This window comes from Apodemus sylvaticus, chromosome 4 (assembly GCF_947179515.1).
Source record: "Apodemus sylvaticus chromosome 4, mApoSyl1.1, whole genome shotgun sequence".
Classification (NCBI taxonomy): Eukaryota; Metazoa; Chordata; class Mammalia; order Rodentia; family Muridae; genus Apodemus; species Apodemus sylvaticus.
In genome coordinates this window covers 14,290,730-14,434,297 of record NC_067475.1, presented here as the reverse complement: position 1 = coordinate 14,434,297, position 143,568 = coordinate 14,290,730, and the positions used below count along the sequence as shown (strand labels likewise).

The following is a 143,568-nucleotide window of genomic DNA, read 5'->3' as shown; positions in this document are numbered from 1 at the left end:
GGCAACTCACGACCACCTATAACTCTCTAGCTCCTAGAGGATCCAGGATCTCTGACCTCTTCAGACACCCACCTTCATGTGCTCATATCCCCCCAGCCCCAGCTCACATAATAAAAAATAAAATAAAAATTTAAAAACAGAAACTGCCTAGTGAAATATAAATCATAAAGACAAATACAGATTCACAAATAAGACCGAGTTGGCAATTGGAAAATAAAAAGTTTCCAATATCTAGTATCTTGCAGGAAACCTATTAAAATCATCTCAAAACAAAACAAATTAAAATCTAGTTGTAACTAAAAATAGGGAAAACTCAAGAAAAAAATTAAGGAAGGACTCCTACCACAAATGTACGCTAGATATTTTTGTCCTATCTTGGCGTGTTTGCCATGTAAGAGGATCTATCAGAGGTTCCCTGTAAATATTTAACTTCAACAGTACATCTCAAATATGAGTCAGTGTTAATGGTATTATTTACATGTCATTTTCCTGGGAAATATCTATGACATAAAGAGAGAACAAACAAGAAGACATAGACATGTGGTCTGAAAAAAAATCAATAAATTATTTTGTGGCTGCACTTATCAAAACCCTTTCCGTATTTCTGAGATAATTAGAATAATAAACAGGACTTGGGAGACAGCTTTGACAATGAAGAATGCAGGCCTGAGCTCCATCCCTGGGACCCATATCAAAAAGCTGGGCATGGTGACGGGACTCCCTGAAATGCCAGCGCTGGAGAGGAGAGAGAGCCAGATCACCAGGGCTCCCCTGCCAGCCAGGCTAGCCTAGTCCACAGCCCTCCAATCCACTGAGACCTTTTCTTCCAAAACCAGGCACACAAAGTACTGATATTGAGTGTGCACGCAGAGACTGGGACCCAGCTGAAGAAAGTTAAGTGCTTGGGAAGGTGCCCTGGAAGGGAACACTGTCCCTCCCCGTCCCTTCTCCACCATAAGGTGAGTAGATTGGTTACCCACAAGCCCCTTAATATTCTGAGTACATTCCCCCAAACAGTGGTGGCAACTTGTCATGTCCTGAAACCTTTTTAAAAGGTTAGTATCCCAGTGTTTTGTCAGAGCAATGGAAAGCTAATACGAGCCCCACAGCTCTCCTTAATTCGTCCATGCAATCAGCGCTCTGTGAAGAAGGCCCATACCGACTTCTGTTAACATCGTCATATTTGTACCAGTGAAACAAAACATCACAGCCTCAGTTCACTTCTTGAGAGTTCCGTTGTTTTTTATTGCTGTTTGTTTGTTACTATTAGACAGCACTCTTGGTTGAAGGAACAGCAAGGAGCCTGACAATGGCCTGGAACCTGTGTGAGCTATAACCGGAACACCCGGGGGCGGTGGTCCCAGTAGGTGTGGAAGCTCAGGGACACCTGAGGCCACTCAACTTTCAAAGGTAGTGTAGCCCAGAATTTAAGTCGTCGTTTTGCCTGCTGCCTAGGAGACTTGGGCTTCTGGTGTAGACAGAGACTTTTTCTTATATCGCCTGGAACCATCATAATTCAGCAAATATTCACTACAGCATGAGGTCAGACCAGGACGTGGTGAAATTGGAGTGCTTATGCACAGAACCAAATGTTTGAATTATTCCAGTTATGCTGGATTGTGCTTTTAAACAGATTTCTGTATAGCTAAAAGACATTTTGGGATTATGTATAATCTTTTAGTTCTTTGAAGTTTTTTTTTTTTTTTTTTTTTTTGTCAGCTGAGCAAAGGTCTATATTTAAATTGTCAAACCTAAGAAAACAGAGCAAACTAAACTACTCTGTTTTTTAAAAGGCAGAGGCATCTGTTGTTTGGGAGGATGTCAAATGATTGTGTGTGTGTGTGTGTGTGTGTGTGTGTGTGTACATGTGCACCAGTTGTATACTAGAAAGGAATGGGAGACTGAGTAAAAGCCAGGTATCTGGAATATAATTGAGGGAAGTTTGGGGATAAATGATAGCATGAGGGTTAAAATTGTTTGAAATTTAAATTATTGTGCTTAAGAGACCTATAAAACAGAAAGTGCTTCTAGCCTGTAAGTCCAAGGACAGACAGATTCCTCGAGTACTGGGGCAGTTGTTCATGGAAGATAACAAGCCATGTGTTTTCATTTTTGTACACAAGGTTGGTTGCCACAACTACACAGGATATACTAGATCATATATAGGAGGGGGAATTATGTCAGGGTGTAAGCTTTCCCCTGATTGGACGAAGATGCAAAGTGCACAGCCTTGTGGGTTTTGCCCTTAATGATCACTGGACTACATAATTAATGGCCATTTTCTGGGAATCCCAGATATGGACCTGGCCAGTGTCCATTGTCCTGGCCAGTATTTAATAAAGCTTGCTTCAATTCTGGCATGGAAATTGTAGTTTTATTCTCATCCAACGGTATTAATGGTTTTACTAAACTTGAGACACCACATACTTTCCATGTATACAAGCCACAGCAGGGCATGGTGGTGCACATCTGTAGGAGCCTGAAGCAGGAGGATCAGTTGAGCTTAGAAGTTTGGGATCAGTCTGGGCAACATAGATTTGATTTAAAAAGAAAATTATTCTTCACGTGCATGAGTTTCTGCCAAGAATTTGAGCTGATGTGGCTGAAGTGTGAGATGGGGATTTAAAGCCGTGCACCTTAGTGTGCTTATAGTTCACGTGTGTGTCATGTATGTGCACACTCTACTGAAGCAACAGCATCTCCTGTAACCCCCACCCAGTGCTGGGGAGACAGACAGAGAGGGATCCTAGAGTTTTCAGACCAGCCAGTCTAACCAAGTCAGTGAGTTCCAAGTTAAGTCAGGGAGAGTGTCTTAAAAAGATAACACTTGATGTCAACTTCCGGCCTCTACATTCACATATGTACAGGTGAATGTTCACACAGGTGTTCTCTCTCTCTCTCTCTCTCCCTCTCTCTCTCTGGTTGACATCTAGCCACCTTTCTATGATATACTTCATCAGCTGCCTGAATGATTTATGTATTAACAAATTTTGCATGCCATTTTAAAGTTAGGAACTCATCCTTGGGACAAATAATTAGTTGGGAAGTCCTCACTGTGTTAGTGCTGAACTCCAGGGCATTCTTACCCAGAATCGTTTCAAAAGCCATGGTGTAAAACGTTCTCAGAGGATCAAAGTCTAAAGTGGGGAACACCCAGCCATAAGGACAGCTGTGTATTTTTTTACCTGGACCAATAGGAGGAGAAAGTGTGCTCTGTTTTCCTTCCAGGCATAACTCACAATTTTAAAGAGTCATTTCAATTATGCCAACCAATGGCTCACACCCAAGGGACTGGCCAGAAAGACATGATTGCAAATGCAGCATGACATCACCAGTCTGTGCAGATGCATGGGGGTCAGGTTCCATTAAGCTTACAGCTATGTTTTAGAAGTCAGAAAGCACAGCTTTCTGGAAGTGTGGGCTTTTGTGTGATGGGGTGGGGGTGGGATTGAATCCAGAGCTTTTTATATGCTAGGATAAGTGCTCTACCACTGAACTATACCCCAGCTCTAGGTCTTAATTTTGTCTACCCTACTGTCCTTTTTAGGTAGACCTGGCTATAACCCAGAAGTAATGGAAGCAGGACCATTAAGAGAAGTGACTCTGCCCATAGAAGTGACTGTTCCTGCACGCACACAGGCCCTGACAGGAAATCTACTTCAGTGACTCCAGAAAGCATTGCTTGTCAAGCAACCCAGATGGTGTGCACAGCAGCAGAAAGCTTTAAGGAGTTGGCCTGTTATTCCCGAGCTCTGAATCTGCATGCCAGAGAAGCCTTGTGCCTCAGAGTCTGACTGGGTATTGGAAATACTGTCTCTAAGAAAGGAATGAACTGAATTGGGAGTGGTTCAGAAGCTATTTCAGCAGAATTAAGGTGCTTTAAAGATCACAACACCTACCTGTAAATGCGCTTACATAGAAGGTAGTAAACTGTAGTGCAGGTGTTTTTCCTGCCGATTTGTAACAGTTCAGTCATCAGTTAGTGCAGCCATGAGGAGCTGAGGCCACAGAAACGCAGTCCCTGCCCTCCCATCCTGCTCCTGTGGGAGAAGACAGAACACAAGCAAGGAAACATTGAGAAGGCTGCTCTACATCCAGGTGGGATCCGAAAGATGGAGGGAATTCATGTAGTGCCTCTGTGGGAAGAAACGTCCAGAAAGATTGTTACAGTTTGATCTGGAATGTCCCCTAAACACCTACAGGCTTTTAAAGGCTTTGTCCCCAGCCACGGGCACTATGAGGCAGTGGAGGAACTTTGGTGTGAGGGACATAGTATACAGTTGATTAGAGGGCTATGTTCTTGAGGATGAGCACTGGCCCCCTCCTCTCTGCTGCTCTCCTCCGTGGCCCCTTTGCCTCCTGGCTACTCAGTGAGCAGCCTTCAGCCTTGTTCCAAGGGTGCTGCCCACCCTGATGCTCCTTCAGCCTTGTGCCAGCCCCACAGCAGGATGCTAACCAGCAGTGGGCTGCGGGTTCTGAACTGAGGCGTGGTAAACCTTTCCTCCTTTTAAACTTACTTCAGCTAATGTGTCACAGTGGCAGCTAAGGTACTGACTGAGGGGCAGGTGCGAGAAGCCAGGACTTAGAGGAGCCACTTGGCCGGCACTTTCTGTGCTGAATAAGAAATCCCACAAAAGTAAGTTCAGCTGAAGCTAAACATGATAGAGTGGGAGGTCCCACCTGAGTACACAGGGAAGTAAACCAGAGTTTAGATTTCTGGAAACCAGGCTACTCTCAAAGAGAGACTTATGTCAGACAAATGCTGGCCATACAGATGTGAACCACATCTTTTTTGTTTCGTCTGGGTCCTTGATTTCTGTTTTGTATATTAGGCTATGAATTGGTATGGAAAGGGCTCCAACAGCTCAGGCTCCTTCCCCTTAGTCCTCACACAGTGGGCTCCTCTGGGTGGCGCACAGGCTGGCACTTCAGCTGAACCCAGGCTCCCTTCTCTTTGGCTTCCTTTTTCCTTGGATCGGTCTCCTTCACACGCTCAGGAAGCTGTCTCTGCTGTTCGAGTGCTTTATGTGCAGTCCGCACACTGATCCTCTTGGTCAGAATCTTGCCCTTGTTTACAATGATGCCTACGGCATGCTGGGTGACATTGTAGACTCTTCCGGTTTTGCTGTGGTAACACTTTGGGGGCATTCCTTTTGAACAGTGCCTGTTCCCTTAATGTCTACAGTATCTCCCTTCTTGTAGATTTGCACGTATGTGGCCAAAGGAACAACTCCATGTTTCCTAAAAGGCCTGGAGAACATGTGTCAGGTGCCTCTCCTCTTTGCCTTTGTGTTCGTCATTTGGCGAGTTACTGGAAGATGGCTGCCTCAGTCCGTGAACCACATCTTTGGACGATGTGTAGATGTTGCCTGTTACAGTGCTTACCTTGAAATAGAAAACATTCACTTGAACAGGCACCAAGCACTGAAAAGCAACCGAAAATTCCAGGCTCTGAGGACACGGAGGCTTTATTCTAGTGGCTCGAACAAGCAGTCTGAAGAAAGGATAAAGTATGCTTGACAGATAACAAGGTAATCTGATGCTTGGGGTCTGGAAGGGATTCTAATTTTAAGTGAAGGTGTCTAGTTGGGCCTCACAATGGTGGTGTGTGTGTAAGGAATGCAAACACTCGGGAGTTGAGGGGTAACTAATACAGATGCTAAGGGAAAAGCACCTAAACACAGGAATGGCCAGTGAAATGGTCCTGAGGCCGCGGGGTCTGCTCTGGCTGAGAATCAGTGAGGGAGACGGGGATTATTAATTGCTAGTGGGCACAGCTGTAGGATGTGAGGTCAGAACGCTAAACCGATTGTGTGGAGAAAGAATTGGGTCATGAGAACCTTGTAGCTGGAAAACATCTTGGCTTTAATGATGAGTATAGAGTCAAAGTAGAGAGGTGACATAATCTATGTTTTATAACAATTTTCCTAAATGCCGGTTTGTAGACTTCAGGAGAACAAGGGTGAACATTTTCATGTTCTAGAAAACAAGACAGCATTACATATGCTTCCTTTCATTTTTTTTCTGGAGAGGAAAACAGCTTAAGGAAAGCTGAAAACCCTTTTGTCTAGCCCTCTTTTCCTTCTCATACCAAATCACTCTCTCAAGCCCAGAAAAGCCCCATTCGGCTTTGGGCTACAGGTATCCCTCTGTCTTCTTTCAGAGGATATTCTTGTCTAAGTAACTGAATACCTGACCCCAAAGCCTCAACAACGAGCCTTGTACCATTTCCCGTGAGCAGCAGTCTGGAGCTATTACGCAGAGCTGTAAGGGTTGATGCAGCCATGTGGAATCGAGGGTTCTCTTCCTGCTTTTGTCTCACAGCTGTACAAAGTGCTGCCACAGTTCTAAATGTGTCTGAACCTGAGTGGGCCAGGTGAGGAGTGAGGAGAGACACTACTATGGGCTGGCAGGAGGGAGAGGCCCCTTCAAGGGCCCTCCCTACCCCTTCCTCCTGCTATGTATGGACTGGAATTGGCTTCTGTGCTCAGCCCCTCAGTCAGTCTCTGCCAGAGAGGGGCAAAGCACAGATGTTTAGATCTCAAAGGATCATCTGTGGCACCATTGGGAGAGTCTCCCCAAAACCTTCCAAAGGGAATCACTTAGGTCAAAGCTACTTTCGGTATAGCATTAAGACATCTGCCTTTTTCACTATGTCTTTCATGAGTACACAATTGAGTTTTCCAGAGACTGACAGAAACAGCAACACAGAATATAGTAACCACTTGAAAATTTGTATGCCTTCTACTGTCTTTGCATGCAAAGATATATGCAAAAATTTAGATACCATGGAATTTTAAAATAGATATTTTCATTAAAATCTGCTGTTTATGTTGACATTGATTTTTTTGTTAGTTTTTTTTTTTTCAAGTTTTATTTCCATAGCTCGGTGCTTATCCATAGGTGTGACCCATACAAAGGAAAGCTTCTGGGAGAACTTTACTGTGTGAAGCGTGGCAGACTTACCTAACCCAGGAGAGAACGCCAAAGTGAAGTGGTAATACGCATTCAATCAGTGTTTCAGATGCTGAGAACCAGCCTCAGCTCGGAGAGGAGGGGTGTTTGAGAGTGGCAAAACAAAACACACCCAACCCAACCCAACCCAACCCAACCCAACAACAACAAAACCCTCGAAGTCCAATGGCGGTGGGCATACAAGCTAAGCACAGGCGCACTGCTCCAGGTAGCCCTCTGCTCAAGACAGCCTTCTCTGCTAGAAAAACAATCCTAAAAACTCTCTAAATAGCTTGACTCCTACTGACCAAAAACCCAGTCTTTTATTTGCATATCAACTCAGCCATTTACTCCAGGTTCCCTTTTGATTAACCCAAGAATAAGCATCCTGTGACCGTTGCCCCTTGATTCTTTAGAGACTGCACATTTTAACTCTGCAAGGGAATTCAGAGATCTGCCTGTCCTTGAAAGCACAGACAATAAATTTAGCTGGGTGGAATCCAGTCCCAAGATTACCGTTCTGACCGAGACTAAATTCCATTTGTCCCAGGCTGACCTTGAACTCAGGAATCTGCCTGCCTTTGTATCTTTCTGACAAAAAGGGCTTATAGTGCAGTTGCTTCTGTTCTTTTAGGTACTTGGAGCCCTTCATATAATTCATATTGCATCCTTTCATTTTGCTTGGTTGAGAAATTATATATTTTTGAATGCATGTTTTCAGAGTTCTTTCCCACAGCCTTTCAAGGTCTGTCCCGAAGGTCACATTGTTTACCATGTTTGCTAAGGACACACCCTCGCCTTCCAGACTTGTGCTGTCTCTGATTACCTGTACTTTGGCTTCTTTAACTGTAAAGGGGAGAATTCCCTGAAGGAGAAACATGAAAATATGCACATTATTATTCAAACAAGTCTTATGCCCACAGCAACTATGAACACTAGTGGAGGCTCATGCCCTGCTGTCTTTGTTCCAGGGGCGGGACCATGCCAGACTGTCCCTTGCATAGTCAAGCCGGACTTAGCATTTAAAGAACAAATGCCATATTAAGATGTTTCTTGAGATAGGAAAAGGAAGAGGATATTCTGGAGCGTTTGAATGGAACTTTTAGAACACCCCTCAGATGCAGAGGGAGCAACCACACTCTATTTGGAGCAAGACAATCATTGGACATAGTATCTCACTCCAAAGCATCTTTGTAATGATGTGTTCTTGCTACCTGTATTCACCATCTAATCTGTCTCCCTCCTCTTCCATCCAACGCTCATTTCTGTTCTTTTGCCCAGCATCGAGGGTATGCGTAGTCCTGGTTCTCCCCCCCCCCCCCTCTCTCTCTCTCTCTCTCTCTCTCTCTCTCTCTCTCTCTCTCTCTCTCTCTCGTTCTTCCGTGGCAGTGGTGTAGTGCTTGTTTTCCTTTTATGCTGTTTTGGTCTCAAATTGTCCACAGGAGCCACTTAACCCCAAGCTTCTTTTTCTCCTCTTGCTAGAACCCCACCACCCCGCCCTTTACTCTGTTTTCTCCATTTTCCTTTCCCGGGGAAACTTTAGGGGAAAATATTAAGGAGAGGCAGGTGAATTTGGCCAATTGCCACTGTCATACATTTTCTTTGCACTCACGGAGAGGGCCTTGGGAGTTTTTCAACAACGTCTAGTTCACAAGTACCTTTTCTTAGTTTCCCTTTCCAGCAGTCTCCACCCTAGGTCTGTTTCTTTGCCTTAGTTTTATTCACTACCTGAGCTTAACTGGTATTGCCCAGGCCAGCCTCGAGCTGCCAATGACCTTGAACTTCATTTCTGCAGGATCACAGACCTGCACCCTCACTGTGTGGTGTGCAGTCCTGCGGATCGAGCTCGGGGTTTCACGCCCACTACCCAGGCCCTGGTTTTACACGGATTTTTGTGCTGTTGGCGTGTTGATTCCCAAGGCCACTCACTACCTTCCTTCTCCAGGGCCTGACCTGATTCTGGATGACCTTTGGAGTCTCTCCGTCCTGGGGGAGCACCTGGTTCTCCTGGGTGCACTGGGGTTCAGGGTGGCCTCGGAGGCCCCCGCTCTAAAGCGGTTAGGACCCTCCCCTTGTCCCCGCGGAGAGCTGGGGGCGGGGAACACGGCCGGGTGAACCCGGGCGTAACAGGTGCGGTGGCCGCAGCTGCGCGGGGGAGAGCCGCCCGGCGTCTGGGGGCGGGGGTCGGAGTCCTCGCTGGACCAATGCGGGCCGCGGTTGTTCGTCGCCAGGCAACCGGCGGAGCCAATGGGCGGCGCCAGCGCGGGGCGGGGTGGGATGGGCGCCGGACGAGGAGCGCGGCGAGAGGCGGGCCGGGCGGAGCGGGCGGGCTGGAGGCTGCGCGGAGCCGCTGCGTGCCGCCGCGGGTGCGGGCCCGCGGGCTGCGGGAGGCGTGAGCCGCTCCCGGTGCGGTGACGGTGAGCGGCGGGATTGTGACGCGCAGCCGGGGAGGGCACCGGCCTGGACGTGGGCGCAAGCACCCGGGCGGGCTCTGGGCGGGCTCGGCGCGGCCGTTGCAGCGGTTGGAGAGCGTTGCTGCCCGCCGCCTGCAGCGGAAAGTGCGAGGTAGGTGCTGGGGGCCCCGCGCCCTTGCGGGATGCGGCGCGGACACTCGCGGGGTCCCTCCGGCCCCGCGCGGGCTCGGCGACTCCTCAGGGGCTGCCGCAGGGCTTAGCGAGTGAGCTCCGCCGCTGCTGCAGGGGTAGGTGCCTCATAGTGGTCCAGCCCCGCGTTTAGGGGAAGAACTTACATCATCGCAGGGGTAGGCTTGTTTGAGAAATTATTTGGCCTCGAATTTTCCAGTGGTGTACAGTGAGTGAATGGTGAGCTGTCTGGTCAGCACGTATTTTTTTTTTCTCCCCTGGTACAGATTGCTGGGTTATGCAAGTCACCTGGGCCCAGGAAATAAAACTTGCCGAATAATTCCCCATCAGCACCAGCAGAAGAATCTCTACGTTCACACCCCACAGTTCAGGCTCCTTAGTCCTAGCATGTCAGATTCACAACCGGCAACACTGATGCAGTTGTGAGAACTGAGAGTTCCTTCTAGAATCCAGACTGTATGAAAGGTGGAGCCCAGCGAGGAGAGCCTCCTGGATTTGATATTTGCTTCTATTCAGTTTAGAGTCCAGGCCTGGAGTCAACTGAAAATGATACTGCCATGGAGCCCGCAAGGTTCTGGAAGAAAATCTTTCTAGTCCATAATTTGATCTTGAACGGAAAGGTCTGTTGTATATGACCTGACACATTTACGAGGTTGGATAAAATTCGAAATTGTCGATCCAGCCAGCAAAACTTAATCCATCCAATCTCCTTACTCCCCAAGAGCCCCTGGGCCCAGGAAGCTTAGAGTGTTCATTCAAACTAAACAAGAAAAGCTGTGATCCCGGACGACACTTTGTGCTGCCTGGTGTGCCTGAAAGTTCCTCATACACAGTGGTTCTCTGAGAGGAGAGTTAGGAATGGATAGATTTCAAACCAGGGCGTTTTCTGGTGACTGCTGGGGGCGGGGGGGGGGGGGGGTACAGCCTGTCATTTTACACCCTTCCTTTCCTTGTTCTCCATCTGTGCAGGGAAGATAATAGGTCCAGGGATTAAGTAACCACTGCAGCAGCTTGGAGATAACTGCTGAGGCCCGGTCACTCCAGGATGAACCGTGCAGCTCTCTCCATGACACACGGAGCCTGTGACAAGGCGTATTAAGGCCATAGCATCCTATGCTTGCTCAGGCAGGTGTACACCACATGGAAAAGTTAACTGGTCGTGTTAGCTCAGAGGCCTCCAGCCCAGCCCAGTCAGAGTCTGTACTTGGGCGCTCTTAAAACTGAAAACTAGACAAACCTGCTTGTTGGCCCAAACCGGTTAGGATACAGATTTTGTGAATGTGCCCTCACTTAGCATTCAGCTAGAGAGAGGGGAGGGTTAAGAGAGGCAGAGAAAGAGAGAGAGAAAGAGAGAACACACGTAGGAAGCACTTTTCCACAGTGATTTGAATTCATGTTTACCTTGGAGCAGTAAGCCTAGTGTGGCTGCTCTTGCCTTAATCCCAGCTGTCTGGGAGGCTAAGGCAGGGGGAGAGCTTGAGTTTAGGAGTTCCAGTCAGAGCAGCACAACATACAGATTCTACTTAAAAACAAACAACACCCTTTCATTCTGAATGCCCTCACACATTCCTTGGGGAGCAGGCCAGGGCTGTGCACAGGCACGGCAAATGTTCTGTCGCTGAGCAGTGAAACCGGGGCGCCTTGAGGCAAGGTGACCTTGTCACTAGCTTGCCCAAGCAGTCCTTGAACTTGTAATTCTCCTGCCTCAGCCTCCCAGAAGCTGGGCTTATAGCCCTGTGTTCCTAGGCTCCATTTCAAAAGCGATTTTTAGTGATAGCTTCCTGTATCTTTTACAGTAGCTGTGAACAAACCTTGTTGGCTTAGCCATGTGTTCCTAACGAGACTGTGTGACTGTCCTGCCTCGTGGGTGATTATGGTTAGGTGGTTATGAACACACATCTTACCTTAGATTCATGAGCTTACAGGATGAGACAGTAGAGAAATACACCATCCATTATTAGTAACGGAAAAACCTAGATTTATACCATGTGACGTTCGTCCAATATTTTGTATAGTATAGGAGCAGATTTATTGTTTGTTAATAAATTTATTCTTTCAGTAAACATTTATTATCAGACACTCAGCTGCTACTTGCCAGGCCTAAGGATAAAAAGATGTGTTGCTCTGAATATTTTGTACTTAGGGGGTTTTGTGTGGAGAAGGGGAGAAATGCTAATGTGGGAGGACTTTAGGAGAGAAGGCCTTTCAGCTGTGTCCTGACAGGCGCTCGCCAAGCAACTGGTGCACTGCGCGCAGCTGAGCAGGTGCAGGTTACAGGTGGTTGGTGTGTCCATGTGGCTGCCGGAGCTGCATTAGTGACAAGCATGAACTGTGCTGTGAACCTTGACCAGAGGGCAATAAGGGATATCTAAAGGGTTTGTTGGGGATTATATTGCTTCTGAGGTGGAGTATGTCTGCCCAAGTTAATAATTGGTGCAGTCCATGGGGCTCCAGACCTTGATGGTCTAGAGAATACCCGAGAGCTCTTCACCAGGCACTTAATTGAAGCTGACAGGAGCCTTGAAAATGCAGCAATGGCTGTCTCAAGCAGGTGTTTGTTGAGTTTTCTTCTGTGCCAGGACTGGAGATCCAAAGGCAATGAAGATGTAGCCACCATCAAAACCAGTCATGGCCCGGGGCAGACCCTAAGGGATGGGAGGTCCAAAAAGTGTCAGGCTGAAGCTGTGTCAGAGATGAGATGCTGGGATCAATAGCAGGTCTTAATGGAAACTAGACAGCATTGTCTGACTACAGTTCTGAACATGTGCAGCTGTGTGCATCTTTCCTTCATAGTCTCCCTAGTCAGATACTCCATCCACCACCACAGACAGGGCTTGTCCTGTTTGTAATGGTGGAGGGATGCTAATACTATGGACTACTTCCTGTTGCAATCAGTTGTGCTGGTTACATACATGTACCCTGGTAATACACACAGAAATAGTGAACATTTGGCATACCCACTATCTATGTAATATGTTTGTGATTAGCCGGGCCTGGTGGCACATGTAAAGTCCATGCACTCTAGAGGCCAGAAAGATGGATTCCAAGTTTAAGGCCATCCCGGGCTACTCAGAAATCTCTGTCTCAAAACCAAAAGCAAGAAAACTATAAACAAGCTAATAGCTCTAATGGAGGGAACAGGTCTCAGGCAGAAGAAAGGCCGTTGGCCCATTCGTGTACCTAGAATGTGACTCTACACAAAGTCAGAAGTACTGAAAATAGGACATTTGGGTGAAGCGTCTTCAGTTTTGTTTGTTTTATGTCACTAGATTGTGTGGCTCTCATGGGTGAATTTTGTGGATGATGATTTCATTTCACAGTGTCAAAAGGTTGGCTGCGTCTGCCCTTAATTGTAACCTCCACTCAACACTTCCAGAAGCATCCCTGTGTGCTCTGTCCTGACCTTGTCTCTACAGACTGATTAACCTTCTTCATCTGCCCTGCATGACACTGGGCCTAGCACCAAACACAGGCTCTTACGTGAGAGAACAGGTCCTTTCTGTCTGATTCACGTCGTCCAGCTCCTGACTATTTTTGTCCTCTGTGTGCCTTTCCGCCAAGATGCCCATAATGACCACAAACTACTTCATTTGCCACGTCGTTCTTGAGGATATAATTTTTTAACTTTATAAAAGTAACGTGTGCTTCTTGTATAATAAAAATTGGACCTGGGTATTGAAGTGGAAACTTGAGGGTTCTTTGGAGAGTCAGTTGTATTGGGTAGTGTTTTGCTGGGGCAAACACGTGAAGGAACATTTAGCTGAAGTGGACACAGGTGAGAGGCTAAGGCAGACTTGTGAAGGAAGGTTTAGCTGAAGCAGACACAAAAGAAAGGATGTTCTGCTAAAGCAAACATGTAAAAGGACATGTGACTAAGGATTCTTTGCTAAAAACACACATGTATTGGTTCACCTTACACTGTAGTTGAGCTGCATTTGTCAGGACTACATAGAGACACAACAAAAGAACTTCTGGTGGTGTGCTGCAGTTTCTTCCGTGAACTCGGGCTGATTGGCAGAATGATGTCAGCTGAGGCAAGACCTATGGGGGACATGTGATGTTTGTAGAGAGTATAAAAGGATTTGACGACAGTGACCGAGGCTGAGCTAGGCTTGCTTTTAGAGCTCGCTGTGCAACGCTTGTGGGCCTCACATCTTTGCTGCACTTCACAGCCTTGAACTTCTGGCATTTCTCCCTGGTCTCTCCTGAGTAGTGCCAGGTGAGGCCTGGCTGTCCCTGCTAGGCAGTGCACTGCTGCTGATTCGTGTGTTTGCTATCCTGACTCTATTGCACTGAACTGCTTGTGTATCCCTAAAGTGTTTGCCAGGCCAGCGTGGTCTACATAGTGAGTTCCAGGATAGCCAGGGGTACGTAGAGAAACCCTGTCTCAAATAAACAAACAAAAACTTTTAAATTTTTCTTATTTTAGTTCCTGGAATACAGTGAGCACTAAGAAGTACTGGGGCTTCTAAAAATAGAACTTACTTTAGAAATGTTAAGTTTGAAGGAAATCTGCAAAATAATTCTTTAAAAGAATTCCAGGAGCAAATATAAGTTCCCGTAATGCTCTCGTGGTCCATAGATACATAGACTCCTGAGGGCTACTGGCTACCTAATATAATGTTCTCTTGGTCTTGGTTCTTCTCAGCTAGAAGAGGGCACCTTGAGTACTGTTTCCCTTTATAGAATAGCCCTGAGTGTCAGATCTAGAATAAAAGGGCGTGACAGCAACTTGGACATGGCTGGGGAGGAGTCATGAGACCCTGTAATGAAGCGGCGGGCTCACAGCCTTCCACCTTTGCCCAGTGTTGTCCAGTCAGGATCCTAGGGCACTGTAGCTCCTGTTTTCCTCCCCCGGGGGTGTAGCTGTGGATAAACTGTCTCTTAATTTCTTCCATCAACAGAATAGGGCTGTACCCACCCATTCCTTTCCCATGGCCATCTAAGGAGTGAGGGATGTAGCCAGTGAGCCACATGTGGCCTGTGGCAGATGCTGGAACTGTCACTGTTTCCCATGGCGGATGCTGGGACTGTCACTGCTTCCCTCGCTAGCTGTACACATCAGATAGCACATGTATTCTTATCCTCACTCCACCGGTCTTTTGCCAGTCTCTGGAAACTGGTCTTTATACTTTCAGGGAAGACATAAAGCAGTTGAATCTCAGGACCCTTGGCTCATTGTACCCCATGACTAGAAGGACATATTTTTTTAAATGTGACTAAAAGTATATATTTTTAAAAGTTTATAAAAGATTTTAAGTACATACAATTAACTAGTTTGTATTCCTTGGTTCACCACACATTGTGTGTGTGTGCATGCGTGGGAGTGCATGTATGTTTATGCATGGGTCACATGGGCATGGGTAAGCATATGGACAGCACTCGTGTGGAAGGTAAGAGGACAACCAACCTAGTGTGTGAGTTCTTAGGTGCCTCCCACCTTTTGTTTGAGACAGAGTCTGCTCCTGGCCTGGGACTTTGCCACTAAAGAGACAGATTCCATATGTCAACTACATATTAATCTACAGCTATAAACCTGGAGGAAAAACTACAATGTTCCAAACATCCTGATACAGCCTTTTACACTTTTTTTAAAATTAATTTATTTTATACGTTTGAGTCCACCACCATTGCTCTCTTCAGAGAGTCCCAGAAGAGGGCTTCAGACCTCATTACAGATGGTTGTGAGCCACCATGTGGTTGCTGGGAATTGAACTCAGGACCTCTGGAAGAGCAGTTGGTGCTCTTAACCTCTGAGCCATCTCTCCAGTCCAGCCTTATACACTCCTAATATATCCAGAGTGAAGGATGGGAATTCTCTCAGCTTGCCTTGACATTATCAAATAACACGGCTAATGATAGGGTACCTGTGACTGTCCATGGATTTGCCTGTCTCTGCTTCCTGTCTTCTAGCACCTGGATTTTCCAAGGGTTCCTGGGATCCAAACTCAGGTCATTGGGCCTGTGAGACAGGCAGTTACTGATGACTCCTTTTCTCAGCTCTCATCTCAGTCTGTCGGGAACTTGCTTTATTTACTTTAATAATAAAAGATGTAATACAAAAGTGGCCTTTGACAGTAACCTCTCTATACCTGTATGTAGACTCCTCTGCCCCCTTTCTATAAGGCAACGATCGCTGAGTTCTGTATTATTCTTGTGTCTTAAAATACAGATTTATCACATTTGTTTTCATTTGTGCATAATTAAAAACCAAGTGTGAAATTTCCTGTCTCTGAAGGACCTTTCTGCTGTGTGTCCCTTATAATTCATGTGCTGTGTGTCACCAGGTTTCCGATAACCACCCATCTTGGGAGTATGTAAGTGCTTGGGTTGTCGCAGGGTTCTACCCTGAGCTCCTGCCCTGCTGTTGTGAAGGATGCTGCTGCTTCCAGACCCACTCCTACATGTGCCATGTAGTCTCTCCCACTGCAGCAATGTGTGTGTTGGATGTGTGAGGACTGCTTCACGCAGTGCCCAGCTACCTGTGCTAGAAAGAAAGTAGTTTCCTCCTGCCACATCTAGCTAGGGCATCACTGAAATCATGTCTTCACGATTTTATCATAATTTGCATATCCACACTATTTTATTCAGCCTTTGCCCAGTTGGGAGATAGGATTAGCATCCTGTCTTTGGTGGGGTTCACAGAGGAAGAGATCGCTCTGTGGGACCAGATGGCCAGGAGAGTGGCTATGTGGGCTGGGGCTGGAATCCTGGCTCAGCCCCTGCTCTTCATTAGCCCTGTGACCCTGCCCGCAGTACCTACATCTGCCTTAATTGTCGTACCATGGAAAGTAATTAGTACTGTACACAGGGATGTAGTGAGGGGGACTTGGGACTCTTGAAGTTTTCAGACCAGTGTCCTGTCGTCTGGTTATACTTGGCTTGGTTCTGCACCTGTTGTCTAAGTACCTGCATCAGCCTTAAGAAATAGATACTGTGGCCCCTATCATGTAGGTGAGGAGACCAGCTTGGAGAGATGGTTTGTGGGAAGTGACTTAGGTAGAATAGGATCCCAGACATGTGACCAGGCATGGAGGCCCCGATGGTTTACACTGCATTCCCTAACTGAAAATCTTCCTTACAGCCCTAAACTCAACATGAAGGCAAATTAATAAGGTGATGACAGGTTTTGAGTTTGGCCCTTCTAGTGTGGAAGTATTTTATGACAAATTTGCGCCTGTTTAAGAACTGAATGCCCACCAGTTGTGTCACTGCACTGGAGCTCTGCCGAAGCCTCATCTGTGGTGCATCTATAGTACTATGCCATAAAGGTGAAATAACTTAGATTTTAAATTTGTTAAAACTAAGGCTGAATTTAGTGTGTTTCTTCTTGTAGATGACAGTGTGATAAAATTACAAGCTATAGTCTCCTCTAGAATGAAATTGTAATTAAAGGCATTACTCATTTTAAGTAAGTAGATTTCAATTTTTGAGAGATAAAATCATGTCGATAACTGAATCTTTAAGTTCTATGAATTTAAAAGATTACTAATGTTGAAGGATTTTAACAATTTTATTTTCGTATTCCAACAATCTGGTAACTCAGCTTGGTGATATTTTAACAGAAATGTTAGTGAACTACTAAAACTCGTGTGCAGTGTTTAGGAGCCAGCTGGCACCACGCTCTTGTGTTCCTGTGTAGGGGACAGCTGCTATTCCCTCACACTTGATGGGCGTGTGTTGTAGAATTCTGTAGGTATACGACATCTTGCTGTCTGACTTGCGAGTCAGCTTGGAAAAGCACTTGCTGTGTAAAGAGGCTCTGGTCATGAAGGTGGTGTCTCTGGCATGCTCCGTTCCCTGGTGAAGATAGAGGACAGATCTAGGGTGACCAGGACAGGAGAAATGAGCAGTGCACGGACTGGGCATGTGTGTCTTTCACACACATTCGCCAGGATGGACACCCTGACTTGTCGCGGGATGTTCATTGGCGTTTTCACGGATTTGTGTTGGTCTTTACGGGTGTACAGAAATGTTAAGTATGCACTTACCTGCAAAAGACGAGACAGGTAAGAATGTGAGATGAAAGAAGAGAGTTGGTGGCTGGAACAACAGAGGGGGGGGGGGGGGGGCTCTGGTCCTTGAGTAGAGCTGTGCTCCGTCCTGCTCTGTGCCAGGGACTTGGCCACAAAGACTAGGCCATTCCCCCCTCCTCCAGAAGCCCAGGAACCACTGAGCATCACATGAGGAAAAAGAGAATAGTGGGTTCTGTTCCTCCTAAACCAGGCCTGGCATCTGTGGTGCCTAGTATCATTTTTCGCTCGTTTCATCAGGATGCATAGAAAGTAGTGTTATAGGCGACTCAGAAGTACTTCTTTCTTTTTAAAACATATGTTATCTGTTCCTGAATAACAAATGATTTCAACTTAGCACAGCTTATCACAGCAGGCGTGTGCTGTCTCGCAGCCTCCCTGCACCGAGACTCTTGGCAGCGCGTAGCTGAGTGCCTGCCTGTGGCTCAGGCCTTATCAGGGCTCAGACGAAATCTGCTTCCCGCTTGTTCTGACTCTTGGCAGGCCTGGTGACCTGTTGGCCAAGGGTGTCAGTCAGTTCTTTGTCACATTCCTCTCAGGTACTCACAACAGGATAGCTTGCTTTGTCCAGAAGGGACCCTGACAGACAGTGAAGGAAAAACTCAAATGGAGCTACACATAGCCTGATCTTCAAAGTTTAACCATATCATGTTGCCTATACTGTTAGAAGTCGTTCACTAGATTCAGCCCATACCTAGTAGAAGAATGACCCCAGGCTATCCCAACAGGATAAAGAACCCCAGGACAAAAGGGGCTTCTTAGAGCTTGCCCACACTGAAGCTCTAAAAATTGTGTGTATTAAGAACCTGAGTCTGAGGCTTTAGAAAAGCTAACTACGATGGGAAGGATGGGTGGGAAGGATGGGTGGGATTAACCGGAACTCAAGTGTGTGTGTGAAATGCCTAGTTTTGACGTTGAATTGGAGTTTACCTTAGGATAAAAATATTTGTAAACCAGATGCTGGTTCGTGTGCAGACACAGGCTGGCTTGGCTGTGAGTCTGTGTTCTGTGGGAACGCCATGCTCTAAGTGGTGTCCTGCACACTGTGGACGGTGGAGGCTGAGAGGGCTCAAGACTCCGAGCCTGAGAAGCGCAGCCCGGGCAGTTCTCGGAATCTCTCTGAGCCTCAGTTTCCAGCACTGGACACAGAAAACTGAGCATGAACTAAACTTGGCATAAACACTGATGAGTTGGGAAAGCCTTTCTTCCTAGAAAGCATTCCTTTGGGATAGGTTAAGGAGGTGCCATGGGAGTGCGGAAGCCGGTGTGAGGCCGCGGCTCGCTGTGCTCTCTTGCGGATTACAGAGGGCTAGATCACGCCCGGTGTCTGTGTGGACAGCAGAGTCATGAGGTTAGGTGACTGACTGGCGTCTGTTCAGACATCAGTTCCAGGTCTTCTGGAGGCCTGTGCTTCCCTTTCCTTGAGAGCAGCAGTGATTTCTGCCTGTCTCGGAATCCTGTCAGGTGTAGCAGACCAAGCTGTGTCTGACTGGTGGCTGTGATGGCCGCTTTTGGTGCTGATGTGCACTTGTAGTGCGTACATGACCCAAGAGGTACTGAGAGCGAAGATCCACTCTGATGGCAGCCCCACCCCACAAGCCTGGGTTCCCTGGAAACAAAGGAGAAAGCGCATGCTCACGGTCGCATAGCCCCTTCTGTCCCCCTCTCCCATCCTTTTCCCCTCATCCTTCTTCCCTCCCTCTGCCCTTGGTGGGGTGACATCTCTGAGGCTGTGAGCCTAAAGAAACCCCCTCCCACCTTGCTGAGCTCAGGGATCTGCCCCGGCAATGAGGACGGGCACAGGAACTTCCGCTAATTGTGCATCAGTGCCAAGCAGGGCGGTAAGTACTTGATGCTCTGTCTCATTTAATGCTAAAGCATCACCCTAAAGTATGTTGCCATTATGGGATATTGACTGGTGGTGCATTATGGGATATGACCAGTGAAAAACCAGAGCTCAGAGAGGTAGAGTCGTGTACCCAAAACAAAGCTGTCAGACAGATAGGTTGTTTCCTGTTCTATGTGGTTTTGTTTAGAGCTGTGTCCCGGAAGGTCCCAAGTTGGGTTGATGCAGATTCATCTTTTGTCGCTTCTCTTCCTGGTGCAGGACACATCCATTAAGGGTCAAAATAATTGAGGATCTCTTCTTTACCCTGCCACCCATGTGGAGCACAGTCCCAGCGCATGCCCTGTGTGCTGTGCAGAATCCCACGCCATCACCTGCTCTGGTGCACTGTGTGCTGCTCTGTGATCTAGGCGTGCCCTGGCTGCAGCTCTACTTTAGGCCAGCTTGAGCCGGAAAGGCTCTCGAGGAGGAGACATCTCCTTTTCATGCAGATGTTTCTGCTTCTGTGGTTGGTCCTGAACTGTGGCACTGGTCTAACCTGTGCTGTGGCTGTAGCCTCACTATTGTCACGAGTGTTTACTGTTAATGCCTGCTTGTTGTGATGACAATGGCCCCAATTAAAGCATAAAGAAGCTCCTGTTGTTCCCTACCTCAAACCCCCTCCACACTCCTCCTGCACAGCCGAAATCCAGCTTGCTGTCCTCCAGCCTTGCTTTCTGAGCGTTTGTCTTACTTGCCAATTCGGATTCCAGTCTCTGCACCTTCTGTCTCCCTTACTTGGGCTACATAGACCATTTCTTGGGACTCCACAGCATTTAGACCTCTGCTCACTGTCGCCCTCTTGTGGTAGCTGTGACCAGTGCCTCAGATAAACAGCTTGAAAGGAGGAGAGGTTTCTCTTGGTTCAGGTCTCACAGTCCAGGGCAGGCCTACTGTGTAGCTGCACAGGCAGTGGGATGCACGAGGTGGAGAATGCTGTTGGTGGCTGCGGCACTGGGGACGTAGAGGCAGGCAGGTCTTGGAGTTCAAACCCATCCTGGTCTACAAGTGAGTTCCAGGACAGCCAAGGCTACACAAAGAATCCCCCCCACCCCCAAACAAAAAAGGAAGGAAGAAAAGACACGGGCTGGAGAGATGGCTCAGCAGTTAAGAGCATTGACTGCTCTTCTGAAGGTCCTGAGTTCAATTCCCAACAACCACATGGTGGCTCACAACCATCCATAATGAGATCTGATGCCCTCTTCTGGTGTGTCTGAAGGCAGCTACAGTGTACTTACAAACAAACAAACAAATAAATAAATAGAAAAATAAATAGAAAAGAAAGAAAAGACACTAGCTCACCTTGTCACAGAGGAAGGGAGTAGAGCAGCAGCCAGCTGGCCCAAGGGCTTTCAGCCCAGTAATAATTGGTCTAGCTGGGCTCCACCATAGAGTTTCCAGGACCCCTCAGGTAGTGCTTCCAGCTGGGGGGCTACAACCTACAAACCTCTGAGGTTCATTCATGTTCAAACCGGAACTGGTCCATCCCAGGGTAACTTGCCCTGACTGATGTAGATACTGTCACAAAACACCTTCATATTATCGAGATTGCTTTTTATATAGCTCTAATCACTCTGCTAAGAGATTACCTACCTGCCTCTGACATATCTCCAGCGTACCTGTTCCACAAAAAGAACTTGGAAAACACACCTTCCTTTCTGCCTAGAAACTGCTTGGTGCATAGTGAGAGCTCAGTCAGACCTGTTAATGAGGGAGACTAATCTAGCCCTCACTAGATCACGGCATGTTTTCTGTTTATATGAACAGTCATGGGTCCATGCCCCATGCAGTGGTACACTTGATTTGACTTGTTAGATATTGAGTAATAACTTAATAGTCAAGAGCTTATATGTTAACTATACATCTTAATGAATTGTGTGTCTCCTTAGATCAGGATGTTTCTAGAACCCCAGAAGGCGATCACATCCCCCATTCACTCTGCCCATGGGATAAATCACATAGTTTCTTTTAATTAGCTTCTAATATTTAAAAATAGGAAGGTTTTGTTTGAAAGGCCAGAATTCTATCATGTCTAAAAGTTGGAAGCCGTCAGCTCCAGCTGGCCCTGTCAGCTGACTGCAGTTGAGTGCACCGAGCAGTAGTGCGGCTGTCACACACCTGTTTGCCCACCCTCTTCACCCTCCGCCCGCTGCTGACTGGAAACCTGCTGCGAGATGCCAGGTATCATTTCACTTGAGTTGTGTTTCTTGTGGTAGAACTACTTCTCATCTCTTAAAAAGTGGAAACATGGATAGGAAACAAAACGTTATGTCTTACTCTACTTTGCTCGTCGAATTCTGGTCTGTGATATTTCTTAGCCACTTTAATTGTACAGGTTTGCTTAAGTCTGCACACAGTTCTATTGCATGTGCCAGATTTCTACGCAACATGTCTCTGATTTCTCTATTATGAAGAATGCCTGAAGTGAATCTTGGTGTGCATTGTCTTCTTAGGATAAAATTGTGAGTGGTGGTAGCACACCCACACTGCCAGCTCTGCTCTCGGGGTATGAGATGGCGTTGCCTAACGACCTATGTAGGAATGTCCTCTCCTACATCTGAGCCAGCCATGCTGGCGCTTAGAATGTAAACGAGTTCCTAATATGGTTAGGAGATACAAAACGTGGGGCTACTAGCCAAGAAGGCTTCATCTTCTCAGAAATAAGCTCTGTACTGTAAAGGACATAGTGTAGAAATAGTCCCTATTATGTGTTATGGTGTGCCTTAGAATCAAATCAGGCACTGCACATCTTGGGAAATCTTTAACCTTAATACAAATACACACAGTTTGTAATACACACACTATTTTTATTTCTGTTGCTATAATTAAATATCCCGATCAAAGTCAACTTAAGGGAAAAGGGTTATCTAAAGGTTTGTAATTCTAGGCTGTGGTCCGTCGGTGGTGGTCAGAGGCAGGAGCTGAGTGAGACAGTTGGTCTCTGTGCTCCCACTACCAAGAGCCGTTGTTCAGTTACTGTCCTCTCTGACACAGTCCAGGCCCAGCCATGCAATGGTGCTGCCCATATTTAGCTCGTCCAAGCATGTCTCCACACCAGCCTGATCTAGATGGTTCCTCATTGAGATTTCCTCCCCAGGAGATTCTGGGAAGTGTCAGGTGACATTAAAACTAACCAGCACAGTAGTACCCACTATTTCCTCTATGTGCATAGGAATCAATCTTACAGACCCCTTCTGTTTGAAAGGACATGCATTCGTAGCTCAGTGGTTAAGAGCATGTGGCTGCTGTGGGAGGGGACCTGGGTTCAGTTCCCAGCACCACATGGTGGCTCACAACCATTTTTAACTCCGGTTCCAGAGGATCTGATGCCCCCTCCTGACCTCCATGAGCGCCAGGCATGCACATGGAGCACAGGCAAAACATTCATGTGCACACAGAATGAAATGTCAGAAACTCAAAGGACATACAGAGTCTTTGTACATTGGCCTCCATTGGGTTTCACCTTCTAAGTTTGCTGTCTCTGCTCTTTGCCTGCTAAGGAGATGCTCACGTAGGAGAGTGACGGGAGCTGTTGTACCCCACAGCACTGAACCGCCTCCTCAGGAACCCTGGCTCTGGAACCTGCTATGGGAGATTGGATGACTGTTACAGATCCAGTTCTGTGTACAGGTAATGCGTCCAGCAGACGCCTCCAAAGAGGAACAATTGAGGAAAGTGTAAACTACCCACCCCAGCCACGGAAGACGCGATGACTGGGGGAGCTGCCAGTGCCAGTCACATACTCAGTTTTCATTGTCAGTGAAGTTATAAAAAGCCAAGTTGAGCTAGGCAGTGGTGGCACACGCCTTTAATCCCAGCACCTGGGAGGCAGAGGCAGGTGGATCTCTGAGTTCGAGGTCAGCGTGGTCTACAGAGTGAGCTCCAGGACAACCAGGGCTACACAGAGAAACCCTGTCTCGAAAAACCAAAAAATAAAAATTAAAATTAAACAACAACAACAAAAAAAAAAAAAACAACAAAAAACAAACCTGTGCTTTGGGTGTACAAGAGATTATTTACTACTTTTGAGGAAAATTTTATGCATTTGAAATCTATTGGCCAAAAAAAAAAAAAAACCTATTGGCTCCTTCAGTTTGATTCCTTTAGTCACATAAACTGAATGTCACAGACAAATATGTTGATCCTATTTTCATAAATGTAGTAGTAGGAGTTGAGGTAGGCATTCCTTTAACATATCTACCAAGAACGGTCACTAATGTACCGTTTTGTTATAGACATGTATAGATTTCACATGAAAGTGTGTTGGCCCTAACTTTAAAGTACTGTGTATGAAAATCAGAATCTTTGATAATGGAGATTTTGTTAGCTTTATAATTGCCTGAATGCTTTTTATTTTCAGAAAACAAAAATCTTTCTCAATATACCTCAGAAACAAAGATGTCTCCGTCAAGTTTATACTCCCAGCAAGTACTATGCTCTTCAATTCCTTTATCAAAAAACGTGCACGGTGTTTTCAGTGCCTTCTGCACAGGAGAGAACATTGAACAAAGTATTTCCTATCTAGATCAGGTAATGTGTTCTTATAAGAAGCAAGAACATGTCATGTCATGTGATGTGCCACAAAATGTCAAGGCCACAAGAAAAGCATTTGCCAAGCCTTTGTGGCCAGGGTCTTAGACTTGTAGAGTCACCGTGGAGCTGGGCTGACACAAGGTTAGCTGCTATGTCTGCGGCCCCTGGGCGCCTCCTGCCTCAGGCTCTTTGACTGGGAGCCGCTCATTCTACTGATAAAGCACCTGGATCGCCTGTGCCAGGTCATGGGTGACTGTTCAGATTCTAGAAAATTATCAGTCTATAAAGTTCACCAAAGAATTTAAAGTTGTTTGTATTTATTCTTTGAATATTTAATGTTGCTGATCTGGGAATAATTTTTTGTTTTTCCGTTTTCACTGACTTGTCTATTAATTCACTGAAAAACAGTTATATGTTGAAAGTTTCAGTTGACAAGTTAAACCTGTGTATTTTGTACTTCATAGTAATTTTGAATGTGCACAGTGGGCTGAGTCTGGAGTGCACATGGTTCTGTGTCTGTGACTTCACAAACTTCCTCAGGTTTGAGAATGAACACATTGTTCCTAACTTATCAGTGTGCGGTTGGTTCTGTAGCTCATTCTCGCTGAGCCGAAGCCGCCTGCTCTTGGCCCAGTGTCTTCCCAGAGATAACTGCTAAGCAGACGTTTTCTCCCCTCAGGAGCTGACTACCTTCGGTTTTCCTTCCTTATATGAAGAATCCAGAAGTAAAGAGACAAAGAGAGAATTAAACATAGTTGCTGTTCTGAACTGTATGAATGAACTGCTGGTGCTTCAGCGGAAGAACCTTCTGGCCCAGGAAAGTGTGGAAACACAGAATCTGAAGCTGGGCAGTGACATGGACCACCTGCAGAGCTGCTACGCCAAACTTAAGGTACAGTCGTCCATCCTCCTGTCGCAGTGCTGTGCTACAACACACGGGACCACAGGAGGCCACTTAGGAAGAGTGATTTCCAGAAATGTGCGCACATTGGCTGCTCTGCTTCTCAGTCTGTGCGGAAGGCCTTGAACTTACTGTTTAGAGGTTTTGCTGAATCTGAGGAGAGTTAGAAATACATTCTGGGGAAAATCAGGATTCCCTCACCTCATGCAGCCTTGTCTGACAAAAGAGGTGCTGCATACACATTGATGCCAAGAGAACTACCCCATGATATGGTGTGCGTACCAGAGAGCGGGGTCGGGGAACGACCAGACGGCACCTGACTGTGAGGACGCCACCGCTGCAGCGAGGGCTGTGCGTTCCTGTGGCCACTGGTAACCTTTCTCTGTGTAAAGGAGCAGGTGCTTGCACAGGGCCATTGACCTACCCTCTTACCATATAGAATGCTGTTCCTGATTCCTGGTTTGCTTTCTTTTTCCTCCGTATAAAAAGCTTTTTTTTTTTGTTGTTTTGTTTTTCTATAAAAATATATTCCTCCCCCAAGAAAAGAGGATCATGGTGTAGCAAAGACATTATGGTTGCATATTATTAAGAATATAACCCATACAAACGATTTTCCTCAGTATTCTATATTAGGACCCATTAGGAGGAAAAGCCTTTGTGAATGTATGTATGCTCTTGGCAAGTCGGCTTCCTTGTGGTTTTCCATCTGTCAGTTCTTGCCCTTTCTTCTGCTGTTTCTATTTCCTACCCCACTCAAGAGCAGACAATGAAAACCAGAGTCAGCATCTTAAGTCTGTTGTGTTGAGAGCAAGGGTTTGGTGTGGAGGGCAGGGTGGTAGGGTGTGCTGTACGGGGTTGGTGTGGAGGGCAGGGTGGTAGGGTGTGCTGTACGGGGTTGGTGTGGAGAGCAGGGTGGTAGGGTGTGCTATACGGGGTTGGTGTGGAGGGCAGGGTGGTAGGGTGTGCTGTACGGGGTTGGTGTGGAGGGCAGGGTGGTAGGGTGTGCTATACGGGGTTGGTGTGGAGGGCAGGGTGGTAGGGTGTGCTGTACGGGGTTGGTGTGGAGGGCAGGGTGGTAGGGTGTGCTGTACGGGGTTGGTGTGGAGGGCAGGGTGGTAGGGTGTGCTGTACGGGGTTGGTGTGGAGGGCAGGGTGGTAGGGTGTGCTGTACGGGGTTGGTGTGGAGGGCAGGGTGGTAGGGTGTGCTGTACGGGGTTGGTGTGGAGGGCAGGGTGGTAGGGTGTGCTGGAAAGTGCTTGTGCTGTACACTCCTCTGTGGGTGAGCTCCGGGTAGATTTGGGAGCACTCTCTAGAAGTCACATGTTACTTTAACCCGTCACTACCTCATGTGTCTTGTCTGTCCTCAGAGCAGGTTCAGTAACGCTGTCCCCCACAGTGCTCTTAGCTTCTTGTATATCCGGTTTGCCTGAAGGACAGATAGATTATCTGCTGTGTGTCTTGGCTGGCTGGGGACTGCAGGGCTGGAGAAGCTGCTTATCAGTGCTTTCCAGGACTGTGAGCTGTACGTGCTACATTGATTCAGGCCCCCTCACCAGGACCTGAGTGGATATCAGGCTGATGCAGACCTATACACCTGGAGACAGTGCTCTTTTCTCTGCGTACTGTTGGCCAAGTGCCGTGTGGGTAAGCAGTGCGCAGCTGTGTGATGGAATCATGCCGTTAAGTCGCAGACCAAGGCCTTTCGTTTAAGGAATGAGCTAGAACTACCCAGAGCAGAGTGTTTGACTGGCGTTTCTTCTAGTTTGGATTTGACCTGGGTCAGAATCTGTTATTTAGGTTAGCTGAGGACAGAACTAACTCTGTAAGGTTTCTAGATCTGACTTATGTGATTGATTCACACCCTGTCGCTTGCTGTTCATGGGCTTTTGATCAAGATTTAAAGAATGATTCAGAAGCTTGCTATCATCTGGAAAAGGTATTCCAAACAGAGCACACACCATATATGAAGTCCTGGAGAAGGCAGGAGAGGGTGTCTATTTTCAGAGAGCCACAAGGGGTTTATGGAGGCTGCAGAGTGTGAGGTCTGGTGCAGAGTGTGAGGCTGGTGCAGAGTGTGAGGTCTGGTGCAGAGTGTGAGGTTGGTGCAGAGTGTGAGGTTGGTGGAGAGTGTGAGGTTGGTGGAGAGTGTGAGGTCTGGTGCAGAGTGTGAGGTCTGGTGCAGAGTGTGAGGTCTGGTGCAGAGTGTGAGGTCTGGTGCAGAGTGTGAGGTTGGTGCAGAGTGTGAGGCTGGTGCAGAGTGTGAGGTCTGGTGCAGAGTGTGAGGTTGGTGCAGAGTGTGAGGTCTGGTGCAGAGTGTGAGGTTGGTGCAGAGTGTGAGGTTGGTACAGAGTGTGTGTGTGAGGTCTGGTGCAGAGTGTGAGGTGGGTGCAGAGTGTGAGGTCTGGTGCAGAGTGTGAGGTCTGGTGCAGAGTGTGAGGTCTGGTGCAGAGTGTGAGGTTGGTGCAGAGTGTGAGGTCTGGTGCAGAGTGTGAGGTCTGGTGCAGAGTGTGAGGTTGGTGGAGAGTGTGAGGTTGGTGGAGAGTGTGAGGTTGGTGGAGAGTGTGAGGTCTGGTGCAGAGTGTGAGGTTGGTGCAGAGTGTGAGGTTGGTGGAGAGTGAGGTTGGTGCAGAGTGTGAGGTTGGTGCAGAGTGTGAGGTTGGTGCAGAGTGTGAGGTTGGTGGAGAGTGTGAGGTTGGTGGAGAGTGTGAGGTTGGTGGAGAGTGTGAGGTCTGGTGCAGAGTGTGAGGTCTGGTGCAGAGTGTGAGGTTGGTGCAGAGTGTGAGCTCTGGTGGAGAATGTGAGGTCTGGTGCAGAGTGTGAGGATTGCTGCAGCCCGTGAGTGTGTAGCTGGACCCTGGGCTCCAGATGGTACCGGGATGAGGTGGCACCAAGGAGGGGAGACATTGTACCCATGCCACTCTGATGATGGGGTAGGGGAAGTGCGGGCACATGCTCCTATTCAGATGGGGGAGACTCAGGGAGCCTCAGACAGTGCCAACTTGTAGGAATTTTGCAGAGCTTTTGTTTGGTCTATTTTAGTTTTTTGATTGACATACACAAGATAGATTGCATTATTACAATTTCACAACCTTACTGTGCCTTCCCTATATCCACCTCACATAGGCTCTCCTCCTCCGCCATGTCGTCCCGTGGAGTCCCTCTGTGGGCATGCCGTGCATGTAGAGTTAAGTCAGGATCTGCATGAGAGAAAATGTGCTGTATTTCGTCTTTCTCATCCCCAGATTCCTACTCCCCCATGCCCCCACAAACATCACCGACCTCTCTTGATTTCCATTCCCTTTAAGTGCCCTCCTGCCCTGGTACCAAAGTTGTCCAACATATTTAATCTCCATCACATATGAGAGAAAACAAGGCATTTATTGTTGGGAGTCTGGCTTTTTTAGATTAACAATATGATATTTTCTTTCATGTGTTTTTCACGAAAGTGACATAATTTCATGAATGTCACTGAATAAAACTTCACTCACATGCACACACAGGCACACCCATGCTGTGTCACATGTCCTTTATACCGTCTTCGGTTGATCTGCCTAGGCAGATTTCTTAGCTTGTCTGGTGTGAGCAGAATCGCAGGAAGCTAGGGCGTGACGATCGATCAATTGATCGCTGATCAATCGCTGTGCTGGCTGAGAATCCTTGCAGCGGAGACCTAGGAGGGCCATGTGGTGTTTCCGTTCTTAGTTCCCTGAGAAACCTCCGTGCCTACCGGTGCCTAGAGTCTCCTCTTTCCTATGTCTGCACCAGCATTTTCAGTTGCTTTGTTAGGAGATTGTAGTAGCCATTCTGACTACTAGGGTGACGTGCAGTCTCACTGCAGGTTTCCATCTGCACTTCCTGTGTGGCTAAGAATGCTGACACTTTATGTGTTTATGGCCAGTTACATTTTGTCTTTTGAGAACTGTGTAGCCAGTGCGTTTGTCCTTTTATTGAATGAGTTGGGACTTTGATTACAATTTTGAGTCCCTTTACAGACTGTGTCAGATCCTACAGCCGTGGAGTTAGTTAGCAAAGACTTTCTCCTTCCGCCGCAGAGGCTTCCTTTGCTGTGGTCACCCTTCTGACACCCTGAGGTCTTGCTCTTCCATTCTTGAGGTCACTTTCTGTGTCACTGGACCCTTGTCCATCAGCTCCTTGCCTGTCCCTCCATCTGAAGTGCTTCCTCTGCTTTTTCCTCCTGCAGCTTCACTGTGTCTCGTACTAAGGTCCTTGATCCGTCTGGAGCTGGAGGTTTGCAGGGTGAGATGTGGGGCCTCCTCCTCCTGTTTCCCAGTGTGCGAATGGCCTGTCTTTTCTCCAGTGTCTATTTTTTAGGTCATAGTTAAAAATGAGGTGACTACAGCTGTGTGATCTCTCTGTCCTCGGCCGTATCCCCTTGACCTCCATAACTGTTGTCATGGCATTACTCTGCTGTTCTCTTCACTGTGGCTGCGTTCTGTGACCTGAGATGCAGTTCTGTGGCTCACTGTGCCGTATTGATGAGCTTTGGTTCCTTGGACCCTTTGTGTTTCTATATGAATTTTAGGATGTTTTGTAATTTCTCAGAGTTTAGACTTGAACTTGGGTAGCGTGGAGGATAGTGTTCCAGCCTCGGCACACTTAGGGGCATTTATTGCTCCCTAAAGTCCCACATCCCCCAGAGGATGACAGTATTCGTGCAGGTGAGCATGTCTTGTGAAGTGTGCTCCTGAGTATCACAGCCTTAAGAGACCTCTGAAGACTTCAGTGGCAGCGTCAGAGAAGAAGAGGTTTCGAGGAAACTACATTGGAGTTCTTGTACATAAAAATAAAAATGAATTTAAATGAGGCACACGATTTTATCTATTAAACTTGGTTGTAATCACTTTAAACAAATGTTCCTGGTTCCACTGAAAAGGGGACTGTAGCTCCCCATGTGATCTGTCACCGCCCTTCTCAGGGCACACACACTTCCTGACTCCTGTCTGTTTTGCTCAAGTGGCATATTTCATGTTCCAGGAACAGTTGGAAACCTCCAGGCGAGAGATGATTGGTCTTCAGGAGAGAGACAGGCAGTTACAGTGCAAAAACAGGAATTTGCATCAGCTCCTGAAAAATGAGAAAGATGAGGTGAGTTGTCTGTTCCCATGTGAGGTCAGCTGTTGGTTTTTGAAATTTGACAGGTGACATAATGGTCAGTTCACTTTAAAAAAGAACAGTCTATACATCCTGTGTCACACCGGCATGATGGGTGGACAGTCCTGTGCCTGTCCTCTGCCCCTGCCCCAGCCCCAAGACCATTCATTTTCTTTAATTGAGTATCGTCTTCATTTACATTGCCAATGGTAAAACCTTTCCCCATTTCCTCCCTCCCCAAAGACCCCCAACCTGTCCTCCCACCCCCTGCCTCCACGTAAATGCCCCTCCACCTGACCCACTCCCACCCCCACCCCCCATTTCCCTTTGTTACGGCCTCTATTGAGCCTTCACCTGACCAAGGACCTCTCTTCCCACTGATGCCCAACAAGGACTTCCTCTGTCACATTTTTGGCTGGAACCATGTGTGCCCCTTGGTTGATGGTTCAGTCCCTGGGAGTCTTGGGGCATCTGGGTGGCTGAAATCATTGTTCTTCCCATGGGGCTGTAAACCCCTTCAGCTCCTCTGGACCATTCTCCAGATCCTCCATTGGGGACCCCATGCCCAGTCCAATGGTGGCTGCTATCATCTGCCTCTGTATTTGTAAGGCTCTGGCAGGGCCCCTCCGGAGACAACCATGACATGCTCCTTTTAGTATATACTTCTTGCCATCCATAGTAGTGTCAGGGTTTGGTGACTGTTTATAGGATGAATCCCCAGGTAAGGCAGTCTCTGGGTGGCCTTTACTTCAGTCTCTGCTCCACACATTGCCTCCCTTGTTGCTCCTATGTTCCCTTTCTCAGAGGAACCAAAGCACCCTCACTTAAGTCCTCCTTCTTCTTGAGCTGTATTGTATTGTATTGTTGAGGTGAATTGTAACTTGTTTATTTTGAGCTTTTAGGCTAACATCTGCTTATTAGTGAGTGCATACCATGTGTGTTTTTTTGTGATTGGGTTACCTCACTCAGGATGACACTTTCTAGTTCCATCCATTTGCCTAAGAATTTCATGAACTCACTGTTCTTAATAGCTGAATTATAATACTCTATTGTGTATATATACTACAAGAGAGTCAAATAACCCTATTAAAAAATGGGGTACAGAGCTAAATAGGGAATTCTCAACTGAGGAAACTCGAATAGCTCTAAAGCACCTAAAAAAATGTTCAGCATCCTTAGTTATCAGGGAAATGCAAATCAAAACAACACTGAGATTCTACCTCACACCAGTCAGAATGGCTAAGATGAAAAACTCAGGGGACAGCAGATGCTGGTGAGGATGTAGGGGGAAAAGGAACACTTCCCCATTGTTGGTGAGATTGCAAGCTGGTAAAACCACTCTGGAAATCAGTTTGGTGATTCCTCAGAAAATTAGACATAGTACTACCTGAGGATCCTGCTATATCACTCCTGGGCATATTCCCAGAGAATTCCCCAGCATGCAATAAGGACGCATGCTCCACTATGTTTATAGCTGCCTTCTTTATAATAGCCAGAAGCTGGAAAGAACCCAGATGTCCTTCATCAGAGGAATGGATACAGAAACTGTGGTATATATACACAATGGACCATTCATTTTCTTACTAATTCCTGGCAACAGGTAGTGTCCCTGTTCTGTCTGTCCTTCCTGTACTCAGGACCACGCCCCTTCACTCCAGCATCTTTTGTGTCGCAGATGTAGGGCTCCATGCCTCCCCCACTCCCCACCCCCTGCCTCTTCACTTCAGCAAGGACTTGCTCAGGCATGGAAGCCTGCTGATTGCTCTCTGGTTCGTGCCTACCCAGGGACTCACATGCCAGGCCAGTGCTCTGTACCAAGATCTGTCCCCTCAAGCCCTTGCATGGTGCTGAGTGTTACTGGTTTTTCACCTAGATAAAGAATTAGCTGGATAAAATGGCCAGAGGACAGAGAACTTGCCTAGAAGCACAACGCTGTGGCGTTTCACATTAAAAAGTTACTCCTACTTCAGATATCAGCACACTGAGCTTTGCTCTAATGGATGCCGAGACCTCTGATTTCTAACTCAGTGCTGATATCACTGTATGACAAGGAATTATGGAACTAGTGCTTTGAAGGTGTTGTTTTATAATGCATCTGAGAATAAGCCATTGGGTTTCCATTGCTCTGTCCATAAAATTATTTTCAGTGTTTTGTTCTTTTAACTAGGAATCCTGGAAGGAAGTCTAGTTCTTTTTTATTTTATATTTTACATTTCACTTTATTATTTTATATTTTACTACTTTATTTTATGTGTACGGGTGGGTGTTTGTGCACCATGTCCATGGTTGGTGCCCGTGGAGGCCAGAAGAGGATGCCATGGGACTGGAGCCTAGAGGTGCTGACCCAGACAGCTGAACCCAGGTCCTCTGCAAGAACCACACTGAGCTATCTCTTTCTAGCCCTGGGAGTCTGTTTCTTTAAAAGCCCATAGAGACAGATTTATTTTTAACCCTATTTAATTAGTATTTAATAATGGACAATGAATCTCTAACTAAACCATACATATACATATATAATACTATATTGTATATAGTATAACATGTTATATAGTACATTATAGGTTGCTTATACCATATAATATACTGTATATAATATAAACACTTATTTATGTGGGTGCATGGGTACTAGGGCTTATTTGACCTTTTGAGTTTTTGAGTTTTAGCAGATTTATCAATTCTTGTTTGATAGAAAGCGTTTTTTTTTTTTTTTTCTTTCAGGTGCAAAAATTACAAAATATCATAGCCAGTCGGGCTACTCAGTATAATCATGATGTGAAGAGAAAGGAGCGTGAATATAATAAACTTAAAGAGCGTCTGCACCAGCTTGTTATGAACAAGAAGGATAAAAACATAGGTGCGCTGTGACAGGAGTGTGGGTGGGGTGAGCTCTGAAGAGTTAAGGGGCTCATCTGTGTAAGGCTTTAGAATGTAGGTATTTCCACGCAGACTACAAATTGAGACAGCTGATTTGTGAAACAAAACATTGAGTCCTTTTGGTCAGCATCACTATTTACCTATTGTCTTAGCTACTGTTGCTACAGGACCACCTGACCAAGGCAGCTTGTAGAATAGTTTATTAGGCTTACAGTTGCAAAGGGTTGCCCATGACAGCCATGCAGGGAACAAGCAGACAAGCCGGCAGGTGGGCGGGTAGGCAGGACATGGCTAGGCCAGAGCTGAGAGCTTCCCTCTTGGGACACTGAGGCAGAAAGAGCCTGCAGGTACAGCAGGTAAGGAATAGCATGGGCTTTGGAACATCACAGCTCACGCCCACTGACCACCTAACAAGGCCACATCTCCTAACCCTTCCATACAGTTTCACCCACTGGGGACCATATTGAAGCGTGTGAGCCCACGGGGACAGCCCCTCGCAAACCAGCAAGAGCAGTACAGAGTTGATCCATCACGGAAAGCAAGGCAGAACTGAGTCCCATAGAAAACTGAAGATTGTACACATCAGAGTGGCTTGAGTGTCAGGAGAGGATTTTACAGTTAGCTTTGTAAAGTGTCAGCAGCAGCAGCAGCCTGGAGGGTGGGTGGCTGTTTCTTGTCCCACGCCCAATCAGAAACAATATATTTAACCTTATTAATCCTAGAATTATGAGAGCTTTTTTTTTTCTTATACCAGATGGGTCCATGTCCGTCTGGGGAAGATGGGACATTAGTACTGTTGAGGGCTCTCTCCTCAGCAATGGCAGCAGTGATGTGGGTAATAGGACACAGCAAGCCTTCTCTGTAATGGCCCGAACACTGAGTTAGTTGATCTTGCCTTCTCTGCCACCATAGGAAAAGTTCCCTAACAGTACGTACATGGTGGCTGTGGCTGAGTGCTAGGAAAGCTTGATTTCTGTTCTACACCCTGCGGTTTATAATCTGACAATGAAATTAATAGTGACATGTAACATCAAGTGCCTACTGTATGCCTTGCTGCATTCTCCTCTAAGAAGTACTTTTACATCCTTTACCCTTAACAACTGGAGGGTTCTCCTCTCCTTCTCCCAGTCAGGAAAGAAGCAAGCTTAGCATTTGAAGAGCTTGCTGAACGTCAGGGTATTTGAAGGGTCCTGACATAAGTATCATCAGCTTCGGTCTCTAGTGTGGTAGGGTCTCAGGCATGGTAGGGTTTTAAGACGGGTGGAGTCTGATGATTGATTGTTTTGTGCTTGCATTTGTAGCCATGGATGTTTTAAATTATGTGGGTCGAGCTGATGGGAAACGAGGCTCATGGAGGACGGATAAAACAGAAGCCAGGTACGGCCATGAGGCTGGACTCCAGTGCAGCAGGGCTTGCTGTCACCGTGTGTTGTCACAGCTGTGCTTTCTCCCCAGGAATGAAGATGAAATGTACAAGATCCTGCTGAACGATTATGAATACCGCCAGAAGCAGATCCTCATGGAGAACGCGGAGCTGAAGAAGGTCCTCCAGCAGATGAAGAAGGAGATGATCTCTCTCCTTTCTCCTCAAAAGAAGAAACCCAGAGAAAGAGCAGAGGACGGCACAAGCACTGTTGTAAGTGTTCCTCTCTAACAGCCCAGGCCGCGAGCCACACACTCAGACCTGCTTTGCTGTACAGGACAGAGGACATTCACCATGGCATCTCAGAACTGCACTCTGCATTCCTAGGCCTAGGAATTTTCCTGGGAAAATGGAGGTCATCTGGTACTCCACAAGCATCCTCTCACTCATAGTTCTCCTGGAAATTATTTCCAGCATTACAATGTGTAAAATGTTATGGTGTGGAGAACAGAGGACACCTTGTGGGAACCAACTCTCTCTTCTGCCACTCCACTGTGTGGGTCCCAGGTGTCACACACAGGTTGTCCAGTTTGGTGGCAGGGCTGAGCCATCTCACTGGCCTGTTAAGTGTTAACAACAGGTGTCTTATAAGGATTTAGCACCATGATCTGGAAATTAGAAATCCAGCTGCTCCCCAACCGCCACTTTGAGTGTGTAGCAGGACGCTTCAGGTGGGAATTTCACATTTGATCTCCCAAGACATCTCAGTGAGAATGGAGTCACATAACAGTATTATATAAAAGTACTTTCAAATTGCACATACAGTGTACACTTGAAGCAGTTCATGTTTAGGCTTACACCCCATCTATCTAAGGTGTCTATACATACACACACACACACACACACACACAGAGAGGGGGGGGTTCAGTCTGCATTCTCGAGGCAGCTACGGTGGGTCACAGGCCTGAGGATTGCGATGACAAGAGAGCCAGTGCACACCGTGCCTTTATCTAAGCTCTGCTTAGACCTGACCTGTTCCACCCCAGTGCTGACGACAGCCTCCTCCATCCAGCTCTTCAGTCTGGTCACCTCTGAGTGACCTAATGACCTGACTTCTGAGGGGACCTAGTAATTTCCCTTCTCTTAATCTTTCGCCTTCTTTCTCCTATTCTGGGAGCCAGCCTGGTGTGGAATGGTTTGAAGTGGGCTACAGCATCCGGCATAGCTTAAGGACTGATGGGCTTCTAGCTCTCTAACTGTGATAAATGCTTGCTGATAACTTAAAAAAGAAATCGTAAAAACTTTCTTGCCTATTTTATGATTAAAAGCTGTTGCTGTTGACTTCTCTTTAACTCTGTGCTTTATTAAACATAACTCTCTGTGCTTTCTTTAATTATTTAGGTTTAAATAAGCACTAGGGAGACTTAACTCTTACTGTTCCAGGCTTCATTAAGTGCTGGAAACTTAGCTCCTTGTTAACTCTTTACTCCTTGTACTTTAATAAGCGCTAATATCTGGAGATTGATACTTGCTGTCTAGCAGTGGGAGGTTAAGTAAAAGGATTCATTGCTGGCGCTCCCTTCTCTGGAGAGTCACCAGAAGCCTCTCTGTCTAAGTGGGTTAACTCTGTGAACCAGAGAGGAAGGAAAGGAAAAGGATAAAGATGCTTCACACAGGAAATATGCACAGATACATATCCATTCATATACCCACACGCTGGCCAGGCCTGACTGACTGTCACAATCCACTCGTGTTTATGTGTGCTTACATATAGACATCTACCTACACACATGCATGTAGACAAACAGACATATACATTTGGATGGATGGATGGATGGGTAAATGGATGGATGGATAGGGCAGAGCTCCCCAAGCCAAACCATTCAACAATTTTATTTCTTTTCTCTGGCCTTTTACAAAAAGGTTCTTTAGAAAATTATTTCATAGATAAAGTGTTATACAAAATGGGAATTACAGAAGGACGTTGATGTTAGAACACAAAGCAGTGTTTGATTCTAATGTGTTCATTATGAGTTCAGAGCAGCAGTTGTTACCTGGGCTGGCTTTATATTGCAGTGCACACCTGTGACTTTGTCATTGGACCTAAGTGTTTTTCCTTGAATACAAAATTGTCCCAAGTCTATTTCTCTTTCTAGGGTAATTATGAAAGCTCATTGTATTTCTTATTATGGAGCCTTTACTTACTGTTATGAAGAGTATGGCAGCATCCAGCACAGTATTGCATAGACAGGGGCTGCCTCTTCTCAGACAGCTGTCAGTCAGATTGGAAGAGATCTATCTGCATTGGGGAGTGTCTGTGTCTTCAGTGTCAACTTCTTTTAATTAGGTATTAGTTAATAAAGAGATTTTATCTGTCTGATACAGACCTTGGGTGTAAAGCCTTTGTGTGCTATGTATCCGTCAGGCATGGTGCCCGGGTGTAAAGCTCTTGTGAGCCTCTGTGTCCCCTTTGTGCAGGCTGTCTCCGACATAGAAGAGGATGCCGGGGACCTGAGCAGGGACAGCGTGTGGGGCCTTTCCTGCGACACTGTGAGAGAGCAGCTTACAAACAGCATCAGAAAACAGTGGAGAATTTTGAAAAGTCATGTAGAAAAACTTGATAACCAAGGTAACTCCTGATGCAAGGCCTGCAGAGCGGCTGCTGCCATTCCTCTCATGAGCAGCGGTCCTGAGGCTCAGACTCCTCCCACTTCACTCCTGGTGTCGCACTCACTGAGAGAAATGCACTTGGCTTCAGAACGAACCTTAAAACAGTGTCGCTCATAGTCCAGAGTTGTGTGTGTGCCAGCAAATGACTATAGCATGCGAATGTAGGTTCCCATGGCAACAAGAGGCGTGGTTTCCTGGAGTTTATGCAGGTGGCTGGCCCACCTGACAGATGCTAGAAGCAGAACCTGAGAACCTGTGGCCTCTCAGCCATCTCTCCAGCACTAACATTTCTATTTAGTAAATGAAGTCTGCTTAAATTGTGTGGAAATTATCCCAGCGCCATGAGCTGCGCAGGGCCAAGAGCACAGCTCTTCCTGTAGCTCCCACACTGCTTTGTGTGAGATGTTCTCATCTTCTCAGTCTGTGTTGGAAAGCAGGCCTGCCCCTGCGTTCTGCAGGATTTAACATGTGAGTTCATAGTTGTTAGTGCCACTCTTCTAAGCACCATCAAGAAAGTTTATACATTTGTGATTTTTGTTCACATTCTTCTGTGGTTGAGACAGTAGCTCTGGAAGACTTGGAGGCGAGAACGGAGGCATTGGAAGGTGCATTATTAACCTCTCATGACAGTCTCAAGTAAACGTGACTTATAAGCCAAGTGTGGCAGCAGCGCTTACTCTTAAATCTATTTAGTCCTAAATTGTGTAACTCAGTCTGTATAGTTGTCAGAACTCAGAGTTGTTTTTCTTTAAAATGTTTAATTTTGTCACACTTTTGAAAATGCAAAATGCCAGAAACAATGACTTCTTTTTACAAAACCTGTGAGAATCCCAGAAAGTCAAAAGTTGTTCAGTCTTTTGAGTTTTAAATGTCTAAGACCATAAGTGGACAGTGGCTGGAATCCTGGCTAGCTCCTGTTTGTTGTAGTCAGGGCTTCTCTCGCTTTAATGAACACCAAGAGCAGAAGTAACATGGGAAGAAAAGGTCTGTTTACCTCACAGCTCACAGAATGTCAGGAAGGGAGGGAGGGCAGGAGCTGAGGCACTGCCGTGGGAGGGTGTTGCTCACTGGCCTGCTCCTCATGGCTTCCTTAGCCCACTTTCTTATAGCTCAAGACCACCTTCAAGGGGGGGTACGGTGGCGGCTGGGGGGGCACCACAGTCATCTGGCTCCTCCCACATCAATCCCTGATTTGAGGTGATGCCTTCCTAGACAACCCTAGTTTGTGTCGAGTTTACAACAAACTAACCAACACCCTGGGGTCCTGTCAGCTTCCAAGGCACACTCAGAGGGCCTCAGTGAAGAAGATGTCATCTCACGACAAGACCATGAGCAAGAGACTGAGAAACTGGAGCTGGAGATCGAGCGGTGCAAAGAGATGATCAAGGCTCAGCAGCAGCTCTTACAGGTAAACAACAGGGTGGACAGGCACTCCCCTACCTCAGGGAGCCTGCCATGGCCTCTGGAGGCGCTTCTCTGCAAGGCATCGAACCTGGAAGAAAGATGCAGCTTCTGCAGAAGCCTATAGAGTTGACATTTCTCAGTTGAGTTCTGCCCAAGCAGTTAACCACATCTCTTCCTCACGTGGTCCCTGCTTTTCCACAGGAATCAGCACTGTGGGAAAGCTGATTCTCACTGACTTGCTGATTCCTCATAATGCATGTCCCTGGTCAGACTGATGCTTGAAACTGTGTGACATAGTAGGTGTTTCCTGACTGACTGTACTTTAAAATTTAATAGCAGCAGCTGGCCACCACCTGTGATGATGACACCACCTCACTCTTGCGAGACTGTTACTTGCTGGAAGAAAAGGAACGCCTTAAAGAAGAGTGGTCCCTTTTTAAAGAGCAAAAAAAGAATTTTGAGAGAGAAAGACGAAGCTTTACAGAAGCTGCTATTCGCTTGGGGCTGGAGGTGAGGCTGAGTGGGCAGGGTCGGAGGTGAGGCTGCAGTGGGCGGGGTCAGAGATGAGGCTGCAGGGCTGCAGGATTGAATGCTTCTAGGCTGACTTGTGTCTGCTGTCCAGTTTTTCTGAAGCCTCACACTGACCATCTTACTGTTGTGGAGCATTGACTGGACTGCTCAGACATGGGTTTAAACCAATAGAATGTGTGTATTAGCTGGCCAGTGTCTGACTGCACTGTGTGTTTGGATCCCAGTGTATCCCTGAGCCTTTCTCAGAGTGAGGTTTTAACACAAAATCCATATCCTGGGTTGACATATTTCAGTTAACAAGAACGGTTAGACAGAAGTCAAAAGGCAAGGTTAGTACATATAGAGACTTTACCATAACATAACTATGGAGTTTGATGGATTAAGTCTTTGTTTATGTTTGGGCTGGTATGTTTGGACTAAATGGTACTTCCATCATGGAGTCAGTTGTGCTATGGTTTGGTGCCCTGATACATTACAGATAACTGGAAATGGAAGGGAGGCTGAGCATATGGTGATCTTCTGTTAGATGGTCTGCTCCTTGGGCATCTGTCACCCCATCAGCACATGTGCTAGAAGGGAGTACCCAGAGCATGTTGGGTAACAGAAAAAAAGAACAGGGCATGCTGGGTAACAGAAAAGAAAACACAGTAGTGAAACACCGTTTGCCAACCCTCATAGAGGAGTGTAAGCATCCCGGGTGAGTAGTGTGGAGTTTGTGCATTCCTGTCCACATGCCTTCTGTCAGCAGTGCATCCCCTCACAGCGCCCTTTTAGAAATTGGAGACAGCTTGCCATCATGGTTTTAAACTCAGCCTATACAAACTTACTGTGGAGTGAGACAGTGTCTGCCTTCTCTGCAGTGCAGCCCTGAGGTGGAACCTGAGCTAAAAGTCTGTGGGAAGCTGGGTATGGCGGCTTTTACTCCATTTTGGAGCTGGAGAGGGACTTGGTGGGTAATGCTTGTGCATTTACAGAGGATCCAGTCTGGGTTCCCAGTCCTCTTAGCCATCTGTAAGTCTAGTTCCAGGGGATCTAACATCCCTCTGTTGTCTCCATGGGCACCAGACACAGATGTGGTACACATACATACTTGCAAGCACTCATACACATAAAATGAAAATTAAACTTTAAAAAGGTTGAAATACTGTATATTAAAGTTAAAGTTATCAGAGGAATTACCAATCGACATTTTTGTTTTCTTTTGACTTTCCCTTGGTGGAGCAAGTCTGTCTGTGTGCCTGGGCTGCCCTGGGACTTCCTATGGTCATCCCCAAGTCAGACCTACGCCGCGTCTGTCCGGCAGCTCTCAGTGAGAGGTGGCCCTGTTCCTGCTGCGGTGTGAATCTGTTACTATCCTAAGCTACCCTCCGAAACAGTGCTGCGTGCAGCTGACCATTCTGCACACTGTTATGTCTAGAACCGGATTCGATTGCCTGCCTGGCTGGGTATTTCATTTTAGCTTGTAACTTCCACTTCAGAACTTGAAAGAAGGGGCTTGGAAGATGGCTTAGTGGTTAAGAGCACTAGTTGCTCCCCCAGATGACCTGGGTTCAGTGCCACACCCTTCTGTGGAAGCTTGTGGAGATTTCCATAGTTCCTAATCTCCTCAGGAAACAGTTTCTTTCATCTGGAAGAGTCCAGCACCTTTCATTTTCAGGCGTTTCTCCTGCTGGTTTCCCCGTGCCTGGCTTCCCTGCTGTTAGACGTGTCTGGCCCTCGGGTGTGTCTGTGCCTGCACTGGGTTCTAAGTTCTAAATATTCTCTTATAGCAATCTGTGGATCACCAAACTGTCTTTAGGAGCAGTTTTATTATTTATTTCAGAATTTGGTTTTTTTTTAAATTTTTCTAATGTACTTAATTTTCCTTTTCTTTATATACTATTACTGTTTTGCATGCATTTTGAATCTTATGATCTGTGTGACATAAGAACTCTTGAAGTGTTGTTATCTGTAGTTGGTTTGTTATCTTTGCTTTTTCTCCTCTTCTGCTGCTGTTTTCTGAGCTGTCCGGTCACACCTGGTTTCATGGGAGTGACAGGCTTGGTGCTGGGCATCCCAAGGCGCCCACGCGGGTTCCTCCACACGCCTCACCCTTGTTTTCCTCAGGCAGCCAACACCTCATGTGCCCTTGGAGCTGTCTGACCCTGCCCCAGAATATGTCTGCTCGGAGACATGGGTGGCCGTGACAGAGGAGGAATGGGAGAGAATGTGGTTTAGGGATCATCACATGATCAGGAGACTGTGTAATCTGTGTTTCCTCTTGTGGCTTAGTGGTGGTGGCCACTGTTAGATGGCTACAAGACAAAAAAACAAACAAACAAAAATGCCCGGTGAGGTCAGAAGTCTGTTTCCAAGAGGCTGGTTTATGAAGTGGGGATTTTTTCTGATACTAGTTTTAAGCTGTGTGTTTTTTGTGTCATAAGTTCTGCTAATATTCTGTTCATGAAAAACCTGGCAGTTGATGGACTATTAAGCGAAGTCTGTGATTTTCTATTATTTATGCTATTATTATGCTATTAAAAATTATTAGCTTAAGTATGTGGGTGTTATACCTGAATGTGTAGTACATGTGTATGTGTGCACCACGTGTGTGCCTGGTGCCCTCAGAGGCCAAAAGAGGATATTGCGTCACCTGAATTGGTGTTATAGGCTGTTGTAAACCATTGTGTGGGTGCTGGGAATTGAGCCCAGGTCGTCTGTAAGAGCAACAGGTGCTCTCCACCAGTGCAACCATCTCTCCAGCTCCCAGGTTTTACTTTTTAAACATGATAATTTTGAGTGTCTTAGTTTCTAGGCGACTGTTTCCTGTGAGGATGGACAGGTGGCTAGCGAGGAAACAGCTGGAAGTTATGAGACTTAACTAACTGTGGAGTAATTGCCGTTCATCTTTGCTCCACTAGAGGAAGGCGTTTGAAGAGGAGCGAGCCAGCTGGGTAAAGCAGCAGTTTTTAAACATGACGACCTTTGACCACCAGAACTCAGAAAGTGTGAAACTTTTCAGTGCCTTCTCAGGAAGTAAGTGTTCACATGTGTCTAGTCAGAATGTGTGCAAGGCGAGTGCAGAGCGAGCGTGCAGCCCCGCGTGCACAGGAGGGCCTGTCTGTGGAGCCAAGCACGCAGTCGAAGGAAGCAGTGTCAGTGTTTTTCTCTCTGCCTACCTGGGTTCAGGTTCTGGCCATCAGACCCAGGAACTCAGTCCATAACAGGCTATCAGTCTACCATACCCCCGGCCCCCCAAAATCAGCACTTAAGTCAGAGTAGGGCTCATGGGAGAAGCATGCATATACAAAGTGCTTTTATGAATTCATGATCATGCCATCCATGTTCTTGAAAGTTTGAAGCTAGGCCCCTGTTTGTAGAGTGTGTCAGAGATGGCGCTTAACTTGTTCTTTCTCAACCCACTCTAACTTGCAAATGGCTGACCTGGTTGGTCATCTTCGCGGTTGATATTTTACCATGTGCCCTGCTCTTTCTCTTCCTTGTAAACCAGGTTCTGATCCAGACAATCTTATAGTCCACTCGCGGCCACGGCACAAGAAACCTCACGGTGTGGCTAATGGGGTGCCAGCTTGCACGTCAAAACTGACTAAGTCTCTTCCCGCTTCACCGGCTACTTCAGACTTTTGCCAGACACATTCATGTGTGTCTGAACACAGGTATTTGCTTTTCAATGACCTTTTCACATCCTTCTAAAAATAGCTAACATTGTATTACTTAGGAAAAGTTGTTGTTGTTGTTGGTGGTGGTGGTGGTGGTGGTGTGTGTGTGTCTTATGATAGTCGACACTTTGGAAACAAATTAAATTGACTTATTCATGCCGTCTGCACAGAGGTTGCCGGTGTGAGGCTTCATGCTCGGTTTAGAACTTTTGTTGATCTGGTCTCCACTCGTGTCTGCCTCTGTTTACATTTAAAACCTAGACTTCTGGGGCAGTGCTGGTCCATAGCTTTCATCCCAGTACTCAGGGGACAGGCCGTCTTGCTGTACATGGCGAGTGCTGAGTCCGTCAGGGCCACACTACAAGACCCTGCCTTATAAGACAGAGTAAGGTGGTTATCTCAGGAATCACTTAAAAAGATCTAAGTACTTTAACCATATTGAAGAATGCCATTTTGATAGTTTTTTAGAGTACCTACTTTAAGTTCCTTTGGTGTGCCCATTACATGGGTATTGGAGGGCAAAGAGCCAAGAAAAGCCACTTCCTCAGGTTGATAAAGAAAATTCCTGCCTAAGGTAATTAAGTATTAAAGCAGTTTATTCCCTATCATTAGGGCATGCATATATATATAATTTTATAAGATAATTCAGTCTATTTTTAGGTCAGTAATATAATAGCTGTGGAACAAATATGAAAGAATTTTAAGCAAGAAGAGGGGAGAGAAAAACATGAGCTTTAAAAAAAAAAAGTATTCCACAAAGTTTCTCTGTGGAACAGATTGTGGGGTCAGTGCTGTGCCCCAGAGAGCAGGTCTGAGGGCGCTGCTGAGGCCGAGAGGCAATATGTGTCCGGGATTGGGAACCCAGAGCTAGAAACTCCACGGCAGGTCAGACCTGGGCGTGGACATTGCTAGGCAGGTCCTGCTGCTCAGCCGCACCTCATGGGTAGATGAGAATCTGAAGAAAGCACTTCCAGGTGCTTCCTCCTGTTGCCTTAAGTGGTTCCAAAACATATTGTTAGTGCAGACGTGGGCTGGCAGATGTGAGGCGTGCGGGAGCCTTTGCTCTAAACGACACGCAAGGAGCCGGCGATTAGCTGCTGAGATGTCCCTTATTTCCCCAACAGTTCCATCAGTGTGCTGAATATAACTCCTGAAGAAACCAAACCAAATGAGGTCGGAAGAGAAAGTACGGAGCAGAAGTGGAGCGTGGTGTCGAGGCCCAGTTCACGGGAGGGTTGCCACGGCGGACACTCCTCGGCCTACAGCAGCTCTCACGCGGAGCGAGACGACTTACCTTAGATGCGCCGGCTGCAGAGCTTTTCCTAGATGTGGTTAGAGGGACTGACACGGGGTATAGCATAAAGTCAGCCGTCTAACTTAAGATGCTCGGAGTTGTTTGTGTGGGCGCCCTGTCTTCCCCCAAAGAGCTGAAATGCTAAGCTACTTAAAAGATTGCAAAAGCTTTGGCTGTGTGTTAGTAACAGAAGCATCTGGCTCTGTGAATAAAGGAATGTATGGTGTTTGGTTGGAAACAGATGCACTGGAATGATTTCCTCTCCCAGGTACCGAGAAGAGCACTTTTAGGAGTTGGTTACTGTAAACATTAAATCTTTGTCCCGAGGATGGTTGGCATTGGAAGCTTAGCCTTTACTTGAATGTATACTGTAGATTTTTAACAAAGCAAGTTCTATATTTATTGTGTTGAGTGTGATTTTGGGATTACCTCTTTCATATGTTTTATGTCTGTGCATATATACATGACTATGTACAGAGGCTTTAAGGGTTAAAACTTCACACCATGCTTGAGTATAGTATCTCATGCCAATTAAAATGTTTCCAGTGGCATGGTGTTTACAGATGTGTTAGGACCACTGCCACATGACAGTTCAGATTTTATTTTTAAGCCTTCTGGGCAATAAAAATTCAAAGCCACTTCATAAGCTGAGTTCAGATAACTAGAATTACTAACATTACATTTTTGAGATTTTGAAAGCATTATACTTTATTTTATATATGTGAATGTTATAATTTCTAAGAGGAATATTGATTATGAAGTAATGGGGGAAAGACAAAAGTATGTTTGGATAACAATATAGGAGCATTGGATTGAAATATTTGGGTGATAAAGGATATTTAAGATAGCTGGATGTGATATTTTCCTTACCAAATGGGTGCCAGTACAGTAACATCTGTACCAGCCAGGGCTTTATATCATTGCCAATAATTTTGTAATTAAAAAATTTTCAACTAGATTCCACTACTAAAGAAATACGACAATGTGAAACGTTGACTTTTATAATTAAGACACGATACTCTGGGCACTCTGTGTCTGTTAGTTTTCAGAACAATCTTGGGCTCTTTTCTGTCTGCTTCTGCTGCATGTTTCTTCATAAGAAGTATGGTACTGTTGATAGTGATGACAATAACAATAAGTGTAGACATAGGCCCAGGCTTCTCCTGGGGGGTTCCCTCCAGCAGCTTTTAAGTGCCTCCCCCTGCTCGTCTCTGCACATAGACGCCGACACAAGCCCTTGTTTGATGATGCAGGTAGTCCTTCAACCTTTTTCTTTCCTTGCCCCTGCTGTGACTGTTGCATTAAATTCATCATGCTACCAAAAGAGAAGCCTTGTGTTGTCTGTTCCCTGCATGACTGCAGGTTCCGTTCGCAGCAGCCACAGTCTGGCTGGGTCTGTAAGACAGCCCGACCTGAGGAAGCGCTGTGCTGAGTAGGTGGCCTCTGTAGCAGCCATGCTCCCAGTTCCTGGAGTGTGAGCTCTTGAGTGTGATCTGCTCCCTCTACCTGGTATGGGTCACTGTTTTACTCTTTAACATTTGGCATTGCAGAGGTGTTGCTGTAGTCCAGAAGAGGAAACCCAGCTGGGATGATGTAATTACGATCTGGTGAAGAAAAGCAATCAGTGTGAAGTAGTTGCTGATTGTTTCTATCCCATGTCCCCTCAGGGACCTGTCTTATGACATACTTTGCCAAATACAAATATTCCTGTTTTTCATTAAAACCGTGCTTAAGTCTATGAGGAGGGTTTTGTAGAAAGGAACTCCTGCTTTTTTTTTTGCTGTTTGCATTTCAGCGTGGGCTGAATTCCCATACTGCAAAGAAATTCCTGAGAAGGTTCGAAGGAAACTAGCTGTAAGAAGAAAGCCAGATCCCTTTGGGCTGTGCACGGGTCTGTCAGAAGCCGTACATTTTCCTAGCTCTCTTGTTTTGCTGCCCATTCCAATTCTAAAACGATCCCTAAGACATCCCAGAGAGCTGGGCGGTCATGCTGGAAGGCACGAGACCACAGGAAAGCTGCTGGGACTCTTGTCTGTTCCTTGCAGCATTTGCTGTATGCAGCCCACACAGCCAGCCTGGCCTGAGACTTGACAGTGACAATGTCTCTGGGCACAAAGCCTCCTGGTGACCTTACGTGCTTTCCTGTTTATCAGTATGGAAGTCTGACACTTCACCCCTATGTTGGGATTTATATTCTTAGCATGACCATTTTGAATTTTCAAGGCATAAAAACTGATGAAAATGTAAGATACTTTCCTATTCTTAAATAACTTATTTACAGTGACTAGAAACTTAGTTGAAAGACCAGTGACATAAGAAAAGCCATGCTAAGATTAATAAAGGAACATTTCCATACAAAAGTAATGTGTTACATGATACATTTGCAAGACTAGCAACAGCAAGTCGTTTGCCTCATTGTCGAAATGAGTATAATATGTTGTTAATTCTTTGGTTCCTATCCTATCTAGGCAGGATTGGCCAAAGGCTTGTAATAACCTGATTTTTTGTGGGAAAACATGGTGCATTGTAGAGAGCCTTATTGGGGTGCCTTGCCACCTGGCAGAAACTTGACATCGACCAAGGTGAACTGCTATATTAGCCATAATCCCCTCCACCTAGGGGATTTGAACCAGTTCTGCAGAGAAGTTTCCAGCCTCTGGGGGAAGGGTTTTCCTCTGCCATCTATTTGGAGTCCATTAAACCTTGAGACCTTGAACAGCAGGTGTTGTCTTGGTCTCGATCTCTTTTACCGCCGCCTTCCCATACACCCCCAGTTTCCCTTCCAGGCAACCTGTTCAATGTAACTGCGGGCAGTTACAGTGCATGATGAGGTCCCTATAACCAAGTTTTAACTACCCCTGGTAGGGCCTTCTGAAAGGCCTTGGAACCCCAGCAGAGATTTCTGAAGTGTGTAAGCTTGGAGTACTGGGAGTTAACAAACCCCTCCCATGATTGCTCTGCTGTAAAAAATTCTTTTAAGTACATATACCTGTGTAGAAGGTGGTCTTGAGTTGAATCCTGGAACGTCAGTAAACACACTTTGCCCTATGTGTGTGTGTTTGACCTGCTGTTATGTCAAGGTTTGCCATGAGGAGCAGAAGTTGGGCCTGCTCCCCCATCATTGGGGGTCCCTCAGCCGAATGCCTCTGTAAAACCTCAGTCATCATAAGCCAGTGGTGTGGTGGTTACGTCTGAGCTGTTCCGGGTCTGCTTGCCCATTTCATAACAGTAATGGTGCTTGGCTCCCACAAGAGCCCGGTTGGGGTCTCCTGTGGGATGCACTCTGTATTTATTGGTTTGCAGGGTTGGTTTTTCATGAATGCTGATATGCAGAGCAGATAAGATTTTCTCTCCTGTACTGGCGGGTTTTGTGTGTCAACTTGACACAGGCTGGAGCTATCACAGAGAAAGAAGCTTCAGTGGAGGAAATGCCTCCATGAGATCCAGCTGTGGGGCATTTTCTCAATTAGTGATTAAGTGGGGAGGGCCCATTGTGGTGCCATCTCTGGGCTGGTAGTCTTGGGTTCTATAAGAGAGCAGGCTGAGCAAGCCAGCAGAAGCAAGCCAGTAAGAAACATCCCTCCATGGCCTCTGCATCAGCTCCTGCTTCCTGACCTGCTTGAGTTCCAGTCCTGACTTGCTTTGGTGATGAACAACAGTGTTGAAGTGTAAGCTGAATAAATCCTTTCCTCCCCAACTTGCTTCTTGGTCATGATGTTTGTGCAGGAATAGAAACCCTGACTTAAGATATCTATCTCCCAAGGGAGAAATGGATGAAGCGACAATGTGAGTACACAGGTGAGGTCGTGAAATAGATGATTTCAACCTTCTAAATTGAGTGTCTGGTGTTTTCTTTCCACCTGAGGGCTGAATGTAAATTAAAATGGAATGGACTATTAAATGATTTGGTCTAAAACCACCAGTTTTCTTCTGTGAGCCCTTAGGAATCCTGAATTTCAAGGGGCTCGGGAGACTGCTGTCTCCCATGGCACACACAGACTCCGCCAGTGTTCACCTGTTTAAGCCTTGGAATATCTTTATCAAGTGCACCATTTAATAAACAGCAGACTAAAGATCTGTTGGGATGTTGTAAGTATTGATGGATTTCATCAAGCAGCATACTTCTTTGTTAGAAGGCACAGTGACACTGGCCTCAGTTCTAAGGCTCTGACTTCTGGGATACTGGGTCCTGGTCTTTATGTGTCTGTGCTTTAAAGACTCTGCAGACTTTAAGGTAGATCACACTATGAATAATAAAAGTTAGAGTAATATAAAAGGCTCCAGGTTCTGTGCATGTGTAGCTCAGGCAGCCCCCTCCTCATCTTAGTCAGAGATGAGCACATGTCTCAGCCTTGTCGAGTGAGGAAGTGCAGCCTGGATGGGGCAGGACCATCTTCAGATCCAGACCTGGAAGGCAGGCTTGATAGTCTGAAGGTAGCTGATGCTGGTGTTCTTTCAGGTTGCTACAAACGCACAATTCTGCAGGGAGTTTTCTGGTCATTTTTGGAAGCTTCAAATATTCTTTATCTTTGGGAGAAACATTTATTTTAAAACCTTTTTCATAATAGCTTTTAAAATGTTTAAATGGTATTTTACCCATTTACTTATCAAAATATAGTATAAAGGACATATTTTATTTTGGCTCTTTTAATAGGCCTCTGAAGGATTATTAACACCCTTCTTTTAAAATTTCCTAACAAGTTCATGTTAAGTGGTAACTCAAGGTCACAGAACTCTTAGACAGTGAAACCTGGACTCCAGGGCCTCCCACTTGGTCCCAGGATCTCCAATTTTCTGTGCACTGCTGCTGTCCAAGTGGGTAGATTTTTTTTTTGAATTCTGGCTTAGATGGACTCACAGCTCGCGTGTCTGTTGTTCACCTGGTGCAGAGGGTCAGTATAATGTACGTCTCAGCCTGTGTGGAGCAGGGTGCTTTGTGAGACAGTAATAATCTTTAAGCATATTTCTTTTATCCTGAGAATTTTTTCTTTTTGGTGAAAAAGTAAAAGATCCACATTTTGGTAATTTTATTCTACTCAAGGAAAGAAACATGACTACTAAAATCTCTACTATTTGATATCAGTGAAATTAAACTTTCTAAACAAAGTTTTGTTGGAAATGCAGGAAAGAAAAATAGAAATGCAATATCCAGTCACACAGTGCGTTGTCACATTGTTGTAAAAGTGAACAGAGAAGTGACCACTGGATTTGAAAGGCCATCGTGGGCCTTGCCTCCGTACAGCACTTGCTCGCCGCTGTCCAGAGGACACAGAGCACACAGCTCATCAGTGCTCCCCAGTTAACCCTTGTTCCTGTAAAGCAGACTGGTAAATCTGAGGTGAACTCTGGACTTGGCAGAAAGAACCAGAGAGAGACAAGTGGTGTGACAGCCTGGAGTGACATAATGACATTACCATTGACTCAAGAACGTAGATGGGGGGGGGGGCCTGGCTTTGCAGACTTCAGGTCCCTTCATAACATTGTGCTGCTGTGACTCTGTCCAGTGACTACAGACTGCCCTGAACTCCCGGAAACGTTTTGGTGACGGGCTGTGTGTGACTGGGCTGGCCCCACGGGCCTTGGCTGGGCTGAAATGGCCGGCCTGTGTGTGGTGCCTGCCCTCTCCATGCTGCTCCATTTTGAGTTTTCATTAAGTGCCATCTCCCTTGCCCAGAACTAGTTCCTTTGAGTCTTGCCTCAGATGCTGGTAGCTCTGAGACACAAGCAAGTTGTAATGTATTCTGCTAAACAGTTTGTAACAGTTGTTTATATGTGCAGTGAAAACCAACAACACCCAGAAATTTGTACCAATTCAGCTGAAGTATATGGGGATAGTTGAAGCACAATGCAAACCTGGTCTTTGTGTCTGCCTTGTGATCCGGTTCCCCCCCCCCCCTGCTGAGCTATACTGCTTGAAACCTTTGGGGGTGGGGAGTGTTCCTGTTACTTCAGTTTACAAAGCGCGCTAAGCCACACCCACACCCGCCTAATCGTGCCATTTCCCCTCAGATCTTATGCAATTGTCTAGCATGTCACCATTTACAAGTTGTAACTCACTCATGCAACGTTCAGTCTTGCTCAAGATAAAGAGTAAAGATTAAGAGTATATTTTTTATTTTTGTTTTGTTTTTTCAAGACAGAGTTTCTCTGTGTAGCCGTGGCTGTCCTGGAACTCACTGTGTAGACCAGGCTGGCCTCGAACTCAGAAATCTACCTTCCTCTGCCTTCCAATTGCTGGGTAAATTAAAGGCATGCGCCACCACTGCCCAGCTTTTTTTGTTTGTTTATTTTAATTTTACGTATGTTAGTACACTGTCACTGTCTTCAGACACACCAGGAGGGCATTGGATCCACATTACAGATGGCTGTGAGCCACCATGTGGTTGCTGGGGATTGAACTCAGGACCTCTGGAAGAGCAGTGAATGCTCTTAACCACTGAGCCATCTCTCCTGCCCCCAGACTTGTATTCTTAACCACTTCGCAGGCATGAAGTGACCATTCAAAATCCTTTACCATTTTGTGGGCGGGTGCATGTGTTACTCACAGAAGCCAAAGAGAGTCCTGGACTCCCTGAACTGGAGTTACAGGTTGTTGTGAGCTGTCTATTGTATGGCTGGTAAATGAACTCAGTCCTCTGTGGGAGCAACACGTTCTCTTAACCACTGAGCTGCCTCTCCTGCCCCGCTAGATTAATGAGTCAGGGACAATATTTTTCTGGCAGCGTCTAGGCTCCACTGTAATTAGGGAAGCACCTGTTATCCTAGCACAGACGCAGTCCTAGGGTGGTCGAGAGAACAAGAACATGCTAGTGCAGCAGTAGGTATGGTCGCAGACTGGATCACAGGTGCCTTTGTTCAGTCTCCATCCAGGCAAGCACAGTGCTTGACCAGGCAGGGGGTCGTCACTTCCCTGCTGTGTTCTTCTGTCAGAGCCAGGGGGAAACAGTGCTGCTGGCTTCACTAAAAGAAATTCAGCCCTATGGTCGCTTGATATTTGACAAAGGAGCTAAAACCATCCAGTGGGGAAAAGAAAGCATTTTTAACATATGATGCTGGTTCAACTGTCAGTCAGCGTGTAGAAATGTGTAAATCAACCCATTCTTATTTCCTTGTACAAAGCTCAAGTCTAAGTGGATCAAGGACCTTCACATAAAACCAGACACACTGAAACTAATAGAGAAAGCGGAGAAGAGCCTCGAACACATGGGCACAGGAAAATTTCCTGAAAACCAATGACTTATGCTCTAAGATCAAGAATTGACAAATGGGACCTCATAAAAATTGCAAAGCTTCTGTAAGGCAAAGGAAACTCTCAATAGGACAAAATGGCAACCAACAGTTTGAAAAAAGATCTTTACCAATCCTACATCCAATAAAGGGCTAATAGCCAATATATAGAAAGAACTCAAGAAGTTACAGAGAAACAACCCTCTTAAAAATGGGGTACAGAGCTGAACAAAGTTTATCTGAGTAATATCGAATGGCCAAGACGCACCTAAGGAAATGCTCAACATCCTTAGTCATCAGAGAAATGCAAATCAAAACAACCCTGAGATTCCATCTCATACCAGTCAAAATGTCTAAGATAAAAAAACTCAGGTGGCAGCAGGTGCAAGGATGTGGAGAAAGAGGAATTCTTCTCCACTGCTGCTGGGATTGCAAACTGGTAAAAAAACATTCTGTAAATCAGTCTGGCACTTCCTCAGAAAATTAGACATAGTATTACCTGAGGACCCAGCTATACCACTCCTGGGCATATACCCAAAAGATTCTCCAACATATAACAAGGACACATGTTCCACTATGTTCATAAAGCCTTATTTATAATAGCCAGAGGCTGGAAAGAACCCAGATGTCCTTCAACAGAGGAATAGATACAGAAAATGTGGTACATTTACACAATGGAGTGCTACTCAGCTATTAAAAATGATGAATTCATGAAATTCTCAGGCAAATGAATAAACAGACCTAGAAAATATCATCCTGAGTGAGGTAACCCAATCACAAAAGAACACAACATGGTATGCACTCACTGATAAGTGGATATTAGCCCAAAAGCTCTGAATACCCAAGAGACAATTCACAGACCACATGAAGCTCAAGAAGAAGGAAGACCAAAGTGTGGGTGCTTTGGTCCTTCTTAGGGGAACAAAATACTCATGGGAGCAAATATGGAGGCAAAGTGTGGAGCAGAGACTGAAGGAAAGACCATCCAGAGTCTGCCCTACCTGGGGATTCACCTCATATACAGCCACCAAAACCTGACTCTACTATGGTTGCCAAGAAATGCTTGCTGAAAGGAGTCTGATATATCTTTCTCCTGAGAGGCCCTGCCAGAGCCTTACAAATAGAGGTGGATGCTCGCAGCCAACCACTGGACTGAGCACGGGGACCCCAATGGAGGAGCTAGAGAAAGGACTGAAGGAGATGAAAACAATATCAACCAACCAGATCCCCAAAGCTCCCGGGGACTAAGCCACCAACCAAGGGGTACACATGGCTCCAGCTGCACGTGTATCAGAGGACTGCCTTGTCAGGGCCCTTGGTCCTATGAATGCTCAAAATGCCCCAGTATAGGGGAATTGAGGCAGGAGTGGGTGGATGGGTAGAGGAACACCCTCATGGAAGCAGGGGGAGGGGTATGGGTTAGGGGGTTTGGGGGGTGGGAAAGGGGATAACATTTGAAATGAAATGTAAATAAAGAAAATATCCAATAAAGTAAAAAAAACAAAAAACAAAGCTCAGACTTGAGTCTGTGTGTAACTGACAGAAACCTAATTAGAAGTCATACAGAGAAAAGCTGTCTTTCACAACTCACATAACAGTTCATTATAAAAGCAGCAGCGGCGCATTGAGCAAAGGAAGATGGAAATACAGAGCCTAGAAGATAACAGCAAGATCTGCAGACGTGGCCACGGCAGACCATAGCCCTCCAGACCAGCAGGAACCTGCTTCTGTAAACCTGTTGTGTGACAAACATTTTCTGGCAGATGTAACCCATGTTTCCTTACCTCACCTCGGGATCCCATAACAGACCAAAGTATGGATGCCACCGAAGTCCAGCTTGGTGAACCAGTGAATTATTGGGGTTAGTGAATGAGGGTGAGGAGTTATTTACAGGAGCAGAAATGACTCAGACAGCTGCGTCACCAAAACCCACCCCGGCATGGGTGACAGCTCACAAAGCTGGGACCCTGGAGCCCACTGCACAGCGTGCAGGCAGCTCAGAGGCTGCAGAGTCTCCTTTCTGAGGTGCTTCAGTTGGTCTGCACTTCACTCAGCTGGTTTCTGCTTCTTCCAGGCAGCTGTTTGTTTCCAGAGTGTTCTTGGGGGGGTGGGGGAGGGGTGGGGCAGGGAGTCTTTGTATTCTAAAACTACAAACAAAACAGTATAATAGTGACTCAAGAACTACTGGGCTCTATCTGTTTCACCTAATCCCACCGCCAGAAATATAGGTCCTTGTGAGTCATGGCGGGTGGAAAATGGTTTCCTTTTCAGTAGTGGTTGTCATGCCAACGAAAGACACTGGCAAATGCTATGTTTGCAGGTTTGTCAGCTTGTTCTCCAAGCCTCTCAACCTGAAGTCCATGAAAGGCGCAGCGTCTCCAAATCTTTGCATCCAGGATGGACTGGCTCAATAAGAAGCAGTTTTATAGCAAACCAATGCAGACAGAGGATTTACTACCATAAATTCATCATGACCCCACAGGGATATGACAGGTACAAAGGCGCATCCGCTCTGAAAGTTAAGTTATGCTGTATGATACGTAGACCTGCTCAAGCTGGTTATGCTGTATGATGCATGGACCTGCTCAAGCTGGTTATGCTGTATGATATGTAGACCTGTGCATGTGGGACCAACTGTAAGCTCCACTCACCCTGACCTTAGAGCTCATGGAAAAGGCCGTAGAGTGGATGATGAATCAGAAAACTATCAGGTCAGGGTCTAGGGATGGAAGTTGCTTTGTTTAGCAAGAGAGGAAAGATTTAGGAATCCGAGGAGGCAGAAACGTTAGCTGTCTGTATTCAGATGTGAGAAGTGTACCTTGCAGAAGAGAGACCACTGTTTCTAGGAAGCTCCCCAGGTAAAGGACCGAGGGATAAGATAATTTCCAGCTCAAGGTTAAGAAACTATCTGTAATATTAGTATTCTTTAGAATGCTGGGTTGGTTAGTGTCTTAGTCAGGGTTTCTATTCCTGCACAAACATCATGACCAAGAAACAAGTTGGGGAGGAAAGGGTTTATTGAGCTTACAACTTCCACATTGCAGTTCATCACTAAAGGAAGTCAGGAACTGGAACTCAAGCAGGGTTGGAAGCAGGAGCTGATGCAGAGGCCATGGAGGGATGTTTTTTACTGGCTTGCTCAGCCTGCTCTCTTATAGAACCCAAGAGCACCAGCCCAAAGGTGGTACCACCCACAAGGGGCCCTCCCCACTTGATCACTAATTGAGAAAATGCCCCACAGCTGGATCTCATGGAGGCACTTCCCCAACTGAAGCTCCTTTCTCTGTGATAACTCTAGCCTGTGTCAAGTTGACACACAAAACTAGCCAGTACAGTTAGTAAAATGGTAAACTTCCTGACAGAGCCAAGCAAAAGCTGACACCTACTTTCTTTTTCTTTTTTCTCTTTTTCTTTTCTTTTCTTTTTGTTGTTTGTTGTTTGCTTGGTTTTTGGGTTTTTTTTTTTTTTTTTTTTTTTTTAAGACAGGATCTCACCATGTAGCCCTGGCTGTCCTGGAACTCACTGTGTGGACCAGGATGGCCTTGACTCAGAAGCAATCTGCTTGCCTCTGCTTCCTGAGTGCTGGTACCATAATTCCCAGCTTTGAAACCTACTCCTCATGGAAGGGAAAGATGGGTGTGAGGTGGGCTGAAGGAGCCACTGTTCGAAACCAGGTACGGATGGCCATGGGGAGTTTAGAAGTTATCGTGGTGCTCTGTGCTGTAGGCTTTGTCTGAGCCTTAAACAGTCCCCCCAGTGCTGACTGGTTCCTCTGTCAGGAAAATAGACTGTAGACATTCCTAACAAATTGAGATTACCATTAAAAATGGAGGTACTATGGCCCTGAGACGCTGTGCAGTTTTACCTGAGCAGAGAGATTACTTGCTCAAAGGCCAGATGAAGATAGGCTCGGGAGTGGTGTGAATATTCCCCCTCCCTGATGGAAAGTGGAGACCATTTCATATCATTGTTAAGATCACTGACGTGGAACTACTTTGTCCAGGTTACAATCTCAGCTTACCTCACCCTACTGTCATCAAGCCCTTGAGGCACAAACCAGGTTTCAGATGGAAAAACACTGAAAAACAAGAGTGCCTATTAAGGCAAGGCCAGGCCAAATCCCTGCTTCACACTTAACATCATCAGACCCTTGGAACATCCACTTACGGTTTAGCTGCTCTGTAAGATAAGGCTGAGAAACAGGCCTACGTCACATGGCTACTGCTCTGATCTGAGGGTGGGGATTCAACGCAGATCTGAGCATGAGAGGAAAAGTTGTCGAGCGAAAGTCCTTCACCACATTCAAGGCAGGGGACTGAAGGAGGTAATACTGTATCCCTCAAGCCTTTAGAGTGAGGAGCCTTGATAGTTAACTGTCAGCTTGACAGGTTCCCTTTACCCTCCCAGCAGGCCTGTGATCAAGGTAATTGTGGTAGATAGATCTGTCTGCTACTCTGGGTTGCACCATTTTCTGAGGTAGTTCCCAGGCTGCATTATATAGAGGAAGGCTAGCTGAAGACCTGCATGCACACACACATGCATCCTGCGGACTGATCGGCTGTTTCAGGAACCTGTTGCCTTGACCTCTTTGCCTTTAACTGTGAGCCAGGAAAAAACAAAAAAAATAAAAACTATCTTAGTTACTTTTTAATCATAGCAACAGGAAGAGAATCTAAGACAAGAAAGCAACTCTGGTTTCCAGCCTTTCCAATCTTCCAAGATTAGAAATATATTAATTTGTTTCCAGGGATCCTTTGCTTTACCCAGAGAGCTCCTTACTTTGATAACATTTTGTTTGGTTCTGGGAAAAGAATTTATATCGTTTAAATTTTTATTGGTGTTTAGGGAGTTTACAATAAATTTAAGCTCATATGCTATAATTGGTATGTTAATTGTCATTATGAGTTTAATGACATTCGATTTCCTTTATAGTCATAAAGAGAATTTTTTATTCCTGTTGATACTTAAACAGAAGAATCCCCAAAGAAACGCAGTAATCTTTAAAGTGTGGTCTCCTTCCAGCCTTCACTACCCTCTCTGCGCAGAGCAATCTAGGCCACGCCCCCAGGAGCCCATGAGCCTGTTGGAGCTCCCCTTTCCTATTCTCATAGCAAAAGGAAAGGCTTTTCATGAGGTCATAACTCTCATGCAAAATCACCGCACAGAGTTTATCTTTAAATTCTTTTTATTTATGCTGGAAAATCACAATACACACTTAACCAAACATCGGGTAATATGACAATAATATCGCCCCGTCTATTTTACATTTTTAAAAAAATATCCCGTGTAGAGTCATGGAAAAGAATGCCTAGTAGGGTCTCAAACCGACTGAAATTTAAAAAGAAAACAGGAGTTCTTGGGGTTTTACAGGGAACTTATTATTTATTTACCACAAGCCAAGCATTGTGCTGAACTTTAGACATGGGTGGGCTGGGGGGAGCAATACCAAACAAGCGATTCAAAAACGACTGTAAGATGAATGAGCAGAAAATTTTCAGACCACGCGATCATGAAATGGTGTAGAGCCAAAGAGTAATGGAGAGAATAAAAGTGGTAGAGTTTTTTGTTTTGGGGTTTTGGGGGGGGAGGGGGATTTAGAGACAGGGTTTCTCTGTGTAGCCCTGGCTACAGTTACCTGGGTCAAAACTGTTTACCTAGCCCTTCCTAGCACTGGAGTGTAGGGAAGACCCCCGTCACATTTTACATTTACTCATAGGAAGTGCCTCCAGCCGCCGGGTGGGATCCTACTCACTCGCTGCAAGTCGAACTTCTAAAGCCCACCTACCAGGCAGCAGGCCGGGTCGCGCTCAGTTTAGCAGCAGGCCCCGCCCCTCGACAGAGACCCCGCCCCGCCCCGCCCACCCGACATAGGGCCCGCCCTTCAAGGGACGTCATTCCCGCAGCCTCCACCCTAGGCATGGCGCTGATTGACCTCCCGGAACTCACTCTGCTGCTGCTGCAGCTGCTGCTGCTGCCGCCGACACTACTGGCACGGCTCTCGGCCGGGGACTGCCCGTGCTCCGAGACCGCTCTCTGCCGACCGATCCGCCATCGCCCCGACTTCGAGGTCAGCACTCCCTTTGCCTGTCGGTCTGATACACCAGGCTGTAAGAAGTTCGCTCACTGAGTAGCAGCCTTCACCACCTAAGAGCCGCCTTCTTTTCAGATTTCCTTCTGAGGTTGGGCAGCTTCCCAGGCCTCAGATTAAGCTCCTGCTTGAGCTAATGCTCCTGCCTCATCGGACTTCCAAGGCCAGCTTCTCCTGCTAACCGCTCAGCCTCCAGCAAGGAGAGTAAGAGAACCGGTTCTCTGTTTCCAAAGCAATGCACATTTAGTAGGAAAGTGTCCACTTCCAAAAGTACATCCGAAGGCAGTCTGTTCGGTTAACCTTTGCACTTTGTACGGATTAGTTCTTTAGTTTATGACGCTCACCAACCCAGGAAAGTGGCAAAACAGCTATTTGAGTTCCTTTAATCCAGCATAACGGTTTATAAAGCTTACAGACTTCACACTTGAAGCAGTGGTAAGACCACATGACTGAAGTTGATGACAGTAGCTGGACCTAGAGGGGGTCAGCGAGATCAGAGGGTCCAGTCTCAAAAAAAATGTACAGAGAAGGAACAGTTCATGGGTCTTAAACTTGTGTTTTGTTTTGAGACATGAATATGTAAATGCTTGTGTTGCATACATTGTTTAGAAAAAATAGTGACAGTATTTTTGTAGACTGCCTACTGTAGAAACCGGAACTTTTTTTTTTCCTTTTTTTTTTCGGATTTTCGAGGCAGGGTTTCTCTGTGTAGCCCTGGCTGTCCTGGAACTCACTCTGTAGACCAGGCTGGCCTCAAACTCAGAAATTCGCCTGCCTCTGCCTCCCAAGTGCTGGGATTAAAGGCATGCGCCACCACTGCCAGGCTTCAAACATTCTTGAAAAAGAAAAATTTAGGCCCTTTAAAGTTTCTTTGAGCAATGGTCATAGCAGCACTCAGATCGTAAGATCAGAAGCTAAAATTAGGGAGAGAAAGACTTAGCTGTTTGACAATGTTAATTCTAAAAATAAACCTTTTAGTTTATGATTTGGTGGAACTTTCCTACTGTGGTGGTTTGAATGGGGATGGCCCCTACAGACTCTTGTGTTTACATGCTTGTCCCATAGGGAGTGACTCTAGTAACAGGTGTGGTCTTGTTGGAGTAGGCGTGGCCTTGGTGGAGGAGGTGTGTCTCTGTGGGATTGGGCTTTGAGGTCTCCTAAGCTCTAGCCAGGTCTTTCCCCTGCTGCTTGAGGATCAAGATGGAGAACTCTCAGCTCTCTCCAGCACCGCGGCTGCCGGGATGCAGCTGTGATGATGAGGATTAAACCTTGGAACTGTAAGCTAAGCCCAATTAAATGTTTCCCTTTATGGGAGTCGCCATGGTCATGGTGCCAATTCACAGCAAAAGAAACCCTAAGACACCTACATAGAGATTAGTTCGATTGGCTAAGTAGGAATTCAAGGCACATGCTCAGCTGTTTCAGCCAAAAGCACCTCCCCTCAATTAAGTGGTTTTATAACAGTCTGATTTATTGTGGCACTCAGTACTTAGTGGGCGATATATTCCTGAGAATGTTTAATTACATACAAAGGAAATTATACTCATTCATATACTCGCAATAAATGAGGCCTCACTAGCGTTTTGCTTCTTGAAATGGGAAGACTAGATTGTAAGGTTCTCCTTCCCACTGCATATATTTGTGTGGCAGGAATGGGGGGTGGCGCTGAACTGTGCTTTGAGAATTTACCCATTTGTACTGGCAAGTTTTATGCCAATTTGACACAAGCTTGAGTTGTCAGAGAGGAGGAATCCTCAATTATGAAAATGCCTCCATAAAATCCGGCTGTAGGGAAGCCTGCAGGCCACTTTCTTAGTGATTGATGGGGAGGACCCATCCTATTGTGGTGGTGCCATTCCTGAACAGGTGGTTCATTCCTGGGCTCCAAGGCAGTGAGGAGCCTTCTTCCCTGACCTCTGCATCAGCTCCTGCCGCAGGCTCCTGCCCTGTTTGAGTGCCTGTCCTGACTTCCTTTGGTGATGGACTGTGATGTGTAAGCATAGGCTGAAGCCCTCTCCTCCCCAAGTTGCTTTGGTCATGGTGTTTCATCACGGCAATAGTTGATATTAGATAAGATACCACTCTCTACCGTGTAGACCTAACACACCCTTCCTTTGTGTTTTCAAGATTGAAAGTGGTTGCTATTATATTACAGGCTCTAGTTAGTTTTTGTTTTGTTTTTTAACAAATTGAGTCTTAAATATGAAAATTAAAACATTGAGTTATTCAGTTTCACATTGTGTGTAGTAACTTTATTGGATGGTTGCTTGGCAGAAAAAAATGAACTATGCATAGTTAATTCTGCAAGGTAAAGGGATGAGAAAATTTAGTGACAGCCTTAACAATTATGGCTGCTGCCCTGCCCAGCTCTTAGCCATCCAGTCTCCTGTGAGTGCCTACATCTCTATTTTTTAGTGCCAGTACAATGTGCCACCCCTGCTTCAAACGCTAATGGATTTGGGGAAATATTAACACTCCTGTGGTCCTCAAATACTATGTGAGAATGCCACCTGCCTTATTTTTTTATTCCTCTTTTGGCATTTCTGGGCTGCAGTTACCTTCTTTTCAGTTCCAGAATCTCATAATTCTTTTTAGTTGTGGGGAACTTGAGTTGTAGGAACTTTGTTCTTACCTGCAAATACTCACTCGCCTGTAGGCTGTCTTCTTTTGTCATCCTCCTGAATGCAGAGGTCCCCTCACATGAAGTCATCATGGATGGCTTCTTGCACCACCTGGATAGCAGATTCCTTGCATATGGAATCACCGCCCCTGCATTTCCTTCCAGGCCTTGATGCTACTGTAATTTCCAAATGTATGTTGGTATTTGTTAACCTCTGTGCCTCTAGTGCCTAGCAAAACACCTCTCTGCCATTTCCATTAAGTGTTGGCTATTTCCATAAATGGATATCTTCAGGTAAAAGGAACATGACCAGTGAAACTTTTGTGCTTCTAGGATCATCTCTGAGGGAAAAAACACTGGAGGAACATTAGCTACTTTAAAATTGGACTTGTCTACTATTCCAAGTCAGCTTCATCCCAAAGCACACATAGCAACCGAAGCACACATAGCAACAGAAGCAGTATCCAAGGCTCCATCTGAAAGAGGCAGAAGCTTGAAGCTCAAACTCTGTGAGCTCTGGTGCTCCAACCTTTGCTGAGATCTCACTGTGATTTCTTGCCATATTCATCCAAACACTTCCCTCCTGTGATTCCAGTTTTCATCCCTCTTTAATCTGTTTCTCATTTCAGCACAAGGGAATTTTCTAGGATGCATATCATTTCCTTAAAAAGAAATACTTGTAATCAGTCTGGTGGTTCCTCAGAAAACTGGACATGATACTACTGGAGGACCCCGCTGTACCACTCCTGGGCATATACCCAGAGGATTTCCCAGCATGTAATAAGGATACATGCTCCACTATGTTCATAGCAGCCCTATTTATAATAGCTAGAAGCTGGAAAGGACCAAGATGTCCCTCAATGGAAGAATGGATACAAAAAATTTGGTATATTTACACTATGGAATATTACTCAGCTATTAAAAACAATGAATTAATAAAATTCTTAGGCAAGTGGGTGGAACTGGAGAATGTCATCCTGAGTGAAGCGACCCAATCACAAAAGAACACACATGGTATGCACTCACTGACAAGCGGATATTAGCCCAGAAGCTCAGAATACCCAAGAAACAATTCACACATCAAATGATGCCAAAGAAGAAGGAAGGAGAGGCCCCTGGTCTTGGAAAGGCTCAGTGCAGCAGTGTAGGAGAATACCAGGATAGGGAAGCAGGAAGGGGTTGATTGGGGAACAGGGAAGGGAAGAGGGCTTATGGGACTTTCAGGGAGGGGGGATCCAGGAAAGGAGAAATCATTTGAAATGTAAATAAAGAATATATCGAATAAAAGAAATACTTGTATCTTAATATTAGGAGTATTTCAGGCAAAAGAACACATAAACCATAAAGATGTAAAACTGGTGGTTCTTCTCATTTCAATTCTGTCACACTGTGTTTATAAATGTATAAAAATGTAGTCGACAGTAAAAGTACAAAACCGTAAGAAGCTCCATGGCTCCAAAGGGCCATTCAGTCTGTACAGATGTTCACTGAGGGGCATGCAGTTTGAGTCTGTACAGATGTTCACTGAGGGGCATGCAGTTTCAGTCTGTACAGATGTTCACTGAGGGGCATGCAGTTTCAGTCTGTACAGATATTCACTGAGGGGCATGCAGTTTGAGTGCTACCCTAATCTAGACGAGTATGAGTCCATTACAATACGGTGGTTTTATTAAATACATATGGTTTGTTCTCTCCATTCCCCTCAGGATACTAACTTTTCAACAGGGCTAGCTTTCATGAATCACCCCTTTCTATGCTTTTTCTAGATTCTAGGAGTCTGCCATACTGAACATTTATAGTCACTGCGTTCTTTGTCTTCAGGCGTCAACACTAGCCAGTACTTCTTCCAGCTATGCAGCCACCAGTATACTGGTAACCTGACGTCTTCCTATTACACTCTCAGTGCCCACTGCCTGACACACAGAGGTGGCTCAAGTATCTTCATTTCAGTATGATAACCTCAGTTTAAGTGCTGGTGCCTACCCCTGTTTTCCTGGCAGGTCTTTGTATTTGATGTTGGACAGAAAACCTGGAAATCTTATGACTGGTCACAGATTACAACTGTGGCCGCTTTTGGAAACTATGACCCAGACCTTATGTGCTATGCCCACTCCAAAGGAGCCAGAGTAGTGCTAAAAGGTATGTTTTTAGCAGACACACGTCTAGCCAATGCAAAAAAAAAAAAAAAAAGTGTACTGTTTACTATAGTCCTTTTTTTTCAAAATTTTAGTTGTAGATACCATTAAATCTATTCCACAAATAGATTTTTAAAAATAAATAGGCCTATTTCTTGTTTTTGAGCAAATGTGATTGCCTAGTTATAACATGCCAACCTTTAGTAACAGTCTATAAGTTCTGCTTCTAATTGAGGATGATTTTAGCCCGCAATGACTATTTTGAAGATTAGTAGCAATGGCTGTTATTTGGTACTAGTTCTCCACTTGGAAAGCACATTAGAGGCTTAATATTCCAAAATTTATGGTTTCAAAGACATTGTTATCTCTTTGGGAGTGGCTTTGAGAAGTAGTTTTACCTATGAAAAGTATCCATATGTCTCTTCTTTCCAAAGGTGATGTATCCCTCAAGGATATCATTGATCCTACCTTCAGAGCATCATGGATAACTCAGAAAGTTGCTTTAGCCAAAACACAATATATGGACGGAATTAATATAGACATAGAACAAGAAGTTGATTGCTCATCACCCGAATATGAAGCATTGACAGCTTTAGTCAAAGAAACCACAGAGTGTTTCCATCGTGAGATTGCGGGGTCACAGGTAAATAATCACTTTTTCTTGGTGGTGGTTTTTTAATCAGTATGTATCACTAAGTATGATTAATGGCATCATAGCTTTATAGCAATGGTGGAAGAGGTTCTGCACACATTTCCCAGAACCCCTTCTGCAATGTTACCGTTATTTAAGGTCCTGCGTTTCTATTTATATCAAAATACTACACTGCAATTGTTCTATCCTCTTGTCTGTAGCACTGTACACTGTGGGCAGCAAGAAGTCAGAGGGGCCTAAACTGCAGAAAAAGCGGGCACTAAAGAAGAGGGCGCTGCTCGGGAGCTCTCTCCCTCTCTCTGTAGGCTCTGTATTATTTGCAAAGCACTTGGGGCCCATGAAAGCTCAAAGGACTAATTCTATGGAACCAGTTAGAGCTGTGACAGTACGGCCGGAAGCATAATAGTGCAGATCTCAGCACGAGTCGCCTTGTCAGACAATGTGTAAGTAACAAAGGGCAGTGTGCCTCAGATCAGGACTGTTAATCATGATTGCACATTAAAAAAATTCAGGATCTTAAAAATGAATAAAAACCTATGTATACACACATATCCACACTGTAGAGTCACTTCCAGTTATATACATGAGGCCCTTGTCTTTACACACACACACACACTATTGAGAAAAGTATATATAGTAAATATATTCTGAAAATCTATTTTATATATATATATATGTGTGTGTGTGTGTGTGTGTGTATGTGTGTAATATTCATCCAAGGTAGAGCATCATAAATACTATAAACCAATGATTCTGAAGCTTTTCTTAGGATCACATGGGGGTGTTTTTTAAAATTTCCTGACATTGATTCATTGAGTGTGGGATAGAGCTTAGGGACCTGCAGTTTTACCATGTGCTTTAGAATTGGCATATAGAGAACAGTCTATGCACCAGTCCAGATTAACCCACAGTGAAAGGTCAAGGTCAAAGGAACTAGCAAAACCAAATTTCAAATTTATCTTTCAAGTTTATATTAGGTGAATATAATATAGGAAGTTCATATATATAGGAGTAAAGGTGTAAAAGACTACCAGACTGTGAAAGATTCAGAATACCAGGCGGGAAAAATGCATTTTATTAAGTATATAACAGATGATATTAGAAGTTTATCCTGTGGAAATATGCAAACTTGGAGGAGAAATGAAGACTAATAAGTGGTGACAATCTAGAAGACCTAGAAGTAGAGGTTTACGGCTTAGAATGGGATGAGGAACATCACTATTGCCCTCAGTATTTCATAAATGTTTCATAAATATGCGTGGAATTAATTTTTAACATTTATTGGTCTGTGTATGAATGTGTGTGTGTGTGTGTGTGTAGACAATTTTGTGGAATCAGTTCTCTCCTTCCATCAGTTACAGAGAATAAACTTAGGTCTCCAGCTGTGGTACCAGGTGCCCTTCTTCTGAGACATCCTGCTGGCCCTGAATAAATTAACTAAAAGGATGATTTTTAAAGTTATATATCATTTATACAGAGTTAGTTTTGAAATACTTGCAATTCAAGGAAACATACTCTTAGTATTCAAGATATATAAATAGTAACAGAATAGATTGTAAATTTAGCTGCTTAGAGCAGTGGTTCTAAACCTGTGGGTCCCAACTCCTTAGGCAAAATGTCCAAAATATTTACATTACAATTCATAACAGTAACAAAATTTTAAAGTAGCAACAAAAATACTTGTATAAGGAAGGTCACCACATTAAAGGGGACAGCATTAGGAGGGTTGAGAACCGCTGGCTTAGAGGTATTCACTTTCTCTAGTACTGCAAGACAGCTCCATTTTGTAATCAGAGGGAATGACAACATGAGTCCAATATGTAAGCACTTTACTTCACAGCCACTTTTTGTAGAGCTGTTAATACTCAGTGAAGCACAGGGAAAAACCGTGACAAAGTCTGAAAGTTTGGTAAGACAGATTAGACAAAATATAAATATTTTAACATAAAGACTCATTTTATAATTATTAGTGTTACTGGGTGTCTAATTAAAGGAAAACATTTGGTGGGATTTTAGACTTTCTACACATTAAAACTTATTAATATTTAATTGAGGTAAAAACCCATATTTTAAGATACTTATCCTTGTTGATCATCTTTCAGAGTAAATTTGTCACCTGTTTCATTCAGCTGTTTCCAGAAACTAAGATCATTTAAGTGATATGCTCAGCATTGTGCGTTGGCAAATAAATCCCAGTTCTCTGACTGTAGGTGTATGTGTTGGCCCACCCTTCCATGTCATATAATTGTGAATCAGGGAATAACTCAGAATACCATCAGGCAGTAAATCAAAGACCTGTGTAGCCTGCACAGTAATTTAAAGTCTTCTGTATTTGATTTCTTTTCATATGCTTTCATTTCCAGCTTATTCGGGGCTCTAACATCATGCATTACCATTGAACTTGTTGCTGTGAATCCAAGCCCAGACTTGAAAACATTTGGATTTGAAATCCTTTTTCTTTACAGTGCTCTGCTCCCGATCCTTGTGTATCCAGATATAGATGCAGGCCAGCCCAATGTAGTAACAAAACATATTTATTAGAGCTCTTCTACATGTGTTAAATTCTATATGCATACATTATAAGCATTTCTTTATTCTCAAGTAGAATAAGGCAAGAAAATGTTATGTAAATAATATGTAGCTTTTTCACAGGTAACCTTTGATGTAGCTTGGTCACCAAAGCGCATAGACAAAAGGTGCTATAATTACAGTGGGATTGCAGACGCCTGTGACTTTCTTTTTGTGATGTCTTATGATGAGCAAAGTCAGATCTGGTCAGAATGCATTGCAGCTGCCAATGCTCCCTACAATCAAACATTAACTGGTAAGAAACCAAAAGAATGATCACTTAATTAGTAATATTTATTCCAAGACCTCAAACACTAAGGTGTATTTTAGTATTTCTAAATTATTTATATACTTTCTATATTAAAAAGTGTGCTTTATGAATAAAATACAATAAAATGAGAACTTTAGTATTTTCAAAAATATTTAATTTTACTTACCATATCCTTATGGGATAGCTTTATTATCATAGATTCTACATTATAGATAGAGATAGGGATCACATGGGTATTTTGACTTCAGGCCATACTCTTGTCCTATGCGAAATATTTTTGTTTAATATTATGGAAGTTACCAGGCAGTGGTGGCACACACCTTTAATCCCAGCACTTGGGAGGCAGAGGCAGAGGCAGAGGCAGGTAGATTTCTGAGTTCGAGGCCAGCCTGGTCTACAGAGTGAGTTCCAGGACAGCCAGGGCTACACAGAGAAACCCTGTCTCAAGGGGAAAAAAAAGAGTTCAGATAATAACTGTGTATGCATATGTGAAGGCTTATGAACTCAACCATATATATTCAACCAGAAATGGGGACCCATGGGCTCTGTATCTCACACACAGACACACACACACACACACACACACACACACACACACAGCTCAAGAACCATTTGTGTGTTGGACAGAAAGACTGGAAGAGCCAGAGTTGTGTGTTCTGTGGTTCCGACAGGACTGTGCAGTCATGAGTCTACAGCGTCTGTGCCTGTGGTCTGAGTGGCCCACGATGCAGCCAGTTAACATTCTCAGGAACAGCTGGAGAGCTCACTCATGTGCTTTGTGTTCTAAACTACAGCTTGTTACAGTATAACAGCAAGGGCATTGTTTATCTCCACCAGTCATTAGGAAACACACATATATTTTTTTTTTCACACATATATTTTTAAACATGGAACACCTGAATTTCTATAAGAAATTCTGAATATCACTGTTACAAAGTTTAAGATTTATAGAACTTTTTTTTTGAAGCTTTAGAATCTCAAATATCAAATATATGTTAGCAGTTAACACCTAAGTTAGTATGAGTTCTTGAAATTTTCATTTCTCCTGTATTTTGTTTCCAATATCACCTATACTGGAAACCATCTCTCTCTCTCTCTTTTTCTCTCTCTCTCTCTCTGTTTTTTTTGGATTTGGGTTTTCAAGACAGGGTTTCTCTGTGTAGTCCTGCCTGTCCTGGAACTCACTCTGTAGACCAGGCTGGCCTCAAACTCAGAAATTCACCTGCCTCTGCCTCCCAGAGTGCTGGGATTACAGGCGTGTGCCACCACCGCCCAACTGATACTATCTCTTATTTAAATAAATCAAAACAAGACAAAAAAATCTTAGAAACCAAGATATAGGACATCCAGTTCTTAAAGGATGGCTTTTATGACATTATAGAAGAAAACTCACCTTGTATCTGCGCAAATATACCTGTTTTTACAAACTTAAGACCTGGCGTGGCTGCCCAGACTCTATGTACATATCAACAGCTATATAAACAGAGTAATTATGTGTTTTTCTATCCCCATGTGACTAGGATACATTGACTACATCAATATGGGCATTAGCCCTAAGAAACTCATAATGGGTGTTCCCTGGTACGGCTATGATTACATTTGCCTAAATCTTTCAAAGGTAAAAACAATTTTTATTGGAATATATGTGATATTACTCTATTATATACTTTGTTCTGCTCTGAATATGAAATTTTATTTAACTATTTTCAGAAATGCATTTTGAGAGTAAGCTTTGTTTTTCTTTTAATTCTTTAATATCATGGCAGTTTCTGAATGCCATGCATTTAATTTCATTATCAATTTCATGATTACTCTGTATAATCAGGTTATTTGTAACATATCTTTTTTTTTATGAATTACTTATTTTATATATATATTAGTCCGCTGTCACTGTCTTCAGACACAGCAGAAAGGGCATCAGATCCTATTACAGATGGTTGTGAGCCTCCATGTGGTTGCTGGGAGGGAACTCAGGACCTCTGGAAGAGCGGTCAGTGCTCTCAACTGCTGAGCTGTCTCTCCAGCCCTATAGCATATCTTTTATTTCTAACAGTTTTGTTATTTTTATCATTTGGCTTTTAACATTTCCTCAGTAATAACATGCCCAGTTTTGAATTCCTAGGATGATCTTTGCACCATTGCGAAGGTCCCTTTCAGGGGGGCTCCTTGTAGTGATGCTGCAGGACATCAAGTTCCCTACAAGGAGATCATGAAGCAAGTAAACAGTTCTGTCTCTGGGAGCCAGTGGGATGAAGATCAGCAGGCTCCTTATTATAACTACAAGGTAAAGTTTCACAAGTTTTGAACATTTATACCATTTACATAATTTTATTATGTTGTGGTCAGGTGTTTGGCATTAACAGCTTACCAGTTTTACTGTTTATTTGTGTAAGTCTATCTTTGAGTCTGTGTCATCAGTAAATTTAGTTCCCCAGAGAACAATTCAAGTTACATTACTAGTGCAATATTCTGCTTGGTCAATTTCCTTTTGAAAGTTCTATAACATGTGCATATCACAAGAACTTCCTTAAGAGTTGACAATTATGCTACAGTAATTGTTTTTGAAAGGACTTTGGTCAAAGTAGGTTTTATGTTTGAAAGTCTCCATATGAAACACAGAGTAGTAGATGTGTCATGATATATTTTTATATTGAAAATTACAGCATCTATAAAGTTTATTCTAAAAGTAAAACAAATTATAAAGAATGTTAAAATTTAGAGACAGAAAAATATTACATAAGAAAACATGAAGAACTATGTATGGTGTGGTTAAAAAAAATAGGTGTAGCATTAGAAACGTCTATTCCAGAGTCAAAGAATTGTTATGTTTCACAATCTGGCAAAAATAAAACATTTTTTACCTAAAAAACTTGAAGTACAAATTATCTTTAAAGTTGCTTTGAATTATGTTACGTTAAGGAATATTGAAATATTAGTTATTTGTTGTCTTTATACTATTGACTGATGATCTGATATTTGTTTATAGAAAATTGAGTGCAAACACATTACTACAGACAAATAGTATTAAGAACTCTGAACTTCAGAATCAAAATTATATTCCTAATAGTTAAACTTGGGTACATTATAATCCTATCATATATATGTGTGTAATAGTTTATATATATAACATATTAAACAGTATTACTAGAGCTCTATTCTGAGAACTGTTAACATTATACATAGACAGGTACATACACATGTCAATATGCATGCATGTGCTATGTCCAAAAATATTTAGAAAACAGACACAATATTTGTTGTCTGAGATTTTTATTGTATGGAATTATATTAAAATATTTAGAAAGTGTTGCAAACATATAGCTATTGAACGTGGAGCCCATTTTAATCCACTTAAAACCAGGCAGGGGAGGAGGAGTATTTTATGGTTATTGTAATCAGTTATATATAATTTAAAATGCATATACTATCATGTACTGTTTTGAAATCATTGGCTTAATTTTTCTTCAGTAAGGTAGAAGATGCAGAAGCATTCTTTAAAAAAAAATACCATTTTAATTGTTTGTATCTAATTATGGCATACAACCAGTTCTGATCTAGGTATAGACTGTAGTGTGGTTAGAGCCATTACCTAACATGTGTCTTAGTGAAATACTTCTTTCAGAATGAGTAGTATGTGAAATCATGATCAGTTAAAGTCAGCAGTTTTCAAATCTATAAACCATTGGTACCTTGCTCTTAATTATAGTGATGATGGCATTCAGCATTTCTCTCTGTGTAACTAAAACAGTGTCCTTTGAGTGTCTCCCCTCCTCCCTATCCCTGTCTTCTAATAGAACTACTATTTTAGTTATTTTTTGAAAGAATTGAGTTGCTTTTTGAGTTAAGTATATTTAGTTTATTTCCTAGACACACTTTAAGATACTTTTATTCACATGTATTAGTTGCATATATCAATGTGATTCAGTATGGTTTTCAACACAATACACAGCATCCTCCAATAAAATCAAGGTTAATAGCATTTTTACTTAATCATTTTTTTATGTTTAAAGCCCTTGAACTCTTAACTCTTATTTATGAAATATTCCTTTCATCTGTCAAGTGTGTCTTGGTAACCACTATCCAAAACATACTATTTGAGGTTAAATAATTCATGAGACATTTTGGGAGCCCTGGAAACCAGTTAGTGGCTCTTTAATAACACGCTATTGTTACTATTTTGTTCCTCATTTTTAGTCACACAGTACAATACAGTTTCTGTTGAGCTTGAAAAGACTCATTCTGCTCTTTTATCCTGCTCATCAACAGCAGCTTCATCATGGACTCAATATTCTAGAACCATATATATTTTAAACATGCTTAAACCACTTAATGCACAAGATAAAGACTTACGAATGAGGTATGCCTGTACCGAGTGAGTCCACTCTGCTGAAATACACTGCAGCCCATTTGCTTACCAAGTTACCACTGCTCTTCAGAGTAGACTAATCAGGAAACTAACTCCAAGAGTGCTGCCACAGATAAAATGTTACTGGCATTCTTTCAGAGTTGCCTTTAAACAGTTTCCTAATGCATTAAAAAACAGTAAATAATTTTTCATTATAGTTCTGACTTTTTCTTTAAAACATTTTTCTCCATTTGTTCTTTTGTCAACATCTGGTGCCTTAATTTTCTTTCTTTTCTGATAACTGTGTGTTTCTTGAGAGGCAGTGTGGCAGGGTAGAAAGTAAGTGTGAGACCTCATTCCTTCTCTCTGTCAGCTCAGTGCTGAGTCACCTCCAACAGCCTCTCAGAATCAGTCCTGAAGACCTGCAAGGAGGCAGCACTTTCCACCTCCTCTGCGATTACCTGTTCATCTGGCTGATTTATCACAAACAATATTCATCTGTTGAACTTCTAAGTTGGCACACTTCCAGAAACTGTAAAGAACACAGATCAATCAATCAATCAATCAATCTGGTTTTAATAGATAGTAACAGTTATTCTTTTTACTTGGATTGCATATCAGAGTTATCCAGTGGAATATTAAGACATAAAATAATGACACATTTTATCCCAGCACCTGCCTTGTTTATTCAACAAGCTTTATGTAGAGTGAAAAATATAGCCAGGCAGTGGTGGCGCATGCCTTTAATCCCAGCACTTGGGAGGCAGAGGCAGGTGGATTTCTGAGTTCGAGGTCAGCCTGGTCTACAGAGTGAGCTCCAGGTCAGCCAGGGCTACACAGAGAAACCCAGTCTCGAAAAAATAAAAAAATTAAAAAATAAAAGAAAAAACTCTATGAATCTGAACTGTCAGTTCTGACTTGTGTTCTTCTGGACAGGGTCTCACTGTAGCTCAGGCTTGTCCTGAATGTATGATTCTCTTGCCTCATCCTTGTGGGTCCCAGGTGTTCATCACCAGGCCCTACGGATGTCTGAACATTTAAAAGCTCTATGGTCTGCAGTGATTCAAGTGTACATCTTAGTTACTGATAGAACAGATCAAATAAGGAATCTTAAGGCAGGGAGGTTCTTAAATAAAATGCCTCTTAAATAGAGATTAAGTTGTGTAATATTAATTGTTGCTAAAATACAATAATATATTTAGAAATATCATGTATACAACCATGAAAAGATAGAGCAGTAAAGTAATATGCTATAATTTTTTTTAAATTTTATTGCATGCATTTTGAATCCTTGGATTTCAGTATTTTTCCCTTGTTGTACTGAATACTTTAAATTTCCATTTTAATTGTTTTTGTACAGGACCCTGCTGGCCGTTTTCATCAAGTGTGGTATGATAACCCCCAGAGCATCTCCCTAAAGGCAGCGTATGTCAAGAACTATGGCTTGCGGGGCATTGGCATGTGGAATGCCGACTGTCTGGACTACTCAGATGATGCTCTAGCCAGAGAACAAACCAAAGAAATGTGGGGAGCCTTGAAGCAAGGCCGGGATGCAGATGAGCATTTCCTGTCAGACTATTAGACTTGTAGGACTGACCTGTATAAGTAGGTCTACCTTCTTGAAGAGATAAAAATGTATATATTTTTGTCATGTTACCATAACTTACTTATTGGTATACTCAATTTCACAGGTAAGAAGTAAAATTTTCATTTGTACTTGAAAAATACATACATATCTTAGATATCCAGGAATATAAAAGCAAAAAACAAGTGAATTTGCTCTATTAAAATATTCCTCCGCATTTCAGTATTATAATTAGAAAAGTTGTTTTCAAAATTTCATGCTGAATTTTCCCTGCTGTTATTGAAATATACTATTAAAATCAATACAGATTTTAAAAATATGTGTAACTAGTAGACAAGAGAAGATAATGGGGAAGGGAATGCATGTGACCACAGTATGTTACACACATATATAGAACATTATAATAAACCCCATTGTTTTTATAATTAATATATGCTAATAAAAGACCAACAAGAACTATATGTAACTTGAAATGGAAATCACTGGCTTTGGACACCGTCTCTAAAACGTATCCTTTGAGAAGAAGTTTATGTTGAATTTATTTACAAATCTTGAATTTAGAACCAGGAATTTGGCATCTCTTTTGGGTCATAGAAATGAGTAGGCATGGCTTTTCTGGTTCCTGATTCCTTACAGTACATATGAATATTTCATGACATACACACATTAGAGTCACTTAAACATTTAGATAGTATATGAGATAAAAGTAGGCATACACATGAAATGCGAGAATATAACAGTAATACCAGAAGGAGTAGATTAGAGCCACCTGAGGAGCCGCCTGTGAATGCTCGCCTAGGGTGAGCTGGTGCTCAGCTTGATCCTAGGCACTGTTAACGCCTGCTCTCACCTGGGCCCTTCACAGATTAACACTTTTTTTTTTTGCCTACTTTTCATATTTTTCTTCTGCATTTGCATTTTGCCTTTAAGCTACCTAGCAACATTATTCTTTCAACTTGTTCCTTTTTCTAAAAGATTATTTTTGGGCAAATAAATGTCTAGCATAAAGCAGTTCTTGTTTTCTTTCTCAAAGCAATCAATAAAGTTATAGGGCTGAAGAGCTGGCTCTGCAGGTAAGAGCACTGGCTGCTCTTCCAGAGGATTTGGGTTCAGTTTCCAGAACCACATGGTTAGTAACAACCCCAGTTCTAGAGGATCGGATTCACTCTTCCTGCACACACATGGTACATGGACATATATACATCCATACATATAAATTAAATACAAATAAATCATTACATTATATTTATATTATTTCCTAAAAGAACATAGATTAAGTGTTCTTTGAAATCTATTACAGAAGTCCTATCTTCTTTACATATGATAACCTTCCAAATTGGAATAACTGATTAATCAACTATCTAACAATATTATATTTTCTATTTACATAGCTATTTATTGCAGTAACAGTATTTACTTCCATGCTATATGTTGAATAACTTTGTATTTCTAAAAATCATTTTATATTTCTAAAATCAATATAAATTAAATTATTAGACACAAATTTGTTGTTCATGTAGTTGCAATTGTTTTTAATCAAAATGTGATTAACAAAATTGTGTTTCCTGGCAAATACACTGGTATTTACAAATTACATATGTTTTACTAATCATTAATTTTGCCATCATACTGATCTATAAACAAGTTTATTAAAAATAAGTAATTATAAAATATAGTACTACAAAATAGGTAATAGACAAAATCTTTAAAATAAACATCTACAATATAGATTTATGCTATAATTTATAATATCCACACAAAAAGTAAAAATTTAATCTAATTTTTAAATTTTTTTCTTTAACTGTTAAATCAACCTTATGATTTAACAAAACATTGCCATGAAACACAGTGACTTATTTGGATCAAATAAATAGTTAAAATTTCAAGAGAAATAAACATACACATTGTAGGTCGGAAAGGTGTACCCATTTTCTTCTGTGTCAGTTCAGCTTTTAATGTCTGTAAATCTGAAACTGCTTGTTTTCTCATCTGTAGAAAGAGGTGCCTTTAAAAAGTGAACTTCATCTTATCCTCCTAAAAATACATCATTGTTGGAATTGTCCTCATTTGTCTTTCATGCCTTCATTCTTATTAGATTTCTACAATAAATTAATATATTATAATCCCGTTTAATAGGTACACTTATCTAACTACACATACATGAGATAATGTCTTTTATGTGTATATAAAGGGTAGTTGAAATGTCTAAAAACATAGAATAAAACAAACCTTATTTTTTACTTTAACTTCAAAATCTCAGTGTGTAACATGTCAAACAGATGCTAACAGGACCCTGAACACAAGACTCTAGGAAAGGACAGGTAATTAAGAAGCATAATAGGATATACTTTGTGCCCAAGACACTTATAAGGGTCTTCCACCTTTGGTTTTCCTGTTTCATAATTAAGGAAATTGAGACAGCCCCGAGGCTCGGCACTCGCTCAGAGAGTAAAGCACAGGGCTGGAGCAGCTCTGCGCCTCCACATGTGCTGTTAGGGACAGAGAGCTCAGGCTTCCCTCCCTAGGGTAATGGTGTCACACGGTGTGTTTGTTAAGATACACCAGTAAATCTTTAGAAGCACCACTTCTACTCTGTTAACTTGAATAAATATGGTTGCAAAAGGCTCAGGCTTGCTTTTCTGTCCCCTTATTTGTGATTAGCATTGGTGGGAATATTTTAGGTAGTTCATTCAGGAATCAATAAACAGTACTGATTGTTTATCCTTTAGGCATTGTTAAATATGAGATTTTTCTTCTCCAAACAATAAGCCAAAAACTTTATTTTCTTTGTGTCTTTAAAACTAAATTATTATTTATATTCAAGTCATAAGTCACATTTGTAAGCTTAAACTCTCCATGGAAGGTGGAATCTAATGTGCATGTGTTCCAGACAGAAGAAAGCGGAGGAAGTCGTATGGAAGGTTTGGGGACATTCTTTTCTGCATCCCCACTATCTTCAGGTGTAGAAGTTTCCGCTCTGGCCTCCTCTCCACATATTGAACACACTGTTTTCCTTCCCTGGACAAGTTGTTTCGATTGCGTAAGTTATCCTTTGTTCCTTTCCTCTTAAGTCTTAAGCACCCTAGTGTGGAGCCAGGCTTGAGGGAAGTGAGGTGCATCTAGAACTGCCTACACTGTCCAAAGTGGTAAACCATTGTACGTGTAAATTAGCAAAATGTAAATCAAATTCAAAATGTGGGTCCTTAGTCACACAAGCTGCATTTGAAGTCCTTAATTAATATCCTTAGGTAGTAGTGCCAACCATATTCAACATCTCCATTCTAGAAAGTTCTGTAGTGAGTGGTAATTCTAGAAAGTGGTAATTCCGTACCATGAAGGTATTCTGGAAAAAGAGTGAGTGGAGAATTTCTGTGGTCAGCTTTCCAGTTCCATGTATATATGCTTTAATGAAAGAATATACAGTCTCCTGTTCAACAAGAGTTTTATCTCTTTAAGTCACAGTCTTATCTATCATGCACAATGGGCTGTAAGAACCTCAGGGCTGAAACAAACAAAGCCAGCACATACACACATATGTAAAAACTGCATCCATACTTCAGAGATTATTCCGATGATACAATCACACATAATTTTATCAAAAAAGTTAAGAATGCTCCAAATCATCTACTAAACATCTAGTATACAAAAGCTCCTACTGGAGAATTAAAACTTATACTTAGGCACTCTCTACTCTGAAGGAAATTTAGCATCCAGTAGAAGAGCCATGCTTCGTGTGTATGAAAATAACAAGAAAATGATTACCCAAGAAAAGGGAAGATGGGAAGTGGGAGTTGGGGCCTAACCATAGGTTTCTCAAATTTATAAATGTCTGAAATACAGGACCTCGAGTATGCTACACAACTGTAGGAAAACATTTTTTTAAAATGTTTTTTATCTTCTTTTCATATTGTATTGTCTCACATAGTCCTTTAACCTTTAATTACTTTTAGTAACATTTTACCTTTACCTGTTATAACATGCATTTTTTTTTTTTTTTTTTTACTGTATTTGGTTTTCTCCATGTATTTTGTTTGTTGTCATCTAATCAATGCTAAAGAACCAATTTAAGAAGAGTTATTTCTGGCCACCTTTATAACACTCAAAGTTAAAATGACACTTTATTTCAAGATGAGTGTTATAATCTGATTAGGAAAAATATAGATTACCTTAACTTCTAATATGAGTTTCATTTTATCAGTATCCAGTTTTCTCTTAAGTTGGTCAATTGCATGCTGTACTTCAGTAATCTGTATTATAAGATAATTCTGTGTAGGACATAAAATTATTTATTTAGTATATTTGTAAATTTAGTATAAATAGCCTTATGAACATAAACTATGAAGTGGTCATTAAAGTCCATTTCAGAAAACAACCTTTTTGTTTTGGATGTCTTTCTGCTGAGATCTCATGCATTAGGGGTTACTTCCTCTTCTCTTCTACACTAGTCATTTATTATTTTTTAAAAATGAGGCTGGCATCATGGTACATACTTATAATCTCAGTATTTAGGAAGCTGAGGCAGGAGACTCTCAAGTTTAAGGCCAGGCTGGGTACATAGTAAGATCCCATCTCAGTAAACAAAATTGATATTTGTAAAATGGACCATTAATTTAACATTATGAACACTATCAACTTATGAAGATGTTAGCAAACACCTGAAAGTCAGCATAGTATTTTATTAGCTGAATCAGATTAGGATTATTTAAAAATATATATCTAATTGTTAAAAATGTCTTATATAAGAAAGTCTAAAAATATAAAAATAATTTTTCTTGGAAAACCTATGCAGGACCATGCTCTTTACTAAAGTTATTTAAGAGATTTAAACTTCCATGCAAGGCAGAGGCAGGCAGATCTTTAAATTCAATGCTACCCTAGTCTACAGAGTGAGTTCCAGGACAGGCAAGGCTATACAAGAAATACTGTCTCAAAAACCAAAACAAACAAAAAATTTTAAACTTCCTTTGTGAAACAGATTCTCATGTTGAACCAATAAAGCTGTAAGAAAAAGTATTAACTATACTAAAATAGTCAACTAATATGTCAAGTAATTATTTTAGCCTAGCTAGGTTTTTTTTATATTAAATTTACCTAAAATAGTAAGCATTCATTATTTCATCATGTCTACAATGAAGTCATTATCATAATTAACATTTTTTAATCTTTTGGATATGTGAGATCAGTCTAACAAAAAGCAAAGTGTTAAGTGGTTCCTGGGTTTACTCGTTTATTTTTGCCTATTAAATTATGAAGTAGAATTATATAATAAAGGATAATCTTGTCTGTGGTGTAAGATTCAAGATTATCTCAAAAAATGATCTGATCAAAATTTCATATAATTTAAAAAGTTCTTTAGAATATTCTAAGTTCTGTGGGTGCTCACCACCAGACTACAGTGGGCTCAGTTAGTGCCTTACTCTAGTTTTATCAGGTATTTATCTCTTTGTAATGTTAATTTGCCTTAAGCAGCCAGAGCCTTCCTTGGTAATTGTTACTGATTTAGAGTTCTGCCTAGTTGACTTCCACCAAGGTAAAGAAAAGATTTCTATATTTCATAACTCTGGGCCAGGTTTCTCTCCTATTTTAAAAACATTTGATCCTACTTCCTGGATAGGATTTTTCTAGTGGAAGAGGCACAGTTTACACAGTACCTTAGAATCTGAGATATTTGCCAGATTCCTTGGTCGCATCTTGATCTCCCTGGCTTCAAGCTGCATGAGCAGTTTTTTATAGTAAAGTTCCAAATCTTCTCGAAGTTTTGTTAAAACTTCCTCCAGTGATGCTGTGACTTTCTTGGTGTCAAAGTATTTTTTCTTCCAGCTATCAGAGGCTACAAACAAAACACAAACTACAAAAGTTATAGGTTGTTACGGCTAAACGATTGAACTTTTAAGGTAGGAAGGACTCTAGAGTTTAACAACAACAACAAAAATCAACAAAAAAGCAAGAAGAAACCAATTAAAAGCATTTTCCTTTTCCCCATTTTTTTTCCTATCTTTTATGGACTTATTAAATATTTTAGAGCTGAGAGAAACATTTGCTAGTTAATAACATGATTCGTGTGTTGGTTTGAATGAGAAGGACCACTATAGGCTCATATATTTGAATGCTTGGCACAAAGTTAATAGAACATTGAGAAGGATTAGGTGTGGCCTTGTTGGGAGATGTATCTCTGAAGACAGGAGTGGAGGTGGACTTGAAAGGTTCAAATGCCAGGCGGTGGTGGCATATGCCTTTAATCCCAGCACTTGGGAGGCAGAGGCAGGCGGATTTCTGAGTTCGAGGCCAGCCTGGTCTACAGAGTGAGTTCCAGGACAGCCAGGGCTACACAGAGAAACCCTGTATCAAAAAAACAAACAAACAAAAAAAAACACAAAACAACAACAACAAAAACAAAAAACAACAACAACAACAAAAACAAAAGGAAGGAAGGCTCAAAAGTCCACACCAGGCTCAGTTTTTCTCTCTTTACCCTGCTTGTATATGGCTCCAAGTTCCATGCCTCCCTGCTTGCTGCCATGTGTCCCACCATGATGATCATGGACTAACCTAACCCTCTGAAACTATAAGCAAGCCACCAATTAAATGTTTTTTGTTTTAAGTCGCCTTGGTCATGGTGTCTCTTAACAGCATTATAAAAGTAACCAAGACAGATACTATCTAGGGACTAGGGTATTGCTGTGACAGACCTTAGCATGTTGCCTGTTGGAAGAATGCTGACTTTAGGAATCTGGATTAAGAAAGTGGTGTAATGCTGTAAGCAGGGGTTTAATGGGCCATCTTAGGAAGAACCTGGAAGACAGCAGTGTTGAAAGCAATGTGGACGATGGAGGCCCAGCTCAATGTTTCGATGGGAGCAAAATTAGCTAGAAAGTGGGCTGGACACAATTATTGTAGTCTTTTGGTAAAGAAAGTAGTTACTTTTTGCCTGTTTCCTAAGAATCTCCATGAAGTTAAACTGAAGAGTTTTGGACTAATCTGACTGGCAGCAGATATTTCAAGACAACCTAGTATTGACTGCGTCAGATGGTTGTTAGTGATCACTCATACAGATCTACAATGAAAAAGAGCAACCTGGGCAAAAGAGAAATCAAAATGTAAGTCTGAAGAGAAAAGGAGCATAAGAAAATTGCTGAGACAAGTCCTGTGCTCAAAGAAATAAGAAGCTTAAAGAAAGGCCTGACGTTAAATGGATGCTAAATAGAATAATAAAGGGAGGGTGCCTTCAGCTAATTCTGCAACCTGTGGCAGGAAAAGGCCTAAGGGTGTTATTTCCTCAGACTAAAAAGCAACTACAAAGGAAAGCTTATGCAGGTGTAATTAAGAAGGGGCCAGCTTTGGGCTCAAGCAAGACCATGACAGCTTCATCCTCATGGTCCTGGTTATAGAGTCACAGATACAGGAATAAAAGAGTTCTAGGATCTTCCTCTGTGGTTAAGGAACACTGCTGAGGCCAGATGTGTTGCAGGGGACTCACTGTATGGAGGACCAGAGAGGCCATTTGTGTGACACTGTGAAAGTGAAGCCTGGATTGTATTGGACCCCAAGATTCTGGGAATGCCAGAGCCCTGGGATGTCTGCTGAGAGCTACAAACAAGGAGTAGAAACAGCCCAAGATAAAGAAATGTATTGTACTCAACAAAGCTGGAATGAGTGGGGGGTCCTAAGAGCCCCTAAGCCCTTTGACATCAGACATAGAGTTATAGGATTTGGAGTTTGCCCTGCTGGGTTTTAGTCTTGCTTTGGTCCAGCATCTCCTCACTATCCCTTTTCTTCCTTTTGGGATGTTAATAGAATAAGCATTGGAGAAACCAGGATTGTCAATGACATGGGACAATTTTCTTCAACAATAGGAAAATGAATGACACCTAGTCACCTGGAATACCAGAATGATAAGTGATCAATCAACCTGGTGATTCTTTGCTGTTCTATTAGGAGTCAGCCTCTTCCTGGATCCCCCCAACATCCTGAGTATTATTTAGTTCCTAGTCCTGCAATGAATAGAACACATCGATATGAAAGAGGCACTATGTATTCTAAATACTTCACCAATAGAATCTATTCTTATGTTTAACACAGATACTTCCTCTGGGGCTTAGCCCTTAGCTCTGTTTATCAGCCAATAGAATTCATCCTTATTGTAAAGGTCACAGGTCATAAATTCTACTATGTTTAAATGTGCAAGAAAAGTAAACTACGAGGTTAGTCTCTGAAAGGCCATGACCCAGTGTCTGCAAAGATGGCACTGTCCCACATTTCATTCTTTACCTCTCCATGATCATCAACCCCTCTGCCACCACCAAACACATAGCGTATATATATGTTGAAAAGTATATAATTTGCTTTTAATTTTAAAAGCAGTTAAACTTAGATTGCCTTGAAGAAACTGGGCTTTTTTATAGTGTTTTGAAAACACACACACACACACACAGGCTGAAAGATTATAGAGATTTTTGAAGTTATATTAAGTTCATTTTGTATTATGAATATTTGAGGCCAGAGAATCGAATGTGGTAATTTGAGTGCTTGGTCTGAAGTTGGCGGAATTCTTTGAGGATTAGGAAGTGTGGGTTTGTTGGAGATAGTATATTACTGGGGGTGAGCTTTGAGGTTTCAAAAGTCTATGTCTTATTCTCTCTTGTTGCCTCCTACTTGAGGATCAAATGCACGCTCTTAGTAACATGTCTGCTTGCCTGTTGCCATGTTTCCCATCATGATGGACTAACCCTCTGAAACTGTAAGCAAGCCTTTAGTGAAATACTTTATTTTTTAAGTTGCCTTGGTCATGGTCTCTTTATAGCAACATAACCAAGCCACTTAGAAATAGACTAAAGTAATGATACATCTAGGAAACATAACCAGGTTTTTTGTTTGACTGTTTGTTTGTTTTGGTTTTCTGAGACAGGGTTTCTCTGTGTAGCCCTGGCTGTCCTGGAACTCACTCTGTAGACCAGGCTGGCCTTGAATTCAGAGATTTGCCTGCCTCTGCCTCCCAAGTGCTGGGATTAAAGGCGTGTGCCACCACTGCCTGGCTAGGTTTTTCTTTAAACAGTGTCTGAAAAATCTTTAAAACCTGTCTGAAAAAAGTATTGAGGTCACTGTAGGGAAAGCTTAAAGTGACCTAAATTCAGTTCCCAGCCCCCATATCAGAAAATTCATAACTACTTCTAATTCTACTTCCAGAGGATCTGATGTCATTTTCTAGTCTTGCAGGTACCCATATATATTCACATAGCCGTATGTGCATTCACATAAATAAATTTTTTTAAAAAAATTAAAAATAGCATACACATCAATATATATTTATTTTATTGTTGGAAAATATGATAAATTCTAAGGCTGTTTCACTGATTCAACCACCAGATCAATTTGTTTGTGGAATCAGCTGACTCTCATTCACAATTTATCAGTTACTCTATAAACATTTCCCTTATGTTCTATAGCATAGTGTGATAGTTAGTCATCATCAACCTAACTAGACTTGGAGTCACCTGTGAAACACCTCTGCGTGTATCTTTGAGGGTGTCCAGCGAGGATTAACCGCGGATGGAAGCTGTCCTGAATGTGAGTGGTGGCATACCATGGGTTGGGATCCCCAAATGAATACAAAGAAAGGAGGTTGAGGAGAGAGAAAGCCAGCAGGACCCCAGCATTCACCTCTCTGCTTCCTGCCTGAACCAGTCATCTGATGTTCTCTCCACAAGTCTTCTGCACTGGAATGGAATTTACCCCCCTTCTTAAACATGAGGCAAAAGTCCTTCTTCCCTTTCAGGTTGCTTCTATCAGGTATTGTGTCACAACAATGAAAAAGGTAATTAATAAAGGCAATTTCTCAAACATGAGGCCCTTTGCTGAGAAAAGTAAATTATTTCAGTACTAAGGAAAGTCTAAATATAAACAGTCTGCTTGGCAGTATGCTACCAGATTGCCCTGTGTTTATTTCTTTGCGATTATCATAGAACTGAAAATGTAATGAAAAATTCTACATTTAAGATGGTTTGTTGACAGTTGCATAGCTGCATGGGACCTCAGCTCAGTACTTAGCTGTCTCTCTGAGCCCTGCTATCAGTTCTCAGTAGTGTATACCAGCCACTACCAAGATAGTTCCACTCTGTGTAATGCTAGGTCTGTTGTTAGCTCCCAGTACTGGCATCTTTTTGAAAGCTGCATTACCTTCTGAGCTGTTCCTCTGACCCTGTAAATATTACTCCACTCAATAGTAATCATATCTTCATTTAAAAAAAATATTTTTATAGTGCTTGGGCTTAAAAACATGACAATTGTTCTCTCTCTCCCTCTCTCTGAAAGCTACCCCTTTCCCTCCTCCTCCCCCTCCCCCTCCTCTCTTTGTAGTCCTGTCTGTTCTGAAACTTGTGTAGATCAGGTTGGCTGTGAATTTAGAGATCTGCCTGCCTCTCCCTCCCAAGTACTGGGATTAAAGGTGTATGCCACAGCACTTGGTGCTAAAATGTTAAGACTATATAAATACCTAGCTTAAAATTCTCCAACAGCTTCTACCTTACTTAGAATAAAATTCAATGGCTTTGAGTTTTCTGAATTTGTGTGGTTCCTCTATGTAAATTTCTGTTTCTTTACTTGCCTGCCTCATTAATCTAATTTGGGTATTTATTAAGAAATACCTTCCTAGGAACACTAGCAAAAGGCCAATAATGTGTTACTCTTAACTGTGCTGTTTTTTAATGTATTTAAAAAAAATTTTTTTGCCTATATGCACATATGCCCATCGTATGTGCATTACCCACAGAAGCCAGAGGTATGGCTGTTGAGAACTGAACGTAGATTCTCTGGAAGAGCAAGCAGCTGGTTCTCTTACCACTAAGCCAACTTTCCAGCCCCAACTGCGATCTTTTAAATTAGTTTTAAAATGTGGATCACTAGCTATATTATTAGCTTCCTACCATTTGGAAGCATGCTTCTCATAGCAGGGCCAGGACCAGGTCTATTCTGTTCATTGTTGCATCCTTAGTACTTAAAATAATAGTCAGCACATAGCAGGATCATGAAATCTCAATCCCCACTCCTCCTCCTCCTCCCCTCCCCCTCTCTCTCTCTCTCTCTGTGTGTGTGTGTGTGTGTGTGTGTGTGTGTGTGTGTGTGTGTAGGTGTACTTTCGAAGTAGTAAGTGACTAATAATTTCCATTTTAGATATGGAAAGAATAACAAATCCAAGAAAAAGGAAAACCTTGCCTATCGCTTCTCGGCCTTTTGGCTAAGATCAAGTGTAGGAAAACCTTGCTTAAGTAAGTGTTAGAATCCAGGCCCTGTGACATCTACTCTAGTGCTTATTAAATTCTTCCAACATTACCCAAGGTTAAGTCACTGCTGCTGCTTCTAAGTAACAATTTAATACTCTCAAATATGTTCTTCAGAGCTACTTTTTGTGCTGTTTAGTATTCTGCTATAAATTAAGAATTCTAAAATAAATTAATCCCATATATGGCTTTTTCTTTATAATTCTCAAATTCAACCCAAAATGAAGGCGTCTCAAATCATTTAACATTTCTCAAACCATTATCTGTAGAAGAATTTAAACTTAAAACATGGCTGCACTGGCAAGAGATCACATCCAAAGACCTTCTAGGTCTGTGTGATCTGGCTGGAATATAGACATGCCTTTAATCCCAGGAGACCAAGGCAAGCAGATCTCTGAGTTCAAGGTGAGCCTGGTGTAGAACAAGTGGTCTAGGCATGGTGGTACACACCTTTAATCCCAGCACTCAGGAGACAGAAGCACGCAGATCTTTGAATTCTAGTCAACTCGAGTAAGTCAGTGAACTGGAAAGCAGCTGAGTTTGTGGGAGTTCAGTTAGTAGAATTCAGAGGCAGTTTTTACTGGAGGAAGTTTTACAGAGAGAGGTTGAAGAGATAACAAGTTAGATACAGGTAAAGACAGAATGAGCCAGAGAATGAGGAACCAGAAGATTAGAACATATTGCTAAAGTTAGTTGAGGCCAAGCAGATCAATTCAGTGAGAAACCAGTCTGATTCAATGTGAAGAGTTTTGAGCTGAGCGGCTGAGGTGACCAGCCAGCCAGAGTTCAAAAAGAGCTAGAAAGAGTGAGCTTACCCAGCTGTAAGTCTCAGAGGCTGAAAACATTCTAGGTCTAGATACGATTATATGGAGGCTAGAAGCTTCCAGAACTAGTCTTAGGTTAGCAGACAGACAGTAAGCCTCTGAGATGACAATTACATCAGGTAAATAAAAGATACTTTTATAATTATACTTTCTTCACCTTGGCTTATATTTCCATTCATTCCTACTAGCCCTAACCATATTCCTTCTGATTATATAAAATAAAAGAAAATGATTTTTTTCCTGCTAAGTTCCTTCCTTCATATCTGTAAAGCAGAGAGGCACATATATCACAAAATTAAGTACCTAGGTCAGCTCAAAGACTCAAAGAAGGCTCCTAAAGTTCATTATTTATGATCCTGAATGACCTGTAGGAAACAAGCCAGTGAGCTGAGTAAAAATGAGTAGGAGGACAAGGTAGAAAAAAGGTCATTGATGACCAGGGAAAGAATGCCTGGAGCAAAGAAGCACATCTGGATCCAGGGGACCCAACTCTTTCTGGAGCACATCTGGATCCTGGGGACCCAACTCTTACTGGAGGGCTTTCTTGATTTTTTTTTTCCCATCTAATTTAGGTGTTCTTCCTTTGAATTCCTACCATACAATTGTGTAGTTCCTTTATACTAGCACTAAACAAGTGCTATTTATTACAAGTATCATTTATTTTTAAGTTAGTTATCATTTCTCCATTGGACCCTAAGATTTTTAATGGTAGGGACATGATTATATGTGCCTATTAATATCTCCTTGGCCCTTATAACAGTGGCTACATCTGCTAACCACATAAATACTTATTTAATACATTAGTGAAAGAATTAACTAAAAGTAAGTGTTGGTGGCAAAAAAATTTGAGTTTTAATTTACAAAGCCTTATGCAAAATATTTATTGCATAAAAGTTGAATGACTGTGTTTTCTATATTAAACAAATTTCAACCATGTATTACTTAAACTATAACAATAGTGAAAACATAAATATTAATTATAATTCTAGTTTCTGATGTATCAACTTGTAGAATTGAGGATTAGTTTTATTTATAGCTATAAAGTCTGGGTAATAAACTTTACCATGATATCGTTTCGATTTATTTTGTTCAAATAGCTTTTCAACTTTTTTTATTAATTCTTCTCTAATATTTTCCAGATATTTTCGTTCTTCTTTGACTTGTTTCATTTGTTCAATAATCTTCTCTCCTAGAGAGATTATAACCCAGTTATCAATTCTGAAAGCTAAAATATGTTTCATATCCCAAAAGACAGAGTTAAAAACCTGAAAGTGTATGAACAACAAGAATAAATATACTCAAAACATGTTTTCTTTCTGTTCTTACCACTTTGGAGAACATGGAAGAGACATTTTGATTTGCATGGATTTATAAAACAGCATATTTCTTCTGTGTTTACACATATGTGTAAAACTAGATAGTCAGGTTTAAGTTCTTGAATTTTTTTAGTTTATTTATTTTGAGCCCAAAGTTATTGTACTTATGTCTCAGATAGAAAGTGCATGTTTGAGAATGAAACAATATTAGTAACTAGTTAATATTAATATAATACTGCAACATAAATATAATGTAGCTTTCTGTTATGGCAAAATATAACAAACTTTACCATTTAACTATTTTCAGTGTATAATTAAGTGACATTAAGTTACAATGTTATATAGCCATTCCCATCATCCATCTTCGTAACTTTATAAAGTATCATGAACTCAAACGTTTTGGCCATTAAACAATAATTCCTTATTAACACAGTTTGCTTTGCCTCACTTACTCTCAATTTTTAATAAAGAGGTATCAGTTAATCTTGAAGAAATTCGTTGAGAAGGAAATGAAGGAAAATCAATCAGATCTGGTAGGGCGATGTGCTCCTTGTCACACACCTGTAAGCAAGCATGGGAATGAGCAGAACCTGATAGGGTGAAGCATTCTTTTATTTTGTCCACAAATGATTATTTTTTCTTTTTTATTCGATATATTCTTTATTTACACTTCAAATGATATTCCCTTTTCTGGAGGGTCCCCCTCCATGAAAGTCCCATAAGCCCTCTTCCCTCCCCCTGTTCCCCAATCACCCCCTTCCCGTTTCCCTATCCTGGTATTCCTCTACACTGCTGCACTGAGCCTTTCCAGGACCAGGGACCTTTCCTTCCTTCTTCTTGGGCATCATTTGATACAAAAATAATTACTAATGCATACCAGCAGTCCTTTTTATTATACAGTGATGAACTGCCAATTTTACATTTATTGCTATAGATTATTTCTTATGTCTTGCCTTTCCATTTCACTAATACTTGGACATTTTATGAAGACAATATAAACAAAAGCTTTAAAAATTATCTTTCTTCCAAATGTGATTTATTTTCAAGAGTTCTAGTCTTAGTGGCTTGATATAATAGATTCTTAGAGTTTTAAGATACTACTGCTGTTTTTCACCCTGAGTCAATTTTGATAATTTATACTTGCCAAGAAAAATTGATGTCTATTGCATTCTCAAAATGTTAGCAGATTGTTTTGTATCTTATTCTTATCCTTATGTGCCCTGCGTCCACTTTTTATGTTTATATTTCTTCTTTCTTCCTCCTACTCCTCCTCTTCCTCGTCCTCCTTTTCCTTTTCTTCCTCCTCCTTTTCCTCCTTGTTTTTGTGTGTGTTCTATGCCCACACAGGTCAGAGGACGACTTGCAGAACTCAGTTCTCTTCTTCCATCAGGGGGGTCCTGGTGTCATCAGGCTTGACGACAAGCACCTAACCCTGCTGAGCCACCGCGCCAGCTCTTGTCTCAAGTTTCCTATTTTTACCTGTTCTTGTTAACTCAATCCTTGCTATGTTGATGTTTTTCTCATTATTTTTATAGATCTTAAATTGTTTTCAATTCTGATAGGTTTTTAATTCTCTAATTTACTAGTTACTACTTTAAAATTAATCAAGTCTTATTCACATTTTCTTTACTTTCTGGAGTAACTTACAGAATCAAATTTCTCCAAGGAGATAGAAATTAGAATTTCTCCATACATCTTTCTAAATGTCACAAAAGGAAGGCAGGTAAATTATACATACAGCATAAGATCACAGAATCCTGCAACTATAAGAATAACTCATAGTGTAGGCACTAACTTACATTTGAGCAGAGCCCAATGCACTTTATATTAGATCACACTATACACAGATAGCATATAAATGCCAATATGGTGTATTTTAGAGGGGCAAGACTACATCAAGTGCAAAAAGATTTGAATGAGAGGGTCTAAAACCAAGGAACTTGTAATATAAGCAATTTAAGCTTATTCCCAACTAGCTTACAAATAAATAAGGCTGAGACTATGGTTATTTTACTTGGCTTTGACAATTCCTGGGGGGTCACCCCTAACCTACTCTTCTAACTGTAGGCCTGGTTACCTCAGTGGTGTACCCTAGATACTTGCTGTTTCTCCTGGCCATGTGCTCATTCTTCCTCTTCCCTTGTCACTACTACCTACTCCCCTTCTCTAGTTCTTCCTCCTCCTCCTCCTTCTCTTCTCCTCCAACCAGGTCACTCTAAAATCACCTACTTGTAATCCCTTCAATAATTGGCTGTAGCAACTTTTATTTAACCAATAGTTTTAAATCAAGGAATAAGGTTTGCACAACAAAAGCCTGTAAACATGAGAAGTAACTCATAGGCCTAGACCTTCTGGTGAAGAATTTAGCTTTACAATAGCAATAGACCAAACCTCAACAGGAACTGGAAATATGGAGGACTAGAGATGGTTATGATGACCAGATACAATTTCTGAAAGACTGAGGAAAGTTTTTTTGAAAGATGTGTTTGTTTTTTTTTTTTTTGAAAGAAACAGTGTTTTCTTTTTTTAAGAACTAATTGCCAAGATGAGAATTCCACTGAGCTAAGTTATCAGAAATGAACCAGTCAGCCACTGGAAATACTTGTATTTGATAATCTCTGCAGGATGGGAAGATTGACTTCAGCCATAGCTCTCAGTCCATAGCTGGCTTTCTATATAACTAGTGTGCCTATGATGAAACAGCAACATGCAGCATGACTGTACAGCCCAGCACAGTATTTGCTTCATAGTGGCCGGCTGGTACCAGAACCAGAGTATACTGAGTAGACGTCCCCGTTCTCTCCTGTTCTGTACAGGCCCCCAGAATGCTGGAGCGTGGTGTCTTCATTTAGGTCATTCCACTCCACTTATCTCTCTGGAAACACACTCACCAACACATTCAGAAATGTTCCTTACTAATTCCTAGGCATATTTAAATCCAATTACGTCAACAATCAAGATTTATAACTTCATGAGGCTTCAATGTTGTTTGCAGGGGAAATGGGAATTAATATGTGCAAAATGCTTAAAATAGTGTGATGGTTTATATAAGCTTGGCCCAGGGAATGACACTATTAGAAGGTGTGGCCCTGTTGGAGTAGGTGTGTCACTGTGGGCATGGGCTTAAGACCCTCATCCTAGCTGTCTGGAAGTCAGTATTCTAGCAGCCTACAGATGAAGATATAGAACTCTCAGCTCCTTCTGCACCATGCCTGCCTAGATGCTGCCATGCTCCCACCTTGATGATAATGGACTGAGCCTCTGAACCTGTAAGCCAGTCCCAATTAAATATTGTCTTTATAAGAGTTGCCTTGGTCATGGTATCTGTTCACAGCAGTAAAACCCTAACTAAGAGAGTTAGACATACTAGATGTAATATATCTAGAATCCTAATAATGTCCTAAGTTCATCTTGCATAGATTCACAAAATTCTCTCCATGTCTTATTAGTTCTTCAGAATAAACTGGTGATATAGTGTCCATTAGCTCTTTTAGACTTTTGCTAGTCAGATGAAACGGGGTATCCAAAGCCACACTGCTAGTAACTGACAACTGGTGATAACAGTCAACTATTACTATATAACTTGTCAACACACTCAAGAAATCTCTTCTAAAGAACTGAAGTAATACAATACATCTATCAGCATATTCAGTTACAAACTTCTAAAACTGACAATTAAAAATTAAAGTACCTTAAACATAGTGAAAACATTTAATACAATGATCTAAACAGCTGCTGTACACACATCTTCATCCCACTCATTTGGGCATACTGCCTCTGCATAATACAAACAAAAATCGAATAACCAGTGGTAATACTGATATTATATAATATTACATAATACAAACAAAAATTGAATAACCAGTGGTAATACTGATATTATATAATATTACATAATACAAACAAAAATCGAATAATCAGTGGTAATACTGATATTATATAATATTACATAATACAAACAAAAATCGAATAACCAGTGGTAATACTGATATTATATAATATTACATAATACAAACAAAAATCGAATAACCAGTGGTAATACTGATATTATATAATATTACATAATACAAACAAAAATCGAATAACCAGTGGTAATACTGATATTATATAATATTACATAATACAAACAAAAATCAAATAACCAGTGGTAATACTGATATTACAATAAAATATTTATGGTATTATAAATAAAAACTTAAAATTTTAATCTATAGCTCAATTTTAATTTCTCTATTAATATTATGTTGCAATGTACATTTAAGTAAAAATTGTAATCATACCAGTTTGGCCTGCCTTCTACTGATGGTTGTATTATCATCCTCCTCATCCTCATCGTCATCATTATTTTTCCAAAGAAATGGACTTAAAAGTGAATAACATGAGTATTAGTATCTACTATTCATATATTAATGATTGTTTTGATGTTATATAAACACAAATATAACTTTAAAATTGGTTAAAGTTAATCTCAAAGCTAGATGGGTGGCTTATATCAGTAGTCCTAACTTTTTCCCTGGCTGAAGCAGAGGACTGCTTGAGCCCAGGAGGTTAGGATCAGCCAGGTATCTGCCATATATACATATACATATACATATACATATACATATACATATACATATATATATATAATTATGTTGAGCTATATGTTTTCTTTCAAACTCATTAATGATCAACATAAACTACATTAAATATGAATAGTAAAATAACATATCACTATGGATCTACGATGATGAAAAATTATTAGAAATATAATTCTTTAGTGAATATAACTCTCTTGCGTATACAATTGTTGCTTAATTTGAAAAGAGTGTAATCAAAATCATTGTATAAATAACATTCTTTTCCTTATACTCCAGAGTAGAATATATATGATCACCAGTTATACTAATTACCTTTTTAGGTTTCCAAAATAATCATTTGACTCTTCCAATGATCCTGGCAACTTGGAATTTCCAAAGTGACTTTGTGTAGGCTGGCATTCTTCAGCTGATGTTTATGTTCATGCAATGGCAAATAAAATTCAAATATTGAAAAAACAGTAAAGTAAGCATTGTTCTTTTTTTTAAGATTTTATTTATTTTATTTATATGAGCACTGTAGCTGTCTTCAGACACCCTAGAAGAGGCCATCAGATCCCATTATAGATGGTTATGAGCCACCATGTGGGTGCTGGGAATTGAACTAAGAACTTAGTTCTGGAACGCTGGAGTCAGTGCTTTTAACAGCTGAGCCATCTCTCCAGCCCAAGTGTTGTTTTCATTCATATATATATACACATATATGTATATATATAAAATAACCTTGCAAATACAAATTCAGATTTTCCAGAATAAGTTTTACAATACATTAGTCTGTATGAATAAAAGATTCTTTAGTGAAATTTTCTGGCCTCCTTGGACACTGCATGAATGTGGTATACATACATGCAGGCAAAACAATACATATAAGTAAATAAAACCTTTTTTTCAACTTGAAGTTGTATGATTTTAATTTTAATTTAGCTATCAATCATTTCCCAGTTGACACAGGTAATGTCAAGCAAACAGAAATTTTCAAAATGATCTAATTAATATTAAATTAATCAAAATTAGATATAACAGCTGTTTAAAAGCAATAATAAAACCCCAATCTGCTCACCTACCCTCAGCCACCCAGCAAAGAAATAATGCAAAATTTGGTAGATCTGTGGGTCTATTCTTGTAGGAATATAAGATTCTGGTGATTCCTACCATCAAAACAAAGCATGATGCATAGCAACATGTAATATCTATGCATATTCATGACAAGAGACCTATTTCTATATTTACTCTTGAAAATTATATTTCATGAAAATAAACAGATTCACAGAAAGGGAGTAACTTTGAAACTAAGATTTGCACTGTGAGTTGCTTGTGACAAAGTTAAGAGAAATTTAAGCAAAGAAATGGCACATGAAGGTTCAGAGTACTAATAATGTGTATAATAGTTTTAATCTGCAGTGAAAACTCAATGTGCCTATAGTTCAGTGCTATAAATAGCTCACATCTTGGTATTGCCTTAGTAGGTATGGCTTCCCCATTTCCTCTTTAAAGTGCCACAGTGGTGAAGCATACGTTTCAAGATTTAGATCCCTCACTTCAAGATCTGATTTCAATCCCAACTGCCATTTTCCTAGATCAGGACTGTAGTGCCCAAGTCTATTCTTCTTGTTACCTAGATTGTATTTCTAGGCCTGAAATTCAATCATGCCACTCTTGTTAAATACTCCAGTGGCTTCCACTGTCCACTGAACTCTAGCTTGTACACAGAGTTCTTACAAATCCTTAGCTACCTCCCCAGAAATACAAGTTCATGGTACATGTTCATCCTCTCTCCTCATACTATAATGGTAAAAAATGTTTGACTAAATGTACCCTGTTAACTAAATCCTGAAAATTCCATCCATATCATGATTGCATGAAGGAAGAATACTGGAGGTACTCATGCCAGCATTTTAAGTTTCAGAATTTGGAGCACTTGAATTTCAGAGTACCAGACTTAACCTCTCCCTTTCTTTCTTTAATACACTTGTCAAACACACACTTTGCATGTTCTCACCAGCCATGCTTTTCTAATTAAGATAATTCACATTCAGAAGGAGACTGAATGGGGTCAATCAGAAGGAAGAAACAATTTCAGATATTTTCTTCTATACAAAATAGACTAGTAGCATATTTTCAAGAAATTCCTTTGTATACTAACCTAAACAATAAAAAATTATAAATTCCTTCTTGTTGGTTGAAAAGAAACGTAAATGAAAATTCCTTGCTATGACAATAAATAGCTATATTACAATGATCCATCCGAATAAAATCAATGACTCAAAATATACAGCTTGAAATTTTTCAAAAACATATTTGGCTAAACAAAGAACCGTGGATGGCTATTACTCGAGTCCAGCTAATTGACAAAAACTTCTAAATAAAGAAATATCAAGATACACACAGCCCAGGATTGGGAAGAGATAGTGGTGCTCATGACTGTAGAGGCTTGTGGCTCTTGGGGCAAGAGCAGGTGGTAGTTGCTTGTTACATGGAAATGACCAAGAAGCCAAGAGCTTGTGGTAGAAGAGAAGGCAAAACACAAACATCAAACCCTGCTACACAGATGGTTTTATGTTTGTCTGCTAGACCTCACATCCAAGCTTCCACAATTTCCTAAAACAATGCCACAAACTGGAGACCAGACGTTCACACATGCATCTGTGGAAGACATCCACATTCAAGGTGTGACATCCACCTCCCATCCCTATAGGCTAATGGCTCAAGGATTCCACATGCTTCCTAAAAATAGCAGCAGCAGTTGGGGACAATAATCTTTAGAAATGTTTCACATTCAAACCATATCAATAAGATTTTTGAGGATATATATCTATCTCCTCACAAATTTGACAAGTTACTTCTGTGTAGTAGAATCATTTATTTTTGATATATACTTTAGTTTCTGGAACTTTAAAGAACTAGCATACATTAACACCTCATTTGTGTGTTTTGTTTTTTAAAGATTTATTTATTTTATTTATATAAGTACACAGTAGCTGTCTTCAGACACCCTGGAAGAGGGCATCAGATCCCATTACAGATGGTTGTGAGCCACCATGTGGTTGCTGGGAGTTGAACTCAGGACCTCTGGCAGAGCAGTCAGTGCTCTTAACTGCTGAGCCATCTCACTAGCCCCTTAACACCTCATTTGAATTGCAGGGATTTTTTGTTTTGTTTTCAGAAAAGCACCAACAATTAACCTGAGGAGCCCAGAGTACTCCTAGGCACTGGTCTGCTGCCCCATCTTACTGTGTGTTCTCAAGCCCTACATTCTTTTCAGCTGCAGTAAAACCACCTGGCATGCATGAGCCCCATAAATAAAGGTTGAGATAAGATCCCTCCCTTAGCCTTGAGCCTGTACCAACATCCTGCTATCTGCACATCCTGGGCTCAAGAACTAAACCTCAATTTCTGATTCCTTCTTTATTATCCCCCTGAATATCTGCTTGTGGACTTATGCTTCAGGAGACTGCTCCTGCCTCTTTAAGGTCCTGTTGTCAGTTGAGCCTGACCAGGACCCTAACTGGTTAGAAGCATTTTCCTGAAATGAATAAAGTTGCTTTTGGTTTATTTCTGACTTTGGTGGAACTTTCCTCGTTATATGTGCCCTGTGACCTCAACTTAACCCAATTTGAGAGCCACATGTGGGTTGGCAAGAAGGGTCAGTGGTAAAGGCATTCATCAAATCTGAAGACTTGAGTTTAAATCCCTGGAACCTGCACAGTGAAAAGAGAGAACCCACTCTTTCTTACAAGTTGTTCTCTGACCTCCACACACACAGAGACAGAAAGAAATAAATGTAAAATAACCACATTTGTGAGGAATTTGTGTAATTTAACATTCCCACCAAGTTTTTTTTAAAAGTTTGTGCAGTTTTATATAGAATGTGAAATCTTACACAACTTAAAGTTTCATGGAGAGCAATTACACCTATATTAGGGGTACTCCACCTTGTACTATTCAGAAATACTGGATTTTACTGTGAATGTTTTTAATTTTTTTCTTTAGTTTTTAGGGGAATTACCATGAATGACAGATACATGCCATGATAAAGATTCCCACTGAGTATGAATCTAACTGGAATCAACTAATACTAAATATTTTTTTATTTTTTTTATTTTCTAAATTCTTTGTTTACATTCCACAGGCTTTCCCCTTTCCAAGTTCCCCCACCCCATATGTCCCATAAGCCTTCTATACATTCATTCTCCAGTCACCTCCCTCCTTTTTCTCTGTCCTGGTACTCCCCTACAATGCTGGAACAGGCCTTTCCAGGATCAAGGCCCTCTCCTTACTTCTTCATGGGAGTCATTTGATATGCTACTTGTGTCTTGGGTATTCATAGCTTCTAGTATAGTTAATATCCACTTATCAGTGATTGCATTCCATGTGTATTCTTTTGTGATTGGGTTGCCTCACTTAGGATGATATTTTCCAGTTCCAACCATTTGCCTACAAATTTCATGAATTTATTGTTTTTAATTGCTGAGTAATATTCCATTGTGTAAATATACCACATTTTCTGTATCCACTCCTCCATTGAGGGACATCTGGGTTCTTTCCAGCTTCTGGCTATTATAAATAAGACTGTTATGAACATAGTGGGGCATGTGTCCTTATTGCATGCTGGGGAATCCTCTGGGTATATGCCCAGGAGTTATTAATGCAGGGAATATTAAAGGAATCTGTTGGGGGATGGTTTTGTGCACTGTGTATTCAGATGCTGATTACAGTGCCTAGAGATCTGATTGAAGTCCAGACATCTACAGTAACAAGCATCTCTCATCTCAATGTTGAATAAAAAAATGTTTTCTATTACCTCTGATTGGTTAATAAAGAGCTGGCCAGCCAATTTGTTACTGAGTCTCAAGTGGGGACCACAGAGGCAGGGGGAGGGAGGAGATGAAGGAGAGGGAGAATGAGAAAAGGGAGAGAGAGAGAGAGAGAGAGAGAGAGAGAGAGAGAGAGAGAGAGAGAGAGAGAGAGAGGAGCTTCAACATGAGCATTCACCACAAGCAGGTCACCAAGAGGAGTTGCCATGAGGATAGATACTGATGGAGCAGGAGCAACCAAGACAAGACTAAGATGGCAAGTAATGGGGCAAGGGGCTAGGTAGTAGGCAGCATAGACAGGTTATCTGGCCAGCAACAGTACAAGGAACTTGTAATAGATATAATGTCTTTATTTGGGAGCTAGAGGAAGCACAGAAAAGCCAGAATTAACGTTACAGAAAGCGATAAGTTTGAAATATCATCTGGTGTAGAATAAATTGAGATGGCAAGAAATATAATTACAAAGCAATATCCTGCAGCTGTAATGGATACTGTTATTAGCTTGCGGAGATGTATTTTACTTACATCTACTATACCTGTTTTTCCCTTGCATACCTTATTTGCCTATGAAATATGATCAAAATTTTCAACTGATACTTTTCTCCATAGATTTGTTTCTGTAAACTTAATTTTAATTAAAGCATTTTGGTTATTTATCACTTACTGTGCATGTGTGTATGGAGGTGCACCAGTGTGTATGAGTGTTTGTACACATGTACATGTGGAGACCAGAAGTCAATCTTATGTGTCCTTCTTCAAGTGCCATCTACCTTCTTGTGTGCCTTTAAAGATCTACTTTATTTTCAATCATGTGTGTCTGTGTGGAGATGTCCATAAGTGCAGGTGTCTATGGAGGCCAGATGAGGACAGCCTGGACTGGAGCTAAAAGATCAGCCTGATGTGGATGGTAGGAGACACATTCAGGTGCTCTGCAAGAACAGTAAACACAATCTCTGAGTCATCTTTCTAGTTCTGACCATTGTGTTTTTGAGATAGCTCCCTGGATTTGAGCTCAGCAAGTAGGCCAGTCTAGGTGGGCTAGAAAATCCCAAAGATCTACCTGTCTCTGACTCCTGAATGCTGGGGTCCAAATGTGTTCATCATGCCCAACATTTTTGTTCTCGTTGTTTTGCTTTAACCAGGCCCTGTGGACTGAATGTGGGTCCTTATGTTTGCAAGTCTAACACATTACACCCTGAACTGCCTCCCTAGCTCTTAATTAATTTTTAACAAAGTATTTTATTTTTTTCCCACTTGTCCATTTTAAAGCCCCACTTGAACTATAGCTTTCCTTGCCTGTATTTGTAAGGTTAGATTTGCCCCAAATTTGCATATAGGCTTGACTGCTCAAATTTATTATATAAAAAACTCTTATCTTTCCCATTTTAGTTGAAATCACCTTCCTGATTTGTAAAGTCTCTCCAGGTATTTTCCAACAAACTTGGATTTCCAGGTTCATCCTTTGACAAAGATATACTATCTGGTCTGTGAATTGTTCCATTTATCTCCATAGTATCCGAAATGCTCTGCTCTTCATCTAAAGTAACTGTTGATGCTGAATAAACATTTCCTAAGTGATCTATTACAGGAAGCAAATATAATTCTGGTTGAAGAGCCTAAAACATAGGAAATTTTTTTAAAAGGTCAAACCCAATAAAATTTTAAGTTTTAAAATTAGTGTGAGTTTAAGATCATAGTACATACATATGGAGGAGCAAATGATTTGAGTTTCAGTTCTGATTCTTGCTTTTCCTTTACCTAGAGTTGATATATAAGAAAAAAAATAAATCAATAATATTTTCAATTGTTTTGTCTGTGCTGTTCTATGAAAGACACACAACATATTAATAAAAGCAACTATGGCTAGATCACAGAGAATGTACAATCCAATCCTACTTCTATTCATTGAACCAAACATAACTGAAATTCTATGTCTTCTAATAATAATTATGGTAATTATTTGCATGGGAATCAGTGTGTGTGTGTGGTACTATTCTGTCTATGGTACATAAATAATCTCAATTAATCTTTACACTTTCATTAGATGGACATGAACATCATCTGTACTTTATAGACAGGAAGGTAGAGGCATCAAGAATTCTGTAACTTTCTCAGATGGTATAACTGCAGGAATGTGTGCCCATAATGTCTTCTATTTCTCAATAAAGAAAAGTAATTTTCATTAAAGGATCTAATTATGCTATTCTTGTGCTCAAACCCTGCAAGGCTTCAGAAAAAATTAAGTATTCTGGCATCCAAGACCTTTAAAAATGTATTTTATAATTGGTTCTCAACTCTGTCCTCCCCACTTTTTGGCAAAGTTAATATAACAAAATGCAATCATTAATTCTTTCTTGGTTGCCTAATATTCTATTCCTCTGATCATTTTCTTTGCTCAGAAATCTTTTCTGACCCTGCATTCTTTTCAAGATCAAATATTATCTTTCATGATCCAAGCCTGAGTATCATTTCTTTCTCAATGTCCCCTACCTACCCTCTTCTTCTGCTAAAAAATCTTACTTTCTTCACAATATAAAATATGACGTTCAATTTATTCATATTATATAATCTACCTTCACCACTATACCAAATACACTTTAAGGAAAAATTCCATATTTATCTTTATATGCGGTAAAATGTTAATAAATAGACTGAAAGTAAAATATTACAAACATTTTAGAATTTGTTCTAAATTATCTTATAGTAGGTCATGGAACTAACTTACAAGCACTTAAGAAATGTAATTTGATAATATAGACTTAAATTAGAAGGGAAAAAAAGGCAAGAAAACTTACCACAGCTAAATTATTTCCAATGCATTTCAGAAATAAAAATTTTTCTGCAACAGCATCTACACCAAGAAACTCACCAAGACGCTCCCTCAGAGCTTGTAAAGTAAGTTGAGGAGATACTCTGAAATACCATGACATTGTTTTACATAGATTTGAAACATATTAATGAATCAATAGCTTTAGTTGCCTAACTCAAATATAAATATTAATTTAACATATTAAATATTATTTAACATGTTATGTTTCTACACAGCCTGGAACTTTGATGATTTCCAGAAAGTTCTTTTCAAAAAATTATTAACAATATATCTTTTAAAATTATATAAGTGAATGCAGGTTACAAGTGTCTTCTGTACTGAAAAGGAAATGTTTGCTTTGCAAATCTACATCCAAGTTTTATGATTAAAACAAAACTTTGTGCATAGAGATCAGAAGACAACTTTGTGGGGTCTGCTTTCCCCTTCCACCTTTATGTGGAATTGAACTCAGGTAGCTAGGTTTGTGTGGTAAGTACTTTCAACAGCTCATCAGGTAGCTAGGTTTGTGTGGTAAGTACTTTCAACAGCTCAGAACTGTGTATAATGCCTATATATAAATTTTTCTCAAACAGGAAAGTAATCAATGTGTCTGGGGAAAGTTATGGGAAAGTTTACAAGGAGAGATATACTCAAGGGGAAAACAGACAGCCATATCACATAGTGTCATGTCTGTTTGAATGTGAAAATATACACATAACTAAGTTTTTATTCTTTTAAATAAAGATCACTGTCAATATATTGTTTTAACTACTGTTTATAGATCAATTGGTGTTGAATTTTAGATAGTTTCTGTTAATTATTTTCATGTTTAAGCTTAGTAAGAAAGAGGTTATACACTGCTTTCTAAGCCGTAGCAATATTATGGCCATGTGGCATCTGTTCTTGAGCAATGTTTAAGATGAAAATTTTATATATTTGTTGTGGTAGCAATTTACACCTGAGATTCCTACCCCTGATCCATATCACTAGCCTAACATAATGCTGTTTATTAACAGTATTTATTGAACTAAGAATGGATCCATCATATGGAAGATTTTTAATTTTCAGAAAACATATTTATGTTTTAGATAATTTGTTTCATGACCAAAAAATACTTGCCTTATAAATCCAGCAGAAATAAAGTTGTTAATAACTTCTATTGAAATAGTATTTAATTTATAGTTCCACGATCCTTCAGGGACATAAAAAACATGAAGTTCCACCAACTGAGTAAGAAAAGCATCAGTTAAAATTTTTCTATAGAAAAAGAATCAATTTACTTCCTATAGAAATTTAAATTGAACACAACTATAGAATGTATTCATTCATCTAAACAAATGGCAAATTAAGAATTTGTTAAATTGACTGCTTGACACTTATTTCCTTTGAAACAGTGATAACCTGTTGGTTCATGACTTACACAACACCTTTGATAAATGACATTCTTCTTCTGGAATTCATTAAGAATATTTCTTTCTTTATCCCCCACTCTCCCTCTCTCTTTCTAACAGAAGTTTACTACAGTGTACAGTGTACAGTGTACAACAGGTTCTAGGATAACACTTCATTCTAGCTTTAGTTGTCAAATGATGCTAAGGCAGGGAATCCAGATGTTTAAAAAGTTAATGAACTAACTTGAGTACAAGGACACTTTATTTTTTGCCAGACTTCTTAATTCCATTTGTGGCCAGGAGGCCCTTTCCTAAAGCCTTGACTTTTAACTCCCTTTATTTCTTCTGTTCTTTTTAAATCTTGCTTGAAGGCCTAGTCTTCCTCATCCATCTCCTTGGCCTACATACATCTTGGGCTGTTTCAGGTGCTTCTTTTTGAACTATTTGTGGCCTCTTCCCAAGACCCTTATCATAAGCCATAAATGGAGATGGTGTTTTCTTTTTTCTTTTTAAATATTCATTTATTTTATGTATATGAGTACACTGTAGCTGTCTTCAGACACACCAGAAGAGGGTATCAAATCCCATTACAGATGGTTATGAGCCACCATGTGGTTACTGAAAATTGAACTCAGGACCTCTGGAAGAGCAGTCAGTGCTCTTAACTGCTGAGCCATCTCTCCAGCTCAAGATGGTGCTGTCTTATTGCTAGCTTTTCTCTCAACTCTATCCTACATTTTTTGAGTTTTAAGGATTGTTGTCTCACAGTGACAATCAAAAAGTTAATACTGTGGTTTTGGGAGTGTATCTGTTTCCTAGAGTTAACCTATTCCTGATGTAGGGCTTAACTGTTAACTATAATAACACCAATAATTACTGCAAAGTCTTACATTCTTTATTCTAGGAAAGGTTTTTATCCACTGAACATTAAAGTTCAAAGGACTTAAATAATTATATTTTTAACTATAACAGTAAATATCTAGAAACTTTAAAAGTTTGACTAAGGGGGGCGGGAGAGAGAGAGAGAGAGAGAGAGAGAGAGAGAGAGAGAGAGAGAGAGAGAGAAAGTTCAGCAATTAATAGCACTTGCCACTCTTGCAGAGAGTCTAAGTTTGCTTCCCAGAACCCACATTGCTTTCAGTCCTGCTTCAGATTCAGCACTGTCCTCTTGGCTCTGGGAGCTCATAGTGTGCGTGCGGACGGACACACACACACACACACACACACACACACATTTTGGTGTTCCCTTAAATTCTTTACCCAGACTAAACACTTCATTTGCTTCTGACTAATCTTGGACCTGTGAGGAGTTAGATAATCTTGGCTAAGGAGTAAAAAATAGAATACATAGTGACTTTCTTTGAAAGGGGTATTTACTAGGAAATATAATGATATTGAGGTAAGGAAAAAATGGGAAGATAAAGGCATGGGGAGGCTGTAAGTTTTAAATGGATTAGTGTGGCAGAATTGTGTTGAGGTCTAACTAAAGACTTAAGGGAAAGAATGAACCAGTCAAGTGAACACCTAGAGATAAGAGTTCTAGGAAGAGCTAAAACAAAGGCCTTGATGTGGAAACAAACCTGAAGAGGATTAAACAGGAAATAAAAGGAAAGCAAAGTAAGGAAAATTTCAAGAAGGGAACGCATGCTTTTAATAGAAGCACTCGAAGACATGAAACACATTACATCATATGTGTACCCAAGATATATACCCAAAACTACGAATGTTTAAGTATCTATAATTTACATAAAGTTAACATTTGCCATTAATTTTTTTCTGTCTGTCTTTCTCTTTTTCTTTCCTTCTATCTTTCTTTGGGTCTCATATAACCTAAGCTAGTCATAAACTCACTGTACAAATGATAGATTTTTTAAAATCTTGATCCTCTTGCTTTTGTCTCCCAGATGGTGGGATTACAAATATGAACCACCATGTCTGGCACTCTCTTTTTCTCTTTTTAATATATATTTTTATTGGATATTTTCTTAAGTTACATTGCAAGAGTTATCCTATTACCCTGTTCCCCGCTCCCAGAAACCTATCCCATGCCCTTCCCCCTTCTTCTATGAGGGTGTTCCTCCACCCACCCACCGACTCCTGCTTCCCCACCCTCAATTTCCCTACATTGGGGCATCTATCCAGCCTTCATAGGACCAAGGGCCTCTTCCATTGATGCTTGACAAGGCAATCCTCTGCTATACTTGCATCTGGTGCCATGTGTACTCCTTGGTTGGTGGTTTAGTCCCTGGGAGCTCTGGGGGAGGGGTCTGGTTGGTTGATATTGGTGTTCTTATGGGGTTACAAACCCTTTCAGCTCCGTCAATCCTTTCTCTAACTCTTCCATTGGGGACCCCATGCTCAGTCCAGTGCTTGTCTGTGAGAACCCACCTCTGTATTTGTAAGGCTCTGGAAGGGCCTCTCAGGAGAAAGTTATATTAGGCTCCTTTTAGCAAGCATTTCTTGGCATCCGCAATAATGTCGGGTTTTGGTGACTGTACATGGGGTGAATCCCCAGGTAGGGCAGTCTCTGGATGGTCTTTCCTTTAGTCTCTGCTGTACACTTTGCTTCTATATTTGCTCCTGTATTTTGTTCCCCTTAAGAAGGACCGAAGCACCCACACTTTGGTCATCCTTCTTCTTGAGCTTCATGTGGTCTGTGAATTATATCTTGGATATTCAGAGCTTTTGGGTTAACATCCACTTATCAGTGAGTGCAAACCAAGTATGTTCTTTTGTGATTGAGTTAGCACACTCAGGATATTTTCTAGGTCATCTATTTGCCTAAGAATTTCATGAAGTCATTGTTTTTAATGGATTGTTTTTAATGGAGCAGTACACCATTGTGTGAATGTACCACATTTTCTGTAACCATTCCTCAGTTGAGGGACATCTGAGTTCTTTCCAGCTTCTGGCTATTATAAATAAGGCTTCTATGAACATGGTGGAGCATATGTCCTTGTTATATTTTAGAGAATCTTTTAGGTATGTGCCCAGGACTGGTATAGCTGAGTCCTCATGTAATTTATGCCTAATTTTCTGAGGAACCACCAGACTGATTTCCAGAGTGGCTGTACCAACTTGCAATCCCAACAACAGTGGAGAAGTGTTACTCTTTCTCCACCTCCTTGCTAGCATCTGCTGTCAACTGAGTTTTTGATTTTAGCTATTCTGACTGGTGGTATCTCAGGGTTGTTTTGATTTTCATTCCCTGATGACTAAGGATGTTGAACATTTCCTTAGGTGATTATCAGGAATACCTGAGTTTCTTTGGTTGAGAATTCTCTGTTTAACTCTGTTTAACTCCATTTTTAATAGGATTGTTTCTCTGGAGTCTAACTTCTTCAGTTCTTTGTATATATTGAATATTATCCCTCTATCAGATGTAGGATTAGTAAAGATCTTTTCTCAGTCTGTTAGTTGCTGTTTTGTCCTATTGATAGCATCCTTCTTTGCCTTACAAAACCTTTGCAATTTTATGAGGTCCCCCCCCCCTTTTTTTCCAAGACAGGGTTTCTCTGAGTAGCCCTGGCTGTCCTGGAACTCACTCTGTAGACCAGGCTGGCCTTGAAATCCACCTGCCTCTGCCTCCCAAGTGCTGGGATTAAAGGTGTGCGCCACCACGGCCTGGCACCCATTTTTCAATTCTTGATATTAGAGCATGAGCCATTTGTGTTCTGTTCAGGAACGTTTCCCCTCTGCCCATGTGTTCAAGACTTTTCCCCACTTTCTTTTCTATTAGATTCAATGTACCTGGTTTGATGTGGAGGTCCTTGCTCCAGTTGGACTTGAGTTTTTTACAGGGAGATAAAAAATGGATCAATTTGCATTCTTCTGCATGCTGACTGCCAGTTGAACCAGCATCATTTGTTGAAAAGGCTATCTTTTCCCCCACTGGATGGTTTTAGATCCTTTGTCAAAGATCAAGTGACCATAATTGTGTGGGTTCATTTCTGGGTCTTCAATTCTATTCCATTGATCTACCTGCCTGTCACTGTACCAATACCATGCAGTTTTTATCACTATTGCTCTGTAGTATAGCTTGAGGTCTGGGATGCTGATTCCCCAAGAAGTTCTTTTATTGTTGAGAATAGTTTTTTCTATCCTTGGTTTTTTGTTATTCCAAATGAATTTGAGAATTGCTCTTTCTAACTCTGAAGAACTGAGTTGGAATTTTGATGGGGATTGCACTGAGTCTGTAGATTGCCTTTGATAAGATGGCAATTTTCACTAAATTAATCCTGCCAATTCAATAGCATGGGAGATCATTCCACCTTCTGAGATCTTCTTCACTTTCTTTCTTCAGAGACTTGAAGTTCTTGTCATACAGGTATTTCACTTGTTTGGTTAGAGTCACAGCAAGATACTTTATATTGTTTGTAGCTGTTGTGAACGGTGTTGTTTCCCTAATTTCTTTCTTAGTCTGTTTATTCTTTGAGTATAGGAAGGCTACTGACTTGTTTGAGTTAATTTTATATCTGGTCATTTTGCTGAAGTTGTTGATCAGCTGTAGAAGTTCTCTGGTGGAGTTTTTAGGTTGACTTAAGTATAATAACATATCATCTGCAAATAGTGCTATTTTGACTTCTTCCTTTCCAATTTGTATCCCTTTGACCTCTTTTTGTTGTCTAATTGCTCTGGCTAGAACTTCAAGTATGATATTGAATAGATAGGGTGAGAGAGGGCAACCTTGTCTAGTCCCTGATTTTAGTGGGATTACTTTATGTTTCTCTCCATGTAGTTTAAAGTTGGCTACTGGTTTGCTGTATATTGGTTTTACCATGTTTAGAGGTATGGGCCTTGAATTCCTGATCTTTCCATGACTTTTACCATGAAGGGATGTTGAATTTTGTCAAATGGTTTTCCAGCATCTAATAAAATGATCATGTTTTTTTTTTTTGAGTTTATGTAGTGGATTATGTTGATGGATTTCCTCATATTGAACTATCCTTGCATCCTTGGGATGAAGCTTATTGTGGTGAATGGTCATTTTGATGTGTTCTTGGATTCAAGTTGTGAGAATTTTATTGAGTATTTTTGCATCAATATTCATAAGGGAAATTGGTCTAAAGTTCCCTTTCTTTGTTGGGTCTTTGTGAGGTTTTGGTATCAGCGTAACTGTGGTTTCATAGAATGGAATGGGTAATGTTTCTTCTTTTTCTATTTTGAGGAAAAGTTTGAAGAGTATTAGTATTAGGTCTTCACTGAAGGTCTAATAGAATTCTGCACTAAACCCATCTGGTCCAGGGCTTTTTTTGGTTGTGGGATTTTTAATAACTGCTTCTATTTCTTTAGGGGTTTCGGGACTGTTTAGATGGGTTATCTGATCCTTATTTAAATTTGGTATTTGGTGTCTGTCTAAAAAATTGTCCATTTCATCCAGATTTTCCAGTTGTGTTGAGTATAGGATTTTATAGAAGGATCTGATGATTTTTTGAATTTCCTCAGTTTGTTGTTATATCTTCCTTTTCATTTCTGATTTTATTAATTTGGATACTGTCTCTGTGCCCTCTGGTTAGTGTGGCTAAGGGTTTATCTAGTTGATTTTCTCAAAGAACTAATCCTGGTTTTGTTGATTCTTTGTATAACTCATTTTGTTTCTACTTCGGTGATTTCATCCCTGAGTTTGATTATTTCCTGCTGTTTACTCCTCTTGGGTGTATTAGTTTCTCTTTATTGCAGAGCTTTCAGATGTGCTGTTAAGCCACTAGCGTATGCTCTCTCCAGTTTCTTTTTGGTGACACTCAAGAGTTACGTTTTCCTCTTAGCACTGCTTTTATTGTGTCCCATAAGATTGGGTATGTTGTGCCTTCATTTTCATTAAATTCTAAAAAGTCTTTAATTTATTTACTTCTTCTTCACTAAGTTATCATTGAGCAGAGAGTTGTTCAGCTTCCATGTGTATGTGGATTTTTGTTGTTTTTGTTGCTACTGAAGACCAGCCTTAATCGGTAGTAATCTGTTAGGAGGCATGGGATTATTTCAATCTTATGTTTGTCGAGGTCTGATTTGTGACCAATTATATGGTTAATATTGCAGAAGGTACCATGACATGCTGAGAAGAAGGTATATATGAAATGTTCTATAGATATATGTTAAATCCATTTGGTCCATAACTTGTTAGTTTCACTGTGTCTCTGTTTAGTTTGTTTCCATGATCTGCCCATTGATGAGAGTGGAGTGTCTAAGTCTCCTACTATTATTGTGGGAGGTACAATGTGTGTTTTGAACTTTAGTAAAGTTTCTTTTATGAATGTGGTTGCCCTTGCATTTGGAGCATAGAGGTTCAGAATTTAAAGTTCTTCTTGGTAGATTTTTCCTTTGATGAGTGTGAAGTGTCCTTATCTTTTTTGATGACTTTTGGTTGAAACTTCATTTTATCCAAAATTAGAATGGCTACTCCAGTTTGTTTCTTGGAACAATTTGCTTGGAAAATTGTTTTCCATCCCTTTACTCTGAGGTAGTGTTTGTCTTTGACATTGAGGTGCATTTCCTGTATGCAGCAAAATGCTGGTTCCTGTTTACGTATTCAGTCTGTTATTCTATATATTTTTATTGGGGAATTGAGTCCATTGATTTTAAGGGATATTAAAGAATAGTGATTGTTGCTTCCTGTTATTTTTGATGTTATTTTTGTTTGTGGGCTATCTTCTTTTGGGTTTGTTGAAAGAAAATTACTTTCTTGCTGTTTCTAGGGTATAGTTTCCCTCTTTGTGTTGGCGGTTTCCATTATCCTCTGTAGGGCTGGATTTGAGGAAAGATATTGTGTAAATTTGGTTTTGTCATGGAATATCTTGGTTTCTTCATCTATGGCAATTGGGTATAGTAGTCTGGGCTGGCATTTGTATTCTCTGAGCATCTGTATGAGATCTTTCCAGGATCTTCTAGCTTTCATAGTCTTTGTTGAGAAGTCTGGTGTAATTCTGATAGGTCTGCCTTTATATGTTACTTGACCCTTAACTGCTTTTAATGTTCTTTGTTTTGTGCATTTGGTGTTTTGATGATTATGTGATGGGAGGAATTTCTTTTCTGCTGTAATCTATTTGTAGTAATATAGGCTCCTTGTATGTTTATGTGCATCTCTTTCTTTAGGTTAGGGAAGTTTTCTTCTATAATTTTGTTGAAGATATTTACTGGTCCTTTAAGTTGGGAATCTTCACTCTCTTCTATACCTATTATCCTTAAATTTTGTCTTCTCGTTGTGTCCTGGATTTCCTGGATGTTTTGGGTTAGGAGTTTTTTGCATCTTGCATTTTCTTTGACTGTTGTGTCAATGTTTTCTATTGTTCTGTACCCGAGATTCTCTCTTCTCTCATATTCTGTTGGTGAGGCTTGCATCTATGACTCCTGATCTCTTTCTTAGGTTTTCTAGATCCAGGGTTGTCTCACTTTATGATTTCTTGTTTCTATTTCAATGTTTAGATTCTGGATAGTTTTGTTTAATTCCTTCACTTGTTTTGTTGTTTTTCTGGAATTCTTTAAGGGATTTTTGTGTTTCCCCTTTAAGGGCTTCTGTTTACCTGTGGTCTCTTGTATTTCTTTCTTCCTTCCTTCTTTCTTTCTTTCTTTCTTTCTTTCTTTCTTTCTTTCTTTCTTTCTTTCTTTCTTTCTTTCTTTCTTTCTTTCTTTCTTTCTTTCTTTCTTTCTTCTTTCTTAAGACACGGTTTCTCTGTGTAGCCCTGGATGTCCTGGAACTCACTCTGTAGACCAGGCTGGCCTCAAACTCAGAAATCCACCTGCCTCTGCTTTCCAAGTGCTGGGATTAAAGCGGGTGCCACATCCACCTGTATTGTATTTCTTTAAGGGAGTTATTCTTAAAGTCCTCTATCATCATCATGTGATGTGATTTTAAACCAGTCTTGCTTTTCCAGTGTGTTGGGATATCTAGGGCTCACTATGGTTGGAGAACTGTGTTTTGATGATCCCAAGTAGCCTTGGTTTCTGTTGCTTATGTTCTTGCCCTTGCCTTCTGCCATCTGGTTATCTCTGATGTTAGCTGGTCTTGCTGTCTCTGACTGTGGCTTGTCCCTCCTGCAATCCTGTGTCAATACTCCTGGGAGACCATTTCTCTCTGGGAGGAATTTGGGTATGAAGAGCTAAGGTACACAGTCAGCTCTGGCGTGCCGACAGAAACCAGAGGATCCTGTCCTCAGTTTTCCTTGTTTCCTGTGTCCTAAGAGTTCTGGGAGGCTCCCTCTGAGCTGCAGTGTGGTTTTACCTGTGCTCACAGGCTTGTCCATACTCATGGGAGGCTAGCTCTCTCCCAGCAATATTTGTGTATGGACCCCTGTCTCTTTTTCAGTAAATCTGATACCACTATTTCCTATGAAAGTATCTATTACATATTTTAATGTCCATTATCTGTAAATAAAGACTTCTCTAACATTTTTATTTTCACATAAAACATTTATTAATGTCAACAAACATCTGATCTATATTCAGAGTATATTGTTAAATTTTCCTCAATTTTTTTTTTTTTTTTTAGCTTGGAAGTCATTCAAGAGCCACATATTAGAAGCTGTGTATGGTGGAGTACACCTGTAATCCCAGTATTTTGGAAGTAAAAAAGAGTTGAGTGTGTAAGAATGATCAAGTATTAACTAAAAGCATTTGCATCAGGAAGGAAAAAACAGATTTGCCATCATCTGAGAAAAGGAGAAAGCAGTATAAATTTCTGTTTAGATATGTTAGGTTTGATGCTTATTGAGCATCCAATGAGCAATGTCTAATAGTCAGCTGAATATATTTATTTCTGGAATTTTGAAAAGAAAACTTAGATGGAGTAAAAAAGAAGGCCTTATAAAGTTGGTATTAAAATCTATAGGTTGGATGAGGTCACCACAAAATAAGAGCAGAGAGAGAGAGAGAGAGAGAGAGAGAGAGAGAGAGAGAGAGAGAGAGAGAGAGAGAGAACTAATATCTGAGATGATCCACTATAAAGACATTGGGAAGAGGAAGATCCAAGAATGAACAACCATGAACAGGATAAAAATCTATGTAAGAAGCAATGTATTTTATTAGGGAAGAGGGAATTCAATCAGTTCAAGTATGTTTAGGAGAATTAATTATACCTAATAATAAATTTTAGGATGAAGAGGTGAATTTAACAAGTGTTTAAAAGTGAAAAGCTTGTGAAAAGTGAAAGCATGATTGAGGTAGATTAAGAATGAACAAAAAAGTGATGGTGATTTAAGAAGATTCAAAATACTTGTACAAAAGTACAAGTCAATGAGTGACACATATCACGAATACCTTCCAGCAAACATCTTCCACTCGAGACTCATGGTTATGAATTGAGAATGAAAACTGTCCTCATTGTACATTCTTCCTCAGATCTTCAGAGAAGATTAGGTGGAAAATATATTTATTAGGGATGTTGTTTAGCAAATTACAACAAGTTAAGAGCTGAAAAGTGGTCAATGTGTAAGCTAGGGTCATTCTGTGTCCTATAGAATTTAAGCTGGGTATGAGAGCATTATCAGATGATAAACAGTAAGAAGAATGATAAGATTACTTCATTGCTGATCATGTAGAGAAGATTAGAGAAAGTGAGTTAGAGTTACAAGAAGCATAATCACCTAATCCAATAATGTGACACAGGAAGTTGGGATCATGGTAGAATTAGCATCTACCATTATGTCATTCATATTTTTTGCTTTTTTTCAAAACTAATAATAGGCATGGTTTTTACCTCTGATGAAGATGGTCGACTTGGATTGAGCGACATGTTGACTAGTGTCTCAATGGGATAGTTATCAGGTGGAGTTTTGGATGTTTAATATATCTTTCTTCATTTAAGCAGCATTAAATAAGTATTTAAATAGATTTTTGGTTTAAGATAGCATTCCAGCTATTTCTGGTCTCTGATGTGTTCAAAGAGTAAAGAGAAAAACATACAAGCTTTAATATAAACCCAAAATATAAGCTTAGAAATGTTTATGTTAAATAAAATAAATCTAAAATAAATAAATAAATAAATTGGGCATTGTTTTTATATTATTTCCTGTGGTTTACCTCATAAAATTTATGGCAATTTATATCAATGAATGATAAAATGTGTGTATGTGTGTGCATATATATATATATGTATATGATAAAAACATAGTAGTTGAAGTATTATTCTAAATAGAAATTTCCAAAGTTGCTAATCCTTGATGATACTTACACTAACTTAATACTTATACTAACACAATGAAAGCTTTTTTCTATCTCAAAAGAGTGTACTTTTTGTATCACTGCTTTATACTGACCTCCAAATAGAAACAACATACAAAATTCAAAAACGCTTCCCACCTTTTAATACATCTTATATATTATAAGTGTATAACAAGGGTTGCCTAAGACCATCAGGAAACACAGATACATTATGATTCATAACAGTAGCAAAATTACAGCTTATGAAATAGCAGCAAAAGTAATTTTATGGTTGGGGAGTCACCACAATATGAGGAACATCTGATCTTAGCAGAAGACTACAGAGATCCATCAAAAATGAGCCTCAGTTCCAGAGCTAAAATAAAATTTTAAGAACGTCTAGTATTCTTCAAAGTAAATAAGGATTTGAGTAATTTTTAGTTATTGATAGTAGCAATTACAAAGAGATACTCAGTGGACTAAAAGTCCCAAGTAACCATCAAAATTGGGAGTTGGCCAAGGCTATATTTACATCTATCAGAACTCCATAGGAAGCAATCAAATGGACTGAGCATTGGCAAAGCAGGGTTCTAGTCCTCCATACTGTATAAGGCCATTCATTGTGGTCTACGTATCAGTCATAAATCTGATGAGAAAATGGGCTTAAGATCCTTTCCTGTTCTTAAAATCATTCAGGTAGTGACAATACCTTTAAACTAAGAGAAATCAGAATACAGTCAACCTTAAGGCAGGTGATGGGTATAATTCTTGATATAGGTCTCTCTGATCAGGATAAATGCAGGTTCTATTTCTGTGTCACATGGATGACCTAATAAAGTTCTAACCCTCCTAAAAGGTAACTTGTGTTAGCTAAATAATCAAAGTGCCTAGGGACATCTCTGAACCTACATGCTATTAGGGTATATTTAAGACTTGTAGTATTAATTGATGAAGTCTATTTATAATGATGCTTTGATTTGAGCTGCGGCAGTATAGTACATCGCAGCAGGGACTGAGGCTTATCATAAGAAAGGAAAAGATTGAGGATGAGGTGAATGTCCTGATACTCCTATCAATGGTATGTTTGCCTTCCTTCCACTAGGCCTCACTCCCTAAAGGCCCAACCTTCCAACAGTGCCATAGGCAGGCAATCAAGCTTTAGCATTTAGGCCTTGGAAGTATATTTAAGACAGAACTCATAGTAAGAGGTGAGTGTGGTAAGATAGAAGGAAAGAAATGTAACATTTTAGAGTAAGAATATTTAATGCCCCATTCCCTCAAAAATGGGTGATAATATGCATATATGTTGAACTAAAAATATAACTCTTAATATTGGCTATCTTCAACACTTTTGCAAACATTCCTTTAACAAAATTTCCCTATAAGTTCCATATTTGATTGTGAAAACAAATTATTATACCAACATATTAGTAAAATCATAGAAAGAAATATGTTGCATGCATGTAACAGGAAAAAGAATTGGGAAACCTACGCTGGAGGAATTTCTTTAGAAGTCTCTCATTTTGCCCAAACTTCATTTTCCTTAAATACTATAAAGCAGAATAATGTAAACTTACAACTCCAGAATGCTCACCCTAAGTAATATAAATTCGCTGAGAAACTCATTTTGAAACCTCCTGGCTTGTGGTTAAACTAAAAAGGCTTGTGAATCTTGAAAGTATTTTATTTATTTCATATTGAACTCAGATCCAATGAAGTAAAGCTGAATAAGGTTAAGAAACTAGGTGGATTTAAACTGGCAGTGTCCTACTGACAAAACACAAAACAGAAAAATTTACTGGTGTTTTCTTGCCATTCATTGTTAACAGGTTCTCTTTGTGTCAAGTTACTTTTGATAACAAAGTCTATCTTTAATCATCTAAGATGTAAACACATGGTAAAAACTTTGAAGTATTTTAGAACATCGTGGACGGTTAAAAAAAAAAGAAGCTTTTACTAGGAGACACTGATAGTTCATGAACAGCATTTAATACTCATAGCTTTGAATGTAAACGAATTTAAAGGCAATTTTATTTTTCCTTTCTTCCTATCCCAATATATATTGCTTATTGGACATACTATAAAACTATGATGACATCTGGTGTTTGAGATAGCAATACACTCTGATTTCCTAATTCAATAGTTTGGAGAAAGGAAAAAATAAACTTTCTGAGGCTAAGACAAAGTTGTTTATTCCTCAACATTTCCTTAATATTGGGTACTGTACCATGTAAAATCTTCTTTGAAATTCCTTCCAGCACATTCCATAATTCTTAAGTATTATTATAACTAATACAATGTAGAACTTTAAGTTCCACATTAATCTTAGAAATCTGCATTATTTTGGCATACATTATAGGTAACAAGGAACAAGGTAAAATATTTGTGTTACAGTTCATATTAATTTATTTATTTTGGTGGCGCAAGCCTTTAATCACAGTGTTTGGAAGGCTGAGAATTTCGAGGCTAGCCTGGTCTACATGGAGTTTCAGGCCAGCTAGAGCTACAAAGTGAGACCCTGTCTTAAACAAACGATATTCTGCCTGCTTATTTTTAAAATTATGTATTAATGTATGTGTGTGAACGCGGATGTTCCCAGCTCTAGTGAGGGTGACAGTAGCCCCGGGACTAGGTGCTTTGGAGTTGCCCAGCGTGGGTGCTGGGAAGTGAACTTCGGTCCTCTGCACGAGGGCTTAGCTCCCTGGTCCTCTAACCGCCATCTCCCACCCTCAGCTTTCGTATTCTTTACACGTATAACTTCATTTCATTTCATTTTCAAGAAAACCAGAAAGCGTCTTAACTAGGGCAACCGAAGTTCCTCAGAAGGTCACTGTTAAGGATTGGGTAAAACAAATTTCCGGTGCACATCCCCCCCGCCCCCGAACTGATATTATCTGCTTAGTGAAGCGATGTGCTGGCCCAGAGCAAATCATAAGTCACTTTCTCAGTTTCCCAAAGAAAAAGCACGCGTGACGAACTCCTGGCTCGACAGGACAGCGGAGCTTGAACTAACTTTAATCTTATAACACTTCTGAGTCTTTTGAACCTCTGGGATTCAGTCCCAAGCACGAAGTAAGCAATTACAGAGACATCCAAGGAGCAGAAGATCCCCGAACGCGAGCGCTTCATTTCTAAAAGTACCGGGACGGATTCCCGAAAGACGGCGCCGACAGGAAGCTGTGCGGGGCGGCGACTGGCCAAGCCCCAGACCGTCCAGGGTCCCGCGGCCCGGGTCGGTTGCGGTGCCCTCGGCCCGGGGCTTGGCTGGGAGCGGCGGGCGCCGCCCGTTTGACCGAGGGCGCCTCACACAGGGCTGAGCTGCCAGGAGTCGGGACGCGTCAGGGGCGCCCCGGGGCAGCGCTGGCTGCCATTTCCCTCGCCCCGACGTCGGGAACTCCCTCCTTCCCGCGACCGGCCCCTGGGCCGCGCTCCCGAGCCCGCCCCGGGCGTCCTCTTACCTCGCCCTAACCAGCCCCTGCAGACGCGGAAGGCGCCGGCCGGCCGGGCGTCGGGCCGTACCGCCCCCGTCGCCACCGCGCCCACTGGCCGCTCCGCCCCTTCTCCTCCCTCGCGCGCGCGGGGGAGCCCGGGGCCCAGGGGGCCGCGCCGCGCATGCGCGCCGCGCACAACACCGGAAACTTCGGCGAAGTTCGGAGTCCCGCCCCCCGCCGTCCCGCGACCCGCCGCCCCCTACTCGGACTGACGATTCGGCCCGGCTGTCCCGAGCGCCATGTCGGGTTCTTCCAGCGTCGCCGCCATGAAGAAGGTGGTACAGCAGCTCCGGCTGGAGGCCGGGCTCAACCGCGTGAAGGTGAGCGTGCGTGGGCGGGCGGTGGGCTCCGGGGGAAGCGCGAGCCGACGCGCGGCTGCTCCGGCCGGGCCGTGGGCCGAGGGCGAGGAGGGGGCCCGCCCTTCCGCCGCCCTCGGAGTCGTCGCGGCCCCGGCGAGTCTCCGCACGTCCCGGACGCCGAGTCTCGCCACCGACTTCCGTCTCACCCCAGACTCACCCCCCAGTACTCGCGCTTGGAACATACGCGAGTCCGCTCGGGTAGCTCCAGACGACGGCCATATAAGCAACTTTTGTTTGCGGACTGTCCCGGGCGTCTGAGGACACCACCCTCGTTCAGGACAACCTCGAACAAAGCCACAGTGTGCTCGCGTCTGACCTTGCTGGGCTATCCGTTTACTGCTCGCATGCCCGAGAAACAGACGAGCGCTGGCCCGTGTTGCCTTACCTACGGTCTGGGCTAACTTGGGGGGGGGGGGGGGCTCCTGTCGGTGTTGGTAGACAAGTAGGTATTCAAACGCTGTTCGAAGGACTGTTTGGTTACTTTTCCAGATCCTAAACAGATATGGCTTCTTTCTGATGTAATAGGTCGGGTTACATGTGAAACACTTCCCGGTAATTATAAAAAGCAACAAGAATACAAATCACCCTTCGAGAAGCTGCCAGTTTCCAAGGTGATTTGATTTTGTATTCAGCAGACTAGTCCTTATTTCTAACGTGCTTTTGGAGAAGGCTTCTATTTAGCTTTCTCAAGTAGAAATGTCAGAGACTGCTTAACTTCCTAGTGGTAACCTTAGGATAGGGAGACGCCCATCAGTCTGGGTTTGGACTCCATTTCTCTAATCAAATTCTCACTTCATCCAAGTGACTTAGTCAGTCTTGGCCAGATTAGAGCTCTGAAATTTGAAGCGAACTATTTATCATCATTCATATATATTAACTATCATAAAGTAGGCCAGGAAGGAAAAAACAGTGGGTTGGGGAAAGAAAGACGGGTGAATATAGTAATTATGGTACTGGTACTTAACCTAGTGGGTCAAACCAGCATACTCCCAGAGGATAACTTTCTTTTCTTTGAAAACCCTAGCTGCTCTGTGCTACCTCCTAGCTTATCTTACCTAGTGTGTCTTAAATCTTCGGAAGGTTTCTGATTGGGATGATTTAAGCCACCTCAGATAAACAGGGTTTTGAAGTTTCCATGGCAAGGCGCTTCTCACTTGGGAAATTTACATGTTTTTTCTAGGTTCCTAAACTGGGATATGCCATTTGACATCATCTATGTACCACGTCTATGCTAGGTGCTTTCTTTGTGTGACATTTTAGAGCTAGCATAAACTTACACTTGTATTTGTTTAGGTGATAATAACAAGTGCTGTACCAAACTCTCAGTTAGATCAGGACATTTGGAAGCCTGACTAATAGTTCTGCAGTGTGAACCTGGACAGTGACTGTTACTGTGGCCTGGGTACTAGCAGCCATTCCATTTTAAGTCTCAAGGTTGCAGTTTAGAATGCTGGGTTTTATTTTTTGGTTTTCCAAGATGTTTTCTTCACATAGTCCTGGCTCTCCTGGGACTCCCTGTAGAGCAGGGTGGCCTCAAACTGAGGTCCGCCTGGCTCCCTGTCATTTAACCTCCTTCCGGTACTGTTAGTCACATAGCCTTAGGTGTCTTGCTGTTCCTTAGGATCTTCTCTGCCTAGAGATACAGTCCATATATAGTGGTACTCGGAGGATCCTGTGGGAAAGGAATTAGAGGCACTTTGTGCTTACTGCTCATCAAGAACAAACCAAATGCTGTAACATTGAAAACTGATTTATTTTTATTTATTTATTTGTTTGTTTGTTTATTTTTGGTTTTTCGAGACAGGGTTTCTCTGTGTAGCCATGGCTGACCTGGAACTCACTCACCAGGCTGGCCTCGAACGCAGAAATCCACCTGCCTCTGCCTCCCAAATGCTTGGATTAAAGGCATGTGCCACCACTACCCGCAGTGGCCACTTTTAAGAGGCAAAACAGGGTGTGGGTTATTTGTACAAGGGTTTAAGAACCTCTAATATTCAGAGTCTATGAATCACATGGGACTTATACTAAATTGTTGTATAAGCCAAACACATATAGATTGAAGCAGAGTTTAAACTTATCCAGGGGATTGATCCTTTGGCCACAATATAGCTATTATCTAGGACCTTTTGATATAGAGTATCTGTATCGCAATTAACTCTTTAGGCTGCAACACTAGGGTCTTAGGCATTTGTTGGAATCTTAGAGATAACTGAAATTAAGAGTAAACAGGGAAATTAAATGGCTTGAGTGCAGTTTTAGTTATTCAGGGTCTGCATGCCCACCCACTTTGCTGTGTCAATATTTGTGTTCAATCAGCTAGTTTGAGATAGGGTTTTGCAAAGTAGCTGGACTGGCTTTCAACTGTTTAGGTTATAGAACCTGACACTGACAACCTTCTGTCCTGTTTCATGTGACCTGAGAATAAAGTATATGCATGGTGTGTGTGAGCACATGGGGAGTTAAGAGAACAGGCCACCTTGTAGAGTTTGAGCTCTCCTTCCATTTATATGTGGGTTCTAGAGATCAAACTCAGACCCAGTTTAACAACCCCTCTAAATAGCCTGTCTTCAAGAAACACTCTATATTATCAAATGTGATTCGGCAGTGTTGATACGTGTATACAGTGCAACCCAAATAGGACTTCAGTACTGTTCATTATATTCTGTATTTCCTAACCAGGATATATCTAATGGTAAGCGCATGTCACTCTTACATGTAAGGTAGTATATAGATGGGTATAAATCTAAAGAACATTGAATTCTGAGTTCTGTGCTGGTTACCTTAGGGTCACGGGCATTTTTCCAGTTTGCTTTCAAGACAGTTTCCCTATAACGTTAAGATCTTTTTGTTGAATTATTAATACCATGTATTACTTAGTAGCAAGATAATTGGGGGATGTGACTCAGTTGTTTGAGTGTTTGCCTATGAATATAGAAAGTCTTAGTTGGATCCCAGCACTCAGGTGGTAGAGTCAAGAGGCTCAAATGTTCAATGTTCAAGGCTGTTGCTACATAGCAAGTTTGAGGCCAGCCTGGGCTACACCAGACAAAACAAATTCTATTTTCCCCAAACCGAGCTGTCCAGGCTTGCTGAACAGCCAGCCCATCATATAAAAACAAGACATGCTGTGCTTTGTAGGTAAATGGGATTATACTATTGAGTCACTTGATGCTTGTGATAAGGAGAAAAAAAACATTACATACCAGTTTCATTTACTCAGTGTTCTGAGTATGAGCCAGTATAGAACTGTTAGCTTGAAGTTATTTTGAAGTGAGGTTTATTTTGGGTGTTTCCAGACTCATAAAGACCACCAGAACCTTAACCAACAGATGTTTCTCTTCTGTCACAGGTTTCCCAGGCAGCCGCAGACTTGAAACAGTTCTGTCTGCAGAATGCTCAGCATGACCCTCTGCTGACTGGAGTGTCTTCAAGTACAAACCCCTTCAGACCCCAGAAAGTCTGCTCGTTCCTGTAGTCATATATCTTGAGGTAAGTCCACCCACTTTTGATACAAAGGAAGAACTAGCTAGGTCTTTTTATTTGTAGCACTGACAACATCCATCTATCCCAGTAGTCCTGGTTGGCATTCTGTATTCCTTATTTTTGAAGGTTACTGAAAACTAGATTAGTAATCACAAAGACTGGTTTTTATTTTTATCACAGAGTGCTAAAGAGATGTGATAACTGTAAAAAGGATATGGGAGACTCAAAAGTCCACTGCTACCAACAGCCATGTGTTTGTGTAGCGCTGCCACAAACAGAATGAATACTTGGAGATCCTAAAACACTTTTTTAATTACTTGCCTGTCAAATTGAAATGTGAACAGATTTCCAGTGTATAGGAATGACTCTGTGGGTACACTGGTGGATTTGTGGATAATTCGTCCCTGGGGAAAGAAAGCCAAGGTTTGAGGACAAGTAGCATAGCAGAGAACTGGGGAGCAAAGCAAAGGTAAAGCAAGAGAGAAGAGAGACTTACATTTGTGTTGGCAGTGAACTGGATTTGAGGACTTGGACAGGATATGGCTATCAGAGTTTATATTCATGTCCTAGACTATGCCATGTGTGGAAAAAAAACTGTTCTCCACAGATGCTGACAAAATTGTTTTGGCTAATTTTAGATGTAATTATAGGATACTATCATTATAATCTTTGGTACATTATTAGTACTGAATTAGGAAGCAAACTTAAAAAGAGTTTTTTTTTAAAATACACTATGTGGTACACACCCTTATACTAACATTCTGACTTGAAAAGTTCAGGAAGCTGCTTCCTAAAATACCTTGTTACATAGGCTTTGTAGATCTGGGAGTATACAGGAAGTTAAGCACTCTTCAGTAAATATGATTGGTTAATATGACTAAGTTTTTTAAAACACCAAGGAGAAGGGGATTGAAGCTGTTTTCGGTAACAGGTTCTCAGTAAAGAAATACTGTTAACAGTCTAGCTAGTATCTTAGTACTTAACAGTGTTAATATTTTCTGGCTCTTGGCGATATTCACTGGACAGCTCTACAAGTTTCATATTTTTATGAGTTACTAAAAAGTCTTTTGTAAAATCAGGTCCTATATATTGTACACAGGGCTTAAGAGCCGAGCTTAAGATCAATTTCCAAGTTTAAGGCCATGGCCATAACCTACATGTTGGGGCCATGTCTGCTTTAGAGGTATAATAACCAAACAGTGACCGGGAAATTTCAGTAATACTTGAGTATCACTGCCCATGTTTGGTCTTTCACACAAGGCATGGTTTTTTTTTTTGTTGTTGTTTTTTTGGGGGGGCGGGGGCGAGGGAAGGGTGGTGGCGCAACTCTTGGCTAAACAGACCTTACTTTATTTGCTATTTATTAATCAAAGTTAACTGTTTTATTTTATTTTTAAAGTTTCCCCCCTAGAGCTTTTGTTGAAACCTCTTAAATGTTTGTTATGAAGTAATTCAAAACTTCAAATAAGTATAAAGGTGAACTGGTTGTCTACCATTTCAAGTTCAATTCAATTTTGAGATGTTTTGTTTGTCCTCTATAGTTTAGTCATTTAAGCTATTAGACAGGATTCTGTTGTATGCATAAACCTCCATTCCTCTATCTTATTTGTTTGTTTGAGTACACGGTTGCTGTTTCTCAGACACACCAGAAGAAGGCATCCAATCTCATTACAGATAGTTGTGAGCTACCATGTGGTTGCTAGGAATTGAACTCAGGACCTCCAGAAGAGCAGTCGGTGCTCTTACCACTGAGCCATCTCTCTAGCTCCCATTCCTCTATCCTTAATGGGCTGCATTAAGGTGGTTTCATTTTTTATGCTGCTGACATAGTATGCTCAGTATCCTTGGTGTGTTTTCTGTGTGTAGGCGAATAGAAGTGATGACATCTTTTTTCAAAGGGTCTTTAGATTTTTTTTATGTTAAGCATTTTTATATTTACCTTTTTATTACAATAAAGTATATTTCAGTAGTAATCTAAGTGAGGTAATCTATGAGACTCCATAAAATAGGATTTTTCTGCCAGTTGTAAAATCAAAGGATAGTTGGATTTTTGTGCCTTTTATACTGTAGACTGTATTCTTTCTTATTCTCTAATACTTGGTGATGGTAAACAGGTAGACAGGCTTCGGCTTAACCCTTTATAGACTGACATTCAAGTGAGCCACCTAGAGAGGGTTTGATTCATGATGGGGTGACTACCAACAAACTCATCATGACTCTAAAGTATATCATACCCCTAAACTTACCACACCTCTTATGTTATAGCACAGCAAGGGTTGGTAGTTGACATCAGGGGTGTTGCCTCACTGCCACTACTGCACAGCATCTCAGAAGATAAACTGAATGTGTTCAAGATTTAAAGAATATGTTATTACCCAACAAAATAGGCAGAACATAAACCATTTCCAAAAATTAAAAAGGAAATTTTCCTTGTGCAGGTATTAGTGATAAAAAGTGTTTTAAAAATTACTTGTGTGATACTTTATCTTCTTTTTTTTTCCTCCCACTAGGTTTCTCAAACCACTTTTCATGAACCAGTGAATATTCAAGAGAACTAAGTTTGAAGTCTGTATAAAAGCTTCTCTTTAACACGTGCCATAGTATACAATCTTCTATTTGTCAGTCCTTAACATCTACCTCTCTGAATTTTCATGGATTTCTGTTTCACAAGGTTTAACTATTTTATATACACTGGCTGTAGCATACAATAAAGCAGCATACAAACTTTTGGCCTTGTTATTGATATGAAATGTGCTGTATACTAATCTTGTCAACACCAAGACTCAGTGCCTTATATTGGCAAGGCTTTTAGGAATTTACAGAACTGCCAATCTTTGTTCAAAGATTGGGAGACTTGGAAGTTTCTGTCCTTCAGTTATTTTCAGGTATTTTAATATTCCAAATACAAGTGGGGACATGGCTCCTTGGTGAGAGTACTTGCTATGCAATTGTGATCTGAGTTCAGATCCCTGCCACCTGTGAAAAGAGTTTCATTAAAAGAATCATGAATTTGAGAACTCAGCACAATGCCTGAATGAAGTAGGAAAGTAGAGGGTAATCAGGTAGAAAGGAGCAAGAAAACAGTTAACTTCAGAGAGCTGTAACTTTGCTCCAAGTCCCAGTAAAGTGCCCTCCAAGACTATATTAAGTCAGGGTTATACAAGCCTTTTCTTAGCCTACGAGTCCTTTGGGAATGCAAATTAGAGAGTCTGAATCTTCATTCCTATGAAATTATTTACAACTAATCTGAAATGACAACAAATTTTAGGACTTTCATACCTAAAAAAATTCAGACATAAATAAAATTATATTTATTTATATTTACTATATGGAGCAGAAATTCACAGCACTTGGTCATTTGTTCAAATACAAGATTTGTAAAAATCAAATTCCATTTTGAAAAGGGTGTTTCATTAAATTACCAAGTTTTTCAAGACAGTCCTGTCCAGCAAAATTCAGTACTACTTCCCTAGTCCTTTATAAATGGAATTTCCTTCGACTTGTATCCATTTCCCGAGGCTGAAAATTAAAGGGGGAACAAAAAAAGACAATGAACACTTGGGTAAGATAGTGGAAACTGGCTTTCATAGGTCTTCACGAATAACAGTGTGGAGACACTCTGGCTATGTCCGTCTTAAGCTAATTTATATGTGCTGCGAGTTTTAGGAGTTTAAAGTAAAAAAAATCGGAAGGATGTACTGCTCTTAGCTAGGCAGAAAAGAATGGTCTCCAAATGTTCTTGAGTCCAACAGCAGTTCTTACAAAGTGCAGCAGAATCATTGTGACAGCTGTAAGAGACTGTGGGGCCTGTTCCCTGTGAAGCTGCAGTAGTACGGTAGGTCTGGGCTTGAGATTCTTCCATTCCTACGCTGATATTATATTCCCATTTAAAGACTGTGGTTCTTTGGGCTACTTCAGATCCTGGTTAATCAGCAGGCCAAGACACTACATCATGTTGGTACTTTCTAGTTCATGGGGGAACAAACACACCTTAATATGTAAACACAGCTAAGATGGGCTTTGGAACAGTGAGCACATACCTTGTGGACCCATTCATACTCTCCATATTTAGAATCAAAGGTTCCCTTCTGAAGAGATCGTAATTTTAAGGTAAAGCGTGGTCCAAGTTCCTGAATTCCCACTTTCTTTTCACTCTTGAATATGTATCTTCAGAGACAAAGTTAAACAATTGAGTTCATTTTCCTATGGAAATGCTTAAAGGACTGACCAAATTAGTGTATGCTCCTCACCTGTGAAACCTGAAGAAGATGTAATCCCGCTGATTGTGGAACGTGGCAACTTGTCTTCCAATAAATTGAGGATTATGAGGAAAGAGAGAAGCAAACATACGTCCAATAGAATGACCTAGCCGTGTGGTAAAGTTATTCAGAATTATCTCAGGCACATGTTCTGTGGGGTCTTTTCCTCGTCGCTGGAAAAGAAGGGCCCAGTAAAGATAATTAGAAAAACTATACAACATAATGTTTGGGTGTAGAATTTAGACATTAAGAAATTTGTTTTTTGGCACAGGGTCTCACTGGCTTAGAATGGCTTGTAACTTTTTAGTTCAGGCTTTCTTAATACTCAGAGATCCTACTGCCTCAGCCTCCCGTGTGCTGGGATTACAGGCAGGAACCACCAATCTTGGCTTTAAAAAACTCAAAAATGACAAATGTAATAGGTGACTTAAATACTCAAATCTTACTATAAAAATCAATGTTTCATGGTAATGACTACTTTTCTCGAAACTGTTTATGGTCTCACAGAATCTCAGTAGAAAACCTGCTGTCTTCAGATCAAATAAGTAAAATCAACTAGATCTTTAAGAATGTACTGATAATCTGAGATCAATATTGATCAAGGAGTATATAAGACTCACCTTAATTTCCTTACGAAGACGAACACTACTCATTTTAAAATGAGCAGTTGGACCATTTGGCAAATGACTCAAAATAAGTCCATCTGTTTATAAAGGTCAAGAAATACATCAAAATGTAACTTAAGTCCTAAAATGAGTAACAAGCTGGTTTCTTTATGGTCAAGGGCACCTAAAATCTATAAATTAGAGGATGGATGTATTTGTTCTTCTGGCTTAACTAAATTTTCCTACCAAACTAAAGTCAAACCACATAAAATCTTTCAGGAAAATATGTATTAACTTAAAAAAGTCTTATATAAGTCTCACTTATTTTGTTTGTTTTTACAATTAAATAGCATCATTCTCAACAGGACTTTCTGGCCTTTCAGAGTGAAAGTGCAAAATAAAAACATCTACCCAGTGGCCACTACTCAAAAATAAGGGACTCAATACAACCAGTATGTAAGTTCACCCCCACTTGGATGTTTTGTTTGTAAGATTAGGACATGATAGAGTATCATCCAACAGGACTACAAATGTCTGCTACACTGAAAGCAAAGCTACTGCTACTACTTAAGAGAGAAGCTCCTTGGATTAATGAGAAATTAAAATCAACCTTTATAATCTACTTGTAGTCTAGCATTGCATGAACAGAATTACACTAGATATCATCAACAACAAATATACGAGACCTACTCACAGCAAGGGAAGCAGTCAAAATATACAGGGTTTTATGGCACAAAGGTACTATAACAACTTTTCAATGAATAAGTTTTGGCTAGTGCCCAATTATATCATAAGCAGCCAGTACTGAAATCAGTGGTTGACTAAGGGCTCTCAGTAGCAGCTTTTTGTTTAAGAGGGAAAAAAGCTGGGATTGATGGCCCATCCCAGCAGTCTAGCCTGTGTCTGGGTAACCTGACCCAACTTCAAAATTAAAAAATATTTAAAGGGATGGGGTACAGTTTACTGCAGCCCGGATTTTGAAACCTTTGGCTGCTGTCTTTATTAAAGCAGTGCTTCTCAACCTTCCTAATGCTGCAACCACGTAATACAGTTCCTCATATTGTGGCGACCCCCAACCATAAAATTACTTTTGCTGCTATTTTATAAGCTGTAATTTTGCTACTGTTACAACTTATAATGTAAGTCTCTATGTTTCCTGATGGTCTTAGACAACCCTTGTAAAAGGGTTGTTCAACTCCACAAAGGGGCTGCAGCCCTCAGGTTGAGAACTGCTAGACTAAAGGCAGGTGGGAGAAGCTAAATTATATCCAATTAAAACCAACCCCAAATTTGTGGCCTAAGTTACTGTTCTGCTGCCTTCCAGACAACCTTGGAATGTAGTGGTTTGCATGAGACTAGCGCCAATAATGGTTGGTTTGTAGCTGGTGGACTGTTTAGAAAGGATTTGGAGTTGTAGCCTTGAAGATGGTTTGTCACTGGGGTGGGCTTTGAGGTTTCAAAAGCCTTTACCAGGCCCAGTCTGTCTTTTTCCCTTTCCCCCCTCCAACTTGTATATGTGTAAACTCTTAGCTCATGCTGTAGTGACACAGCCTGTCTGCCTGCTGTCATGTTTCCTGCCATGATGGTCCCACACTTTGAAACTAAGCTGTCAAACTTTGACCAAAGTTCTTTTGGTCATGGTGCCTTGTCATGGTCCTAGAAAACTAAGACTATGCCATTTCACCAAAGCCATTTCACATCAATGTAGACACAATGAGATTTACAAAACAATACTGCCACCATTCCTTCTCTTCAATTTGTCACCAATCTCCCCATATTACTGCTGTCACTATACATTTTCACTTCTACAGCTATTCTCCTGACTTATATGGCATTTTCCACCTATCAATAAAATAAGATTACTCTTGGTCTTCTCTACTTCTGAGTACATTTTCTACTATAGGTGGTAATCAGGCAGGATCTGGCCCTTGGTTCTGTTAAGTAATAAGCCATATAGGACTTAGTTGGGTCATTTTATCTACTCCATGCTTCCTAAAGACAAGTGGAAAACTATCAGTTTCAATAGCAGCAGCTTATTCCCTACCATTCTGTCAGCACTGGCTCATGTTCAGAATAAAGATGTTAGTAAGGTAGGAACAAACTACATTTCTTTTTTCTTTTTTTAAGTTTTTTTGGATTTTTTTTTTTTTCTCGAGACAGGGTTTCTCTGTGTAGCCTTGGCTGTCCTGGAACTCACTCTGTAGACCAGGCTGGCCTCGAACTCAGAAATCTGCCTGCTTCTGCCTCTACCTCTGCCTCCTAGAGTGCTGGGATTATAGGCATGTGCCACCACCGCCTGGCTACAAACTCCTTTTCTTCTATCCAGTTTTCTCAGATGTTTTCTGACTTGAAGGTCCTCCCTCCTGCCATCTTCTCTACATACACTACAGCTCCTCTTGCTCCAGTGATTCCACACACTTGGAGGCGTTTGCTTCTCCATTCCATCAAGGACTGCCTTCAGTCCCGCCTTTTCATCAGTAGAATAACGTAGCAGGTATGAGTCATGAAAATGCCTTTCTCCCAACCTCTGTTAACCCCAGGTTAGAACTGGTTTTGTTTGTTTTGTTTCTTTAAACATGTATTTGTGTCTACTACACAACAGGCCAATAGCGAACACTGATTGCTTCTATTTAACAATTTACTACAGGGTCAACTTCGCCAAGTACTGCTCTTACTGCATGGACAGTCACAAAACCATGAAAATTAACAAGGCCAGTGGATCTACAGTAATTTTCTCTAACCTTTGTAAAGGCTTGAATTCTTTCTAGAACATTCCTATTACATTGTGGCTTGTGTCAAAAGTGAAGTACAGATTCTGAAATTATAGGCTCTCAAATAAAAAAAATTTTTTTGAGGGGGGTACATAAGTTGTATTGTTAAACTAACAAAACTCATGCCAAACAGAGTCTGTGCCTGTTTCAGTAATGGGGACGAGGCCAAAGGCTGGCCCTACAAGGTGGGTGCATGGCACGGGGACAGTTTGTCCAGAACAGAGCAGAGAAGACGCGATGTCATGACAGCGCAGGCTTTCTGAAGCTACACGTGCCGTGCGCACCGTGTGATACTAAAGCAAAGAGAAAAGAGTTTCTTACAGTGGAACTGACAACTTTAAAATGATGACAACATAATTGCTAAAACCAAACTGACCTTGTCGTTCTATTCGGGGAAGCCATGATATAGGCAGCAATCACTTTAAAAATCATTCCTTTCTGGAGTAATTAGGCATATAAAAATATACTAATCTAGTCGAACTAAATTATAATCTAGTCAACAAATGCCACATTAAAAAGGTTCTGCTATTTTAGTTTCTGGAAAACTAATACAGGCAAACAAAATAATATGCTTAAGTTATATTAAAAACAATGAAAGCTATAAAAATGGATTAAAGAATACAGTGTATTAAATCACTGAGTGTTCATTGGTATAAAAAGAATGCGTTGTCCTGTGGCAGAACAGAACATTCTATTGCTATTTTTATAAATTCTTTATTAATCTGACTCACCCAATTGGTCATTTAGATTCAAGAAATAACAGCAACTATAAGAAGCTAGATGTATTGTATATTCTTTCTTCTCAACCGAAATGCCTTGGAGTAAGAAGGCATTTGTCTCAGCTGTGAGACTTACAGAAGGTTTTGTCACTAGCGCCCAAAGCACCAGGAGCCACATAACAAGGCTTCACTCCCACCTCAGAACAATGGAGTGATGTGCTTCCTGAGCCGTGCGATGCAGCTACACCACAGCTGTGATGTCACCTGGGCCAGCGCTTTCAGGGTTTCTCCTTTCCTCTGCCTCACTCATCAGCCCTTCCCATGCAGACCTGGCTCAAGCTTCCGTATAAAGTCCCCCTCCGTCAGGTCCTGTGAGCTGGCAGAACTACTTGTCTGAACTCACTATGGCTGGCTGACTGTTATAGCTGCATCCTTTACTAAAGAGTACAGCAGTGTTTCAGCTCTAACACCTGCCTGATAAATGTTTTCGTGAATTAAAAAAACAGGGGAGGAAAAGGACAGGTAAATTTCCTTAAAAAGAAACCCAAAGGATACTCGGCGTTTTACGATCTTCATTAATAACAATCAGGTCTGTGAAATCTCTTGCAATGCACTGTGGGATAATTTTTTTCAGAGCCAGTCCTCTTCTGTAATAAACATGTGAATCTGGTATAACTGTGGAGAGCTGCTCACAGAGTCGAACTGTTCTCTGTAAGGAAGTAAGAAAGAGGATGTAAGGGCAGGAGTGCTGAAGATTCTAAGATGTTACGAGAGAGAAAGTAAGCAGGCAGTGTCGCATGAGTCCAAGGTCAATCACCCCAAGGCCCAGGTCTCAACAAGGGATGGGGCTTCATGGAGACAGAGACATGGCAATCTCTGGAGACATTCTGGGACTAGAGCTGGTGGTGTAGGGGTGTGGACTGCTGCTGGCTCATAATGGACAGAGGCTGGGGATGCTGCTAATCATCACTGTGGTCAGACAGACAGCACTCCATAACAAGGACTTGGCCAGCAGTGATGCTAACTATGTCAAGGTTGCAAAACTATCCTGAAGAATTATGCTTGTAAACCTAATCCTCATTGGTTATTTTTGTTTAGCTTATTCACTGTCATCATCAAAGGCAATTAACTATTTCACTTTTCTGAATGGAGCATTTGAATATAAGAATTCATGGACTACGCAAATCAATGTGTTTACCCCATGAGGTCTATCTGATGTTGTGATAAGAATCTTAGGAGTCGTCTGTCTGTTGAAGTAAGAAGCAAATTCATCTGTAGCTTCATCATAAGCCACCTGGAAGAGAGGAGAGATCATTTTCTACCACACAGTTCACTGAGCATGGATTTCCAAGCATTGCTTGACTGACTGTTAGCTGACAGGTGTGGGAGGAGCTGACATTAACAGTGACATGCAGAAGCTGATTCCCCTTCTGCACAAGCATAAACAGCTAGTTACCAAAAATAATGTCAGGGCACAAACTAAGATGTGCAGATTCTTGCAAAATGTCTACAGACACGGGCAAAAATACCAGTCCCGACCAACAGTACCACAGTCTCTGTGAAGGGGAGAGCAGTCTAGAGTGGAAGATGACAGAATCAAAGTGGGTGGGAGAAAGGTAAAACCACAGCTTGTTCAACCCAGGGTTGCAGACCTCGTTTAGTGGAGGTAGGGAGTAACCTGAATGTAAATGTGGTGCTCTGGGTGCTCTGAAGTACAAGCTGTAAATATACTTGAGACCCTGTCACCACAAACCCACAGGTGGTACTAATTTCACACAGCTGAGGGACCTGAGAACCCACTGAATGTGGAAGGCAGGGGAGGCGAACTGGTGGAGCTGCCTGTCCCTGACTGATAAAAACAGGGACAATCAGCAGCAATGTAGGTGAAAGACAACACAAGACTGGGTAACCTCACACTCTGAAGTCCAGGTGAACTGCAGACACCAAACAGTCCCTAAACAATAAACCAGAGCTGAGCACAGTGGCTCGTTCCTGTAATCCTAGGAGGCTGATGATGCAGGAGGACGGCCTTGAGCTTGAAGCCAGGCTGGGCTGCATTGTCTCGGGCAGCCTGGATTACAGAGGGAGATCCTATCAAATAAACAAAGCCAAAATAAACTAATTAAATACTTTACAGTCTAGAACTACAACACTGTATTGTCTAAAATGTCTTAACTTTCAGCCAAAACTTGATAGAAAAGGAAGTATTGGATACAATCAGGGGAAATAATTGGCAGTGAGTTAGGCTGACACATGAACTGAAAAACAATTTCAACTAAATAGCAACATAGTCCAGTGTGGAGAACCATGAACCTGTCCTAGAGATGCAGCAAAGACAGGGAAATTGCAGCAGAATGCAAACTTGTCCACAGTGTGTGACGGGGATCCTGGCAGACAGAGAGAAAGGCAGGAAAGGTATCTAAGAAATCATGGCTAAAAAGACAAGCTTGATGAAAATACTGACACTAATCTAAGAAGCTCAGCAAATCCCAAGTGCGATATAAAAGAACAATAATAAACATAGAATCACAGAAAACCTTGAGATGAGACAGATAGAAATAATGATAATTAATATGATGCAGAGTATGTTCAAAGTACAGAAAGGAAAAACGTATACTCTGAACAGTTAAAAGCAAAATATACATATTTTCAGTAAACAACCCTGAGATAATTAACAGCTATTAAATCTGCTATGAAACAAAAAGGAAATCCTGCAAACTAAAAGAAAACAACATTAGTGGACCCAGGAAACAGGTGCTAAGATGGAAAGCCTGCATGCACATAAAGACAACCGTATGGATAAACGCTTGAGTTCCTTCGAGAAGCTTCAGATCACACACAAGGTCAGAGGAAGCCCAGCCCTGCCTGGCAGGACTATGCGGCTCTACTGTGAGTCTCTCTGATGATTAAAGACACGGGGCCTTTTGCTTGTTTCCTTCCAGTGCTGAGGATTAAGCACCCAGCCCAATGCATGATATAATTCTAGGGGCAACTACTATGAGAATACCATAGTCTAAAAATCAAAAGGAATTAGAACAGCTTACTAAAAATTGAACATAAAACAGCCAAGGAAGAACAGAGAACAACGCGGAGCAGGGAAAAGGCAGATGGAAGTGAAAGTCTAGCTGTTACTAACTGACCCTAAATACTAATTTTCAGGCTGACCGAAGAGTGAAGATCTAACTGTATGCTCTGGATAAGTGATGCATATTAAATTCAAGTCTGTGAATAACCTCAGGGCAAAGCATGGAGAACGTGCCGTTGAGTCCCTAAAGAGCTGTGTGATTCCATCCACAGAACAGACGGACAGACATTAAGGGGCACTGCTCAAAACCAGGGGGATATGTTCTCGGGGATCTGGGATGAGCACATCAAGACAATATAATTATCACTACACACAAGTAATTACTCAGAATAATATAATTGTAAATGCATGCAGCTAAAAGGCATGAACACCAGAACTAACTCGGTCTCCTGGAAGAGCCAGCCAGCCAGTCAGCCAGCCAGCCAGGCAGCCGAGAGGTGGAGTACCCGGGTTCTTCCTTTGGTAACAAAGAAATAGACACGCAGAGAGAATCGGTAAGACGGGAGCAGGCTATGAAGACACACAACAAAGCCTTCCAAAATAATAGGAAGCAGAGGTTTCCAAGGGCAACACTAAACATTCCTCAGAACAGACGACATGCCAGGACTTAAAAATCTCTTTAACTGGAAAGGACTAAACTCAAAGTAAGCAAACAAGCACAATAAAAGTAACAGAAATCACCCAAGTAAACCTATAATATCTTCAAATATTTATAAATTAACATAAATAATAATAATGAGCTGAAGTCAATTAGAAAGGGAAATTAGAGAATCCCTTGGGCTGCAGTGACCGCCTAGCACTGGCGCTGGGGCAGATGAGTCCTAAAGATGAGAAAAATGAATTTTATATAAACAGAGCAGAGTAAGGTCATTAGAATCTAAAGCTATTTATCATATATTAACAAATAAGTAGAGAAGACTGAAGGTTCTCACACAATGATATTTGAGATATGAATGTTAATCACTACAATTTAATCATCAGGAATGGTATATAAATGTATTAAGTTGTGGACTTATAAACATGACAATATTTTTAATGGAACAAAAAGCCTAATAAATGATTAACAAATATTCCACTTAAAAATTATAACTCTGACAAGGCATGCCTTTAATTCCAGCACTTGGGAGGCAGAGGCAGGCGGATTTCTGAGTTCAAGGCCAGCCTGGTCTACAGAGTGAGTTCCAGGACAGTCAGGGCTACATGGAGAAACCCTGTCTTGAAAAACCAAAGAAACAAAACAAAACACCCCCCCCCCCACCCCAACAACTCTGGTTTAAAAATAACAATGAAAATAGCTCACTTTCAAACTTGTGGGATTTACTAAGGGTGATACTCAAAGGGAACTTTATGGCTCATAGTTAAAAAAAAAATTGTAAATGAAAAATAGAGAAAGCTCAATGAAAGTAGAAGGAAACAAGAGGAAGATAGAAATGAAACATAAAATTCAGTAGAAAAGATAAAAGAAAAACTACTCTGAGAGAAACATACTAAGTCTGACAAAAAGCAAACATTAGGACAAACATGGGTTTCCTTAAAACAGACGGCCCCTCTGGTTCTCACTGCATGGCGATTTTTATTTGCACGATATTAACAATGAGGGGTTTTGTTTTGTTTGCTTGTTTTTTTTGGTTTTTTTTCAAGACATGGTTTCTCTGTATAGCCCTGGCTGTCCTGGAGCTCACTCTGTAGACCAGGCTGGCCTCGAACTCAGAAATCCGCTTGCCTCTGCCTCCCAGAGTGCTGGGATTAAAGGCATGCACCACCACCACCGCCCAGCTGAGATTTTATTTTTAAAGGAGAAAAAATGTTAGGAATCATAAGTAAACATTACTAAAATCTCTGTCATGAGTTCAAATATGTATCAATTCTAAGCAAGTATCAACAATCCAAATCAGTGTATAAAAATATAGAATATCACAACCAGAATAGGTTTATCTCAAGGAGGAAGATACTTATTTTGACTAACTTTAGAAAACCTGTAGATGAGTAAAGGTACTATGTGGGACACACACAGGCATCTCGGTATTTTCAGAAAAAGAGTTCTGTGCTCATTCATGATGGAGCCAAGCCTAAGTGTGACTTCTGTAAACCGTACCTCGCTGCCGACACCCGCACCGAGGAGGTGGTGCCAGCAGGATTCCTTCTCCTCAGGGACACCCAAGGACCCTTCACTGCCTCTTCTATTCACTCAACATTAGAGCGGAACTTCCAGTCAGAACAAAAGAAAAAATAAAGCAAAAATAAATCTGTCATTGGAGAAAGAATAATCTAAAACTTAAAATGAAGCCAATATTTAGATAAACTATTAGAAGCCAGTTTAGGCAAGCGATAGCTGGAGAACCACTACCCCTGAATCAACTGTATCTTTACAAACTTGGAAACAAAGCCATCTTCAGGATGCCAGAGGGAAACGGAAACAGGGCAGGAACAGTGCTAACAAGACTTAGGTGGAAACCACTATGGAGAAGAAACAAAACTTACTGAAATATATTTTTAATATTGAAGAAAGATCTAAGTGAAGTACGATATGCAGGTCCCAGACTACATTGTCAGGTGCACTGTCTGTGTTATCAAATGTCTAGGAGAGACAAATGCCAAGGACAGGGAAGAGAGACAATGAGGAAGGGGAGAAGGGATCCCTAGATCTTACGACCACCATGATGCGAAACAGAAACACACCAAGTGTGATCATTCATATTTGGTTTCAGACATTACCTCTTCATCATTGGGGTCTACTGTGGTCTCATCGTAAATGCGTTGGTTTTCAATGGTCTTGGGAACAGGCTTTGGTGGAGCCTAAGTAAGAGGGAAAACACTGAGAATTAGAAGCAGTTTATATTAACGACTTCACATTACCGTTGGCAAACAAAACATTCTGCAAATAACCTCAAAACAACCTGTCCTTATTTTAAACCACAACTACTGTTACATAAATCCTAGGGATAAAATGGAGCAGTAACACTACCCCTTAAAAATCTGATAAGACTTACATGGTAAATACAGAATAAAATGTCTTAAAAATTAAGGCAGAAATAGCAGAAGTCACAAAAATTATCCATGTCTAAAACAATATGCAACAGTAAAAGGAAGTCAGCAGAATGGATAAAAAGCTTAGTAAGGTACAAATCCAGGTGACTGCTTCTGTACCTCCTGAAATCTACTCAGAAGTGTGGCAAGTCTAGCCAGTGACCTGGGAATTCTGTATGGGGTTAATTTATGGAAAGAAATGAAATGTCTACGAGGCGGTCACTTGTAATGGAAACAAACATAAGATAGCACACTGTATACCACGTGACCAGATAATGCAGAATTATCATGCAACCTAGCCCATGGTCAACACACTTGCGAGGAGTGAAACAGAAAACAACAAGAACACAGATTACGCAGTGACATGAAGAAAAGATGAACTGATGAACCAGCTATTCAGGATGGTCCATGTGTAAGTGTGTAAGGTGTGCACTTTGTGAAAGTCTCCACCCAATGGGTTCTAGGAATTACGCTCAGCTGGCCAAGCTTGGCAGCAAGCGCCTTTACCTTACTGAGTTATCTTGCTGACTCTTACCTAATCTTTAAAGATAATTCTAGGAAGTCATCTTTCAGTACAAAATCTGATGTTTTGTGTTTAGGTAGGGTGTTGTACACACCAGCTAAAAGCTATTAAGCTACACCCCAACCCAGGGCTAGTGATAGTGCTAAACACTGATCTGCACATAAATTTGCTGCACTTACCTGATAGTATTATATAATGCATTAGAATTCTGAAGGTCAAAATGACCTAATATTGGTAATTTTAGGTGTTTTAAACTGATCCTATTTGGAAAATGCATGAAAAGTAGTATGCTTAGCTTGTATACAGCCGGAATGCTTGCCTGTCTCAGAAATCCTTACTCTCACTTGGTATTTATAGGAGATCAAAGGGAGGAGAACCATATGCTTTAAAAAAAATCTTACAAGATAAATTATAAATTAAGCATAGTTGTAAAAAATTTTAAAAAGGAAAAGTTTAGTCAGCCAGACAGTGGTGGCGCATGCCTGTAATCCCAGCACTCTGGGAGGCAGAGGCAGGCGAATTTCCAAGTTCGAGGCCAGCCTGGTCTACAGAGTGAGTTCCAGGACAGCCAGGGCTACACAGAGAAACCCTGTCTTGAAAAAACCAAATCCAAAAAACAAAAACAAACAAACAAACAAAAAAACCAAAAGAAAGTTTAGTCTTGCAACAACACAGGGATATTTACCAGTTCTTTTACCCTTAAGTCATAAGAGTTAAACCCTCAAGGCCAAAGTGGGGAGTTCCCAGTTCCAGCGCCAGGGAGCGCTTTCTCAGCCTCCTGAACTCCACCAAGTACTGTGCATGTTTTACCGCCTGTACGTAAGGTACAGCACAGGGAAATTCAACAATTCCATCTGAGCGAGCGACTCTGAGAACAGGGGATGAGTTCTCACCACTGTTTGCTAAGATGGGTAAAGAGTAGAAAGGGATTTAACACATTGTTTTCATACATCTGAACTGTCTTAGAAGAAACCAACACAGTACTAAGAAACACTTCATAAGACAAAGTACATGGCTAAAACCCTTACTTACCTTGTCGCCAAGAGCCTCTCTCTCCTTTTTAAGTTTTTTCTTAGCTGCCAACTTTTCCTTTGGGATAAAAGCAAACAATATTGAGAAACCAGCAGTCACTTAATAAACTCATACTGAAACTACAAGTCAGCTCTGGGAACATTCTCAGAAATTACTGTAACCTTTTAAGAAAGCACAGGAAACTTTTAAAGGTCTGCTTACAAAGTGCAGGCTTGCTTCTGACTGACCATCCTCCCATCTCAGATTCCTTAGTGTTTAGATTACAGGTACATACTACCACCCACAACTAGACATACTCGTTTTTCTTTAATAGCTAAAATGCTGAACCACAACTGGGCAGGCTAATCAAGAGGAATCAGTTAACAAAGGGCTTGTTCTTTTTTTTTTTTTTTTTTTTTTTTTTTTTGTTTACATCAAATCAACATTAAGTCTGAACATTTAAACTTTTGGTAGCGTTAATTTTTGCTATAATGCTTCTAATTAATTAAATGTGTGAACAAGTACATTTTTCCTTAGTGGATGCTTTCTAAAGACCATGGGTATAATGGTTACTTCTCCTAGAAAGCACTAAAAATAGACAGAAATGGGAAATGAATTCTCAGGATGTTTCCAGTAAGGTCACCACTAGTTAGTTATTCTTATAGTTTATAACCAAAGTCACCTTTTAAGATCAATAGGAGGTTGCAAACATGATTAGTTGTTACTCAGTATACACCATTGTCTCCAGAATCTAGACAAAATGTTTGACACATTCTGTAGTGCCTACTGATCTTCAGTCCAAAACCAGGCTTTTAGGACATTCCTCCCTCACGCTTGCAAACCTAAATAGGTGACATATCTACCAGAAGATCTCCACGACTAACTGTTCTTCCAGAGGTCCTGAGTTCAAATCCCAGCAACTACATGGTGGCTCACAACCATCTGTAATGGGATCTGATGCCCTCTTCTGGGGTGTCTGAAGACAGCTACAGAGTTCATATAAATAAAATAAATAAATCTTAAAACAAAACAAAACCTCCAATAGCAACCTAACATTCCAGTCAGAGAGTCCTCCTTACTGGTCCTCCAGTAAGAGAACGCGAACAAAATTAAAAGAACATCATGTGTTAGTTGCTATGTATGCAGTAATGGGAAATTTTTAAAATTGTAATTTAGACACAAATGAGCCTTATGATCCTGGGCAGGCCTTCCTTACAAGTCTGTCTAGTTTTCAGCCTAGGTTTACTCCCAGGACAGTGCGAGCACAAGGCAGCAGAGAGCAAACACAGCTATTACAGACACTTCACAGTACTGAAACTTCACCAAGGATTCCTTCAGAGTTAGAGGCCGAGTTTAGGGCCTGGAGTCTACAACCAGCGCTGGGCAGGCAGGCTGCGCAAAGCCGGATCCCCCACGCCAAGCTCGCCCCGCAAAAGGCTAACGCTGGGGACCCCGCAGCCAAGCGAGGGGCGGTGACGCGCACACAGCGGGCCCGCGCGCCCCCCAGCCCCCGCGCGCGCACGTCGGCCGCCAACCCCGCGCGCCCACGGCCCCGCGCGTGCGCCGTGTACCTTCATCCCCACGCGCGTACCTTCCGCTGCTGCTGTTTCCACCGCGTGAACATCAAGTGTCGCCGCTGTTTGTTCTTAATCTCCGAGATACTGAAGCCCGGGGGGAAGGCAGACGCTTTCGCAGGCTGCACCCCGCTCTCCGCTGCCCCATCGCTCGCGACCGTAGCCTCTTGAGGCTCTTCAGCGGCAGCTTTCCTCTTCAAGCCTCGCTTGCCGCCACCAACACTTTTCTCGCCGGCCTTCGCCATGTTGTTTGCAGCTGTACGGAAACGGAAGTGTTTTCCGTCTTTGACCCGCGTCATACGGTTTTACTTCCGGGGCCCGCCAAGTTTAGGAACGAGGGTGTTGCTTTATGGACTAGCTATTTAAGAAAGTGTCAAGCCGGGCGGTGGTGGTGCACGCCTGTAATCCCAGCACTCTGGAAGGCAGAGGCAGGTGGATTTCTGAGTTCGAGGCCAGCCTGGTCTACAGAGTGAGTTCCAGGAGAGCCAGGGCTACACAGAGAAACCCTGTCTCGAAAAAAAACAAAAACAAAAACAAAAAACAAAACAAAAAAAAGTGTCAAAATTCAGGGTTCTCTCCGGACTGTACGAACAGAGAGAAGAGTTCCTAGATTCTTTCCTGAGCCTCTCCTGGGTGTTAATCCTTGTTATTTAGCTGCAATTTGCTGCAAAGAAACAAAATGGCTCACAAGTTGTGTGGTGAGCTTTAAAGTCGTATGTCACATTACTTCTAATAGAACAATTTCTAAACAGAACTAGATTTTAAAAAAGATGAAAAGAGAACAAAGGAGCATCACTTCAAAGGTTCTCAGAATCTGCTTCTGCCATTGATCTCAGACTTAAGTAAAGATGTTTATGCAGTAATCCAATAAAGGGCCTTTAATCTGAGACAAGCTGATAAAGCAGAAGAATTACCCTGTAATGGAAATGACCAGCTCCGAGGCACCTCAGCAACAGCAAACTTATCTACTACTCAGACACCACAAGTCGGATGAAAAACTAGGAAAGAAGAGGCTTGGAAGTTAAATAGATTCTGTGAGGGTTTTGTACAGATTCTGTGTTTTATGTAAGATGTAGAACTCTCGGTTTATTTTGAGGGAGAAAATGATCTAGCATTTTTTTGTTCTGTTTTGTTTTGGTTGTTTGTTTTTTCAAGACAGGGTTTCTCTGTGTAGCCCTGGCTGTCCTGGAACTTACTCTGTAGACCAGGCTGGCCTCGAACTCAGAAATCCGCCTGCCTCTGCCTCCCAAGTGCTGGGATTAAAGGTGTGTGCCACCACTGCCTGGCTTAGCATCTTGTTTTATGTTTAAGGCGTTACAGCCCTGACTCAGGGTTTGTGGATGCCGAGTGAGTGATTGTCATAAAGCTGGATTTACAGCCTCCTTGATTTACACATAAAAAAACCAACACTCATAATAATTATTCAAGGGGGATGGAGAGTCGGCTCAGCGGTTAAGAGCACTGACTGCGCTTCCAGAGGTCCTAGTTCAATTCCCAGCATCCACAAGGTGGCTCACAACCGTTTATAATGGGGTCTGATGCCCTCATCTGGTGTGTCTGAAGACAGCTATGAGTATGTACTCATAATACATAAATAAATAAATCTTAAAACATAATAATTATTATTTGAAAAAACTAAGGGAAGATGGGTGAGGAATGATGATGAATTGGACAAAGGTAGTATTCACACAGCTCTCCCCTCAGAGGAATGAGACGGTTTATTCTGGAGCGGAATAGGAGTGGCCTGGGAACATAGGTTTAGGTCTCCCAACTTCCATTTCCAAGGTAGCGTCAGGCTCCTAAAGCCTTTTTATAGCAATAGAACAAAAAGTCGTAAATCAAGACACTTTCCAATACACGGATGGAGACACTCATTAGGCAGTTACATCACAGTGAGAAATCTCAGCTGCAGGTATCCAGTTATCACCTAAAACAGCTGAAACCAATCCTATTGGTTGGCGATGTAACTATTGTTAAGTTGTAGTAGAACATAATTCATGTTTGTGGTAATGCTGGTGTTAACCCACCATGATGACAGTCATATAAAATTACAACATTACAATTATGGGGGTATTCATTCCTTGACAATGCTAAAAAAAAAAAACCTTATATGTTACTGGCAGATATGAGTGCTGGTTTAAATATTTGTTGTCCTACACTTTTACATTTTAGATTGTATTCCTATTTCCATTTTTGTTTCTGTATAGCAGTGTGCTATGTCACACCTGTACAACTCGCATATGTTTCATGTTTTATCATATCCCTGGTTTAAATCAAAATACCATATGCCACCAACATTTGTGTAAGTACACACTAAGTTGTATGCACAGTGATAAAATTATGTAGTTTAAACATTCCACAGAATGTACATCCATTACTGTATAGTCCATGGAAATCCATCAAGAAATCCATCAATGAGAATATATTTTCTATAAGATTTAGCCTATACATTGTGACCAGATCAGCCAGGCAAGAGACACAAATATTTTAAATGTAAGGTAACAAACAATAATCTTTAGTTTATGCTAATTTTTCTCAGGTCTTAGAATACTCTGCAAAGTTATTGAAAATTTCTATGTGGTCATAACTGTCAAAGCAAGCGAAAATGTAAATTAGGGCTTATAATGTTTGTATATATTTATAGTAGCAATAAAACCATTATTTAAGGGTTTATATATGTTATGAAAATGACTATATTTTGTAGCACAAAAACAATTGCAAAGAGTCTTATTGTTTTATGGGCTTTTAGTTGGATTAAAAGCTATTTTTGCATAGAGTCTTTATTGATAGGAAATCTTTTTGAAATATATGAAGAAAATCTAGCCTTAATTTTGCAACTAGTTGACAGAGGAATATTTAAGAGATATTCCAGACAATTCTTGATATTTGGTAGTGCATCAAAATTTGACAAGTGGCAAGCTTCTTAAACGTTACTTGCCGTGACAGCTGAGAATAATGAATAATGGTATAATGAATAATGAGTATGGTCAAGCACAACTTTAATTCTAGAACTTGGGAGACAGAGACAGGTAGGTCTCTGTGAATCCAAGGCCAGTCTGGTCTATACAGTGAGTTCCAGGCCAGCCTGGTCTATATAGTGAGCTCCAGGCCATCCAGTGATACATAGAAAGATCTGTCTCAAAAAAAAAAAAAGACCCTAAAATTCCATAAATCATTTCAATGGGCTTTAATAGTCTGTTACATACATTAAAATGTATCACTCAGACCTTTACCTATGTGTGTCTTTGTAACAATGCATTTATTGATCATTTGGAAGATTAGTCCACTGTATCCTTCAAAAGTTGACACATCTTGTTATACCAATTTTTTGCCACACACATACATGTGCATACACATGCACATAGGATGCAAATCAATGGGCCAAAGTTGCTGAAGCTGGAATTATTGTTAATTTATTCTCTTTGTCCTATTCCTGATTGCTAAGTCTTTAAAACGGATTTTACGAGTGCTACAAGAGTTCTGGGCAAACTTGTTTGATCATATTCATTCCCAGGCACACCTCCCTCCTCTTAGCCAACCACCATTTTACCAAACTTTAAAAGATTTGTTTACAAAAGCTACTACTTCATTTCCACCTATCCATCTCCTTTCTTCAACTCTTTCCATGCTCTCAACTCCCTCTCAGATGACTTCTTTATTTAACACATACACACACACACACACTGCTGTGTCCATTTAGCATTCTTCATAAATACAGTAAGCATTTAAGAAATTCTCAAAAAAAAAAAAAGACAGAAAACAATCCTAACTTAATCAGCACCAAAGTTCCTCTTGAACAGCATTGTACTGGCTGGTTTTGTGTGTCAACTTGACACAGGCTGGAGTTATCACAGAGAAAGGAGTTTCAGTTGGGGAAGTGCCTCCATGAGATCCAACTGTGAGGCATTTTCTCAATTATTGATCAAGGGGGAGGGACCCTTGTGGGTGGTACCATCCCTGGGCTGTATTCTTGGGTTCTATAAGAGAGCAGGCTGAGCAAGCCAGGGGAAGCAAGCCAGTAAGGAACATCTCTCCATGGCCTCTGCATCCATTCCTGCTTCCTGACCTGCTTGAGTTCCAGTCCTGACTTCCTTTTGTGATGAACAGCAGTGCAGAAGTGTAAGCTGAATAAACCCTTTCCTCCCCAACTTGCTTTCTGGTCATGATGTTTGTGCAGGAATAGAAACCCTGACTAAGACAAGCACTAAACTTGGCTCCACATGAGCCATGAGCATTGTTCAGTAAAACCCAGGGTACTCTGGAGCATCAAGGAGCTGTGGGAAGTGGGGTCTATTATTGATATGAACTTCTCTTAAAAGCATGACTTACTTCCTATCCCTGCCATTAGTTAAAGATCAAGAACAATCTCAACATAAAGTCTCACTATAAAATGGGAGTTCACTGTGAAGACGTGTCAAGAGCACTGCATGGCGTTTCTTCTGTGGTGCAAGCCATACCTCAGTACTTGACTGAGGCTCACCAGAACCAAAGGTTCACACTGCTTGTTCCTTCTGAATAAGATTTTCCCTTCTTCCTTGAACCATTAAAGAAAATGAAGTTTTCTCACAGCTTCTTTATTATCCTTCAGGCACACTTATCTGAAAATCCTTTTTATTCTCCACGGCAAGCAGATGAATTAGGGATAAAGTCTTGTCATCTTTTACCTCTTACACTATAACGGAGAGGATAAAGCACACAATGTTGCTTTGGTTTCACAAGACACCAAAAGAAAGTTAAGCTTCATTTTGGGAGAGAAATAAAATGAAGTCTTGTAATCACTACCACAAAAGGCCACCGGGGCCTTTGTGGGAGAGGAAGGTAAAATGATGGAGGATGGTCTAAGGACAAGGACTGTAGGTAGCTAGACTTTCACATCAGCACATTCCAAGTGGACCCACCAATCTCTGCCTCCCCAGCCATAGGATCACAGATGCATGCTGGGATGTCTGCTTAGCAGGGATGGAACTCAGTTCTTCATGCTCATATCAATTAAGCCACCTCCCCAGCCTTTTCAGCATTAATTTATTAGAGGCTGAGCTTAAATCCCAAAATGTTACTAGCCTTATTTATTGTATGGGTTGCCTATTTGTTTACTTGTTTGTTTTGAAGGGCATGGTTGAGACGGTCTCTTGGAGCCCCATGCTGGCCTTAGGATGGCTAAGGATGACTTTAAACTCCTGATCCTTATATCCACCTTTCAAGGGCTGCAATGACGGGCATGTGCCTCCATGACGAGCCTTGATTAGTTTTAAATACTCTTCTGTTGTCAAAAAATGTTTTATTTTTAAGTGACTGCATTCTCTGAAGGTAAGAGCAGACGATAGCATTGTGGGGTGTGTGCTCTGGTTCCTCACTCATCAGAACTGGAGTGAGAGTTACCAGACCCTTTATCTAACTAGTAAGCAACACAAGTCTAAGAACCTATCTATGGCTGTCGCTGCATGTTCCTCCTGGCCACGAACCTATGAAGATTAGCTTAGCGGAGTGAGCAGTGAGCACAGCATCGGGGTGCTTATTGGAAGTGCAGTGCCTGGGCCGCGCTGAGCCAGAGATCCCCGGGAGAGGCACATCTGAACCTTCACAAGCCCTCCAGGTGACCTTATGACACCCAGAAGCAGGTCACTAAGGATTTTGTTCCTCTGACTTCCACAGTAATCCCCTTCTCACAAGCAGACTTAACAGCCAAACTGATTTAGTGTCAGCCTCTTCCTATGTATTCCTTCATGTAGAAAAATCTAGATGACTGAACTGGGCATTACTAAAAGACTTCTTATAGCAACACATTATTATGTATCTGCAATAAAAAGATTTATCCCTTATGATAAAATGAGGTGTAATCAGCACCTTTGGGCAATGGAAAGAGAGATTAATGACTGGCTGCAAAATCGGGCTTACTTTTCCTTTAATTTGGCTGGCAACTTGACTCTAGTGTTTCCAGATGATTCTTGGATGCCTGGGTCATTTAATTTCTCCTACATTAATGTCTCACTCTGATTAGCTTCTTTGTTCAGAAACCCATGCTGTTTGAATCTCAATATTGAAGTATTCAAGCCTCTTTCTACCTGGGGGGGAAAACCAACAACTAAATATTAGTGGAAAAGAGGAGAAGCATGAATAAAGTCCAAATTGTATTTAGTTGCAATGCACCAGTGTTGGCTGTTGATTTCGAAGACTTTGCTGCTATTGTAAGATGCTAACATGGAGATTCTAGGGGATGTGCCCGCATAAGCTATCTGCTCTATTTTTGTAACTCCTATGTAAACCTAAGAATTATTTCAAAATACAAGATATCTCCCTGCTCCTTACTAAGAGTTCCTTGGAGTCCATTTAAAAAAAAAATTCTAGAATTTCTTTGCACCAAACCAGCCTACCTGTTCACAGACCAATAATTTATTTTGTCAGGATGTTCCTGAAGCTACCAACAGCCTCAAAACATATTTCCTAAATATAGACAGTAGATCATTATAACATGAAGGAAGCCCTTTTACTCTCCATTCCTTGAAATTTTATACACAGTTTCTACCTGAGTACTTTGCACTTGATGATATATTGTTTTAATAATAATCCATAAATCATTTCATGGGTGACTGTTCCACCCACCACCACCCTCCTCCACAACATTTAATGCAATATTGCTGCAGGAAGTAAGATTCACTACTTAGTCAGCTCTCTGACTAACTGCCTGACTAAATGTGCTACCTGTAATTATATTTTAAATTTTAATCGGGACAGTTCTGGAACTCTAGGGGATTAAGTCAAAATCAACTATGCAATTTGGGTTTGTAGACATTGTCTAGAGTGAATAGACCTCATCAAAACTTGTCAAAATGCAGATTTTTTTCAGTAGAAACCAGAATATAAAGAAATTGAAATCACCCATATGAGATACACAGGCTGACTAGTTCGTGGTGTAGTGAACATTTCTAGAATAAGATTCACTAGAACGCAGTTATTCATGTTTTTTTTTAAGGTAATAGAAAAATATCACAAATATTATCTTGCTGGGGCTTTTGCTATAGCTGGAGAAGTCTGAACAAAGATGTTAAGAACAAAGGTGTTAGGAGGAACTTTTTCTCTTTCTGATCATCTCCACATTATCTATGCAAATGGCATGCAAAGCTATTTAAAGAAATCAAGATTTCTTCTAACATCTAACACTAGAAATTGTCAAGTCGCCTCCACTGTTTCATTTGAACCCTTATAAAATGCCTATATGGTGGATTTAAAGAAAGAAGTACCTCATTTTATTTTTCCAGTGGGAAGATGGAAGTTCAAAGATATGGAAATAACACTCAGATTAAACTACAAAACTTTACCTTATAACATAAATCACCGCTTTTAATGATTATCATAAACATAATCTTGGGTCCATTTTGCTTATGGGGAATGGCTGGATGGACAAAATCCCATGCAGTTATTTGCAAGGAGCTCATTTTTAGAGGGCTCTCAACTCTATTTTCAGAAACAAAACACCTGAGAGCGCCATTTGGAGCCTTTGAGAGAGGTGGGTGTGCGGAGCTCGAAGCCCTGCATGCGCGGACTGTTTCTGCTTTGAGTGAACTATTTCAACCATGTAGTCTATGACGTAGATAGCATAATTTAATATACTTCATGTAGAATGAAGAATATATGTCTTGTAATAATTTCTCATTTCCGTAATTAAACCTTGGAGACTTATTTTAGGTATTCTCAATCATAGCGAAGATAGTTCGCTCTATGATCTCATGAGTTGAGGTGATACATTAAGATTTATTTGATTGCTATAATTACAGAATTATTGGTCACAATCCAGAAGACTTGTATGTTTTCTTCTAGGTTAAGCTTCTTTCTGGGGGGGGGGGGTTGTGGGAGGGGGAGAAATCAAACAACTTTCAATCAAATACCTAAATATTATTCTACAAGCAAATCACCCAGAGAGACTTGTAAAATATGGACTAATAAGCATAGGTTTACCATTTGGATTGTATGACAATCACCTTCTAGATGTTCTAGAACAATGTATCCTAGCATTTTGCACATTGATAAAAGACACAAAGTAGATGCATTTCATATTTTACCTCAAATCTTCAATGTGAATAATTCTTCACTCATTGTGAAATTAACATCTGCTGTGAACAGATCACAGACTTGTTCTGGCTAAGGGAATGGATCATGTCGAGTTTCCCTCAGGTCCATTACAAAATGCTAAGTAGGGGCCACAGTATTGATCTGCAGTCATTATTGTCTCCTAAATATGAAGTACCGTTTAGTAAATAGGATTTCTTCCACCCATATAAACTATAGAGCAATTTTACCCCAGTCTTCATTCATTCATACTAAAAGTATTTTTGAGCACTTAGAAGCAGACATAACTCTTGTGAGGAAGACGGAAATGTAAGGCAATATAAAGTCTCTCTCTACCAGGAACTTAAAATCTAATTCAAAACCCAAACATACAAATGACAGTTCAGATCTCAGTCAAGCACTGAATAGGGATGAAGAAGAAAAGCGTTGCAGATGTCTGGAGGTTTGTCTACCAGTCACTGTTCAGTAAATATTGTAGTGTCAAGATGCATTATTATTATATTTAAGAACATAGGTTTCAGAGTTAGCCAGGTGTAGGTTCTGGTCCCTGCCCATATCATCGAGCTATGTGGAACTGACCAGTCCTACTTTTCTAGAAGTCTGTCACCTTCTTCTATAATTGAGAAGCAGCTAGACTACGGTGGTAGGAATAAATGAGTCGATCATGTGACACTCAGCAAAATTTCACCAGATATCAAGTATCAGCAGTTCATCATTATAGCCAAAAGATTTCTCATGGAAGTTAAGAGGCAACATAGGTCATAACACATACCCATTTATTAGTGTGTGTGTGTGTGTGTGTGTGTGTGTGTGTGTGCATGGTTTGGGTATGAATGCATGGTGTATATGTGTGAGATAAAGGGGAAGGGGAAACACACACACACACACACACAGAGAGGCAGACACATACACAGAATATGTCATACTGTGCATGTGGAGGTCAGAGGTAAACTTGATAGTTAGTTCTTGCTAAGGCAAGTCTCTATTGTTGTTTCTGCTATTCAATTACTACAAACTAGCTTGCCTGTACGTCTTAGACAATTTTCCTTTCTCCATCTCCTATCTTGCCATCAGAGTGCTGACTTTACAGATATGTACAACCACCTGTGACTTTGTTTACCCACTGAAGTTGATGGAATGCTTGGTTTCACAAAGCTCATCTTCTTGTTTTAGCTGTAAGATGACCTTTGGGTATTAAAAGTCCAGTCTGAGGTCTTAGAGGTATAACTCCCAGGCAGAGCACTAGACTAGCATGCTTGAGGCCCTGGATTGGTCCCTAGTACTGTAAAGAGACCAAAGAGTATACTCTTACAGGAATCCTCACAAGGCCTCTATCTGATGGGGCACTGTCTTCCTGGTTGGGACTTTCTGTCAACATGACAGAAGCTAGAGTCATTTGAGAAGAGGGTCAATCAGTTGAGGAAATGCCTCCAAATGATTGGCCTATATGTTGACGTTCTTGATTAATAATTGGCGTGGGAGTGTCCAACCTACTGTGGGTGGTGCCAAGTGTGAGCAGGAGGTCTTGAGTTGTATAAGAAAGTAGGCTAAGCACGTCTTTAGCCAGTCAGCAGTGTTCCTCCACAGCCTATGCCTCAGTTCCTGCCCTCAATTCTCTCAGTGAGTTGTGAGTGTGACTTGGGAGTTGTAAAGTAAACCCAATCTGACCCTGTCCATGGTGTCTGTCATACCTATAGTAACGCTGACTGAGACAAGCACTTGAGAATTTCACACAAAGGCTTCCACAGTTCTCTGATGTAAAAAAGTGCTTCTGGTATTTTCCTTAGCAACTGGACTATGTCACACCCTTCCTTCATGTGGTCCCCTTATTTCCTGCATGGTCTCCTTACTTCACGTTGGTTCTCTCACTCTACATGAGTCTTCCTGGCCAGCCATTCAGCTGAAGCTTGATCTTCTGTGGATTCTTCTGGGCACTGCAAGTGGGTTGCTACCCTAACCATAGTCACTTCTCTTTTTCTTACAATTCTTCTTCTCAGACTAGTACAGAGAACAATTGGGGAATCCACCATCTATCCAAATGCCAAAACCATCAGGAAGAGATTTGCATCTCCTTCTCACAGGTATTTCTTGTCTTTTCAAGTATTTTGGGTTAGTTTTCCACCTTGGTTTGGAGATGGAAGAAGAACTATGTTAC

At 41.5% G+C, this 143,568-nt stretch overlaps 5 protein-coding genes and 1 pseudogene across 8 annotated transcripts; 3 read left to right on the top strand and 3 right to left on the bottom strand.

Annotated features, from left to right (window-relative positions):
- Window positions 1-4,828: 4,828 nt before the first annotated feature.
- Window positions 4,829-5,300, bottom strand: LOC127682055 (60S ribosomal protein L21-like; annotated as a pseudogene).
- A 3,939-nt stretch (window positions 5,301-9,239) lies between these two features.
- On the top strand, window positions 9,240-45,145 carry Ssx2ip (SSX family member 2 interacting protein). Of its 3 annotated transcripts, none has more exons than XM_052178997.1 (14): window positions 9,240-9,519; window positions 22,976-23,105; window positions 23,836-24,005; window positions 24,688-24,900; window positions 29,905-30,015; window positions 32,740-32,875; window positions 34,197-34,272; window positions 34,351-34,531; window positions 36,737-36,887; window positions 38,200-38,336; window positions 38,672-38,842; window positions 41,764-41,878; window positions 42,354-42,519; window positions 43,647-45,145. In XM_052178997.1, exons 2-14 carry the CDS (start codon window positions 23,063-23,065, stop codon window positions 43,819-43,821), a joined length of 1,845 nt encoding a protein of 614 aa, XP_052034957.1. In that variant the 5' UTR covers window positions 9,240-9,519; window positions 22,976-23,062; the 3' UTR covers window positions 43,822-45,145. The 3 variants fall into 3 exon arrangements, with proteins under 3 accessions (XP_052034957.1, XP_052034956.1, XP_052034955.1); XM_052178996.1 differs by having other exon boundaries at window positions 9,241-9,371; window positions 38,669-38,842; XM_052178995.1 differs by having other exon boundaries at window positions 9,241-9,519; window positions 38,669-38,842.
- An 11,791-nt stretch (window positions 45,146-56,936) lies between these two features.
- On the top strand, window positions 56,937-71,773 carry Ctbs (chitobiase). Its single transcript, XM_052178989.1, has 7 exons — window positions 56,937-57,110; window positions 61,752-61,890; window positions 62,321-62,529; window positions 65,191-65,362; window positions 66,898-66,995; window positions 67,500-67,661; window positions 71,083-71,773. Exons 1-7 carry the CDS (start codon window positions 56,961-56,963, stop codon window positions 71,302-71,304), a joined length of 1,152 nt encoding a protein of 383 aa, XP_052034949.1. The 5' UTR covers window positions 56,937-56,960; the 3' UTR covers window positions 71,305-71,773.
- On the bottom strand, window positions 68,382-95,743 carry Spata1 (spermatogenesis associated 1). 2 transcript variants are annotated; one of them, XM_052178991.1, is made up of 9 exons: window positions 95,511-95,743; window positions 89,613-89,706; window positions 89,001-89,082; window positions 85,173-85,281; window positions 84,468-84,593; window positions 76,959-77,137; window positions 75,474-75,572; window positions 73,209-73,296; window positions 68,382-70,254 (listed from the first exon to the last, which is right to left on the bottom strand). In XM_052178991.1, the coding sequence occupies exons 1-9, from the start codon at window positions 95,620-95,622 to the stop codon at window positions 70,232-70,234; spliced, it is 912 nt and encodes a 303-aa protein (XP_052034951.1). In that variant the 5' UTR covers window positions 95,623-95,743; the 3' UTR covers window positions 68,382-70,231. The 2 variants fall into 2 exon arrangements, with proteins under 2 accessions (XP_052034951.1, XP_052034953.1); XM_052178993.1 differs by lacking the exon at window positions 75,474-75,572.
- Window positions 95,744-112,080: 16,337 nt separating this feature from the next.
- Window positions 112,081-118,503, top strand: Gng5 (G protein subunit gamma 5). The gene is made up of 3 exons (XM_052178994.1): window positions 112,081-112,253; window positions 115,642-115,781; window positions 118,286-118,503. Exons 1-2 carry the CDS (start codon window positions 112,173-112,175, stop codon window positions 115,765-115,767), a joined length of 207 nt encoding a protein of 68 aa, XP_052034954.1. The 5' UTR covers window positions 112,081-112,172; the 3' UTR covers window positions 115,768-115,781; window positions 118,286-118,503.
- Window positions 118,504-119,071: 568 nt separating this feature from the next.
- On the bottom strand, window positions 119,072-133,625 carry Rpf1 (ribosome production factor 1 homolog). The gene is made up of 9 exons (XM_052178990.1): window positions 133,367-133,625; window positions 131,797-131,853; window positions 129,930-130,010; window positions 125,328-125,423; window positions 124,685-124,838; window positions 120,655-120,737; window positions 120,026-120,207; window positions 119,816-119,942; window positions 119,072-119,294 (listed from the first exon to the last, which is right to left on the bottom strand). The coding sequence occupies exons 1-9, from the start codon at window positions 133,592-133,594 to the stop codon at window positions 119,253-119,255; spliced, it is 1,050 nt and encodes a 349-aa protein (XP_052034950.1). The 5' UTR covers window positions 133,595-133,625; the 3' UTR covers window positions 119,072-119,252.
- Between the last annotated feature and the right edge of the window lie 9,943 nt (window positions 133,626-143,568).

Coding starts and splice junctions, on each gene's coding strand:
- Spata1 (XM_052178991.1), bottom strand. CDS start 95,622: ATGGAGATAAATGGAACAATTCACAGACCAGATAGTATATCTTTGTCA. Junction 73,297..75,473: donor AACTCATATTAGAAGTTAAG/GTAATCTATATT, acceptor CTCTTTCTACAG/ATGAGAAAACAAGCAGTTTC. Junction 70,255..73,208: donor ACCTTTCCGACCTACAATGT/GTATGTTTATTT, acceptor TGTTCTTTACAG/TTTCTGGAAGTGTGCCAACT.
- Ssx2ip (XM_052178996.1), top strand. CDS start 23,063: ATGGGAGATTGGATGACTGTTACAGATCCAGTTCTGTGTACAG. Junction 23,106..23,835: donor AGATCCAGTTCTGTGTACAG/GTAATGCGTCCA, acceptor TTTTATTTTCAG/AAAACAAAAATCTTTCTCAA. Junction 34,532..36,736: donor AGGACGGCACAAGCACTGTT/GTAAGTGTTCCT, acceptor CCCTTTGTGCAG/GCTGTCTCCGACATAGAAGA.
- Ctbs (XM_052178989.1), top strand. CDS start 56,961: ATGGCGCTGATTGACCTCCCGGAACTCACTCTGCTGCTGCTGCAGCTG. Junction 65,363..66,897: donor CTACAATCAAACATTAACTG/GTAAGAAACCAA, acceptor CCATGTGACTAG/GATACATTGACTACATCAAT. Junction 66,996..67,499: donor TTTGCCTAAATCTTTCAAAG/GTAAAAACAATT, acceptor TTGAATTCCTAG/GATGATCTTTGCACCATTGC.
- Gng5 (XM_052178994.1), top strand. CDS start 112,173: ATGTCGGGTTCTTCCAGCGTCGCCGCCATGAAGAAGGTGGTACAGCAG. Junction 112,254..115,641: donor CCGGGCTCAACCGCGTGAAG/GTGAGCGTGCGT, acceptor CTTCTGTCACAG/GTTTCCCAGGCAGCCGCAGA.
- Rpf1 (XM_052178990.1), bottom strand. CDS start 133,594: ATGGCGAAGGCCGGCGAGAAAAGTGTTGGTGGCGGCAAGCGAGGCTTG. Junction 125,424..129,929: donor TAGACCCCAATGATGAAGAG/GTAATGTCTGAA, acceptor CCTCTCTTCCAG/GTGGCTTATGATGAAGCTAC. Junction 119,943..120,025: donor ATCTTCTTCAGGTTTCACAG/GTGAGGAGCATA, acceptor TTGTCTCTGAAG/ATACATATTCAAGAGTGAAA.